At 40.2% G+C, this 144,179-nt stretch overlaps 2 protein-coding genes across 10 annotated transcripts in view; both read left to right on the top strand.

Annotated features, from left to right (window-relative positions):
* Nucleotides 1-56,469, top strand: part of col11a1a (collagen, type XI, alpha 1a) — a 70,383-nt gene extending 13,914 nt beyond the window's left edge. For 2 of the 7 annotated variants that reach the window (XM_029528682.1, XM_029528681.1), the window contains exons 5-67: nt 9-134; nt 1,868-1,960; nt 3,294-3,392; nt 4,989-5,273; nt 6,538-6,603; nt 6,786-6,827; nt 6,958-7,020; nt 8,409-8,483; nt 8,608-8,691; nt 9,226-9,282; nt 10,140-10,193; nt 10,299-10,352; nt 11,126-11,179; nt 12,016-12,069; nt 12,958-13,011; nt 13,435-13,479; nt 13,688-13,741; nt 13,832-13,876; nt 14,537-14,590; nt 15,408-15,452; nt 15,716-15,769; nt 17,902-17,946; nt 18,569-18,622; nt 18,738-18,782; nt 20,209-20,262; nt 20,391-20,498; nt 20,638-20,691; nt 23,981-24,034; nt 24,895-24,939; nt 25,093-25,146; nt 25,320-25,364; nt 27,343-27,396; nt 27,899-27,952; nt 30,137-30,190; nt 30,511-30,618; nt 32,665-32,754; nt 33,733-33,786; nt 35,837-35,944; nt 36,044-36,151; nt 36,629-36,682; nt 36,840-36,893; nt 37,296-37,403; nt 40,321-40,374; nt 40,452-40,505; nt 40,666-40,719; nt 41,204-41,257; nt 42,857-42,964; nt 43,760-43,813; nt 43,970-44,023; nt 45,317-45,370; nt 47,697-47,750; nt 48,715-48,822; nt 49,216-49,269; nt 49,537-49,590; nt 50,298-50,405; nt 51,313-51,366; nt 51,463-51,498; nt 51,602-51,655; nt 51,778-52,018; nt 53,578-53,690; nt 54,025-54,093; nt 55,635-55,868; nt 56,268-56,469. In XM_029528682.1, coding sequence (XP_029384542.1) covers nt 9-134; nt 1,868-1,960; nt 3,294-3,392; nt 4,989-5,273; nt 6,538-6,603; nt 6,786-6,827; nt 6,958-7,020; nt 8,409-8,483; nt 8,608-8,691; nt 9,226-9,282; nt 10,140-10,193; nt 10,299-10,352; nt 11,126-11,179; nt 12,016-12,069; nt 12,958-13,011; nt 13,435-13,479; nt 13,688-13,741; nt 13,832-13,876; nt 14,537-14,590; nt 15,408-15,452; nt 15,716-15,769; nt 17,902-17,946; nt 18,569-18,622; nt 18,738-18,782; nt 20,209-20,262; nt 20,391-20,498; nt 20,638-20,691; nt 23,981-24,034; nt 24,895-24,939; nt 25,093-25,146; nt 25,320-25,364; nt 27,343-27,396; nt 27,899-27,952; nt 30,137-30,190; nt 30,511-30,618; nt 32,665-32,754; nt 33,733-33,786; nt 35,837-35,944; nt 36,044-36,151; nt 36,629-36,682; nt 36,840-36,893; nt 37,296-37,403; nt 40,321-40,374; nt 40,452-40,505; nt 40,666-40,719; nt 41,204-41,257; nt 42,857-42,964; nt 43,760-43,813; nt 43,970-44,023; nt 45,317-45,370; nt 47,697-47,750; nt 48,715-48,822; nt 49,216-49,269; nt 49,537-49,590; nt 50,298-50,405; nt 51,313-51,366; nt 51,463-51,498; nt 51,602-51,655; nt 51,778-52,018; nt 53,578-53,690; nt 54,025-54,093; nt 55,635-55,868; nt 56,268-56,414 — 4,773 coding nt within the window. In that variant the 3' untranslated portion in view covers nt 56,415-56,469. Of the gene's footprint in view, nt 1-8; nt 135-1,867; nt 2,007-2,875; nt 3,071-3,240; nt 3,393-4,988; nt 5,274-6,537; nt 6,604-6,785; nt 6,828-6,957; nt 7,021-8,408; nt 8,484-8,607; nt 8,692-9,225; nt 9,283-10,139; nt 10,194-10,298; nt 10,353-11,125; nt 11,180-12,015; nt 12,070-12,957; nt 13,012-13,434; nt 13,480-13,687; nt 13,742-13,831; nt 13,877-14,536; nt 14,591-15,407; nt 15,453-15,715; nt 15,770-17,901; nt 17,947-18,568; nt 18,623-18,737; nt 18,783-20,208; nt 20,263-20,390; nt 20,499-20,637; nt 20,692-23,980; nt 24,035-24,894; nt 24,940-25,092; nt 25,147-25,319; nt 25,365-27,342; nt 27,397-27,898; nt 27,953-30,136; nt 30,191-30,510; nt 30,619-32,664; nt 32,755-33,732; nt 33,787-35,836; nt 35,945-36,043; nt 36,152-36,628; nt 36,683-36,839; nt 36,894-37,295; nt 37,404-40,320; nt 40,375-40,451; nt 40,506-40,665; nt 40,720-41,203; nt 41,258-42,856; nt 42,965-43,759; nt 43,814-43,969; nt 44,024-45,316; nt 45,371-47,696; nt 47,751-48,714; nt 48,823-49,215; nt 49,270-49,536; nt 49,591-50,297; nt 50,406-51,312; nt 51,367-51,462; nt 51,499-51,601; nt 51,656-51,777; nt 52,019-53,577; nt 53,691-54,024; nt 54,094-55,634; nt 55,869-56,267 lie in introns of all 7 variants that reach the window. The other 5 variants (XM_029528680.1, XM_029528684.1, XM_029528683.1 and 2 more) reach the window with 5 other exon arrangements.
* A 23,434-nt stretch (nt 56,470-79,903) lies between these two features.
* On the top strand, nt 79,904-130,452 carry olfm3a (olfactomedin 3a). 3 transcript variants are annotated; one of them, XM_029528834.1, is made up of 8 exons: nt 83,452-83,845; nt 84,529-84,819; nt 121,930-122,073; nt 122,430-122,585; nt 126,123-126,342; nt 127,669-127,775; nt 128,074-128,697; nt 130,144-130,452. In XM_029528834.1, the coding sequence occupies exons 2-8, from the start codon at nt 84,751-84,753 to the stop codon at nt 130,153-130,155; spliced, it is 1,332 nt and encodes a 443-aa protein (XP_029384694.1). In that variant the 5' UTR covers nt 83,452-83,845; nt 84,529-84,750; the 3' UTR covers nt 130,156-130,452. The 3 variants fall into 3 exon arrangements, with proteins under 3 accessions (XP_029384692.1, XP_029384694.1, XP_029384693.1); XM_029528832.1 differs by lacking the exons at nt 83,452-83,845; nt 130,144-130,452 and adding an exon at nt 79,904-80,093 and having other exon boundaries at nt 128,074-128,751; XM_029528833.1 differs by lacking the exon at nt 130,144-130,452 and having other exon boundaries at nt 83,456-83,845; nt 128,074-129,578.
* Nucleotides 130,453-144,179: the final 13,727 nt, after the last annotated feature.

The following is a 144,179-nucleotide window of genomic DNA, read 5'->3' as shown; positions in this document are numbered from 1 at the left end:
TTTTACAGGGAGACATTCAGCAACTTCTGATTGTGGCTGATCCTAAGGCAGCATATGACTACTGCGAACATTACAGCCCAGACTGTGACACCCCTCACATTGACACCCTGCAGGCTCAGGAGCCAGTGGAAGAGGTCAGCAGCAGAGAGAGTGGTGGTGGCAGGAGGGTGCTTCTACAACTACCTTGCTCTAATTCAGAAATTCATTTCAAGTTTCATGATTTTACTTTATGATGTCATGATTCTGGTGCACCTTTATATCTTCTATGGACTAAGTAGAAGAAATATTACATAAAAAAGGTTAGCATATTGATATCAGGTGCTGTGAGTATAGACTTGTCTCCATTACACTCAGCAAGGCAGTCAGACATCATATACATCTACATTAATTTACATTCCTTATTGAGTGTCCAATGTAGCTAACACAAAATGGGCTAACGTGCCGTCACAGGGTAAATATACACTCAATCCACAAATGAAACTGGAATATATGCTCCTCATCTGGCAACACCTCACTCACTGATGTCATAACATGTGTCTTCCCTCGGGGAGGTAAGCGAAGGTCGACTATTTGCAGTGGACAGATGTGCATCTTTCTTGTAAATCCAAACCCATAGAGAGCATCTCAACAGCAGCGAGTAGCTGTGAGATTAAGTTTGTATTTGCAATTTAAATGAACACAATGAAGACAGGTTGATTTGCTGATGGATGTGAGTAACTGGACTTGATAGAGTTACCTAACCTAACCCGTCTCTGTCCTCTTCATCTCTTCCTCTGCCCCTAATCTACATCGTCTGTTAACCCCTCCTACAGTGTTTATTTTATGAGCAGGACCGTGGACACAGTGGAATATGTATAATTCTTTGTTACGCACTAAATTTAATATCACTCATACGTAAACACAACAGCATCAGAATTAGGTGCTATAAGTTAATCCTCTTAGCTCATAACTCATTTTCATGGTTATAAAGGACAGGGTGAAACAGTCATGGGCACTAAACAGTTGTAAAATTGTTCCTCCCTGCAGTGTGGTTACTTAAACTACATCTGCACCAGTTTAACAGAGATCCATCTGTGTTTCGTTCATCGGAAACACGTGTTCTCAGATACCATAACCTCATTTTTAATCAGTTAAGAGCAATCTTATGTTCACTTCTAAGCTGCTGTAGCATGAAGTGATGAACTGTCATGACCAGAAGTAATTTGTTTATATTTAGTTTTATTTTTGTTTGTCATTGAACTACATAACTAAAAGAAACCATCTTAAAATCAGAGACATTTAATCCGCCTGAATGCATAATTTACATTCTTGCAGTGAGGACTTTTCTTTGTGATGTATGGTATCCCTGCAGCTGGAAAATGTGTCTATGATGTTTCTCTGTCTGCTTTGAAAGCTCACATCTGCCCATGTTTGCGGGTTATGATCCACATGGCCGGTTTCAGCATTTATTTACATGTGTGTTCACTGGTTTAAAACATTATCTAATCTAGTCACATTAGGTCTGCAGGCAATGATTTTCTTTGCTGTCATTACCATAATATTAAACATCCGAATACGTCATAGCATTATGTTGTGCATATTGTAGGATATAATGCTATGTGTATGATGTTGATATTGTTACGATTACTGCTTTGTTAATTATTTTATTACCCTTAATAATCCCATAAATAATGATGGAAAATGTTTTGGTTTTTTTTATCAAACATTATATTTTGAACATGCATCTTGCCCATGATGATGACGTGCATCATCTTGCTGAAAGAGCTCTCTGCATCCTTGATGCTGTCGCTAATGACTAATGAATGATGAAGACTTCTCCTCCTCTCTTTCTCTCTCTCGCTGTCTCTCTCTCCCTGGTACTCTCTAGTACACTACTGATGATTTAGATTACTCTCAGTTCTATGATTACGCTGAAGGAGCCATAGACATCGGACCCACCGATGAGTATTCAGACCCACAGGTAAATGAAAAAGGGAAAAGAAAAGAAAAAAAATATCCTGTGATGTGTCGTTTTGTCAGTCATCAATCCGTCTCATCTGTCAGTTTGTCTTGTGTGTTTTTCTGTGTCTCAGTGTTATGTTTATGAGCACACCAGTACTCCACTAACTGGGGGTAAACTGCATTATAATAACATTTTTGCCAAATTCTCATATCCAAAAGTAGCAATAAATTTGATATGCAACACTACATTAAAATATTTAGCTGGACTCAAAGTTTCCTGACCTAGCATCACTTTTTCTAGTAGTGAAATCACAGTAAAACAGCACAAGTAGATTTGAGTGTGCATGTAAACATACAAAATCGGCGTGTCAGTCCTCCTTGTGTCTGTTTTGTGAGGCTTCTGCTTTCTCTCACAAGGAATGGCATTTGCTTGATTGTGTTTTTTTTCTTTTTTTTGCATTTCAGTATGTCTTTAAAAGCTTTGAGAACATTATGCAACATCAGCAAAGTCATACTTTAAATTTTGGAAAATGCAGCAGAAGAAAGCTAACCTCCACTGCTGTTTTTCACTGTTGTTGCTCTGAAGTATTGCTGAAAGGCCAATCCTCCATTTTGTTTTTGTATCAGTCTCAGATTGATATATATATGTCCCAAGAAAGACCCAGTCCTCGTCTGCTGTGCGGCACCCTTTCCGTTCAATTTTCAGTTTCTGAAGACTGTTAACACAGCCAGCATTTCACTTGCAGCCCTTCTAGTTAGTGTATATAGTGACAATGTGAAAGTATACTGTGCAGATCAACTACTGTACTGTAGCTGCTCCCATGAAGTGGAGCACATGTGCTCTGACAGTTGTGAAAAAATTGCAGATTGGGCCTTTATTCATTTCCACTTTTGAATGTTCCACGTTTGTCTTGGTGTTCTTTGTTGCCGAAAGCTTTTGCAGAGAAAGAAACGTAGTGTCTCCATGAAAAAGAAGAGGACCAGAAAGTCCCTCAGTAAATCTAAGGCCAGGCCCTTAAAGTTCTTGGCTCCCAAAAAATCACCAGCTAAAAAGTTTGCTGCTAAGAAGAAACGACAGATGCCTGGCTACCAGGCCACAGCACCGGAACGACCCAGAGGCAATTTTAGGGTAAACGTCTATGTTAAGAAAAGACAAAATCCCATCAAGATCTTCCTGGCCTGAATTCTGAAAGGAAAATCTCTGATGGCAGACTAAGAACTCCCTAACCTCTTTTTTGTAGAAGTAGATCAGCCTTTAGTCAGCTTGAGAAGACCCCAACCAAATAACCTGAGTTTGAGCCTCTGTGTTAACCCTCGCTTTATTCTTCTTTCCTTTTTTCAACATGACTCAGCTAAGCAATGTAGAAGGAGATTACAATACAAACATTGACTACGGAACGGTAGCTGGTACTCAAACTCAGTCTCCTTTTGCCACAAGTGGACCATATGAGGTAATTTTCATCTTCATTTTCATTTACTTTTAAAAAGAATTTCCGGTGTTTTGGGAAATGTGAGCAAGGAAGAATTTACCCAAGAAAGCACCTGGTATGACAAAGACGCAACAATTTGAATGAACAGATGTGTCTTTGGATTAATTAAAACTTTATTGGGGATGGTGAAGTTTTTTTGTTTTTTTTTTTTAGTTTGAAAGCCCTCTTCCATTGCACAAACTTTGTGAATGGGAGGGAGGCTTAGCCTGCTTTCAAAGTAATTTGTAGTTCTTTGTTCATTTTGAGCTGAGGCTGCAGGTTTTTGTAGTTTCCATCATATGAATAAGTGAACTTTAGAGTTCAGATGAAGTAATGACAGTTAGTAATTTAATTTAATTTAATTTTAATGGAACTGATACTGTACTGCACCTGAATAGTTCAAAAGAAAAAAGTATGGCTTTGGAAATGTGTGATTCCCTTTTGCCTTCCAACTAGAGTAAACCACTCAAGCTCTCAGTGAAGCAACATGTGCTTCTTCACCAGAAGCCGAAGACAGTTTTGTGCTGTTCGACTACAAGCTTTGCCACAGTCATACCATATTTTCTACCTTAACTACCCTCACAAAAATCGAAGGGATGACAAGCCCTGCAGCCTCATCTAGGATTAAAAGTGTCTTAGCCAAGGCCAGTGACATTGATGGTTTGACAATGCAAACGTCGTTGTCCATCAGCTTGGTTTTTCTCACTAGTTCTGCTGATTACTTAGAAAATAACTATGATCACCAATGCTTAAGTTTCCTCAAGCCCTATGAACCTGCCACGGCATTGAACAAAGTGGATATAACTATACAACACATTTTAAATAGATAATTTGGTGAGGTGGAGTAGTGCAAATATAAATAAAGAAATATAAATATAACTATATAATTGTATCCATTTTGTTGAATCACCAAAGCTTGATCCAAAATTTGTAATGAAAAATCCAAACACTGGAGAGATTGTGGTTTTATAGCTTGACCCACTTACAGTGTATCAGAGAAACTTGGGCAGCTGGTGACAAAATCTGATTATTTTTATTTGTATACTGAAACACTGCGCAGCTACTACAACCTGTCCATTGATTTGTTGTTTGTGCAAACTGCGTCTCATGTCATTTCAGACATTTATGTCAGCCTTTCTGTACTGCCTGTTTTGGTACATTCTGGATTACTGTTGAAAAGAAAGCTGAGATAATCTCATGTCTGTGTTGACATGTATGAATAACAAACTTTTCTTTGTCAGGCTCATCCACGAGAGTAACATTTTATTCACTCCTGATATATGCTGTTGGGATCTTGAGACAAATACTTAATGTGGTATATAGTGACTTTTTTCATGTTGTCAGTGGCAATTGAAATATTCAAATAACATTCCCACAAAATAACACTAACTTTCAGACCACTTGGAGTGAATAAGGTGTTACCATTGCTGTTTGTGCTGTAAAATTTCCTGAAGTGATGTGCAGTCTGCTTTAATAACTTTTAAAAGTAGAATTTTTCCTTCAATACTTAACTAACGCCTTTATTTCCTTGGTCGCCCACCATTACTTCTACCTGTGTCCCTGGGTAACACCTGAAAGGCTGTGGAGGAGGATGTTGTCGGTGCTTATGTCACTGAGGCTGTTCCTGTTGGTCTGGAGCCCACCACCGTCCCAGAAATGGTCGACAATGTGGACATTGGTGCAGAAGCATATGACTTTAAGGAATATGACCTAAAGGAGTATGACTTGGGGGAGGTTGACAACAGGTTGTATGATTACGGGGTATATGATGAGTATGGCACGGCCCCACCTAAAGCCACGGGAGCCGACGACGATGAGGTGGGGCCCGGGGTTGCTGCTGAAACTGACGTTTCTGAGAGCACTGTAAGTATCACACCCCAACCTGCTGGAGGGTGTGTGCATGGACCTTAGGGATTCACTCTTTGCCTCTCAATGCACGCCTCCTTAGATGATTGCTTGGCATGGAGTGGTTGGTGATTCAGTGATTGACAACTGTGTTTGGGATGGTGCATGTATCTGTGTTATTTTAGAGAAGTGCATATAATCAAATGTATGCACATTTTTTTCTTCTTATCTTCACGCACAGCCTTTAAGCGGTGTGTGTCCGCCTAGCCTGCACTCCGCCCAGACCCACCAGCCACTTAGCTCTCAGTCCTCCAAACAAGCGCCCTGTTTTCAAACCATCAGTGACACACACAGACACACTCAGTCATAATGAAGATGTTCTTTCACAACTTAATATTTCAATACTACATACCCACGTTTGAGCTATGCCTTCACTTGAATAGTATAAATATTTAGCACGTCCTCTCTTCACTTTATCTTTTGCAATTTTGGACCCAGTGCTGTCTAAATTCACCCACTGTTAGAACATCATGAAACACCGTTTTGTGTCTGCGTGCCTTTGGTTATTGTTAAATTTTACGGTTCCCCCCTTCCTCCTTGCACACACCACCCATCCTCCCATTCACAGATTAAGTGCCTCCTGATCCTTCCCATCTCAACCCACCTCCTCCACTACTCCGCCTCCACTTTTAGAATACACATAAACAAAAGACAGATGGGCCAACTCAGTACACTCAGCTGTTTATTTAAATTCACCTTTTGTGATGTTGCAAAAAGAGTAGAATAAATTACCCATAACTGAAATGAGAGTGTAGGGTGATGTCTAGTCCTCTCTCTCTCTTCCTAAATCAATCTAGTTGGAATATTTTGTGTGATTTTTTTTTTTTTTGCATGACAGTAACAATCTGATGGGGTCAACTATTATTTAGTAACACTGCACAATGGCAATGCAATGACAGCACTGCTCCATTTCAAGCAGCCAGAGTAGAGAGTAGTAGGTCTATTTCTGCTCAGTATGACTAACATTTTGCCTGTTTTGTTAAACAATGACATCTCACTGTGTGTTATTCTTTACTGTCTTTCTGCCTCTGATTTAGCTGCAGTAGCTATGACTGAGCAAATGATGTTGATTGATTAAGATTTGTTCAAGCATTCAGACACATTCTTTTCTCTGGCTGAACTGCCTCTCCTGTCGTCACTGCTCATCGTTGCTAGTCATTCACCTGTGAAGTGTAACTGCTGTGTGAAGAATGTCACCTCTGTGCTCGCTTTCAAACTGCAGGTTGCTGGTGCTGGAGGAGCCCTTGGTCAGAAGGGAGAAAAGGGCGAGCCGGCTGTGATTGAGCCTGTAAGGCATGCTGATATAACCAGCATTTCACTTTTTATTTGTATCAAATAAATTATGTTTATAGATTATGCAATTTAAGTCATCTGAACTGCAATTGTGGTGCTTTTATTAAGCATTGAGTATTTCATGAACTCATCTGTAGGACAGTGTTTGTGGTGTGACACACAATGTTTATTTCTTAGGGAATGCTGATTGAAGGACCCCCAGGACCTCCTGGCCCAGCTGTGAGTATATTAATCTAAGCCGGTGTTTTGCACCTGAGCATAATTATACACAATGTATACACATTGTAGTCGTAATTTAATGATCTGCCACACTGTCAGTCTACTGACTGACTAAGGTTTGTCTTTATAGGGTCTTCCAGGTCCCTCAGGCCTACAAGGACCACCTGGCCCATCTGGAGATCCTGGTGACCGAGTGAGTAGTTATTTGTGTCACCTAAATCAACTACAGTTCTTAAATGTGTGTCTGTTGCTATTACATGTTACAGCATGAGGGTCATTTTTTCAGAAGGTGTGGCATGACCCTAAAAAGATGGTCAAGTATTAGCTAAAAAAAAAAAAAAAAACTGCTTATATTAGTATTTTCTTCTTTGTAGTACACAATATATACAGCTATATATACACGTATAGCATTGCCTCAAAACTCTCAGGTCAAACTGAAACTATATAGGTTTCTGGTCAACTTTTACATAACTTGAGCTGTATGTTGTTAAAAGTAGTAAAGATTTTTTTATGAATGATTTATTCACTCTTAATATTTTTGGTCTGTCATGCCAGTAGCTCCCTATTCCAGCTTATTGGCTAAACTGTAGCCAATCATCTCATCCAACAATGGATGACTTGACTGTGTAACTTTTCATGACTTAAGCTGAGTAAACAACAGTTTGTTATGTTGGTACAAGTCTCATGGAATCATATGCTGCTGCAAAGAGGTGACTAGCAAAAAAACCTAACAGTTAGACCATTGTTAGAAATCAGTGTAGACAGTATATTCAACTACTGTAAAATTATTTATGCTTCATAGATGCAATGAAGACAAACTAACCAAGACATAAAATTATTTCAGACAACCCCTCAAACAATGTGTCAATTTATACTGTAAGACCTGAAAAGTCTTTTAATAAAATGTCAACTGGGGTCTACTAGGTGATCCTTCATAAGAGGCAAACTTAAACACAAACACACACAGGCAACTGAATTATGGAGGAAGACTGTGGTTTTGGACTGGAGACAGTGTCACGGTGTACAGATGAACAGGTCTGCTCTATTTGTGCTGGATGGGGGAGGAGCAAGTGTAGTGATCAAATGAAACTTGAAACTGCTCCAGCTGTGTGTGTGTGTTTGTGTTTTCCTCAATAACACTGCCACTGTTAACTGCATATATAACAGCACAATTTAAAACTTAAGACTTACAACCAAAGAAACTCTTTGCACTTATCTGGCTGTCAAATCAACTACTCAAATCCCCTCTCAGTGGAAGCACATTTCACCCTTTCACACATAAGGTCTTCTGGCACTTACCTCTATATTTTACAAACACCCACACTCTGATGGAACTGCCAGCATGATGGGTCGGGTTGTGCCCAAATACTCCTTGGTAGGCAGACTGGAGGAGCTGGAACTGAATCACAATCATGTGAGCAGTGGATGCGCTCTACAGTATAAGGGTCACCCATAACTAAAACGGCTACATGCCTGAATTTCATGTTTAACAATCAACTTTTTTACCACCTTGATGTCATTCTAAATATCCTGTTTCCTCCAAGTTAATCCTGATGATTTCCTGACTCTTCTGTGTTGCAGGGTCCTCCTGGTCGTCCTGGTCTGCCTGGTGCTGATGGTGTGCCAGGACCCCCAGGGACCATGCTGATGCTGCCAGTAAGCACACAGCAGAACTATTTATTATATAATTTATCACATAATTCAATACAAGTTGTGCATGTCATAGTGGTGGTTAAAAGAATGAGCAATGCTTTCATTGTGCAATATTTGTATTCAACAGTTCCGTTTTGGTGGGGACAGTGAGAAGGGTCCTGTGGTGTCAGCACAAGAAGCCCAAGCCCAGGCCATCCTCTCCCAGGCCAGAGTAAGTACACAAGGACGTTAAAGAAGTCACCAGGAAGCCAACCCCCCCGCCCTGCTCCCTGCACACACAGCTGTTGCGGGAGGGAGGGGAGGGGAAGGATGCAGGAGAATGGGAGGTTTGGGTGCTACACTGCCTTTCGTTCTCCGTTGCAAGACTAAAAGGAGACATGCCGAGTAGGGTGAAGAGCAACAACATAAAAAGGCCATATTGAACAGATGGAATGGCAGAGGTGGCTGTTAAAAAATATTCACAGGTTCTGGTCCTGTGGGTGGGCTAAACCAACAGGTGGAGAAAATGTCTTTGTGTGTATGTGGGAGGCAAATTTGGCAGTTTGAAGAGAAGAAAACAGGAAATCTGGCCTTAGTATTTAAGACACAGGATATGGACATGCAAATATAAAATAAAACACAGGTACGTGAAAAGAAAAAAAAAAAACTCTTCATTTGTGCTCTAAATAAAGTAATAGATGCACGTAGTATATATATTTGATGCATGTATTTTGCTGACTTTGCTGTTGTCTGTCTTACCCTGCAGCTGGCTATGAGGGGACCCCCGGGGCCAATGGGTCTCACAGGAAGATCAGGGCCAGTGGTGAGTCTGTTTTGTCTGGTCCTTTTTTATGGTTTTCTTGTGCAGAAAATTGTGTCTTAACTCTTTTAATAAGTCCTGTCTACTGGCCAGGTAATTCTGTTTGCATAGTTGCCATATGCAAACAAAGTTTATGTTATGTTATCACTAAGATTTCAGATGCGGATTAGTTTTTCAATTCAGTGTTTAAAATGAAATCATTAATGTCAAATGTATCTTGTGTATGGTGTTTATATTTAACAGCAGGAAGATTATTTGTTTTGAATGTTGCATCAGCAGTTAGTGGCTCAGTGGCCACGCTGTCTGTCTGTTAGGGGTTGCCAGCTGCCAAGAGAATCTTACCCCTCCTTCCTCTCCTCCCTGCCCATTGCACTGACTAAAGGCCCAACATATGGGCCTGCAATGATAAAAGCAAAGAAAACAAAACCAATGCAAAGCTTTCTAAAATGTTTCAATTTCATTTTTAAAACTCACAAGTTTTATCATTTAGAATTTAACTGTCAAATTGCCAACTTTCAGTGCCTGTGGTCTGCAGTTTTTTGCACTTGTTGGTCTTTGTAGTCTTAACGCTCAAAATCTGTCCAAACAACAATTGAGGTTTGCAATTTTATACTGAAGTTGCACATAAGCCATCATCCAAGACAGGGTCAATGTAGAATTTGTTTTCAAATTATGTCATGTCTTGGAATGTCGTTCCAGGTAGCTCATGCATCTGCAGAAAAAGAATGACGCAGATGAACACAAAGAATGTGCACATCGCCATCTGCTGTTGCTCTTGGACTATTTTCTGTAGCAAACTGCATGTGTCAGCACCTAAATGAAGAAGGTCAAATTTTTATTTACACTCTCTTTTTGATCAGGGTCTGCCTGGTCCTGCTGGACTAAAGGGTGAAGGTGGAGACCCTGGTCCACAGGTGAGAAACAAGCAGCTATACAAGTGTAATGAACAAAAATGTCCCTCACCAGCTACTGTAAGCCACATCCCAGGCTATTACTAAATGGTCCTCATAATTGCACAGGGTCCCCGTGGCATTCAGGGGCCTGCAGGACAGCCTGGTAAAGCTGGCAAGAGGGTGAGTGAACTCATTGACCTGCTACACTCTCCTTGAGCAGTGTGAGTCTTCACATGCCTCTCTGTTTGTTGTTGTGTGGTTCTTTGTACTTGTGGTCACTGCTGAAATGCTGAGAGGCTTATTTCCAGTTCAACAAACAATTGCTTGATAGGTGCTTAAGGGCCTGCGCTGCCTCAATTCTCGGATCAATGGCGGGGCAGCTAATCTGTCTGAAAATGTCCAAAAAAGAAATGGGAAAACTGGCTACAGATGTGGGGCACAATCATTGTCACAGTGTTGTCACTCTGAGAAGCCCAATGTCTTGACCTAATTTGCTACTAATACACATAAACCAGTTGTGGACAAATTAGCAATACAAACCTGATAAGATGGTAATGTTGTTTTATCTGAAGTAAATATGCTAAAGAAATGCTATGATACAACATTTTTCAAATTGGAGTGTTATCAGAATAAGACATAAGACAGATTTGGTATTTTCTCCTCCAGTGTTAGAAACTGACAGCAGGTTTTACAGATGATTCCCAGTTATTTCCTTCTCTGCCTCATTGCTGCTAAAAGTATGTGGATGGATGGTTTTTGTGATTATCCTTGTTTATGTTTTTGCTTCGCTGCTTCAGTTTGCTCTTTCATTCTCAATATTCATTTGATGTTTTGTTTGATACTAATTATTATTTTCTATACAGTTTCCTGCTTATATTGAATTTTTACATAAATTCCAAGGTTGTTGAAATAAGGCAATCTTAGTGTACTTGTTGAACTTTACTCTTTTTAAGGGTCGTTCTGGAGCTGATGGTGCCCGGGGGATGCCTGGAGAGCCAGGGTCCAAGGTAACCAATGCCAGCAAACAAGCTTTTCATTGTTGTTATTTTCATATTATCAGTACACACAAATTCCCCGGTCATATGTGACCTGGGATTGGTCTCCGCCCACGACGTGGAATTTAATAAGTGATAATGAATGAATGAATATACACAAATGAGAATTAGAGGAGCAGCACGGTGACATAGAGGTTAGCACTGTTGCCTCATAATAAGAAATTTGCAGGTTCAGTTCCCAGGCCTGTGCATGCTCTCCCCATGTTTGTATGGGGCTTCCCCAGGTACTGTGGTTTCCTCCCACCATCCAAAGACATGTATGTCTAGGTTAATTGATGACTCTAAATTGCCTGTGAGTGGTTGGTTGGTCGAGGCAGATGCTGCCCCCGAGCCTGGTTCTGCTCGAGGTTACATCAAGGCACTTTACATATAGAGCAGGTCTAGACCCTTTATAAAATGATTTAAAGAGACCCAACAGATCCCCGATGAGCAGGAAAAACTTTTTCATTTTGTAAAGAGTTTGGTCTAGACCTGTACTATATGTAAAGTGCCTTGATGTAACTTTGTTATGATTTGGCGCTATACAAATAAATCTGATTTGATTTGGTTGTTTGTCTCTATCTCTGTATTTTGGCCCTGTAATGGGCTGGCGACCTGTCCAGGGTATATCCTGCCCTCGCCCAAGTTGAGCTGGAATTGGCTCCAGCACCCCCCGCAACCTAAAAGCAGATAAGCAGTAGAAGATGAATGAATGAATGAGAATTGGAGGTATTTTTGTGTTTAGGCCAAGATGACTGATGCCTGGTGATGTGTAATCTGGTTACAGCCTTTGCTCTGCTTCATTACAGGGTGACAGAGGCTTTGATGGACTCCCCGGACTGCCTGGTGAAAAAGGGCACAGGGTGAGTTTAGTACAGCTCAAGCCACCGGTTCAGTTAATCAAAACCCTGCTTTAAAAAATATACAGTGAGTGATGATGAGTTATTGAAAACTGTTTGTTAGTCCTTTAGTGGTGCACACTATTACATTGGACACTGAGCAATAATGAACCAGATCTCAATGGATTCATTATGAAAAACAGTGCATCGCTTTGCCTAAGGAACTCTTGTAAACAAGATTATCAGCCAAACATCGATTAGAAAAAAAAATCACCTAGTCTGGAGGGTTTTTTATTATCATGTTAGGTTTCAGATATGGGTAGTGGGTATATTATAGATTGCAAACAAGATTCAATGTTGTGCAACTTCTTAAATTTCAGTATGACAAGTGATTAAATGCATTTTCAGGAGAATAACTGAATAAGGCACTCGTGTGCCTGCATAACTCAGAATATTTGATAAAATTCTGTTGCACTGGCTATCAGGTTTATACAATCAACCACACAGTCTGAGATTGACTGCAATCAGGAATTATAGCACAATGAGACAGACTGCAGGAACCTGGTCATTCTAAAAGTTTTGTGATTTTAAATATGGCTTTCGCCCCACTGTAATGCACAACCCTGTGGTCGGCTCATACGTTTGTGTTGTAAAGCCTAAGCGGACTCTTTTAATATTAGATTTGTGTTAGGAGCAATATGACTAATTAATTAAGAGTAATGCAGACAAATTAGCAGCAGTAGTGTTGACCTAACTCTAACCCTAACTCTATTCAAACGAGAAACCTGACAATTAATTAAATATTGAATAAAAAAAAAATACAATTCCAACCCTACCCTAGTCTTTTAGTTGGTGGTCTGGTCAGATCATACAATGTCTTCTCATCTAAATCTCTATTCTTTCTTTTCTCAGGGGGAGCCAGGGCCAATAGGACCACCAGGGGCCCCTGGAGAGGATGGGCAGAGAGTAAGTACTTCCTGTTTATATTCAACACCCTAATAACTTTGATGGAAACAGAACTTAGCTGAGAGACTCACCAGCATATTCATTTCCATCAACTGTGGTCCATAGGCTTAGCCCTCAGACAGCAGCAGCTGGGTGGAGGAGGGGGGTTTGCTTTTAATCCTTCCTCCCTCTGACATTAACAACCCTCTCTTCTCAACCAGGCTGCTGCTATCTTCTAAACTAATGTTTGAGTTGCTTGAGATTAGCCCTGTTTAATACAAACATGTCTGAGCTCATTTTTATTGGTGGTGCGAGCTAAAAGTAATCACATAATGTGACATTGCCACTCTTCCCTTCAGATTTTTATTTCTGTTGAAATGGAAGAGGAACTGAACCTCTCCAGAGAGGTCCAGTTCAATAAATGCTATGTCTTCCTTCCCTTAGGGCGAGGATGGAGAGATTGGGCCCAGAGGATTAGCTGGCGAAAGTGTAAGGTTTTTCTGCTGTTGATGCAGTTTCATCATGCCTATCTAAAGATATAGATTACAACATGCTGTAACAAGATCTTCTTTAATCATCCTTTCAAGTTATATCTGATCTCTCTTTGACATGTGTCCACCAGGAACAGAAGTGCCTCACCATAATAGATAGTATGCGCCGAATTTCTTGTTAAGTCGCTGCTTCTCCCTTTTTGCAGGGTCCTAGAGGTTTGCTTGGACCACGTGGTCCTCCAGGGCCCCCAGGATCCCCTGTAAGTACCATTACCTTTACCCCCCCCTTCTAATATCTCTTCCTGTTGATATTAGGTCTGCATCAGTCTTTTCGTGTCCATCTTTTTCAGGGTGTTGCTGGAGTTGATGGGCCTCCAGGTCCCAAAGGAAACATGGTAGGAAGACCTTCCTCTCAATAAACGGTCTGAAATGTTGCTTTATCAGCTCCAAAGATGATCAAGTACTCGAAAGACATTTTCTGAACCATATGGCTGTCCTTATAAGTTAGACTACCCATTAGGCTTTTAAAACCCCTGCAGGATGCAAAACTGCGAGGTTAAAGGTCACAGGTCCACATTTTTACATTTGTACAGTAAAGTATCATAGAATTAATTTTGTTGCTGATGGGCTCAGTCTAACATTTACAACAGCTAATACTGATAATACTGAGTCACACGCAGAAATTCTCAGAAACACATTTAAAAACACCCTGTATAAATTTCTGTTATAATCAAAATATCCCCATCATGGCTGACACACAGTTTGACAACAGTAGGGGATAAATGGTCCCCCAGAGTCTAAGAGCCAGCTGTCTTACTAGATCTTGCAATCTGCACTTCATACTAAACACACAGAAATCCAACATAAGACAGACAGAGTCATGCTAATGTTGCTATCAAATAGCAACATTTGCTGTTGACTTATTTTCTAATAATTACAACACTGAGACCACTTCATATTCACCACATACACTCTGATGTATGGGGTTCAGGGGCAAGTTCTACTATGTAACCAGGGTTTTGTTGTCTATTTTTACTTCCTCCCTCTTTTTCCAGGGACCTCAAGGAGAACCAGGCCCACCTGGGCAGCAAGGAACCCCAGGGACACAGGTAAACAAAGACATAATACATACCCAGCCTGGCCACCCATGTATATGCAGCACCATGATGTGTGGGTACAGTGAAGTAGTCAGAGATACAGAGAAAAGCAGATTTATGTTCATTTTTGAGCTTGTGATATCAGAAATGCATTTGATACATTAAATGCAGAGTTGGAAAAGTTTGCTCTTACAACTTTGTGCGATTGCATTTGGGGTACGTCTCCCCAAATGTAAGACTATATCAGGGTTTTTTTTCTTACGTTTAAGGCACCATATTAGAAGTTTTCTGCCAAAGCAAATGACCATCTTCATTTTGCCTGTTTGAATTCCGTCCAGTCATTTCTCCCTGGAGTCACACAGACACACACACACACTCACACATGTGCCCAGCAGTCACATTTTTTTTCAGGGGTTTATCTCAGGAGGGGAATGTTTCAGGCTTGATCCATTTGAAAGCATCTTATTCATGTAGGTGGAATTCCTGCAAAGCTGCCACACGTGTTGGAGCAAGCGCCAGTGCCTCAAATTACACACATACACACACACACCCTCAAAAACACATTTCGTTTGCAGTTCCAGAAGCATGTTAAATGACAATATGCCTTCTAACCAGCTCTTTGAAGACTAACACACGCACACAGCAATACACAGCTTAAAATTCTTCCACAGGTTCAGATATTTACAGGTCTAACAAAAGCTTCAGTTTATCCATTTTGTGGGTGTGTGTGTGCACATGCACAACCATGTTACAGGTGAACATGTTGGAGCAGGCCTGCTGCCTGCTATAGAAACAAACTCATATATGTCAATGTGTCTCTTCATCATAGGGTCTCCCTGGTCCTCAAGGCCCCATTGGACCACCTGGAGAAAAAGTATGTTCATTATGTTTTCAAGCAACTTTATTTAGTCAGTTTATTCTATATAAGAAGTTACTAGGTTGTAGTTTGCAAAGTTGGTGATTTCAGTTTTTTAAAGTGAATTTGCCTAGTTAAAGCCACTTTTTATTAGTTGGAGCTACAGATATTGTGTATTAAATCTGTAGAGTAGTTCATCTGAAAGGTAAATGTGACACTTCGTGACTTTCAATCTTGATGTTCCTCCTTTGTCCATTTTTTTTTTTTTTTACCTCATGCAGGGACCCCAGGGCAGGTCGGGGTTGCCGGGATTACCTGGAGCTGATGGGCCTCCTGTATGTACAACACATCTGTATGACACACACAGAGAAAGATTATATCATTTTAGCCCTGTAACATCCAATGAAACCTCACACACAGTTGTTCAGTTTAAACACACACCTAACAATAACGTTGTATATGTATAGTATAACAGCACTTTTTGGTGACTATCTCAAGTGGTGTCAAAAAAGGTTGTTATAGTCCGACCATTTTCCTTAAAATGACTGGTGTTTACACCTTTGGCCCAAAGGTCTAAAGTGTGCATGGCCCCTTTATATCACATTTGATGCTCTGTGACATCCACATCAATCTATAAACACAACTTTTAGTCTAAGATACAGGCCAGGTAGTGTGAGAGATTATGGTGTCATTTCTGCCCACTCACATGGAGGTCACTGGACAAACCACTGATAGATGGTTAGCTTTCTGTAATGAAAGAAGGGTCTATTGTTAGATCATGTTTCATAAAAAAGTATTATTTTTCATTCATTATAGTAACAATTACATACATATATTAAATCACCTCTATGATGAAAAACATTATATACATATTATTTACAAGTTTAGAGAGTGTTTAACACATTTGAAAGCTTGAAAAGAGGATGGCCATATGGGAAAAATTAAATATTGTTTCCAAGAGAAGTCACAGGCCTTTAAATTCAATAATGAAGACCACAGGTAGCTAGTGCAAAGAAGTCAAGGAGAGTGATATCAGGATATTTTATGTTGCTACTGAGATCACCGGTAGTGGGATTTAGCATGAGCTAGAGCTGATAGGTGGGTCACTGATGAAGAACAATGATTGAACAATAAATGGTCCAAATAGCTGCAGACAAAACACATCAATGAAGGTTTTTGCTTAGAAACGAACAAACATGCTGACCTTTCTGTGTTATGAATATAAGCAGAGGTTTGGTCCAGAATCAAGAAATACCTCTGGATTGGTGACCTCCTGTGTCCAAGAGAACCAGATGGATGCACAAATGTATTTGAATAAGATATATCAATTTCATCAGTTCCATTCTTGAGAATGGTGAATGCCATATAATAATGACAAGTTAACTAGGTGCATGAGATGGATCATTACTTTAGAAGTAAATACAACAAAAAACACTGATAAGTCTGGATGGACTATCTGTATTGATATACTGTGCATGTGAGTAAAGCAAGGCGGAGAGAGCATAATGTTAACATCCCTCAATAGTTTTCATTACATAATCAATTTCATATACAGTCTTGCTATATATTCTGTTTTGACTGCTTTGACTACCTTGACTACCTTGATTATTTTACCAGACATTTTACACTACAATTCGAAAAACTGAAGAAAACCGTTGTGGTGTAAAATAATGTGATAATGTGTTTGGATTGGTTTGCACTTTTGGTGGATGACACAAACTGAGCCCCCTTGTTGAAATACAGCATAGTCACCGATTTTATCATCCCAAACCTGTAGTTGTTTGGGTCATTTCTGCTCCTCAGGCCTCACTGTGAGGGGTGTGTAGGTTCAAGAGGAATGCCCTTAGTCCCCCGCAGGCTTCAACACAGTTGATTTACAGCCTTCTGCTTTAACCTCACACTTCAAATTGGAAGTGCCATGTGTTTTCAGCTAAAGATTTCTGCATGCGTCATCCGTGGATATGCATCAAACTGTTTAGGGGGCCTGTCCATCTGCCCAATCACTCATTATTGTACGCAACTCCAGTGGCTATTCATCTGCTTCTGACAGCTGAAAAGGAATGTAAAACATTTTGTGTGTTTTGCTTTCCTCAAATAAACATCATCCCTTAATTTTAGTTTTTTTCCTATGTTGCCATAATGGTCACACAAATGTGCAAAGACTTCAGCTGTTTGTTTAAAGTTGCACGCAGCTTTGTCTCTGTGACACCCTCACAGACCTGGCTTTGCAGTGGAAAAGTACACTGGCCTGTCTGTCACACACAGCACTGGGGAAAAACCTGTATTGATGGGTTTGGAAACAGTGTTGTTGACCTGGATGACAAATCTAGTCATTTCTATTCGTCACACTGCTTTAACATCATGAATTACTGCATGAAAAGAATGGTATTATTCAGATATATTGTAAAATATCTTGGTTTTACACAGTGGTCATTATGTTTAGTTTTCACTATTATCCACTTTACAGGGTCATCCTGGTAAAGAGGGGCCACCTGGAGAGAAAGGAGGACAAGTAGGTCTATTTAATGTGCGCTGGAATAAAAATTTTTAAGTGAAGTTGAAGCATCTACACTTAAATAGGTTTTTACCCTGGTCAAGGTGGTGTTTTAAAATTGTTTGCATAGAATGAAACTCATTTTAAATGTGCTCCAAAGATACATCCTAGGCATGTGAAGGACAACAGCATACTTCATTCATAATAATCTTTTTAAAGGTCATTTCCACGGCCCTTATTCAAAGACATCATTATGTGAATGTTGTAACTAACTTAGTGGTGAATCTAATTAAAAAGTACCACAGGACAATTCACCGCACTGTAATTACTTGTTAAAGGAAAAAAAAAATATTACTCTAATTTCATTTTAACAGGTTTCTATTTATTTCCTCATTTCAATGAAGATGATGGGTGAATAATATCATTTCATTATCTTAATTCTTAAGTTAATAAGCAATGTTAACATTAGTCAGTTCCTGGGGCACATGTAATGGAACATCATATTTACAGTAGTCAATTAATGTAACATATAATTTCAATTTAAGAAAAACCAAACCAAGTAAACACCTACAGATATATGTATCAAAATACCATATAAAGCACTTACCCTTATATCATTGTACTGCTTTCTTCTCTCCAGGGCCCAACAGGTCCACAGGGTCCCATTGGTTATCCTGGCCCTCGTGGTGTAAAGGTATAATTTCTGTTGATTGACCAGCATCCTTTAGTGTTTCCACCACTTAAGGAAGTTGTTAATTTTTTGTTGTTGGAAATGACCACACTGTGTTTGTCTTCTTCCTGTTCAACAGGGTGCTGATGGTGTCCGTGGTCTCAAGGGCTCAAAGGGCGAGAAGGTAACGTTTCTTTTCCCAAATGAACTGTGACCCACAGACCCATTCATGCTACTATCTTTCAAAAATTAAAGATGTTTGATGACCTCTGGAGCTTTGTGCTCTTTCTGTTACTTGTCACACTATCAGTGTAAACCTTCTAAGGTCTTTGTCTGGTCTTGGATGTTCTGTTGGGTACAATCAGGCTACGATCAGTGGATTCATTTCTGTTGATGTTTAAAGATACTGTCCAAATTGCCTCACAGTATGCAAGTGAAAAAAAAAAAAAAGGGAAGCCAGGAAATCCATATTTATGTCACACTCATCCTGTCCTAAGCATGTAATTCTACTTGCACTCTTCTGATTCTTTTGGGCTTGCAAAGATTGGTTGCTGCAGCCTGAATGCACCATGCAGAGGTTAGTCAATAGCATTCTTCAACAGAGGCAGATACCTTTTTTTGGAGTGACTCTCAATGAGTTCTTGAATGCAAAACTGGCACGCTCAAGGCTACTGGTTTCAAAGAGCACCACATTTAATCTCAAACACCTCTGAAGTTTGTGTTTCACCATGTAGAATTTAAACTAAGCTTCCTTTTAATATGCATGAAATTTAAGATCAATACAGTTATGCTGTTGTATTAAATCCAATTTCTGACTGAAGGGTGTTGTTCTCACCACACTGACAGGTATTCATATCAGTTTTTATTGAATTATTTATAGAGCTAGATTTAAAAAGCCAAAAGCTTGAGGAGAAAGGGTTTGTTATGAATAAAGGATGTGCTTTACGTGTGTGAGTGTATGTTTGTGTGTGTGTGTTAGTGGGTGTGTGTTTTTGTGTGCGTGGGGCCACAGCAATGTCAGCTGCTGGCACAAGACATGCTCAGTGCTGCATTATGCATCAGACAGGGTTGAAATGGACAGGTGTGTCCAGTGTCAATGAAGAGAGACAGAGTTTTGGCTGAACTGAGCAGTGGTGGTCAATTTCCATTCGGTTCTGTTCATCAAAATATTATATTAATTAGTTTCATTGGATTAAATCTTGCTAGAGTGTAGATATACTGAATCCTGTCCTGTGTTTTCTTTTGAAAAAATACTTCATGCATGTTATATCTGTCTATTATATTAATACATTAAATTCCAAATTTTATTTAGCTGGAGCGTAATGTACAACATGCTAATACGGCATAGTTTCAATCAGAAATCAGAATTAATTGAATGTGCTGTTCTGCCATGTCTCCAGCAGAGGGCAGCATCAATCTTGTCACCCACAGAGGCAACAGAAGCAGGATTCAGTCATGATCAGATAAATAACAAATACAAATTGCAGGCAGGATTCGTTGGTTTGTAGTCCCAAGTGAAATTAAGTAAACTTTTAATTTAATTACGTGAAATTAAATAATTAAATAAAATATAATGTCATTTTTCCATCTCTTGTTTTGTGTATTTTTAGGGTGAGGATGGGTTCCCAGGTTTCAAGGGAGACATGGGAATCAAAGGAGACCGAGTGAGTATCTGAAATAACATCACAAACAAACAAAAAAAAATGCCCCCCCCCCCTTGTCTACTCCAGTCTTCATATAGAACCAGTGATTTTTTTGTTTTGTACTTACACAATGGGTGCTTTTGTTTCAGGGAGAGATTGGCATGCTTGGGCCCCGGGGAGAAGATGGTCCTGAGGGTCCTAAAGGCCGATCTGGACCCAATGGAGAACCAGGTCCCCTTGGTCCTGCTGGAGAAAAGGTAATCTAACTAAGCTTATATATATATATATATATACACACATATGATTGTATCGGCCATCACAGTGGCAGTTTTCAGCCTTTGTTTTTGTGCGATAACATTATGGTGCTGTGCTGACACGTGCTTGTGCATTCCTCAGGGTAAACTTGGTGTCCCAGGATTGCCAGGTTATCCAGGCAGACAAGGACCAAAGGTAAGTTGTGTCAAACTCACCACTGTGCGACTCAATTTAGCTTCACTACTTTCATGTTTCATATATGTGCCTGATAAAGAAATTTTTTTAAGTTGGTTAAGTATTATCACTTTTACACATTTACAAAGGGTTGATAAGTAATAACATGACGTGACATAATTGCACTCTAACAAAAACATTAAACACCCAATTATACATTTGAAGTACAAGTTTGCGTTACCAGGTTGTAAAAAACCCTTTTGTCTGATGTTCAACCTTCTTCACTGTTTTAGCTCTTTATTTATTCATTATTCTTCAGTGGACTGTCAGAATATTTACTGGAAGGTGCTGTTGAGAAAGATACATAACATACACTAGCCGCTTATTGACATTTTTTTTTAACCACAGAGCGAATGATGAATTAAATAAGTCAGAACCCCAGGAGCAATGCCAGGCTTTATTGCTCGATTATTTCTGGCCCAAACCCTCAATCTTATTAAGTCCTTATTTAGGAAATTTTGAATCAGCTGTAAGTAAATCTCGGGGCCATTGGTTAATAACTCTTAACAGTTTACTAAGGGTTTCTTATTAGGAAATGGTGCAAAATCGTATTATTATTATTACTATATATGTAATGTCAGTCTTTGTTATTTCATTCGTCAATATTTATATTATTTACAGATAAGATAAGTCATGCATTAAGCTCTGGTGTTTCTTAAAATTAAGATATGTCCCATAAATGTTGTTTTCTGTCTTCCTGAATCCCTCCCCAAACTCTCTGGGAGCTTTAGTCGTGACTGGGCAGAAGGAACCTCTGTACTGTTCTGACTGTGAAGCAATGCAACAGGTTTTCTTCTCAATCTGGCCTGTTTCCATTCTGTAAAATATGGTTTAGACTAGGATTTCCAAAAAAAAGGACGCTTGGCCTGGCCTCGAGATACTAAAATGATACATGAAGTTTACCCAAAGATGCCTTAGAATTTTAATAGATTTAAAGTATGCCTCCTCTGTATGGATAGAAAATTCAGTTACATTACAAAAAATATCTCTCTATAACCAAGACAAACTCAGACAGGCTTGTCAGAGGTTAGTGAACATGCTTTATTATAACTGAAATAATCTCTCTTCCACAAGTCTGTAAATCTCGAATGAAATAATGATCGATATAATGTGTCTTCTGTATGAGAAAAATTAACCTGTAGCAAGAAAATAGCTCTCTTTTCAAGTCTTACTGGACAAATAAATATATAAGTAAATAAAGTAATGTTCTAAATAATGAGTATTCTGTATTAGAAAATCCAGCTTTAACAAAGTACCTCTTACTATCTTTTCAATGTAATAAAGCTACACTTGCACTTGGGCATTTTGAGAGTGGGAAAAATACTGTGCCGACGTCTGCTGTCTGACTTCCCGCGCTATCTGTGTGAGAAACAGAACCACCCACAAAGCAGCCTCTTGGGGACGACGTCACACGCAGAGTACTGTAGGGGTCTATGTTGAGTGCCAGTCAATTTAAGTACATGCTTAATTGTCAAATGAAAAAAAAAAAAAAGACGCTTTCATGAATTTATAAACCCCCCCCACCGGACGCCCTGGACAGGATGTGAAAAGTTGACATTTCCAGGGAAAAGACGTTAGTTTAGACATTACCACTGGTCAACATCTTTAGATGTTTTAGTCTGATTTTGTCTTTATGGTCTGAATCAGAATTTAGCAGAAAAGAGAACTATAAAAAATCATTCACTTTGACAGACTCTTCTGTTCTTGGTTCCAGGCACATATAAGATTATTTAAAACCTCATTCACCTCACAGTTGCTTACTTTTTAAATCAAAACACGGTCCACAATCAACGTCTATGGAACTGCTGTGTACTGTGTAAAAAAACAGTGCTAAGTGCTTAACACTGTCGCTTCACATCAAGATGTTTCTGATTCAAACCCGAGATTAATTGGCAGTAGATGTGATTGGCTAGATCGCTACAACTGTTTCCCTGCAGAAGATTGGTGACTTGTTCAGGGTGTACTCTGCCCTAGCTCAATCTCAGCTAGGGTTGGCTGCACCGACCCTGCATTGATATGTGGCATAGTTCGTGGATAGATGCCTATCGTCTGGGGAGATGAACATGAGTCAGTGCTGTAATGTGAAGCAGGCCTCAGACGTGGAATCCTAGCCTTAGCGAAGTGATATATTTTGGCACAAAGAAATGCCCAGCTTTTTATGCTGTTTGCATCAAACCTATGGCTGCAGTTTAGGCCAATAACATTTCCCCAACTCAGCATTTCACTGAGCAGCAAAAGCAGAATATTTGATAATGATCATGTTCCAACTTTGAGTAATGTGTCTGTTTGAAAAAGCCCAATGGTGTCCAAAAATGCATTCAATCTAGAAGCATGTTAAATTAAATGAAGGAATGTTACATTTCTCATTGTGGGCTAAGGAGCAAGAAATAAATTCAGCATAAGGAAAATGGATAGTTATTAGAATATGTAAAATGACAATAGAAAACCCACAACCGAACCAGAAGATACTAAAGAAATCACATGCCCTGAAAGACAACTTGAACCCAAATGACCACTGTAAAGATGACTACACCAAAGCTCCATGCAGTAAGGAGTAATACACATGCTCATCTCCTTGGCTGGAAAATGTGGCTGATCCAGCCCGTCTGCCCCACCTCTCTACTTCAGCTCCTGGCTCCCCAAATAGGCACATCTGCTGGAGGAAAATGGGGAGGGCAGAGGACAGACTTATTGAACACAACAAAATAGTAGTGTTGTGGAAAAGGTAAATCAAAAATAGTCATGATTTGTCATGATTTCATTTGTACTGACTCTCCCCAATGCTACACATGGTGAGGTGGTGTGCTGTGGGTAAGCTGCTTTATACTTTGATTAAATAAAGAAATCATGTTTCCTGTTATGTGTTTAAGAGCATTCTTAGGATAGTGTGAAATCTATTAATTTAATATGTTGGCTGTGGAAGGCAGGAAATGTTGGCTTCTTAATTACATAAACTCTTGAATTTTGACTTGCACACTGCATTAATCTGTGTTGTTTGGTGAAACTAAAGACATTTTAGGACATAAACAGTAAACCAGGAAGTAAATTGTGAGGCTTGTGGAAGTTACTGGTTACACTTGTGGCATTTCACATGGGAGACACAGTGTTAGCTGTGAGAAACTAACTGAAAACGGCCTCCAACAATAAGGCAGGCAAATGTAGGAGGAACACTCATTATCATGTATGCTTTGACCCACTCATCTCTCTTGTTTCTCTCATTTCCTTTCATATCACCCTCTCCTGTTGTCAGGGCTCAAGCGGTTTCCCTGGCTTCCCTGGAGCCAATGGCGAGAAAGGAGCTAGGGTAAGAAAACATATTTAGACATTTATAGATGTCCACACACTTTGCCTATTTGTGTGGGAAAATAACCATACCATGATATTCCAGCTCAAAAGAAAATTGATTCATACTATATCTGTATGGTGAGTTGGCACAAAAATGACAGCAGCAAAATCAATTGGGGGAGAACAATGTGGGAACATTCGTGCTTTCCATTGAGCTTCTCCAGCCATTTCTAGTTTTGAAAAAATAAATGGCACTGGAGGTTTGAAAAGTGTTGAAGAATAGCTCAATGTACAGAATGGAATTTCACACATGCTTATGAAATAGCTACAGTATTTTAAAATTCACAATAATAAAACAGTAGATTCATGCTGCTAATGAGAGGAATGCATCAAATCATCTTAAATTTACAAAGTAGCAGAGAGAAATGTGGAATTTCCTTTGATTGGATGAAGGAATAGATAGATGACAGATAAAATACATAGATCAATACTGATTTTTTCTCCTTTGGGAAAAATGCTAATTGTCCCACAGCTTGAACATATAGACCTTCGATAAAGTAACAAAAAATATTAGTCATTTAATTGACACTTTAATTGACACTTTGAGGAGCATTATCTTACTGATGCCAAGGCTGCCTTCCAAAATGAATCAGTCAATACTTTTTTCACAGTATCAGATGCCGACAGTTGTTGACTCAAAGCCAGACATTTTGTGTATATACAGAACTACAGAAATACATAACCCCAAAAATGACTGTTTACTCTTTTTGAACAATTTTACTGATTAAAACTTGATTCCACTAAATGAATATTTTTATACAACCAACAAATGTAATGTTTGTATAAATGCCCAACATGTTTTTCACCTTTATTTTTTAGGGTGTTGCAGGTAAACCTGGTCCAAGAGGGCAAAGAGGTCCAACGGTATGTTTTCTTTTCTACGATTATTTATCTAATTAAATACTATGAAATCATCTTCCATATTACAGCTGCCTGGATATACCTTGAGACAACTTCACACTCAGTAAGACTTTAAGGTCTTGTTTTTGATTACAAACGTTTTGTTTCTCTCTGAAGGGTCCCCGTGGTGCTCGAGGAGCCAGAGGTCCAACAGGAAAACCGGGTCCCAAGGTACTATTGCTGGCCTCAGCAAAACATCACTTTTCCTCAGGCAGTGATTCAAAATAAAATGCCACGATAATAAAATAACATCATGAAAGTCATGAAATATTTCTGAAAGTGCTGCATTATACTGAGAAAACACAACTCACTATGAGCTTTTGATATGTTGTTGTGTTTTTCAGGGTACAGCAGGCAACGATGGCCCCCCAGGCCCACCTGGTGAGAGAGTAAGTCTATGGCTAATATATGATCTTCAAGTAGTTTAACTGGTGAAAATCGCCAGAGTTTTCAGCATCAAGAAAATTTAAAAAGACTGGCTGCTAAAGAGCATGGAAATATTTTACTTACTGTGACAATTTAACTTGGAAGATAAGAGCCGGGGTAAGGATTAACAAGAAGTAACAAAATCAGAGTCATTCAGAAATCTGACTCAGTGCTGGAAAAGCTGTTTAAAGAATGTATGTTCATATCTTCCAAATTATTAACACTGTTTCTTTGCTATGAAGGAAAACTGCTGTGATTTGTCTTCTACTCACTCTATTTTGAATAATTCAATGTACGTGTTTTCACGCAAATCAAACTGGCAGCAGTCTTTCTGTTGTATCTCATCCACTGTCTTTGCTTTTGCTTCTCAGACTTGTAATTTCTCCTTTGAAGAGCTTTAAAAAATAGAAAATTGTCCAGATCCATTTGATAGCACACTGGTAATCCAAGCTGACTAAATCAGGGGCAAAATTAATGGACTGAGTGTTGCTTTACAATGAAAGACTTCTAGCAGCTCCACCTCATTTAATGCTTTTCAGTAGAGTTGGTTGGTTTACGATGGTGTTTTAGTCCAAGTTCATTTTGCTGTGTAACAAAAAGTCCAAAGAGGACACCAAACAATATCAGCCTGGCAGTTGCAGTGTGCTGAGTCAGCACTAAGGTATGCCTAATACCACACATGTAGAAATGGATTTTATTACAAATCTTACAGAGCTTGATGGGGAGTCTATCAGAAAACACATCCTCTCCTCTGTCACATAAAGTCACATTATAACAAGCATTGTAAAGGCACCACTACCTGTCCAGATGAGTTAAGGTGCAGAAATGTCCTCATTATTCCCCCATTAAAAAGGTTCAGTCACTGTTTCCAATGTCAAAGACCAGAGTGACCAATAAATGTATTCAATGAGCTACTATTTTTACAACTCCTCTGAGATGCAGTAGTCAGGTGATAGCATAGTTCCTTCCAAATGTAGATTTTATTTAAAAAATGTAATAAGAACCAGGGGTTCTGATGAAATACACTGCTGTAGTATATGTGCAGTGAATGTGTATACATGTGTCTGCTACCAGTCTGCCAGTTTTCCCTTCATTGGCACATTTCACTCTAACTAACTTCAACACAACTCTGTCACTCAAATCTATGATGCGCAAATTACATGCTGACCACATTTCTTCGCCTCTTCCAGACTGTTTGTGTCTAATTTTTGTTGACAATTTGCTGATGTATGTCCTACTTTTCTATTGTTATTTGTTTTTCTTATTTGGGTTCTGTCCACTCATTGTTGCATATAAACTATAAGTGCATTCACAATAAATTGTACAGGAAGAAAACGATATACTGGATGTAACCTAATTATTCTGGGTCATTTAAATATGGAGTGACAGTGAAATACGTGAAGCAATTCCTTGCTGGCTAGCTTTCACTGATGATTATAACCATTGAATTTGACAGGCTCCTATCTTATTTTATCAGGTCTTCCAGTGACTTTGATTATTTTTAAATGTATAAGGCTTGAAATATTCAGTTTAAAAAGATCTTACCTTGCACATTGCTGGACTCTGGCATTATATAAGAGTTAATGATTCAGCCTTGTGGGAGTTTTCAATGTGGGAGTAAAGTGGCTGGAGAAAAAAGAAAGTTTTGCTAGTGTGCTCACTTTAAGGATTTCATGTTACTAAGGGCTAATCAGACCACATGCTCTTTGAGCAAAACAGCAATGACACACTTCACCACAATAATTTTCTTTATTTTCTTCCATAAGATTGAATTGGGTGTCTTGAGTCGCTGTGCTCGGCATGCTCAGCACGTTGATGTGATGTATAGCTTCTATACTTACTCACTTCTAAATTTTGTTTCGATTTTTCCCGCTTACTCCAGTAATCAGACTCACCTGTACACTTGTTGAACCACTTTAACTGTCTGTGTGCTGTCTGCAGGGACCTCAAGGACCTCAGGGGCCTGTAGGTTTCCCTGGACCAAAGGGACCTCCTGTAAGTATTTCCCTGCTTCCACAATATGCACATGTAAGCTTGATGTAAAACCAGGTACAGTTACATTATTTGTGGGCAGCAGCTTCTTCACATTCTCAGCAGGAGTACACCAAACCAAACTAGTGTAGTCTTCAAACATTATAAGCCAAAATTGATTAAATTTTTACGAGTTCATTGAGTGCAGTACTCTATAGCAATGTCCCTGATTCAGCGCTGGGATCATTAGTCGAACTGTTATTGAAGCAGAACCCATTCTTTCATTCTCCAGTCGAGGCAGCTAATTTCCAGCTATTGATTCAAGTTAAATTCATAGTTGGCTCTCAGTACTGAGCTAGTGGGAGCAACAAACTGTGAGCCTTTCATTTTTCTAGAGTTATCTTCTGGTCTAACTACAATCGTCTTTGTACTGTGTAATGTGCCTTTAATTGATTTACACAACACTGTGACAATCAGGGATTGATTAGTCCAACTTCTCCGTGCCATCATTATTTCTACCCAACAGGGGCCACCTGGAAAAGATGGGCTGCCTGGACACCCTGGCCAGCGTGGAGAAACGGTGAGTCCTGAGGAATTGTGACTTTGGCTCACATCCAACACAAAGACAAAACACACAAAGAGTCTCTGCTACTTTCGGATAGTCATTATTTTACTTCCCTGAACCCTTTTTTATAATGTTGGGGTTTTTGTGGTTTTTCAGCAGCTTTGTCAGTCTGATCACTTACGATTAAGAGTTTAATTACTTTGTGAAACACTGCGCCATGATTGAAGGAATACTACAAACAAGAGCGTCTGGCTTTTCAAGTGAATATAGGATGTTTGATTGGTTTACTGGATGTTACATGCAAAACAGTCCAATGATTCATTCAAAGGCAAGGTACAACCATTTTGCACCATGATCCAGGTATAACAACTGTTTATACTATCGCAAAGAAAAATAAAGGGATATGAACGTCATAAATCCACCGCCATCCATGGCTTTTGAACGTCTAGAAAAAAACCTCAGTTTCTTCAGTTAATCTTGCAAGAATATTTTTTTATGTGTTATTGGTGGATAGCCATTTCTGTAAAGGCAGCAAGCTTCATGGCTCTCATTCTTCAAATTCCCTCTAGATTATAGGATGCATCTGATTCTCCCAGCCACTGAGCAGCACTGCAGTTCATCCCTCCACGTCTTTCCCCCATCCCTTCCTCTTGCCTTTCTGATGGAGCTAACAGTGTTGTTATTTTACAAATCCAATGTAGAGACACTGACCTGGTGCAGCTGCAACAAGGCTTTATTACTGAGCAAAATGAAATGAAGAGTGACTCCTACTAAAACTTGTTGCAACAGCATATAATAATGGTTATGTCTGAATATTATTTTATCAATGTTAAAAGCTTTATGAGAAATGGCTACACTAAATCAGCCCAGGTGATGCCCCATTTCATGAGACAGAAAAAAATGAAGAATTTGAATTGACCACATGTTGTTCCAATCCACCATGCTTAAATTTGATTCCTCTGTACTTTGCATGCTTCAGTGCTCCTCAGTTTGCCAAGGCTCAGAGGGCAATACATTTTACTAAAGGCTCAGCAGATCATCGCCTCCATCATTAAAGCTTCCCTCCTTCTTTCCTGTGGCAAATGTAACCTCCCACACACCATGGAGCGTTTACTAAGGTGTTTATGGATCTAAATTTATGCTCTGATGAACAGGCTTGGGCGCAGCATGGTGTAGTGGTTAGCACTGCCGCCCCACAATAGGGAGGTTCCCAGCTTGGGTCCTTTCTGTGCAGAGTTTGCATGTTCTCCCTGTGTCTGCGTGGGTTTCCTCCGGGTACTCTGGTTTCCTCCCACCTACCAAAGACATGCATGTCTAGGTTAACTGGTGACTCTAAATTGTCCGTAGGTGTGAATGTGAGTGTGAGTGGTTGTTTGTCTCTGTTTGTATTTGTGTGTTGGCCCTATGATGGACTGGAGACCTGTCCAGGGTGTACCCCGCCTCTGGCTCCAGCAACCTGCGAACCGGAAACAGAAAAGCGTAAGAAGATGGATGGATGGATGAACAGGCTTCATGAGTTTCCTGTCTGAGAATTGATCACAGCATTAAAAACACTTATCAGACCCTTGCCAAGGCAACATAATATGCATGTGAGAAAGTGCAGATAAAAATTTGTGTTGTTTCTGATTCAGGGCTGATGCTGTAACTGAATGACCTCAGGGTTTCATCAGCATAAGTCATGCCATATACTGGGGGTATAATAAGTCAGAATCTGTTGTGGAACAGCTTTGAAAACTTTGTTTGTTTGAAGGTTGGCAACTTAGAAATGAAATGAGCCATAAAAGCAGAAGTTTATTGAAAAACTGAATCACTGACAGAGATTTAAAACTCGGTGGGCCATCCTTGGAAAAGTCTCCATGAAAAGTTAGTTGGCAAGTTAGTATTCACCTATTTCAGAAAATATTATATGTTTACATATCTAGAAATACTTGTACCATATAGATTATATCACCTTTTAATCTATGAAATTTTTACTAAGGCTAAAACATTTTTTGGTTCCTCATTCAAAATTTGTGGTTCAAGCATCATTGTGATTCAAGAAGGCTTCAAGAAGGAAGTGGACAGAATCTGAAAAACCGCATTCTCCCTATAATAAAATATACTGAAGGCAGCGAGGAATTACACTCTTGTAACAGAAAGGTTTTGTGTTTCTGTTGTTCATCTAAACCATTTAAATAAGATTGTATCATCTTTTCTCAGGGCTTCCAAGGAAAAACCGGCCCACCAGGCCCAGGAGGTGTTGTTGGGCCCCAGGTAATGTAATGGATCATTAAATCATCATTTCTATTTTTCTGTGAAACAATCTGAGATATATTATTAAGTAAATGAAATATATATTGAAATGAAAACATTGAGGGTGTTGTACTGCCACCCAATAAATGTATATTGTTTGAGAAAACACAATGCAGCAGTAGTAACTTATTTTGTAGTTTTTCTTGATGAAAATAAATAAATAAATAAATAAATAAATACTTTATACATATAAGTTGATTCAAAAATCATCGGGGAGAATCTACTGTGTTGATTATATTCTATTATACTGTAAACAATCCTACAATGTGATAACATCTCAGGGACCTACTGGAGAGACTGGTCCCGTTGGTGAGAGAGGCCACCCTGGACCCCCAGGCCCACCTGGAGAACAGGGTCTTCCCGGGGCTGCTGGCAAGGAGGGAGCTAAGGTTTGCAGAAAACTTATTTCATATATGCTTGGCCACAGTTAATGAAGAGAAAAGAAGATAGATGTGTAAAAACATTCATCTTCCGTAAATGTTTGATCGCAGAGACAGACAGAAATGACCTTTTGCCTCCCTAATCTCCTCCACTGCCGAACAGTCATTTCAAAAGGATGTGCTCTGCTTTACTCACACGCTGTGATAGTTTCTGTTGCACACAAGAGAAGAAACCAGAGAGGTTGATAGAGACACAAGTAGTATAGAGATGAGATGAAGATTGAATTTATGCAGTTGCAATTATCCTACATGATTTGATTTTGCGGATTAAGCCAGCTGCTTTCTCAAGCAGTTCTTCAGGGCATGCAAAGCTCAGCACACTGTTAGACTGCTAAAATAAAACAGGAATAGAACAAGAGCAAAACATTCACCCAGAGTCTCACCATCACTCTTTAAACCACACAAAGCTCCAGCAAGTAACTACTGAAGATAGTAGAGCTGAGATTTGGGAATTGTTTGCCCCCATTCTCTCCTCGGCCCATGCTGTCCACCAATTGTGGACCAAAATTGCAGCCATTTTGTAAAAGTATAGGCTGCTCCGAGCCACCCACCTGACTCACGGACCACTCAGCAAGCCCCGCTCCTTATCCCCTCTCTCAAACTCCAATGTCTCTTGTTTTCATTTTCTTCCCATCTTCCCAAAGCAGACACTTTAACTAACTTCAAACTCTCCACCACTCAGAGCCCAACTTTCCTCCCCACTCTACTCAGTATGCCCTGGACACTTTAAGGAGGTTTTGGCAGCAGAGCCCAAATCCTCTTATTGCTCTCAAGCCCACACTTCTGTACCTAAAGTCAGCTTGCCTTTTCAAAAGAAGCAAGAACAAAGGCAGAAGAACATTTTCCTGCAGTCACAATGTCCTTGTTGCAGGATTGCAATGCAGAAAATGAAAAAGGAAAGGCATAACTGCATTGATTGCCACTATCCCTTGTAGTAGATACAACAGAAAGGAACTATTAGTCTGTTCAGTGTCTGAGGTGAGTGTCAGAGAATACACACGAGCTCTGTACTTTTTTAGCATTTTTGAACAATTGAGCTTAAGCCATGAAGCTGCACTTTTTTCTTTTGTATTATACCAAAAAAAAAAAAAAAAAAAAAAACAACAATTTGAGACTGTTTAATGTTGTGGCTGATTATGTAAAAGTTTAGGGTTATGCATAGGCTTTGGTGGCAGTGCTAATGATTTATCAGATAATTACATACTTGAAAGTAATTGCAGCTAATGGTCAATTAAGATGAATACCAGTAGCCCCCTTATTACTTAAATGGGATTTTTAAATCCAGTAGCATATATGATATTTGTGTATATGTTCAATTTACATGCAGTTCTTTTTAGAGCAACATCCTCTCCATGAAAGCTCTAGAAGTTCATTTTAAGTTAATTTTCTTTTTTTTTTCACTGAGGCCTCATTTTCACAACAGCCAATGACTGTTAGCTAATAAGATACTGAGTATGGAACAATTGCAAATTGAATTATCTGTAGAAGGTGACCAAAGCATAACCCATGGGATCAATTTATTGTGAAAGGGTCAAAGTTTGATCCAAATCATCATCCTTTACGTAGCAATGTAGCTGATTGGAATGTGGTAATTAAGTTGTGGAGGAATGAGACAAGTATTTTTATTTAAAGGCATTGCCTTCAGATTTTGCTCTTTGTCTGAAAAAGCTCAGTTGGCATTTGTTTGGATTAGAGTCTCTTGAGGAGGACAGCAGCGTAGATGACATTCCTCACTTACACCCAGACACACTTCTACATCTGAGTGGACCACACGTTGGCTGTCATTGATGGTTTATTTAAAATCTATGCTTCTTATTAATAAATGTATTCCTTTGTAATTTGTGGACCAACATTTTTTAGCTGGTCTAAAGTATGTACTTGTGCGATGTTTTACAAACTTGCTTAGAAAAAGCTTACAGTTTCTTGTGATTAACATGACGTTGTATGATGCATTACATTAAGAAAACACTAACTCCATGTATTTTATGTATATAGGGTGATCCTGGGCCGCAGGGATCCTCTGGTAAAGACGGCCCCCCTGGTCTTCGAGGCTTCCCTGGAGAGAGAGGTCTACCTGGTGCTACGGTAAGAGCTTTTTTTTCCATATCTGCATCTATTCATCATCGCTTCCCTTTGCACATCTTTGCAAGTAGAAAGTCACAGAACCCTGCAACATAACAAATGAGCCAGCAACTATTTTGGGCTATTCACTTCCTTAGAGACACTTGCCTTGGAATTCACTCTTAGCAACCAGTCGGAAGAAAGAGAAATCCAAAGCAACATCTTACAAATGAACAGGCATGCCTCTGAATCGCTGCACCACCACTGACATTACTGTTAGTGTAACTATAGCAATGCATCATGGACTAGGGCAATAGCGATAGGTAGTTGTTAGTTAGGAGAGCATTTATAAAGTCTCTTTCTAATTTGACTCAAGAACTTGGATTGTTTTTCAAGTCAGCACCAGCATTTTGGTGGCAGCAGAACTTTTTATTTGTCTCTGTATGTATTATTTACTTGAATACTTCAAATATTGGCAATTAAACCATGCTGGGGAGAGAAAGTAAGGGGATAAGGTGGTGTAGTGTTGTGCTGCCTGCATCCTGAAGGTCAGTTAGACTCCACAGACGAGCAGCATCACTGATTGTTTTCCGCCATTGTAATTTACTCCAGCACACAGCCAGAGCCAGCAGAGACTCATTACACAAACTGTCATCTCCTCTTTGTAGCCCACAAGCCAGCTGCATACACACACACAATTTATGTGTTGACAAACACGCAAGAAAACACACACACATTGAGCACATGCAAAATGAAACTCACAAGCCCATGTGTACAGGACACGGTATAGAAAACTGTATAAATCCATGTACACTTCCTACTAATACATCCGTATATGCAGAGAAATTTCTCTTCTCCTTACCTACTGATCAGAATATCTCAAGTCATTGTGGGCTGGATTGGCATCTGATGATGGAGCTTTTCAAATGCAAGGCTGCAGAATCAGTGCATAGGCAGAAATCCTCATGTTTTTGTTTTTGTTTTTTCCCTTCTTTTCCTCAGGGCCCAGCTGGTCTGAAGGGAGGAGAGGGACCCCAAGGTCCACCTGGTCCTGTTGTAAGTATATTGTTACCTGAGATTAAGTGTCTGATTTTAGTTTTATTCTTTAGTGTAAAGTATTGTATTATCTATAATGTATTCTTCATTTTATAACAACTGGCACAAGAGGGCAGTCAACATCATTTTGGATGGATTTTAAAAAAGGCTCAAAGGCTGACATGTACTGACTGCTAGGTCATCTTCTTATTTGCTCTGGTGTTGACATCAGCAACAGGGAGGACCCCGTTTTATGGAAAAACTTAACTTATGAGAGGAAGTTACTTTTATTTATTTCTTTACCAAAGAAAGGTTTGATAGGATATATACTCCTTTTCAGTTGAATCGTGCAATCGTTTCATAAATTTATACTCACATGCACATTTTTCTGTAGTCCAGTGTATATCCACCTGAAGCAGCTAGGCTGAGTGTCTTACTCAAGGACATTATGACTACAGCTCTATTGAGAGGAGACCATACAAGAATCAGATCTGATCAAGTTATGAAGTTATTAAGCCATCAGAGTCATGTTATCTTTGATGTGTTTATTAATTTCCACCAAATTTGCTCACTGCACTGCACACAGTTATTTGTCTTTTAGGCGATCGTATAACGGGAAACCAAGATTGTTTTCTTCATTGCCTTCTGGAACACTGCTGTGCTAGTCATCCAAGGCTCTTTCCTATCCATCATCAAGCTCAGAGGTTACAGCCCAGCACTTTACATCTGCTGTGTTCCTATATTATCTCAAGTTGTCACAGAGACTCAAAACACATATTGGCTTATCCCGATGTTTCTGCCTATCACAGTCACAGGATAGTTTTTTTTTCCTTTTCCATAATCTTAATTGTAGTGTTTGCTTCTTCCATTTGATACACGTGTTCAATAAGCTACTAAAACTGGAAATCTTTGTATGCAACCTGCGAAGTGATCAAATAGCCCTGTATCATCATCACCATTTATGTTTACAGTACATTGAGCACACAGGGGAACAGCAGGTGTTATTTGTTATTAATTGTCAGGAAAAAGCCAGGCTTTCCATGGTTTTTGTGTCAAGGCTTTCTATCATGCTGTAATATTTTTGCTAAGGAAACATAAAACTTTTGACAGTGTAGCATTCATGGAGGTGTGCATATGTTGATTGAACTTGTTTGGAATTATTCAGCAGCAATATTGTAACAGCTGTGGTAATGGCCATTGTACATTTATTACTTTGGATTTGAGGAGACAAACTGTGCTCATTGAAGAAACAAGCTAGTGAAGCTATACCCAAATTTTAAATGTCCTCATCTTAGAAATATTTCTTTAGCCAACAAATTCATGATCATTGACATGCTATGTTATTTGCCTAATCATTCGCCTCTGCAGGTGTATTCAGATAATGTCTGCCAATAATAACTCTTCCATATGCCACATGCTTCATAATTTGTATGTTTTTCATTTTCTGTTTCTGCAAAATTTTATTTTTACCGGGCTGGACAGACCTCCAGCATTTATTAAAGGGCAATGGAATAGAGCATATTTTGCTCTATTTTGCAAAGCCTTTGGATCAGAAATTCATAAAGCAAAAACTAAAAATATCCAACTGTCTAAATCAGTATTTTGCTTCAGCGTTTGCAGTTCTCTGCTTCGATCATTCCCTCCTGAGAACATAAGGTTCAGTACGTGCAGATAAACACGGTAAAAAAAAAAAAAAAAAGGCTGTGTGTCATTCACCATCATGTTTTATGGATTTAGGTTAACACTGACATCCTGATACACAGTAGCAGCCTCTGACATTCAGAAATGCATTTTCAGCAGCAATAGTGAGCCACCAAGACATCAGCTCCTTGACAGCTGATAATGCTGGCTGCTTTCAAGGGTAGTGCTGTATTAAAGCTAAAAGCACCTGTTACTGTGTGTTACTCCTGCACTTCTCTCCATATTCCTTTAGAATTTATTTGTCTATGTAGGTGTACTGATATATTGTATTCTCAAGCCTAACAAAACAATGAAATGGGTTTAACCTTTAACGATATGCTTTTACATATTGTAGATATATTACATGCATCTTGATTTCTTTTCCACACAGGGTTCTCCTGGTGAAAGAGGTCCTGCTGGTCCAGCTGGTCCAATTGGCTTGTCTGGTAGACCCGGTCCTCAGGGTCCACCAGGTCCTGCTGGAGAGAAGGGAGCTCCTGTAATAATTATTTTTCCTTATTTGTTCTTCCTTTAAAATTCACCTCTGATATTAGTTGATATATTTTTTCAGTCAATAATCATGTTGTTTTTCCTCTAGGGTGAGAAAGGGCCACAAGGTCCATCTGGTCGTGATGGTGTCCAAGGTCCTGTTGGCCTGCCTGGGCCAGCTGGACCCCAGGGTCCACCTGGAGAGGATGGTGACAAGGTCAGGCAGCCACACTCACCACCATCTCGCTCACATCTCCCATCCTGTAGGAACAGAGACGTCTTTTTTCATTACCAGACTAGATGTTTTGGGACTAAACCAGTTTGCCAATCATTCTATGTCCCCATGTGCTCATTCAAGCCATCTGCATCAAAAGATGTCTCTCGATTTAACTAATTGTTGCATATCCATCTTCATAACCAGATGTGCCAACAAATGCAATTAGAGAATATGAAAGAGAACTACTGTTGCTCATTTCATCTCCTACAGCGATTATGCCTCATAAGGTTACTATCAGCTGCATACAGCTGCAAGCATATGTCACTGTTATGGTTTGCTGTGAAAAGAGAACAGAACATTTACATCCTTATAATGGTGCGTATCATTTTTGTTGTGTTAAGATGAGGGTTTTCAATTGTTTTTCATAAGCCATTGGGGTGAGATGATCAACTGTGTGTGTGTGTCTGTCTTTCCCAGGGAGAAGTTGGAGAGCCTGGTCAGAAAGGAAGCAAAGCTGATAAGGGAGAACAGGTGCGTAATGTCAATACGTTCATCTTTGCTTTCTACCACTATCATCTGAAGAGATAGCCTGTCCTTTGTTTGCATTTCAAGTGACATAAGAGAGTGTTTATATTTATGCGACAATTCTGAGATGTTGTGATAGCAAATTTTTCCTGTTTTTGCTCAGGGTCCTCCTGGCCCAGCTGGTCTCCAAGGTCCCATAGGTGCTCCTGGTCCTGCTGTAAGTACTCTGCAGCTGCCATTATGGACCATGGCTATGTCTTTGTTGATGGCAAGACAATTCAAAACAGGGGGCACACAGGATAATAAGCCCGCTGTTTCTTTATAGTTGCAGATTATCTGCAGATAACTGAGAGCCTGTACTGTCTGACTGTACTTGTAGAATCCCTTTTGCTTTGTACACAAAATATCATAAACACACACACACACACACACACACACACACACACACACACACACACACATATATATCAATATATACATATGTAAATGTTATCACCATGGCAGTGCACTCACTATGTTTCCAGCAATTCCTGATAGGTATGTCCTTCTACTATATGAACTGAAAATTCAAAGTTTGAAAAATTCAAAGTGTTAAATTTTGATGTAAAAAATGTCTCAGGGGGCTGATGGAGAGCCTGGTCCAAGAGGTCAGCAAGGTATGTTTGGACAGAAGGGAGATGAAGGCTCCAGAGGTTTCCCTGGCCCCCCTGGTCCCATCGGTCTGCAGGTTAGTAACAGTCACACGTGCACAGTAACTTAAATTCTGGATAATTGTAACTTATCGTGTTAGTGATACTGGTACATTATGAACTTTCATCGTTTCGTCAATCGTCTTCTGTCGCTTATCCGTGTAGAGGGTGCCAGAGACAATCCCAGCTCACATTGGGCGAGGGTCCGGTACACCCTGGACAGGTCCCCAGTCCAACACACAGAGACAGACAGAGATAAACAAATACTCACACTCATACTCAAACCTACCTAATGTAGAGTCACCAAGTAATCTAAACATGATGTCTTTGGACAGTGGGAGGAAACCCATGCAAATACAGGGGGGACCTGCAAACTGCACACAGAAAGGCCCCAGGCCCAGGAACCAAACCCGCACTTTCCTTGTTTTGAGGCAACAGTGCTAACCACTTTGCCGCCATGCTGCCCACATTATGAGCATTGTGAAAATAATAAACATACTAAAGCAAATGATTTTTTACCCACTAGACTCTGTCCTCACTACGCTCTGCATTTCTCTTAACTCATTAATTTCAAAATTTCCTCTATATAACGACATAAAACTAAAATTATCATAAAATATGAAACATTTTGTCTTGTCTTTTTGTCTTTTCAAACATATTAACTCTATTCTGAGTAAAAGAGCAGACAAGTGGTGAGTTGCACTCTATAGGCACAAATATACACCCTCATTTTTTCTGGGTGATGTTGAAGTGCCCTGATCTTTCGCCAGCCTTGCTCCCACTGTATAGATACTGAACTGCAGTTGGATTCTTTCTTCTTCTGTGGTCTATGCTCATCTGAGAGGTATAAAAATATTGAGTTCTCTGTCAGACATGATCCTAGCCTCCTCAGAAGACAGTAATGAAAAAGGCATTTCATGTTGAGTCTCTTGTAACTGGTTATATTGACTCCTTAGATGTGGAACATCACGCATTGAAATCCTGAATCTAGGACATCTCTTCTTTTATATGCTTTATATTATGTTTCATATTCTGCTGTAATTCGTTGTCACGCATTTGGTTTGTGATCTGGGTGATGGCAATGGTGAAACAAGGTTATGGCACACCACCATGCTGCTGTGTATGGTGTAAGATGCGTCACAATCTCAAATTAACAATCAGTCATTGCTCCAAGGACAAATGGAAATGACTTATAGAAGGGGCGAAGGAGGTAATAATTCATCCGATTATTTATCTGTAGACTTATTCATGAAGCTCAGGTCACTCTATGCCAAATAGGCACATGCAAGCTGGCACTTAAGCATTTCCATATGCCAAATACACTCCGTTAATTAAATCTGTGTTGTAAGTGTGTTACATCGCTTTAGCTTGCAATGATTACATGTCTCACATCTCACCTCTCCTCCTCCATCACAATATGTTTGCCTGAAGAGTTCTATTCATCCATTGATTTACGCCTCGCAAAAAATTCACACAGACCAGCAGAGCGCAAAAAAAGTGTTGAATGTTTCAGGAAAATACTTAATTTGAAATGCAGGATTGCACGTTACTTATTGTATGAAAGTTGACCCAAATGCTGGACTACATTATGACATTGAAAATATTACCCAACACTAGAACTAACTTAATGATGTAATAATAATCAAAGAGCAAAGGTCTTTTGCATCCAGTGCTAGCCTACTGGTGAGCAATCATCTGTTTTATTAGCGATCATCTTCTTAAGATAAACATGTTAGGGCTTTGCTGCAGAGATTAGGCTCACTGTGTTGATGAAATTACAGAAACCAATGCTCGTTGCTCCTGTCTCCTGGGATTGCATTCAATGGAGTTTTAATTGAAAGTAATACACTTCCCATCGCGAACCCATTAATTGTGCGGACTGACCAGCTCTGATAGTCACTTCCTCATCAAGCACATTTAGCACAAAGCATAATTAGCAGCATTGCTAACCATCTCAGATTGGAGGCAACCTTTACACAGATGAAATTTCACCACAGGGGAACATCTTTTGAGCACCTGGTGAAATACACACACTTAGATGTAAGACAATACACTCATACACACAGTCTGTGTGTTTCTTCTTTAGCATTTTTAGCATCTAAAGTTGGACTAAGCACATGCAGAGGACAGCCTTCTTTGATTGCCTTTCTCACAACCTTACATCTTTCACCATTAGCAATTAGGAGCAGACACACACAGGGGGCAAAGCAGGCCACTGCAATTTAATCACAGCAATTTCCAGTGGAAATGTCAGAGATCAAAAGCGCATATGAGGTTGTGATCACGCTGCTCCTTTAACCTGCATCAGTGAACAGGATTTACTGTATGTCTGCACCACTGAATGAACAACTCACCAGCTGCAGATAGATGATCAAATCATCACACTTTTCTCTGAGTGTTATGGAAGATAAGAAAGATTAGAAACTCCACTGTGCTCATGCTGTGCTCATAAGTGTTCCTCACAGAAACCTGCACAAAGTGCAGCTAAATCAAACTTTTAATGCAATTCTTGGCAATATTTAAAATTATTGCATTTAGGACATTTTTTCATGATTTAATTGGACATATTTTCATACGATTAGTGCTCTGTTCTCCCCATCCACTGCGGAGGTATTAACTTGTTATTGACCTCTCTCAGCACATGTCCCCTGAATATCTCATTGATATGACTGAACTATAGTTACATCCTAGAGCAAATAATTTCTGTGTGTTCTGACCCACAGATATACTTTGGCTGATATTTCATCTGCTATAGAATCACCCTAAGGTGCTCCAGCAGTCAAATCAAATCTTAAATTAAATGCCAAGCAGGGGCACTTGTTGAGTACAAATAACAGCATAACCAAATTTAACTGATTAGGAACACTGATACTTCATGCTGCAGTCGCTCATGTTTGTAACAATTATTTTCGTTCCTCATAAGATAGTTGTTTATTTCACTTTTCTTGTTGTCAGGGTCTTCCTGGACCCCCTGGTGAGAAGGGAGAGAACGGAGATGTTGGTCCAATGGTAAGAGACACATCAGCATCTCGTAAGTACGCTTAAAATATGTTAATGCACTTTAACACTGAATCTTTTTCCCTCAGGGCCCTCCAGGTCCCCCTGGTCCCAGAGGTCCTCAAGGTCCTAGTGGAGCTGATGTATGTATGACTAATTTATAACAATCCAAATACATCAAATTAGAGATCCCTTATATATTGAAGCAGACATGTGGTAAAATTATGACTTTGCCACATATGTCCCTCATTGAAAACTATGAATATCATCATAAATAATCTCTTTCTTTATTTCCCTCTATAGGGTCCACAAGGCCCTCCGGGCGGTGTGGGCCCGATGGGATCAGTGGGTGAGAAGGTAGGTGTCATCTGGGCACTGGGACTGAAATATTGCTCTCCAACCCCTTTAAGCCCAATCCTTTTTTCACCACATACAGCATATTAATTCCATATGCCCAGGCTTTTTGTCTGGATTTGTGCTTGGACATTATTTTGTCTATTTTATGACACTTACAGGAAGAGTCAGACATTTTACTGCCATTCGGCAGCAAGCTCCACCATAAATTCTTACTGTAGTACCATGGTTGTTAAAATGACTCAGGAATGTAAGAAATGAAAGGCTCTCAACACTTTAAGAGGACACTTGAAACAGTAACCTTTAAAACCTTAATAATTGGCTACACTTATAGACTTACGTAGAAATACCTGGCATCTGTTGATAGTAACAAAGTCATTAGTTTGTTACAGCCATTTTGTGACTTTTATTAAATGTACCATCCGAATTTGGAGACTGTGAGGGTTTGGGTTTATCAGAATAGATGCTGACATTTGTCTAATCACAGGGTGAACAAGGTGAGGCCGGTAACCCAGGACCACCTGGAGAGCCTGGAACTGGGGTAAGTAAGCTTTGTTTTTATTCATGTTCAATATGTATTCATTAGCTAGAATTTGTACATGCAGGCTATCTTGCATTTGTAAGTCTTATACAGTACCTTCTGTGATATCTCACTGCCTAAGTCTCAATCTTTTTCAACATAAGGTGACTACACTTTCATTTCATCAGTACGTATGTTAGGTTATCCCCAGGAAAACAGTTGCTAAATGGGTGGCTTTTGGTAAATGTGGAATAAAATCTAATATAATGAGAGGGTTTCATTTTAGAATGACACGGTTTATTCACCACAGTTAAAGTAGTTGCATTTAGGTTGGTAGTTCATCTCAGCATGGCTCCTCAGCTCTGCACCCCATGTCCACATTGTCCATTCAACCAACTCTCTTCCCAGACTCTTGAGATATAATTACTGTAATAGGAAAGTATGCCTGCTGCTCTGCTCTAAAGCACAATGACTTTAGGACAGAGCAGCAGACATATCATCAGCAAGTTTTGACAAAACATCAAAAAAGCACTGTTGTATTCATGATTGAGATTTGCCCTGAGTTGGTCATGAATATTGAGGTATTTGATTGGGTGCTATCATATTATTAGTTGGTGAAGGAAGGAATTTTGAAAAATAGAATTACAATATTTTTTGTTAATTTATCATATTGAAGTGCTTATATATGTAATTAATAATGGCTTATGAATGCTCTTTTTCCTGACCAGTAATTATTGACTGCTCTACCTCATTTATCATTATTGTGGTACAACAGTAGATTGAATCACAGCCCGTATCCAGTGTGACTGGCAGAGGAATTCAGCATTCAAACTGGGCCCTGCCAAAGTCAGATCCTTCTACTTCAATCTCCTCCCTTTGTTTCAAACGGCTACATTTAGTGTAACTGGAGCAATAACAAGAATTGATATCCAAGCCTCAATATACATACCTTTCAGCTAACAAAAAGAAATTGTTTTTAGGAAAAAAAATATTGCATTGAATTTAACAATGAATGAAGTTAAATTTCTTTCCAAAATATGCAGCATTTCACCTCATACATAGATATAAAATCAGTAATGAACACCATTGGGATGTAGATCTTACCAAACAGAAATATACAAGTTCATTCAAGTGAAAAAGAAGTGGTTACATTTTAACATTCAACTAAATGTTTCATGTGGCATTAAAACTGTAGCTCCTTTGTCATTTGCATTGATGTGAGGCAGTGGTTTCAATAGGAAAGGCTGACTAGCATAGAAACAGCAAATTCAAACAATTCAAAGAGCCTGCAGGTTCCACCAGCACAAACAATTCTACAGAAGCTGGAGCTTCTGCCGCTGACAGAGGGAAAAAATATATTAACGGAAGATTAGAAATTCATGTCCAGCATACTTATTCTCATTAGAGAGAATGGATTTGTGGAGAAGTTAATTCTTAATTTTATTGATTGTTGAAATGTTTCACATTTTGAGATGAAACTTAGAAAAACTTAAATGAACAGTAACATCAGACTTCTTCCTACATACATACATAAGCCTTGCAGGTCAGTCGAGTAATGTCAATGCTGCTACATGTTTTTGTAGTGATGTAATGAATGGCCAATACTGTCCACCACTATAGGGACCCAAAGGTGAGAGAGGGGAGAAAGGAGAGGCTGGTCCCCCTGGCGCAGCTGGACCCGCTGGTGCCAAAGGACCCCCTGGAGATGATGGTCCAAAGGGCAACCCCGTAAGTCAGGCAGATACTCTTGAAAGTTGTAGAGGAGTCACACAAGCTAAAAGATGGTTGCATCAGTCTGCATTACAAACCATACTCTAAATGCCAATGAACATGTACAGTCAATGCCTTTTCCAGAGGTGGCAATAGTACTCATATTCTGCACTTAAGTAGAAGTACAGATACATGTGAAAAAAAATACTCTGGTAAAAGTAGAAGTACTGATTCAACTCCTTTACTCAAGTAAAAGTAAGAAAGTACAGGCTCTGAAATGTACTTTCAAAGAAAGTACGGCAGGGGGGCTAAGGGGGGCTTAAGACACCCTCAAAAAGTCTAAGACCCCCAAAGCAAAAATAAAAGAGAGAGCGACACAGAGCGTGTGTCTGTGTGACCAACAGACAGTTAAAATTTGTGTAGCCCCCCCTAGCTCCCCCAATTAAGAATTTCTGGAATTTCTTACTTACTGAGTACAAGTCCTCGGTTCTCTCCCTACCGGCCCCTCACTTACTTGACTTCTTCCCATGGTTACCTGCCCCCCCCCCCTTCCCTCTCTAGTCCGTCTGTGGAGGGTTTTTTTTTTTTTTTAAGTAACGAGCCTGTTTCTACAATGTAAGGAGTAGAAAGTACATATTTTTGTGTATAAATGTAGAGAGTAAAAGTAAAAAGTCATCAAAAAAATAAATACTCAAGTAAAGTACAGATACCTGAAAAATCTACTTCAGTACAGTAACAAAGTATTTATACTTTGTGACTTGTCACCTCTGGCTTTTTCTGCTATTCTAATGCAGCTCATTTTCTCTCTTTAAGGGTCCTGTTGGATTCCCCGGAGACCCTGGTCCTCCTGGAGAGCCAGGTGTTGCCGTAAGTATGAAATGTTTGTATTTATCCCATTGTCCCATGTACATGAAATTTGGTAAGTATCATGATTAAAGAGCAAATTACTGTAGTTAAAGTGAGTCTTGATATTAGCATTTTCAGATTACTGTTATCTATCCTTAACATATCTCTCTGCTACAGGGTACTGATGGTGAAGCAGGAGAGAAGGGAGAGGATGGAGAGTCTGGTCAGCCAGTAAGTTGCTGTCATTTTACTTTTACATTGTGGTGCTTTGCTGTATTTAAACTGAACAAATGGCTAAATGGTTATATATCATGTTGTGTCTGCCGTTTACTTCAGGGACACAGCATAATGTAAATGTAATCATTTTGTAAATTTGTATGCATAAGTAAAAATTCCTCATGTATATATTTATTTTATAATGTAGTAATCCACCAGATGTTTATGTTCAAGAAAAGCTGTATCAAAATACAGTGAGTGAATAACTCTCTCTGCAACAATTTTGATTTTGATATTTATTTCATACACTTAAGTAGACTTCACAGTTTCATCGTCAGAGCAGGGTTAGGGTTAGAGTTAACTCAACTCAAAATCACTCCAACCAAAGGTGAGCAAAACTAAAGTAGATAAAAAAAAGGGGCAATAATACCCATTCATTCATTCATTCATGAAGAGATAAAAGGTACTAAACAAAAGAGAACTTAAGCAGACACGGCTGCAGCAGAATACAAGGTCTTGAGGGAAAAGGGCCGGGGTGCATGAATAAACGAGACACACTGGTACAGAACACATGGGGAAAGGAGAACAGGTGGCAAAAATCAGTGATCAGGAGAGACAATGGCTGGAACACATGAGGAAAGGCAAGTGACCTGAAATGAGAGGAAAGTTACTTTTCAAAATAAAACAGGAAATAATGGAACAAAACACAAAGGAGACCAAATTCAGCACGGTATGACAGTAATTAAGTATGATTGAAAAGAAAAACCAAACAGGAATGAGCTGGCCCTCTGTGAAACTTAAAAAATTGCAAGCTGAAATGCTAAAATGTAAAATACCATTTTAAAGGTATATTAACACATAATCTATGTTCTTCGACATGAAAACATATCCTCCATATTTACATGTAGTCGGTGTACTCCACCTACAGACCATCTGAAAAACTTTGCCATCATAATTGTGAATATTTACTCATACAAATTATAAAAACTGTATAATTTACTGTGATTCCTTGCAATTAACTGAGAGACAATTGCATGAATGTGTCTCATTGAGCAGTTTGTATCATTTCAGGAAGTCCAGTGCCTCTCCCAATTGTGGGTTTTTGCTAAACTCTGGACTATCCTGGGGTTGAATATTCTTTAAATGTCAATAAGCTCTTTTTGTTAGTGTCCTTATAGCGGCTGTAACAGGAGGTTTAGTGAAGCAAGCTTTGCTCTCTTCAAAATGTATACCAGCACAGACTTATTGCATAATATAAACACTTTTTATGGGGCTTAAATAGCATTTCTTTTTTTTACTTCTTTTCAGGGACCTCCAGGTCCATCGGGAGAAGCTGGCCCACCTGGACCACCTGGCAAGAGAGTAAGTCTGGGGCTATTAAAATACTTTTAGCCACGGTGTTTGTGTGTTCTTATATCACTAGTGTGTTTCCATAAATAATCCAAGACCATTCTGATTGTCTCTTGTCATTTCAAGTACTTTGAGTTGTTTTGATGTGAAATGTCCTATAGTCTGTCTGTTGGTTTAGTATAGTAGTCCTGAAGCCAGTGGACCAGTACTCCGTCTTACTTTTAAACATCTCTCTCAACAGTAGCTGAAAAACACAGGTTTGTTTTCAGTGATTGTGGTATGATTGTGTGAAATAAAGCTGTGTCAAATCCCACTAAGAGATGAATGCCAGGATGTTGAAATCATGGCAGAAATTGAAAAGGCTTACCACAAACTAGTTGTAAAAAGGGTGCCAAATGTTTCAAACCCATTTATGTCCTCATGGCAGAAGGAAGATAGTGAGAGAAAGACAGCTAGTCTGAAGCATTATTGATCTATGGCTGCTGACTGACGGCTGGAACAAAGCAAAGGCATGACAACAACATTGGAATGGTGTTAAGGTCATGAGAAGAGAGGGCTGGATTTAAGAGGTTGCGTCAACAATAAGTGGAATGAGATCAAACCTTGAGTCTGTGTTGATTGCAGTGTATAGTAACGTGATTATCATCACTGAGTCTTTGGTCACCCATTACCAGGATCAACAGGAGGTCTTTGTTCAACCTTTGCAAGGTCACAAGTCAGAGTTAAGATAACACATAAATTATTAAAAAAAATTTAAAGCTCAATTGTCTTTAATGCGAGGAGATATCCGTGTTAAACATCAAACCCTGTTTCTTTTTTGCAATGGACATTTGCAATGGAATTTTAGCATATTTCCAGTATGAGGTGAATCTCAAAGTCCATGTGAAAATGAACAGCTATTCACCTGAATCCTCAGTTTGCTTTTCTAATATGCCCCATGAAATTTACATTCTGAGTATTTAGCATGGTATCAGTATGTACTGCATCTAAATGGCTTTGGTGGGATTATGCAAAGGAAATGGGCTATTTTATCACACTAGGCTCGTAACTCCCTATGGGAAAATGAGACCTGAGATGATCCACCTCAGGATGCTACTCTGATACATAATTCCACAGTTCCAATTGTCTGGGATCTGTTACATACATTTTATGTCTTCTCAATGTTTTGCCTGTACATATTTGACGCGCAGCCCTTACATCTATCCCCAGCCCTGATTCTAATTAAGTCAATTCTGTGCAAAATCAGCTTTTTCTGAGTTGATAAAGCTCTAATGCTGGTGAGGTATTTAACCTTGCTTCCTAAAAGAATAAAAATGGAAGATGTTATTAACAGGGCTCAGGTCACTCCCTAATTTCTTACCCTTTCATCTTTTCTCAATAAATGCAAGAAATTTCATTTAATTATGAACGGTGAACTGTCTCATACACCAGGTCCTCTAGCCAATTTACTGGTGCTGTGGCAACCATAAAAAATGAAAACATCATTGATTCTGGCTGCTGTTAATTTTGTTACAATTGAAATTATGTTTTGTGCTGGTTGTTCTGATCAAGAGTTAGCTCTTCACCAGCTGAAAGAAGTCACACATTAGGGGAAGATGAAAGCTCCAAGACAGGGTGAGAACTCACATTACAAGTCAATAGTATGCAGCTGAAAAGCAGCTTTGAAAAGAGGGGAGTGAAGGTGGAGTAAAAAGAAATCATTGTGCCCTGAAAGATTCTGACCAGAAACAAAGGATGACCCTGTCAACCTTCGGCATGAGTGATGAAGGCCATAAAATATGTGTGTGTTCCAATGTAGCTGTATGATTCTGTATGCTGACAAAGGCATGTGAAAGTCACTGAGACAGTTCTTGACATAACAGAATGAATGCAGATTGAAGGACAATGGATTACCTTCACTATTTAAAGACAGAACCTGACAAGTATTTATCAGGAGAGACAGTTCCTCCAGTTGAAATGCCAAGAGGCCTGGCCGCATGGTGGTTAGTCCTGTTGCCTCACAAGAAGGTCATGGGTGCAATTCCTAGGGTTAAGGCCTTTCTTTACGGCTCCAGCACCCCCCAGTACCTAAAAAAAGATAAGCAGTAGACAATGAATGAATGAACAAATTAATTAAAGGCCGAGAGGGTGGGAGACAACCCAGCAGCAACATTGTTGGTGGCAATCCCAAAGCATTTATGCAGCATGATGTTCAGTTATAAACTGTTTCCAAAAAAAATGTACACACTGGTTGATTTCTGTGGACTTACATCTAATGAACATTTACTTGTTTGTGCAGTCCTGTTGTAGAGTTGGTTTGTGTTGAAATGCTAAAGCTGTGTCCATTCATCCTCCTCAGGGACCTCCGGGGACTGCAGGTGCAGAGGGCAGGCAAGGAGAGAAGGGCGCTAAGGTAAAAAAATCGATTCATCCTTAGCACAGTGCAAGTGCAGCAACTGCAAGTCCCCCAGCTCTCCTCCCCTCTCATCATACCCACATTGTCCTACTCTTGAATTAAAAATCACAAAAACATAGAATATTTTAATTTCCTCCACAGATTAGATGGAAATTTATGGACACAGCCTATTTCAGTAAAACTAAGAATCACTTATTACTTGCATTGTGCTGTGGTTTATTTCAGGACTGACAAAAGGAGACAACACATTTTATGTTTAGCCCTCAGGTGTTCAAATAACTAGGCATTTCTTCTTTTAGTTAGAATCAGTGCTCCCTGAAATTTCACTCAGATTTTCACTCACAGATTGCCTTCACTCAACCAACTAGATGCTGCATACTGTCTCAGCATAATTCACAGCTAAAGGCAGCTTGTAACAGAGTGTAAAACACTGTAAAATAAGAGCAGCCGTGCTGCAGATTAAGTTGTAGGTGATCTTTTAATCATTCGTCATTACCCAAATCACAAGCAAGCATCATATTATCCACAAGAGGGTTTCAGGAAATACCAAATAGGCCACTTTCACAGTATTTTACCTATTGGCGATGCTACTTCATTTTACTTTTTTATATTAATTTAATTTCATACAATTTGTTCAAAACTTTTTCACCACTGTACATCATCCATTTGGTCTAGCTCTATCTATGAAGATATGTAAAGTACACTACAAAGTTTTTACTCGCTATAAACAACTGCTCTTTTTATTGTGGAAACAAGAATTCAGTTCCAGGTAAAAACCGCCTGAACCCCTGAAACTCATAGACTAAAACCAAAGATAACTCCCATGTTCCCCATGCTATTCCATCCAATAGCATCTTTTGTTTGACTGATCATCCAAAGTTACCGTGCCTTTGATATTAGCTTTATAATGATAACATCAGATAACGTAATTCTCTGACAACATTTGTATATCCTCATACAGGGTGAGGCTGGCGCAGAGGGTCCAGCAGGTAAAACAGGACCAGTCGGGCCCCAGGGCCCTTCAGGAAAGGCTGGACCAGAGGGTCTACGTGGAATCCCAGGCCCTGTTGTAAGTTGGAGCTACAAGTGTGTTTCCCTGTGACATATACATTCAGCATGCTCACACTAAAACACACACAGGCAGAAAAGTCCTGGTAAGACATGATGATGGACTTCATGGAATAATCAATACTCCCATTTGGCTTATGGGTTAGTTACGCTTGTTTATTCTACCTCAATTTTCCCCCTGCCCGGGCTATTAATCATTGTGCTGAGCACTAAAAAAATCAATGGCAAACCAGAGAAAATACAGCAGCCTGTAATGCTCACCAAATCAAATCAAATCAGATTTATTTATATAGCGCCGAATCATAACAATGTTATATCAAGGCACTTTACATATAGAGCAGGTCTGGACCAAACTCTTTATGAAATTACACTGCAGCTGAATGGTTTTTTACAGGGTGAACAAGGACTGCCAGGCTCCCCAGGACAAGATGGCCCACCTGGTCCTATGGTTAGTATGCATAATCTTTCTCAATTATTCTCTTTTATCATCCATGTGGATGGTCACATGTAACATGTATGGCTCTCAGCTGTTCTTCCCTTTTTTCTGCCCTTTTACCGTGTCTCATTTTAACACTTTGTGTTCTCTCTCTCTTTTGTCTTGTCCTCTTATCACTTAGTTTGTTGCTTCTGTCTCTTTCTCTATTTCAATTTTTTTAGATTTTTCCCCATGCCTATTTTTTCTGCACCGTTGATTTTAACTTCTCTTGTTGTTCAGGGTCCTCCTGGTCTTCCTGGTCTGAAAGGTGACCCTGGATCTAAGGGTGAAAAGGTGAGCGCATTTCTTTTAAGTGTTTCATTTTCCAGGGTCAAAGAGGCCGGAGCAGAAACCTGAAAACAGTGATAGGAGCCATTGGACAGGGATCTTGGTTCGAAGTTGAGGTTAATGACAGTAACTTTTAAAATGATTCGAAGTAAGACATCTCTGAATTACAAAGGGACATTAATATCAGTGCAGGCTTATGTTAACATTCAGGAAACAAAATGGTTTTTTCCTCAGCTGCTGTAAAAGAGCAGAATGCAATGTATCATTTTAATATGTCTAATCTTTTCTTTCCTTCTACTGTTGAAATATAACAGCAGAGGATATTCAGACAGCACACATTACTCTGTCTAAATTGCCTCCCCCACAGTGATGGGGTGGCTCCAGAATGAGAGCACAAAGGCTCACAAAAGAGGCACAATATAGCATCTTGCATTATTTTAATATTTTAATGCTTAATCTGGGTCTGGTTAGAGCCCTTCTTTTTCAAAGTCATCTTCTTTGTGTTTTGAGGTGGCCTTGATTTTTGTTTTTTAGGTTTTCTGCCTGTTTGTGAAAGAGTTCATAATTATAATGCCAGAGATGTGTATCGTAACTTATGGAAGAAACCAGTTTTGTTCATGTCAGAGTAGCTTTAAAGTTTGAGCAAAAACAACTGGGCATTGCTGTGGTATTTTATCATTCTCGGTGTGCACACATTTGTTCCCATCCTGCAGGGTCACCCAGGTTTGATCGGTCTGATTGGACCCCCTGGTGAGCAAGGAGAAAAGGGAGACAGAGGCTTGCCTGGACCACAGGGTTCTCCTGGTGGCAAGGGTGACAGTGTAAGTATTTGATGACTCCATTCCCATACCCTCCCGCCACCTTATGGTATTTTTAAGTCTGTTTTCCCTTGTGTTGCAGCCACAAGTCTAAAGTCTAAAGCTCTAAGTCCCATCTTTTATCTTTGTTTAAATTGTCATTCTATTTAATGTAATATATCAATATTTATTTATCTTACTGGAGAGCCTTTATCTGTGTGAACACAATTTTTAGTTACTCCCTGGTTGTAAGCAGGATGCCATCATAGTCCACTTCTATGTAACTAATACCTGCTGTGATAATATAATGTTCTGCATCATGAGACACTGATAAGAGCTTCCGTCTGAACTGTAGTATGGAAGCAAAAATATTTTTTTGTGAAGCAGTAAGCCCTCTGCTTAAAGAGGGAATTTGATTTAAAGGAAGGTTGAACCTCTATCTCAACAAAGACAAGCCTTCATCCTTTTTTAAATGAAGATTATAGAATGACTGAAAATGATATTCCTGCCCTGCTGTGACCCTCACCAAGTCAGTGATTTAAGCTGATGGTTTAGATTAAGCATCTGGAGATGAAGCCTAATGAAACTGTAATGTCCTCCTTTGTGAGAGCACAAGAGCTTCAAAACACATTTCACTTGGTTGCTCATTTCTATTTTAGGACCCAAAAATAAGCCTCCAAAGCTGAGCTATCAGAATGTGAATAACTGAGTTCACGGTTTTACCTTTTCCTGATTACTATAATGAAGATAAAGACTGCTTCCTGCTCAGTTAGTAAAAAACTTCAAGCCATCATGCATCTATTCTGCTCATAAACAAAATGTCCCCTTAATCATTTTCTAGATTCCCATTTCATTGTTACAATTACTGAAAATTCTTTTCACACCAGCCCTTCTTTAATATGACTTCTGGTTTCATCTCTTTCTGTCACAGGGTATCAGTGGGTCTGCTGGTCCTCTCGGTCCCCCAGGTCCTCCCGGTCTGCCTGTTAGTCTTTTACTGATTCAGTTATTCATTTCGATTCTACACTGCAGATAGAACGATTTTTACAAAATTTCTCTGCTTATGTTCTTTCTAATGCAGGGTCCACAAGGTCCTAAGGGAGCTAAGGGGTCAACTGTGAGTAGAATGATTGCTTTTTAAAATGGCTTTACCACTGTAGTTCCAAGTGTGTATGTTAAAACTAGCTTGGATGATTTATTTCGATTCCTGTTTGACCCAGGGTCCTGCTGGTCCAAAAGGAGACACTGGTTCTGTTGGTCCTCCTGGTCCTCCTGTGAGTATCTAAGGCCATGTCTGTGACAGCAGTTTTCCCCTCTTTGAAATCATCAACACTTTTCTAAACAAACTCTCTTCTTATGTCACCTCTAAACGATTATTTTTCATTGCACCCTGCAGGGCCCACCAGGCGAGGTGATCCAGCCCCTGCCCATCCAATCACCCAAGAAAACCAAACGCTCTGCTGACATGCAGTCAGATGCAGGCATCATGGACTATGGTGAAGGAATGGAAGACATCTTCAGCTCCCTCAACAACCTCAAACAAGACATTGAACGCATGAAGTACCCCATGGGCACACAAAACAACCCAGCTAGGACGTGCAAAGATCTGCAGCTCTGCCACCCTGAGTTCACTGACGGTAGGTAGCCTCAGAACAGAAAAATCAAACAGAATAAAATAAAATAATATTCATTCATTCATCTTCTACCACTTATTCATTTCTGGGGAGGTGTGGGGGGAGCCAATCCTATCTCACATTGGGTAGTACAACCTGGACAGGTCATCAATCCATTGGAGGGCCAACATACAGAGACAGACAGAGACAAACCACTCACACTCACACTAAGACCTGCAGAAAATTTCAGAGTAACCAATTAACCTCAACATGATATCTTTAGATGGTGAGAGGAAACCTGAGTACACGGAGAGAACATGCAAATTCAGCACAGAAAGACCCCAGGCAGAGAATTGAACCCCCTTGTTATGGGGCAACAGCGCTAACCACGATGCTGCCCCATATATATATATATAGATATATACATATATCTATGTATCTATATATAGAGATATATATACGTGAGATGCTAAGTGAGGAAGTGATAAGGTTTTAGTTACATTTATTACTATCATTATAAGTTTCATTCTTTATACTGTAAACAGGAAAACTATATATTACTGTTCCAAACAAATAATAGTTTCATTATTAATTTTGATGCATTCTCTTTTTGTTTTAAAACTATACTTAAAAGTACTAGCCTCTTTAGCCTCATGGATTTATCAGAGCTGCATTTTGTTTGCTGATGAGCTCAGTTTATAAGTTAGACAAACTGAAGATGTGCTTCCTTTTTGCTCTGTTCTAAATCAAGCCTGAGAACTTGTGGCAGAGATACAGTAGTGTTTTGTTTACAAACTGATGGATTAAGGGAGTGTCTTTGTGCATTTATGGCTAATTATTGGAGCAGAAATGAGGCTTGATTTATAAAACTGGATCATGCGTATGCATGTCTTTATAATTATGACCAAAAAATAATAATACAAAACAAAGTTTACAAAATGCTTTGGCACACAAATCTAAGCTGGATTTGAATAAAGAAAGACAATATACTTCAACATGAATTAGAAGGAGCAGATACTACACATGCACATTCATGTACACCAACACTCACAGGTCATAGACATAGACAGGGGGCTCTGCAGAATCACTTCTAGATTCAAGCCTTCGCTCAAGAACAGCCAAAAAAGCTTCCCTCCGAGGATTTAAGGCTTTGTAATGGCTCATATGGGCTCAGTAGTTGTATTGGGAAGGTAGAAAATTTCCTCTCATGACATTTTTTTTGAGAAACTGCTTAATTTTAGCAGTTAGTAATTCCACATTTTTCTGGGGTCTTCAATCATCACACTATGTAGCATGTAAAGTGGAGCAATGGTGCTGATATGCAGAACATTTTTGATCAGCTCTGATTTATCTTTATTCATTATATTTCTCTGGAGGAAAAAGTGAATTCCAAATTATTACACTTAATGTAAATATCTTAAGTAAGATTGTTTCCGGCCTACTAACACTTTATTAAGCAGTTGGAAATCCATGAAAATGGGTAGCAGGTTACTTGTCAGTAGAATTTCAGGACACTTAATTTTGAAATTAAGTTTCAAGACAGCATTTGAACCGGATATTTGAGTGTGCTTTTTTCTCCTCAGGCGAATACTGGATTGATCCGAACCAGGGTTGCTCTGGGGATTCCTTCAAAGTCTACTGTAACTTCACTGCCGGGGGTGAAACCTGCATCTATCCAGATAAGAAGTCAAATGGAGTAAGTAACTCTGGATTCAAATCAGGGTTTCTCATAGAATATTAAGCCATCATTTTAAAACAACTCATTAACAAGAAGCGCAGCTCAGTACTGATATGACATTCACTTTATTGTAAACAACACAATGACCACCAAAAGGCAGATTCTGTAGAGTAAGCTCACTCTATCAACTTTCCAAATGATCTTTCAGACACATTAAAATAGCAAACATATGACAAACTTTGATGCGACCCTCAAGGCTGTTTTGTACGGAAATATCTTTCTCATGAATTATAAGAAAATATGAATGCCATTATGATGATGGCTGTCATTAATATACTCTTTTCTTCTGCAGGTCAGAATATCGTCATGGCCCAAAGAAGTCCCTGGGTCATGGTTTAGTGAATTTAAACGTGGTAAAATAGTAAGTCTCCTCTTCTTTTCTCTTCTTTCTCTTTCACTCTGTGCACCTTACTGTGCAAAGCAGAAACTCCTTTAGTCAGGGTTGTCTGAAATCAATTGCCTCACCTCTGCTATTTTTCCTGCTTTCTTCTGTGCACCTGTGCAGGGACTTAAAATGGCAAGCAGCTGTTAATCAACCCAAAAAGCTACACCACCTATAAAAATGTGAGAGACTGCCCCAAAGTAAAGACATCCATACTGCCCAAAACCCTTTTTGCTTTTAATATGTGCAAGGTTGTTAAATGACCTACATCCCTTTGAACTAGCATCTAAATGTGGGAGCATTTATTGGTACATTACAATTCTTAGCGTGTTCCATGCAAAGAACAAAACATCAATAAAACATTACAGAGGATTCATACAGAGCATACAGAGAATTCCTCAGAAGTTAGCTTTCCATTGGTCCTCACTGTTCCCTTCAACAGTTTCTCTGTAAACATCTGCTATTATTACTGTTAGAAATAAAACCTAGAGTCATGCTAATGCATTTCCACTGAGAGTAGACTTAAAAAAAATAATAATAATAACAATGAGTTCCACAACTCTTAGGGATTTAAACTACAGTGCATCTCTTAGCGCTGACCTGAGAGTGCTGCTAATGCACGTTAACATAGGTTCACATAAAGTTCATGTCCATGTGCAGAGTTTGAAGCTGTCCGTATATCATAAAGTCAAGTTTTATGAAATTGAAAGCTTTTATAATTTATTTTCTACTATTTACCCACCATAGCAAGTTCACCACACGTAGTACAGTAGTATTTCATGACCACCTGGACACAATAAATACTATAATGTCTGTAATGTTTGTCTGTACATCAGAAGAATTAACTATGTGTTCACACTGTATAAAAACAACAGAATGCTGATGTACTGTGTACTCTTTATTGCACATTAGCCTGTTCAGGATGACGCCAAAGTGAATGTAGGAATTAGGTCATTTTATCCATGTTAGAACTAGTAGTAATAATTACAAAGCCTAGATGATGTGATTCAATGCAATTCCTACACGGGAATGTTTGATTTTCAACCCCTCTGTCTACCACGCTTATCATTTAAAACCTATAAGTAATGATGACATTAACAGAGTCTTAATCTTATGTATAAAATTCTCATCCAATCTCTCTACTACCTAAAACCCTATTCACCAAGCTACCCCTGGGGTTTAACAAAATACCTCTGATACTGATTGATGCTTTCAGAATACATCACATATTTCACAGTCAGACAGCTTTCTATCTAATATTTGTCTTTTTCTCTTGTTTTATTTATTAAATGGAAAATTAGTTTACATTTTATTTGACTGTTCTGTCCCTTGAATTCCTTTATTAGTGTGTACGGATATTCCTTTGGAGATTCTTTCTTAAATTGTTTCTCTTTTCACATTATTCATACATATATTTTTTTATTTTTAAACAAATGAATAAATCAATTATTTTCTGTGTCAATATGAAAATGTGGATATTTGGTATTTAGATTTTACTTTTCTCCCCCCACTGCCAACAGCTCTCCTATGTTGATGTGGATGGAAACTCAATAAACATGGTACAAATGACCTTCCTCAGACTACTGACAGCCTCAGCTAGGCAGAACTTCACCTACAGTTGTCACCAGTCTGTTGCATGGCATGACATCACCAGCGACAGTTACGACAAGGCACTGCGGTTCCTGGGCGCCAACGATGAGGAGATGTCCTATGACAACAATCCCTACATCAAGGCCCTCTCAGATGAGTGTGCGGTAAGTTTAACACAATGAGAAATCTATGTATGCATTTTAAATTTTGTTAGCTTGACTTTTTATATGACTTTGTTCTATTAGATGTGAAGAATAAAAAATAAAAAAAAAATCTGCTACTGTGGCAATAGCTTTTCATCAGTTTGGAACTTGCTTAACAGAAATAATGCTCCTGAAACTAAATCCCACGAGCAGTGCAACAAGCAGAAATTGAAATCAGTAATTTGAAAGCTGTGTCCTTTTGTTGAAGACATTGGACTGAAGGACAGCTTCCTCCCAGAGAGAACACACAGTCAAAGATTCTGTGCAGTTACTCACATCATGAAATGAGGGAGTTCATCTGGGATTTGCTTGTATAATTGTTTCTTCTCTCTCTCCATGTCGACATCTCTCTCATTGCAGACAAGGAAGGGTTACGGAAAGACTGTGATGGAGATTAATACTCCCAAAATCGATCAGGTTCCAATCATCGATGTCATGTTGACTGACTTTGGGGATCCAAACCAGAAGTTTGGGTTTGAAGTTGGGCCTGTCTGCTTCCTTGGCTAAATTAAAAAGAAAAAAAGAAAAAAAAGGACTTGATGGGGCCAGATAAGAAAGTCAAGTTGAGACGTTTTGGGTACCAGCAAACCCCATTTCCAGCCCCCCACCCTTTTCTATGCCACATGCAAGTTTTGAATAAGAGATGGTGTAGCAAACATGTCTTTCCATGTATGTTCGTGTAACCCAGGAAAATACTTGTTGCCCTTGTAGGGCTCGAACCTCATCACTTAACCACGCTATGGAGCAAAGTTGAAGGACATTTGAAGGCGTGGCAGGTGAGGGTGAATCGGAGGCGAACGGGGTAAGGGGAATGACCTCCCATCTGGATTCTCCAGGTGCTGTATGAAAACGACTACAATGGTGCTTGTTCAAAACACACAAAAGTATAAAGAGGTGCTAAGAAAGGAGGTGTATTTTGATAATTATAAAAAAAAATGTAATTATTATTTTGTACAATACTGTTATTTCTGAATCCACTTTCAAAACTTGCATGTGTATCAGATTCTGCTTCTGGCTCTTTAATTTCAGTGTTCAAAAGATATACAGAAAAGGCATACGTTTTAAGTCTAAGACATCATGCAATCAATTAAATTTATAATTCTGATATTTTTTATTCAACACATACTGTGTACCTGTCACAACACAAATAAAGTGAGCATTCAAACAATTCTCCATGCTAAATTAGACTGCATGCCCTTTGTATATATTAACAGTTCAAAACTTGAGGTCATTTGCTGTTTTGCCCTATGACCCTAGGTGAAACAAGTGGAAGTATCACAGCAGCAGGTATACGACAACATATCCCACTAATGTTGTGATCCTGTGCTAGTAGGACGCAATCATGGCATTCATTTCCTTTATTTAATTATATTTGTTGTTTTTTTGTTTTTTTTTTTGTTTTTTTTTTCTGACAGGCTTTTTTTTTTTTTTTGGTTGTATACCTCAAACTTTCTTGATAACCTTTAAGATGCAAGGATGTTATGCCCTGTATATACCTTGGTTAAGCAATTAAGTTTATATATTTTGGGTGGGGATTTTTTAAAGCGAGAAATACGTTAACTGTTAGACATCCACTGTTCAAACCCTTCTGTGAATGCAATGAGAAGTCCTTTAGGTGACCCATTTTTGTAACTAAAATGAGAAAATGTTTTAATGTGCTTTTTATAGTTCATTTAAATATTAAAAACTGGATTCAGTGAACTTAATGTCTCAATGGTTTGTGTAAGATGACTCTGGACTAGATCTACCTACTGTATTTCAAGTGCTTTAAATCGAGGATATGTTAATTAGACGAAGACTCTGGGCTGGTGCAATTCCATCTCTTTTGAAAACCAATAAAGTACCATTACAATAATTCTGAGTACATGAATGAACATCAGTGAATAAAATGTTTCCATTTACTTGTAATAGGAAGAATGAAGAAAAAATTCACTTGTTGGACCAGCTTCTTATTTTCATGTGCATCTGGAAAACGATTAGCTGTTGACCTTTATATTTCACAATGAGTTTAATGTATTTACCTTTTTAAAAAAGCAGCTATGCACAGAAAAACACACAAAGGTTGTTCAGATGTCACTGTAGTGGGTGCTACACAATTCACAGATGGCCACTATTTCTTTTTCTCGAACAAAACCCTTTCTAACCTGAACTGTAGCGGTGTGGTTGTTTGAGATTCTTCTTGAGTGTTTATAATTGTTTTTGTTGAATAGAGATTTGATCAGAGGTTTGTTCTCAACGATGCAGTCCAAGATTGTCTTCAGAAGTCTCCATCAAGCTAGAGCTAGTTGTTAATTAGTTTAGCATAAAGACTTGAACCCAGAGAAGCCTGACTATGCAGAATCCCGCTGCAGTTCACAGATGGACTTGGCTCTTTAAAAAATTATGATGTACATGTATTTTTTTTGGGTGTTTTATTGGTGGTTTTATTGAAGTAACTGTCCATCATCAATGTTTCCATCAGACACTTGTGAAAGTAATATTTTTGGCAAATGTTAACATATCAGCAGCACTGCAGCATAGTGGTTAGCAATGTTGTCCAACAATAAGAAGGTAGGTACTCCGGTTTCCTCCCACTGTCCAAAGACATCATGTTTGGGTTAGTTGATGACTCTAAATTGTCCATAGGTCTGGGTGAGTGTGAGTGGTTGTTGGTCTCTCTCTGTCTCTGTGTGTTGGCCCTGTGTTGGACTGGTGATCTGTCCAGGATGTACCATACCGTCACCCAGTGTGAGCTGGGATTGGTTCCAGCACCCCCGGGACCTGGAAACTGATAAACAGTTGAAGATGAATGAATAAACATAAACATATATGTTGGAAAAAGTTCTGTTCTGTTCTTTGAAGGAGAGGTGGCTGTTTAAAGATAAATTTCTCTTAAACACATAAGAAAATTTTGAGAGAGAGGAGAGGAGCTGGGAGAGACAGAGACTTTGGGAAAACCTCCCCAGAGAGCCATCACCTTATCGTGGTGGGGAGGTTTGTGTGCCCCTGTGAACCTGGGGGCTGTGTTGTCTGGGGCCAAGACGAGAGAGACAGAGAGAGAGAGGCTCAGTCCTTCCCCCAGCAGCCTAGGCCTATAGCAGCATAGCTAAAGAGTAGAGGACTTTAACTTTTTAACTATAAGCTCTGTCATACAGGAAAGTTTTAAGCCTGGTCTTGAAAATTACTAAAGAGTCTGAAGTAAAAGGTTTGGGTCATCCAGACTTTTATGTGTTCAAGACATGTCTGCAGTTTGACTATCTGAGTGACTTCATTTGGCTTCATTGATAGGTACAGCTGAGTATCGTCTGCGTAGCGGTGGAAGTTGATGCTGTGTTTCCTGATAATGTTGCCTAGAGGAAGCAGATAAAGCGTAAAGAGGATTGGTCCAAGAACAAAACCCAAGAATAACTTTCAAAAGCACCCACAGACTGAACTCCCATGGAGACTCTGACATTTAAATTTGCAATGCACAGGTGATATGTTGGATTAATTTAACGGTTTTGCACAGCTCATGGCTTGAATGTGTTCTGTAACTATGATGACATCATCCCTCACTACTCTCACAAAAAATGGCAAATCCATCTGGCAGTGTGAATTAAAAAATACATTTATTTTTTGATCAATGTGACACTGGGCTTGCTGTCTTGCTAAGAAGGTAATTTCACTGTCACATACATAAACTGAAAACTAGGAAATGTGTTGCATGATGGTGAATGGTCGTAATATCCTGCCTTGTATGAAATCCCTCCCATTGCTCCCTCCCTCTCGCTCACTCTCCTTTCCTCCCCCCTTGCATGTGCTGATAAGAACCATCCTTCTTAAAAAAAAAACAAAACACAGTTTCACCCAGTTCTAAGCATTTATACTGCATTTACTAACCATGTTTTGCCAAAGTCTCTGTCTCTCCCAGGTCCTCTCCTCTCTCTCCCTGTCCTCATCTCTATCCCATGTTCCTGCAACACCTGCTGGTCCCATATTTCATGAATTCTGTATTACAGCTCAACTCCATGAACTTCATGCAGCAACATGTTCCTGCCTACACCCCCCCTCCAATGCCTGTCTCGCTCTCTCTCTGTCTCGCTCTCCCACTCTCAACCCAACCGGTTGAGCCTGGTTCTGCTCGAGGTTTCTGCCTCTTAAAGGAAGTTTTTCCTTGCCACTGTCACCAAGTGCTTGCTCATCGGGGGATCTTTTGGGTCCCTTTAAATAATTTTATAAAGAGTTTGACTTGAAATCACCATACAAGGCGTTCTGACACTGAAACTAAAAAATAGGTCAACTAAAACGACTGGGTGTAATAGTAGAAGTGTAACATTTCCACAATTTTCTCTACTCTACCTTGTTCTAGTAATGAAAAAATGTTTCCTTAGCTCACTTAGCATTAAACATTTTCTTATTTTCAATAACATTGATTTTGTAATTGTAACAAAAGATTGTATTAACTACTTGGACAAGCAAAAATTAATTGCATTCCATGTTCAAGGTTCAAGGGTGGTTTATTATGATTCGTATGTTTTCATGCAAAATGTAATTTTGGCCTTGGGTCAGAAAGCGTACATTATAAGTCAGAAATTATCTATAAAATAATTGATAAAAAATTGTCCTATACAAAGTGTCAAATGGAGTTCACCAGTCTAACAGCCTCTGGGTAGGAATTGTGTTTGAGGTTAGTTGTTCTGGTCGTAATGCTCTAAAGTCAAAAAATCCATGGGCTGGGGGATTGGATCCCCCATGATATTCCTCCTGCTTATGTGGATGTCTTCAATGGAAGGAAGGCTGCAGTGGGTGACCCTCTCCAGCCCCTTCCTGTCAGCAGCAGAGCAGTTCCCATACCAGGTGGAAATGGAGGAGGTTAGTGTACTCTCCACCACACACTTGTAGAAAGCTGCCAGCTCTGAGCTATTGAGTCTGGCCTGCCTCAGCCACCTGGGGAAATACAGCCATTGCTGAGCCTTCTTTACAATGGTGGATGCGTTTATGGTCCTCTTCAAGTCCCAAGAAATGAATGTTGGCTCCAGCTGCCAACCTTGCAGCTGGCCCAATCTGCACAGGAAGAGGTGCGGCAGGAAGAACGTAACCTGTACATCCTTCTAACACATCTGGAGGACCATTGTGTGTCAGCAAAGTTCCATTGTCAGCAACCAGCAAGACAGATCCTATCTCCCATACCTACATCAGGAAGTGGTTAGGCCTTCCCTGATGCTTCTCAGACACAGGTCTCTTTGGGAAGAACATGCTGAAACACTCAAGTCGATTAGCATGGAATACAGGCAGGAGAAGATCCGATTCGCAGTCGAGTTAAGGGAGTCCAGAGACCCGCTAATCAAAGGCTCAGGAGTCGATGTCTACACAGGGCATAGGTGGAAGACTCAGGCAGAGTTGCATTAGCCATCAATAGGTTGAAGCACAAAGACGTCCTGGGAAGAATCCAGAACAACTGGGCAGGGCTGGAGTGGGGAGAACCTGTCTTGTTCTGGTTTAGAGTGCCTGATCCTCCACTTCCTCCTTCAGATATAGTTTCTTCTGGTTTTAGAAAAATCAGGATGGCCAACGGCCAAATCACCAGCTGGAGGCTTCAAATCTAGAGTAAACACAAGAAACTTCTGCAGCAAAAAATGGACCAGACTCATTGACTAACTCCCAAACAAGCCGGTGTTCGTCTAGTTAGTCCCTCAACACCTCCAGGAGGGTAGACAGTGATCACTGGCGTCCCAGAGTCACCCCCTAATGCCAGCCATCACCACTCCTCACACAAAGACAACTATCTCAAACAGCACCACTGTCAACTATTCTGACCTCTCACCAACTGCACCAGTGAAAGTAGGGATAGGATACAGACCCTGGTTTGGGTAGGGGGCTTGACAGTATAGATGGTGCAGGAGGTGGAGGACAAGCTACACTAGCAGATTCAGCACACAGTCTCACCGCACAGTCTCAAAGAGGCCCAAACAGGCCACACCCTCCACTTAAATGCACTTCCTCTTCCTGGATTTCTTCCTCTGCTTCTCCTAAAAGTCTTTCTATTTTAAAAGCTGTGGCTCTCCCTGCTGGGGGCCCAGCAGGGAGAGCCACAGCTTTGGAGATGCTCTGCTCATCACAATTTGGTCCTTGCAAAAGTTGCTCCCATTCTAAAGACTAAGCATTTTTCCTGCTTCAACACATTGAATTCAGCACTAAATATTCACTTCAGTGCCAGTGACGGACTGGGATCAAAAAAACATCCCTGGCATTTCCACCCACCAGTGACCCACAGATTGTTGTAGCCTACAAAAAGCTGTGTCATGATGAACGTAAACTCCCAAACAAAAATTGGCGGATAGGCCAGCAACTTTTGACGCACAGAAAATATACACTTTTGATAGCCACAGTGAAAACTCTATAGATAACTGCATTCAAATATTTACATATCCACAACGCCCCTGCATAAAAAATTTATAAAACACCAGAGCCAGCCGCTCCATTAAGCAAACATATCTTACCTTCACACAGTTAACAGGTTACCAATCAATTCCCTGTTTTGTTATCTCTGTGCCAATCTCCAACTTCCAGTCTCTATCAGAGACTCAGTTCAATGTTGAAATCCCTAGGAGGCATTGCTTCATTTTAACGTTTGCAAATCAAATTAAAAAAGCAGGTAGATTTTTTTTATTTCACACCATGCAGGTTTTTAATGTGACATTTCGTTACAAAACAATGCAGACTGATGTAAAATGTTGTAAAACTGTGACTGTAGAGGATAAATATGATTGTAGTACACAGAGCGTATGTGGTATAAATACTGACCAGATCATGTGCCGGCCCATGGGAAGATAGCAGAGAAATTTGATTGCTCCTCAACATACTAACTTATTTCCATATCTCAAGGGCCAAGAGAAATGGCAAAGAGTTGCTGAGAACAACTCTGGGGCCACATGCCTCTCGCCGATTGGGCTGCGGCCCCTCTGGCACCTGCCCAAAATCCAGATTACCAGTCAGTCACTGCTTGCTGCCCAGTATATCCCACCACTGACCGTTGCTACAGTAACCAGATGTACCCCACTCCCTAGGAGGTATATTCACTGTAACATGCAATTGTTTATTTTGTGTGCAGTGTGCATATAATTACAAATTTACTATTTCAGCACTTTCAGTTGTTCCAGCATAGGAAAGAAGAAAATAGTGGGCTAATTAACCCTTTAATGTTCTAACTAAGAAAAAGCAATGGAAAAATTAAGTCTTAGAATTTTTATTTCCTTTGGGCAATAATAACAACAAATTAAAAAATAAATAAATAAATAAAGTTTTTAACATGTAGGCCGCTACCAAACGGTTGAGGACATTAAAGGGTTAAACTCACATCAAAGTGTCATGCTTTTTACCATAAACATGGGACAATAATTATATTCATTCATTCATCTTCAACCGCCTATCCATTTCCGGTTTGTAGGGGGTGCTGGAGACAATCCCAGCTCACATTGGGTGAGGGCAGGGTGCACCCTGGACAGGTCGCCAATCCATCACAGGACCAACACACAGAGACAGACGGAGATAAACAACCACTCACACTCAGACCTACAGACAATTTCAGATATAAATATATGTTATTATATATTGTTTTATAATATAACATAAAGCAAGGTGACTCTACTCCAAGCATTTAAAATTCAGAGAGACCATACAGTGTGCATTTGTCACTGCCATATATCTGCTTTGGGATCGCACAGAATAGATGCTTTTCAGGATGTTAGGTTTTGAGTTCATGAATATAAGAGTCCAGGTCTAATCATCCATCTGCAGAGTTGAACTTTTGCTTCTCTCATGTTAATATTCCTATTGCATTCTGAGGGCATTAACATCAAAACAGCAAACACAAGCCTATCAACCATAGAAGTATTTGGTGCTGTCAAGGATTTAACTTGATGTGAATGTTTCCTCACACAATTTGTCGCAAAATCACCTGATATGTATGGTGGTCCTGGAAGCTCAAACACTGCCACTTAAGAGAGTAAGTGCAAATAGGCAAAGACAAACATCTTTATCAATTTGACAGAGAGTGAAAGAGAGAAGGGGACAAGCAGCAAATAGCCACAGCACAGATTCCAGCCCAGGCTGCTACAGACTATGCACTTATGGTAAGAGCTCGACCAGCTGAGCTACAGGTGCGACTGTGATCCACCTACAAAGAATACATCATAATTATTTTATTTTATTTTTTTTTTTTTGTTTGTTTGTTGCATGAGTAACATATTTCCCTTATTTTTTCTATTCAGAAACACTTTCATTTGTTGCAGTATATTATGCGCTAAGACCCACCAGAAAGTTTTAAAAGATAAAAAGAGTTAACACTCCCACCATAGTACACAAAGAGAATCTAAAATAGCTTTCATAAAAGCTCTTGTGATCATTGCTAACAATGTTACTGATGATGAATTCAAAACGCTGGTTTTCAAAACTCCACAGCCATAGACCCGATGGACAATATGCATGCAATACATTGGATTTTTAAAAACACTTGGATTTAATAATATTATGTGTAATTTCTAAAATTTGCTAGAGTATTTCCTTTAAACTTTTAAAAACTCTTAATTTTATTTTCTTTCTCTAGGTATTTTATGATAAATTTTAACACAAAATGTTCATTGTGAGCATTGCCTTTTGGGTGTTCTAAGCATGATCCTTGACAACACTTTTTTAAATAAGCTGTCATTGGCCAAATAATTTAATGACTGTGAGCAAGGTTGTTGCTGTTACCTCACAGAAAGAAGTTGGCATGTTTTCCCCGTGCCTGCGTTGGTTTCCTCCAGGTACTCTGTTTTCCTCCAACAGTCCAAAGTCATGAATGTACGAGGCTGATGGTAAATCTAAATTGCCCATAGGCGTGAATATGAGTGGATGTTTGTCTCTGTCTCTGTGTCTTGACTCCACAATAGACTGGCAAGCTGTCCAGGTTGCACCCTGCCCTCACATTGTCTGGGTTTAGCTCCAGCACCCCTGTGTCTCTGCTTACATCAGACCGATGCAGTTGTCTTCTATGGTGTGTCAGGTGCAATGTGATCTTAACACAGTGGAAAGTGAATGAACAACTAAATGCTGGCAATCAAATCAGTGGCACAGTATTTAAGAGTGGATTAGAGGATAAACACATACATAGGCAGGCGCATAGAACCCGCTACATAAGCAGAGCATCCCACATTATTTCCAATTCCTTACTAATTTGAAGAACTCGTCACCCACTACAGTTTCATGATCAATTTATAACCAAATGCACATCTAGTAATAAGAGATAGAAGTCTAACATAGCTATCTGTTATATTCTTAAATCTTGGCAGAGTTGTGCAAAGCGCATTGATCCACTCAGACCTTTCTTACCCCTCAGGGTCTGAACAGTCACAATATGTGATCAACCTAACATGAATACAGTTCAATGTGTATTGAAGATTGCGCTGTGATTGGTTTATTGTGCATTACATCCAAAACAGTCCCGTTATTAATTTAGAGAGAAAGGTGCAAGAGATTTTCATGTAAAATGTTACATTGCATATCCTTTAGTATAGAGTACATAATGTTACCCCCTGCTTCCTGTTTTTGTGCTGAGCATATAAACACACTGATAAGTAGAATTTTGTTGTCCTCAACCACGTCAGAATTGCTGTTTTTCCGGTATAAAATCTTTGTGCTAATCTAACATCTCCTAAATATAGCTTGTATAGGAGTTGTATTGATCTGCGTATCTAACCGCCACAGGCTAATCATAGCCATAGGTTCTTATTATGCTTAAATAATTACGGTTTCCTTATTGTTGACATGTCTTCCTACTGTACATCTTTATGTATTAATTCATTAAAATGCCAGTGCCTGCAGTGGAAAAACACATGATAGACGGTAAGACAGTTTTCTGAAACCAGTGCAGCAGTCAGAGTGGCATCAGTCACTCTCACATCATCCTTGGATAAAAACCTCAGACTGATATGAATCATTTAGTGAACAGAATAAAATCTCTATGTTATCCTTGTAGTGGTACCTGGTGCATACAGTCTTGTCCTATTTGCCTTTCAAAATCTGCTAGTGAACTTCAAGGCCACATTTAAAAGGAGAGATAAAGAAGCACAGGGAGTGATCAGAGAGACAGACCAATTGGTTGTGAACAAGCCCTAAGGCATATGCCAACATTCCCCTCGTTAGAGACTGTCAACAGCTGCTCCGCTGGGACCTGTAACAAAGCTTACCCTGTGTGATGCTTCAAAGACATGCTCTCATTTGAATGAGTTCAAATGAGTCCTGCACTGCACTCTCCCATCCTGGGTTTGATGTAGCTGTACATGACAATGAATCCTGAACACAATAACCGGCCCCCTAGCCATCCGACCAATAAATTCTAGTACATATACCCAGGAGCAGGTGAACCACTCTGTTCTTAAATAGCAGGTATGGGAGAAGTGTGAAGATTCTCCCTACCAGCCAAGGACAAGGGAAGCAAATCTCACAGGATGGAAGGAGAGGATGTTTAAGGTGCTACCCACATCTTTTAACATTTAACAGGTAGACTTTTCAAACTATTTCCTCACCTGAAAGGATCAGTTTTGAAGAAAATGGAAGAATGAGGAGTTAGTAGCACAGGGAATGGATAGACGTCTATATTCATATCCAGTTGATAATGTTGGAATTAAGTGAGACAAACCAACAACATTTTACTATAATCCCTGAATAAGCTTCTAATATACTGATGCTTGACTAGTGCGGGTTATAAGATATATAACCAAGTTCTGAACTTGGAAGCACATGCTGCCTGTCTCTGTGTGACTAGCTGCACTGCTGGTTGCAGGAGTTAATTATGTTCACGAAATGCTCTAGTTAGTTGGGTGGGCAATTTTGACTGTGTGCGCATATGTACTGATATTCTTTCTGTTTGCTCTCTCAAAGCGTCTTTCACTTTGTGAACCAAGATAAAGTGAGGATTTAATTAGTAAATATGTAAATGTGTCTTGAAACGTAATTCTGGTTTGCTTGCTTCATATTTAAATATCACTGTTTTGTGGCTTAGGGGCTCATGCACCATTTAATCACTTTGTAAAACCAAGCTTTTTAATTTTTATGCTGTATGCTCAAATCTGTCTAAACTACCGTATTTTCCAGATTATAAATCACAGTTTTTTTCATAGTTTGGCCGGGGGTGCGACTTATGTGTGAAATTATTAACACATTATTGTATCATTTCACATGTTATTTTAACACTAAACCACAAGAGGGTGCTCTAGGCCTGTGTTGATAATTACAACATTGCCGGTAATTTATAAAAACAACTGAGAAGGGCTTAAAAAAAATGGCACCGAGAAGAAAATCATATTCTGCAGATTACAAGCTGCAAATTGTGAAATATGCAGCCAAATATGGTAATCGAGCAGCAGAAAGAAAGTTTGGAGTTAGCGAGAAACTTGTAAGAGACTGGCGAAAAGCAGAGATTACTCTTACTGAAATGAAGAAAACAAAAAAGGCTAATCGCGGGCTAAAAGCTAGGTGGCCACAGTTAAAGGAACGAGTTCGCGCATGGGTGCTTGAACAACGTGCTGCTGGGAGAGGTTTGTCAACAGTGCAGTTGCGTCTTCACGCCCAGGTAGTTGCCAAGGAGATGAATATAAATGACTTTGCGGGAGGTCCTTCTTGGTGTTACCGCTTCATGCAACGCAATCGTCTCTCTATCAGAGCAAGGACAACAATGTCCCAAAAACTGCCAGCAGACTTCCAAGATAAGGTTGAAAGTTTCCATGAGTTCATTAAAAAGCATGTAAGTGAGCACAACGTGACACCGGATCATATTATTAACATGGACGAGGTCCCCCTCACCTTTGACATTCCCATGGGCCGAAGTGTTGCAGAGAAAGGGCAAAAAAGTGTGAATATAGTTACAACTGGTCATGAGAAATCACACTTCACAGTGGTGCTGGCATGTTGTGGAGATGGATCAAAGTTGCCGCCTTGAATAGAAGAGGTGGATATAAAAGTAGGGATGGGATACAGACCCTGGTTTGGGTAGGGGGGAGAAATAGAAGAGTTGGAGAGAAAAGTAGGGATGGGATACAGACCCTGGTTCGGGTAGGGGACATGAAAGTATAGAGGGTGCAGGAGGGGGAGACAATACAAGCTACACTAGCAGATTCAGACCTGAGCTTTTTCCTTTCATATGCTTCTTCAACTGAATCCTCCCACGGCACAGTCAGCTCTATGAAATATACTCTCATTCTACTCCTCGACCACAAAATTATATCAGGCCTTAGCTTTGTACAGGTTATTTCCTGGGGAACAACAACCTTTCCTCCTAAATCCACCTGCATCTCCCAGTCACCTGCATCCTCTAAGCTGCTTTCCCTCCTTCCTGCACAAACTGAATTGCCACTCTCTTTGTCTTAGACACTCCTAAATTTGCCTGCCTCCGTATATCTTCAATGCCTGGACACTGTGTGTCCAATGAAGGAGTGGCCACTAACCCAGAGAAGATCTCCGTGGCCCCAGGATGTAACAGAAGTCAGATCATTCCTGGGTTTCTGCAGTTACTACTGCCATTTTGTTAAATGTTTTGCGCAGTTGGCTGCCATTCTACATCAACTTGTGGCTGATGTCATCAAGGTAGCCAAACAAAATAGAGCCAGGCCTGCAGTAGTTCTACCTACTCTCTGGACAGAAGGAGTGTGAACAAATTTTCAGTGATTTTAAAAAACATGCTTACCAGTGCCCCTATCTTAGCTGTTGCAGACTTCCCTTAACCCTTTGTTTTGGAAATCAATGCTAGTCATCAGGGGTTAGGAGCTGTCCTTTCACCAAAATGGCAAGTTGAAGCCAGCGGCCTAAGCAAGTCCTTCACTGCGCGCTTCACAGTGCATTACAAACCCAGGAGTAATAATGGAAATGCTGACTCTCTCTCTCGCCAATACAGTGACCAAGGGGGACAAAAGGAAGTTGTTATATCTTACCGTCCATATAACAATTAATTCTCTGAGCATTAAGGTGCATTACTGCCACCTACTGTGTTGGAGAGTGGACCAGAGTAATTACCCGCATTATCCCTTGGACCTGAAAATACACTTATAAATTCAACGATAAACCTAGATTCTTTGTATTAAACCTGTCTCAGTAAGGTATTTGAATAACCATTTTTATCCAACCGTGACCACATCTTTCAGCATCATCTCAACTACCCTCCTAATTTCCCTTCTCAATACTTCTTGTTTATCTTCATAACGATGACAATGGAATTAAACATGTTCAACTGACTCCTCGATGTTGAAGCCAGTGGCCTAAGCAAGTCGTTCATTGCGCGCTTCACAGTGCATTACAAACCCAGGAGTAATAATGGAAATGCTGACTCTCTCTCTCGCCAATACAGTGACCAAGGGGGACAAAAGGAAGTTGTTATATCTTACCGTCCATATAACAATTAATTCTCGGACCACGACGTAGCGTTAATAGTTTTATTTACCACAGTGTAACATACTCTCATGGCTGGTCGGAATGACATGGTAACAACAACCCACCGGGGTTACCCATAATGCAACATGTGCATACAACTACGGGTGCTCTAATAACCCAAAATACACAACAGAAGTTCCCAGCCAGCAGACCATGTACACTCCTAACATTCAGCCTGATCCTGAAGGACCTGAGGTCGTGACACAACAGCAGATTGAAGTCTTTCCAAGTCGATCAAGGGCCGAAGTGGCAATCCTGCAAAGTGCTGACCCAATTTTGAAACTCTTTCTTCCTTTCTGAAAAGCAGGCATTACTGCCACCTACTGTGTTGGAGAGTGGACCAGAGTAATTACCCGCATTATCCCTTGGACCTGAAAATACACTTATAAATTCAACGATAAACCTAGATTCTTTGTATTAAACCTGTCTCAGTAAGGTATTTGAATAACCATTTTTATCCAACCGTGACCACATCTTTCAGCATCATCTCAACTACCCTCCTAATTTCCCTTCTCAATACTTCTTGTTTATCTTCATAACGATGACAATGGAATTAAACATGTTCAACTGACTCCTCGATGTTACATTGTTCACAAAGTCCTGTTGGATGTTTCTTAATCAAGTGGAGTGTCTTGTTTAAACCTGTATGTCCTATCCTAACTCTTGCTAATATATTTTCCTCAATTATTCGTCTACCATTCTTCCTGGTGGCTGTACTCACTTCTTTCTGAATTGTATACTATTGCCTTCAAATAGTTCCATTATCCCACTTTTGTTGCCATTCCTTCATTATTTGACTTTTCTCCAAAGCTTTAGCCAAATTTTTACTGTTCTGGATATTCAATACATCATCATGCTTCCTAGCCTGCTTTGCAAGTGAGTCAGCCATTTCATTGCCCTTAATTCCTATATGAGCTGTTATCCACATCAATCTTAGGTCTATACCTACGTTCTTAAATCTGAATAATGTTTCTTAAATTTCATTAATAATGTCTTGTCTACACTTTGATGACTGTAGTGCTAATAAGGCTGAAGTCGAGTCTGTACAAATAAGAGCCTTTTTATTATAACACTTTTCTATCTTTTGCATTGCTGTAAAAATAGCTAGCATCTCGACTGTAAACACTGACAGATGATCTGTTGTTCCCCTTTTGACTGAGACCCCTTTACCTGGAATAAAAATCACATAAGAGATACAGCCTATGCTGGGATCTTTTAAACCATCTGTATATACAGGGATGAAGGGCTGATACACTGTGTATAGTCTATCCTCTACCGAAATATCCTCAATTCTTTTGACCTTATCCAGAAAATACAAATCTAAATCCACTCAAGGAAACAGCCACAAAAGTGTTACTGTAAGCGTACTAGTCACAGAAAACATAATTTGGTTTAGACCCATTTCTTTTGCCATTCTTTCACTACTCCATGCAAAACATTCACACTTCATTCTCTCCTTTTCCCAGCATGGAAGGAGTACCTAAGTGGTCCTTGGAGGTTGACAACTGCTTACATCTTTGAGACAGCGGCATCACTCCCACTTCTACCTGTAATGCAGCCAATGGAGTTGTTTTAAAAGCACCAGTGCACAATCTTAAAGCCTAACTTTGCACTACATCTAATTTCCTCAGTGTTGTTTTTGCTGCTGATCCATAAGCAAGACATCCATAGTCTATCACTGCCCGCCCTGACCAGTGCTGCATATATATATATATTTCATTGTTGACCTTTCTGCCCCCCATTCTGATCCTGTGAGACATCTCATGACATTCACTATCTTTTTGCATTTATCACTAATTCTATCAATATGTTCTTTCCACGTCAGCTTTGAGTCAAACCACACACGGGAATTTGATATGATCTACTTGTTCTATGATTTGTCTGTACATCTTAATCTATGCTTTTATTCCTTTTTTTCTGGTAAACATAACTGATTTACTTTTATCAACAGAAAACTTAAACCCCCAGGAGTATGACCGTTCTTCAACTTTATCAACAGCCCTTTGCATTTTCTTTACAATATATTCTACACTCTTCCTTCTTTTCCACAGAGCTCCATCATCAGCAAATAGAGATCTTCCTATCCCTTCCTCAGTGTCAGCAAATACATAATTTATCATGATAGAAAAGAGTAGAGGGCTGATAACACTTCCCTGGGGCGTGCCATTGTGCACTATGTATTTCCCTGATAATGCAGATCCTTTACTTACCTGAATGCATCTATTGAACAGTTTTTAATCCAACTGAATGTTTTACCGTCCAATTCCAATTTTGCTTATCTTAATCAAAAGTCCGTCTTTCCAAATCTCTCCAGGGCACATCATTTAATTTCAAGCAGAGGAAATACAAGTATTAGATAAGTGACCTGGTTAAAAACTAACTTGAAGAAGGACTGAGGAAAGTTACCAGTAAAATCAGATTAATTCACCTTTGTCAGCTAAGGGGTTGTATTGGTGGGATTTCTTTGTCAGAAATGTTAGTTTTCTCTTTGTCATCTTAAGCCCTGATATTTCTCTCAACAGTAAGCCACCAGGCAGTGCTAATAAGTGTTTCATGGGTTCTGGTAAAGCAGAATTGTATTGACAGGTCTGTAATATAATGTGGTAAACCTGTGCTGGGACGAGGCATCCAGGTGTGGGGCGCTTGTGAGCTGTTCAACCTGGGGGGGTCCTGCAACTGCTCCCCATACTGTGATAGGAGGGCGTGCAGAGGGGCCTGCATCTTTGCAGGTGCTGGGACCACGAGAGACGATCTGATCAACAGAGTGTGGAACAGCTTCAATCATCACCATCCCAGACCTCAGGTGCAGGAGGTACCCATGGAGGATATCCCTAAGATGGGTTTTCAAGACAGCACTCACAGACTTCAGAGGGGGGTGCATCTGAGGTCCCCATCAGCAAGGGTTTATATCCTAGTCACACAGGGAGACCACGCCTCTGGTCAAGAGGCAATGAGATGTCCTGGCCTTAAGTTTTTTTTCTTCATGGGGGGAGTGTGGTAAGTGTGTGCTGGGAAGAAGCATCCTGGTGCAGGGGGCTTGTGAACTGTTCAACCGGTGTGGCAAAGGGATGCTGGTGAGGGCGGTTGACTTTTACGAGCGTGCGCACTCTTTGGGGTGGGGGTGTCGCTTGTAGCTTTTAGTGCTGCCAGTGATGAAGATTTTAGGATTATAGGAGAGTGCACACTGTGCCCTTCCCGCCAGCCTTGATTCCAGCATTTGGCAAGTCACCTCCCTTCGTGCATCAGATGGGAGGTGGGGTGACTTGTGTAATGAGCAGTGCCAGAGCCCAGACTCTTGGGGGGTTCTCACTAGTTGGGCAAGTTCAGTTGTAGTTTAGTATTGATTTCTACCATATATATTTGAAATGTGTATTGTGTCTTTTGTCATTTAAATGCACTATGAGCTCATTTTAAAGGGGAGCAGTGGGACAGCCTGGCATGTTCGTCTATGGGTGGGGGGGCTTTTGTACTGGTCGTATTGAAGTGGCTTATCAGCTTTGCAGTCTATAGTGCATCCATGTGTAGTTTTTACCCAAGGTTTGCAGTGTATCAGGTTTTACTTTGTTAACTCTTAAAAGTTCATAGTGTGTGAGTGCAGTGTCCACCTGAGGTTTGCAGGTGACAATGGCGACCAGCCTGTAGGTTTCTTTGTCCCTCCTGCCCCCATTACATAGCCTCTGTATTTTAAATTATGTGTCTGACAAAGCCTGCTCCGGGCTGGTTTATTTCAATATCTGGAGGTACCTATTTGGCTCCAGAGCCATTCTAACAGTCTACAAGTCCCCTAATGTTTGTAACTGGTGTTAGATGCAGGTGATTCTCCTGAGAATAAATATCTTTTTGACAAAATCATTCATTCATCTTCTACCACTTACCTGTTTCCAGGTCCTCACACTGGGTGAGGCCAGGGAACACCCTGGACAGGTCACCAGTCTATCGCAGAGCAAACACACAGAGATGGACAGAGATGAACAACCACTCACACTCAGAACTATGGACAATTTAGTCACCAATTAAGCTAAACATGCATGTCTTTGGACTTCTTGACAAAATATTTAGGTGAAATGTTAGTTAACATATTGGATGTTAACTGTCACCGTCTCCAGCCTGTTCCACTATCACGTCCCCTGCTCCAGTCACACCTGTATCCCATTCACAATCATCTCACCTGCTCTGCCTTAGCTAATCATCCACACACCTGCTAAACTCTTCTTAAGCCCCAACTCCGCACTCACCGGTTGCCACATTGTCTTCGCTTTCATGCAGGCCTTTCTAGCAATGTACCTTACCCTGATTCATTCCCGTTCCTGCCTGCCTGCCTTGCTGGGGTCTATTTCGATAACGGGTCTATTTTCATACATGAGGCACATGATAAAACAAAGCAATGATAAAGCACAGTACGTACCAGTATTACAAAAAGTGGCGGAGGTCAGCGTACTGTTTTGTTCTCTGATTGGTTTATCACTGCCAGCGACAGCAAACACCTGAAGTTAGTGTGACGTTGTCACCCAACATTTGATTATAATTGGATTATGATATGGATTTGAAAATTGGGTTTACGTTAAAAACCTAACATTGGCTTGATGTCTAATTATAGTGAGGTAACACTGACTAAATGTTGGATGATGGTTGCTTGCCAGCACAACATAATTAGTTCTCTAACATTGTCTGAAGTGCAACCCGTATTAACAGACCAACGTTAACACAACCTCCCTGTGTCAGCTGAGAATGCTCCGACGATCCATCAAGCGGAGCGGCTTCGTCGCTTACCAAAGTCACACTAAAATATTTTGACAGATTTGAGCGCAGTGTACCACATAAAATTGGTTCGAGGTCAGTAAGCACAACAAGAATTCAGACATAAGGCGCACTGCCGATTTTTGAGAAAATGTAAGGATTTTATGTGCGCCTTATAGTGCGAAAAATACAGTAATGGGTGCATAGACCAAAAAGTTATTACAACAATGCATTAAAAAATTCTATCCACATTAACCATCAAGACACTTGCACAGGTTCTATATAAAATAAAAATAAATAATATAAAAATAAAATACGAATTTTTCTTGAAGGGTTAGGGTTAGGGTTTCACACAAAAGAAACTCCAGCATGGGAGCCACTAAGAATGGTCAAATACTTTCCTGGTTCCTGGTTATGGTATGTTCTTGTCAATGTATTTTGTTTGTCTTTGTGCTGTATTTTGTTTGCATATGAAGACAGCCAGAATCTGCAGCAGCACTACAAGACTCACAGTTGTCCGCCTAAGTTGTCCACCTTCCTCATCGGTCATGACAAGGTAAGAACAATGCCAACAGTCTAGGTTTCAGTGTAGGAACCACACCCAGCCTGCACAAAGCTGTACTGCACTGGTCATGCTTTGAAGCGCATCCTGTCTTATTAGTATATTCTAAATTACAACCTCAGCAGGTCTTATTAGCCAAAACTGTGTGTGTTACAAACAACCTGCATTTTCTAAACTTGGTGACACCAGTCTTCCTCCTCTCTTGATGCTTTATGGTTTTTTACAGCAGATTACTGCCACCAGCTGCTCATATTCATTACTGACATCAGCAGTCCTTTGAAATGCTTATGTGTCTGCACATTTTTGTACAACAGAATGAGAATAATGAGGAGGACTGCCACCAAAAATTCAACTCTTCACATATTAAAATACCTCAAAGAGTACCATTAATTAGCACCATTTCAAATGTTGTGTGTTTAGAATAATGAATAGTATATTATCAGTTCAGCACAGCCTTAGTGGAGGTCCACTGAAAGATATAAATACTTTTCAGACCCATGCACAATCTCTGCAAAATGACCAAGGACCCCTCACAATCACATTTTTCTACACCACCAAATATCATTTATATGTTGCTGGGCAACTAATGTCAGAAAAGAGCAAGGAGGGATTAACAGAGCACAGAGGAAGGATGGTATGGCACAAGCATGTAAGGTGTGTGGTGGTGTTGTCTTTTGTTTTTTGTTTTTTTTAAGCTCAGTTGAGCAAAAAGGCAGGAGGGCAATTCAAGAACAAACTGCTAAGGAAAAAAAAATCAATGGAGGAATTGTCTAATATTGCCAGCATGCATATCTTTTCTTAGGCGATATGAATGGTAACTAATGACCATCAATTTTTTTTATAAAAAGGCTCAGTAGTGCACTGTGAATTTAATAAAGATAATTTCTATAAAACTAATGCTTAATTGTTGCCATGTGCATCTGATTATATTTTACATAATGGCATTGATGTTGCTTGAAACTCAAATGTTTGTGAGCTTCCTTGCTGTCAATTGTGTTTAAGCCTGCATTGTTAATTTTTGTCTTGATTCATTTTAGTGCACCTGTTTCTCTTTATTGTCTCATGAGCTTTATTGATAGGATGCATATATGCACTGCTGCTAGGAGTTCAGACACTGGTTTAATTGCTTTACTCTGTTTCTCTGCAGGCAGTGTGTTGTGGGGGTGGGGTGTCTTTAAAGTGACACAGGACAGTTAGCCCTTAGTCTTATTCTTTCTCTCTCCTCTTGGTTGGAGAATAAGCTTCTTTACAAACATCAGTTGAATCCTTTGTGCTTGTGCCCCACAGGACCATTGCCACACTTTTATGCCAGAGCAAATGGGTGCTTGGACAACTCAAGAGCAAATCTAAAGTTAAACCGCATCATTGTCATCACTTTACTTAATTTTAAATCCCCACTTAGTTTGCCCTAGTGTTGCCTTGCTGAGACCATTTGCCAAATGCTTTCAGGGGTCAGTTAGTTACTGATGTCACCATTTATTTTGTGCATCTGCAAGTTTGGCAGCTTGGACTCACTTTCTTGGAGTTAGTAACAAAGACAAAAGTATTTGTATGTACCTCTGCATCAGTCCACATAAACAAACCATTATCAAAATATGGTCCAAAGCTTTATATTTGTTTTTTCAAAGATCCATTTGGGAAATTACTTATTTGATCAGTTTGGACAAAAATGACTGAAGTAAAAGTCACTTATGAGAATACTACTTGAGTGCAAGATATTTACTGTGCTGAGGTATCAAGTTAATTTGATATTAAATGTATTTTAAAAATATTAAAAGTAAAATAATTGAGCTTTTTTTAAAAAAATAAATGTCAATTAAAAAAAAGTCCAGTTTAAAAAACACAAGGCTACTATTTGTTCTGGACTTGGTGTCTGTAGAATATTTGTCTTCACGTGTGTTCAAACACAACATAAAGTGCACAGAAGCTCCAAATTCAGATTCAAACTTCCCAACACAAACACATAAGCAAGGCAGTTTGTTCAATGCTGCAACGGCTAAATGGAAAACTCTCCTACTAAAGCGTGCTTTCTTCCATTTCTAACTTCTTTATCACTGACCTGATGGCCAAGTAGCAATAGAGGAGATAATCAGTGTCATTTGCTTAATTTCAGTGTGTGATGGCTTTGTCATTCATATCACAAAGTTGAGAAGGAGGAAGACCATTGACCTTGGAAGCAATTTGGGTAATACTGACAATTTTGTTTTTGTCAACTAGGGTCAATAGCTTGAAAAAGCATGGTACAACAGAATAGGTTGCATAATACTTTTGTAGAGCAACAAAGACAGATGATCTGGGCTTGCGGATGGCAAAGTCTGAGATCGTGCTTGACCAATTGTGCTGATCAAAACTAAGTCTATTATCCAGAGGAAGTCCAAGATATGTAAAATGATCAACCTGTTCTACCATCTTTCTGTGAATGCAAAGTTGATCCACTCCAGTATGAGGAGCGTTGATGACCAGTGTTGTCCACATTCAGCTATAAGTAATTGTCTGTGCACCACTGTGCAAAATGAGAGATTGTGTTTTGGTAAACAGTAACAGAATTATGGTCCTTATGTAGTCCCAGGATGGCATTATCCTCCAAATGTTTAAATTATGTAATGTCAGTGTGAAGGCTGGTAAAGTACAGAAAAGGACTGAGGACACGGCTCAGGGGGGTTGATGATAATGCTGTGCCTACTTTAACAGTGTGTGGCCTATTACTGAGAAAATTGTGAACCCAGATCATGAGAAGTGAAAGGATATTGGGGTTATGGAGTTTTTTGATCATCTGGTTACATTGGATGGTGTTAAATGCAGAACCGATACAGATTTTGAAGGAGGTAACGAAGGAGGCATGCCACAGCATACCCCGCTCAGCCCTATAGGCTAACCCTAACCCTATTTTTCCAAGCATTTCATGATTATTGGCATTAGCGCAACTGCTTGATATTAATTAAGTTCAGAGGGGCGGGGTTTCTTGGGTACTGGGATGATGGTGGAGGTTTCCAGATGATAGCCACTGAAGCTGCCCTTTTGGATTCCTAGAAGATGTACTGAAAGATTGGAGAGTGCTCTATGGCACAAACCTTGAGCACCTTAGTCGGGATGCCACAAACCTGTTGCTTTGCCTGGTTTGCACCTGCCATCTGCTGTTGGACATCCTCCTGTGTGAAGGGAGGTCATGTGTGCTCCTGAAAGGGGAGGGTTCTCAGCAGTAGGATCTGAAGTTGCGCAGTTTGTGCCTGGTTTCACAAACAGTCAGAACTTTTACTTTATTAACGGCTTGTTTAGCCTTCATACTTCTAAACTCATTTTCTAAACTCTCTTAATAGGTGAGTTTGGCCCTAAGAATGTAATTTTTGATGTATCCATTGATTACAGTGCACAATGCAGCACCTCAGCAACACCTCAACACCACCTCCAGCTGTAATCAGCAATACCTATAGAGCACAGCCAACAAGAGAATTCAGATCAGCTGGGAAGGAACAAACTCCAATGAATAAATTAAACCAGAAGTAAGGCTTATTAAAATATATTATTAAATATATTCTTACTCTGACCTTTTGACAAGGACAGCTCAGTGAATAATAAGAATACCGATGTAAACTCCCAACACGTGCCTTGGATGTTTGTAGAATATGCATGTGTGCCTCGACAGCATTGTTGCCCATTGAGGCTCCAATGTTCTTTTTACATTTACGTCTTATTATTATGTCTTTGCATTAAACCTCAACAGGCTTCTGCCATTTTAAAACTCATTAATCTCCAACCAGGAGTCCACAAACTGATAATTCTCTATTTCAGTCTGTCTCACAGTAAGGGAAGCTCACACCACCTGACCTTTGCATTACCTTAATCCGTTTGGTGTAACAGATCTCAAAAGCTAGCTTTCACTTGCTCATCTTTTTCTGGGTCCCAGGGGGTGCTGGAGCCAGTCCCAACTCACATTGTGTATACCCTGGCTAGGTCGCCAGTCTATTGCAGGACCAACACATAGAGACAGACAGAAACCAAGACAAACAACCACTCACACTCAGACCTACGGTCAATTTAGAGTCACCAGTTAACCTAAACATGCATGTCTTTGGACATTGGGAGGAAACCAGAGAACCTGAAGGAAACCCACACCAGCACAGAGAAAAAGAGCATGTAAACGCCGCACAGAAAGGCCCCAGGCCCAGGAATTGAACCAATAACCTTCTTGCTGTGAGGATAGAGCACTCATCACCACGCCACCTTTCTTCCCCTCTCGCTTTCATGAGAAAATGTACAACGTCAGCTCCAGGCACTTGTCACTTGTCATAGATGCGTTTTAACAGTCAGGGGGCTTTGAGAGCCATAATCTGATGAATAAATGACATCGACCATACCACTTTCATCCACCATACCGGCTTGATTGATTGATTGATTGTAGTCTTTAATAATAAAGATGGTTATGGGAAATGTAGTAGAGCAAAAGTATGTGTGTTATTTACAAAAATGTAGCAAAGTTAAAGTGAACGTCAACAGAAATCAATCAGTTAAAGTACAAATACTCGTAAACCTACTTAAGTACTATAATGCAGTACTATTAATTTGTTACAATGCACTGCTGCATTTGATACACCAAACTCATGCAGAGGATCTGCAGAGGAGTTAGTCCACATCTATCAGAAGAGGTCTTTAGTTATCCCTTAGTATGAAACCGGCTCCATGATCCTTCTGGACACACACAGCAGAAAGACACAAAGGAGAGGCAGATAGCCAGAAGTGGTACCATTACTTTTAAGTAATTGTACACTGACTACATACTGGCCCAGTTCAAGCATTGTAGAATGAAAGTATTTCTGGGTCTATTTCTATGTGCTTGGGATTGAATATTCAGTTATTCCTTATATTCAGTATTAAAACACATGTTTCCAAAGTATATCATTGTCTCCCATTTTTTTCCCACATCCCTTAGACACTCTACTTTTCTCTGTTTGTACCTAAGTCCTTAGTCTTATACTGCCCCTAGAAGTTTTTCAATGTCAGAACATGTCAGGGTATTTTTCTGTATCTTCCAATGGACATGTTCAGACAGTATCTTGGGACTTTTGCAGGATCTCAAGTTGTTGTTTCTTGTAGGTCTTGTGGATTTGGCATTGTGCAGTCATGTTCTTGTTGCTTTAGCTGTTGATTAGGTGGCTTGCCATCTCCCTCAGTTTGTCCATAATATTTTAAGAGCAGAACAAGTTGAAACGGGGCCCCTAAATCATTCACAGTGATGCTGCAGAACACCCAGATCTCTAACAGGCAGCAATGGTGTGGTTGATATTTCTATGTGCACCCAGCAGAGCAGCTAAATGGAACTTGTCTGTAATAAGCAGATAATCCATATAAAAGACCTCAATGACATTGCTTCAATCCAGTTTGAAAGAGCCACAGGAAGCATGTGGTCCATCTATCTATTTATGTCTGGTCTTCACGGAACAGAATACGCAGTACTTTCATTCCATTTTTACGTGAGTATCATATGTTGTGCACAGAGTTGTACTGTTTTAATGTTTTTTGGCTGTGTGCTGTGGAATCTGCTATGAGGATGTATGGTTATTAGCAAAACCCTGAAAAAGGTAAATGCAGATGATCCAGTCAAAAACACCAGCATTTGATCATTTACTGTGTTTACCGAAATGGAAGTATATCTAAAGGGTTTTAAATCAAGGTAAGGAAAGTTAAGTTGTTCATGACACAATAACATATGGGAATTGCTATGCTTTCCCTCAGCCTTGTGGATTCTTGGTCAATATGAATTAACAAGATGCAAAAATTACTTGAAAGACAAAGTGCTGTATTTTAATCATTCAAAAAAACTAGAGCATGTAGAGCAAATATATCTTGGGTCTGTTTGGGGTTGTACTCTGTATCTTAATTGATCATCAGAGTTTTCTGTGCAATACACAATATGCACATATACAGTTAACTAATCACAGTACCAACTCCAGCGTGTTGAGTTTTATCATTGCCTCTTGCAGTCTTCTGCCCTGAGTGCACAGAGTAGATTTAAACTATGTAGATGTAACAGAATTATTATTATTATATTATTAATATTATTATATGACAAGGAATCTAACTCACTAAATCACAAAGTACTGTATATGAAAAAGCCTGATGTGAGACTGGATTTTCATCTTTTCCTTGACATATCCAAACATCCGAGGCACATTGTCAGTACATTCTCTGTTCACATGTAACAGGAATTGTGTGCACTGTTGTAGGAACATTTTAACAATAAAATGGCAGCCCTTTGTTATGTATAACTGTGAATTATTAACTGCTATGCAAACTCTGTGTCCCATATTAGACACTATACATGAGATTTAATGCCTTTTTACTCCTTTCCTAAACCATCAAATTCAAATGAATAACTTCATTTGATGGTGAAGTATGTATGTATGTATTCACCCCTGTGTAGCAATCACAGGGGTGAATGTATGCATCATGTTGCATACATGAAATTATATATAAATCATTTTGCTGACATTAAATCAGTAACATTCATTTTGGTTAAGAAAACAATTTCAATTTCAGTTTGTACATATTCAGTGGTGTCATTCCAACAGCTTATACATTCTCCCCATGAAACTGAAATACCTGGGTGCAAACATGTAGCTGCTATTTTACCAGCATGGATGCTGAAGGGCAAAATGTAACTGCAGTTAAAGACACTTGCAATGTGCCTAGCAATTTAAGATGAGATCCTAACTCAACCATGCTTAGGGGAAGCTGGAGAAAGTTCAGTGTAGATCAAACATATTGGAAGACAATGCCGTATAAGTAAATGTTGTTTACTAAGACTCTGGCAGACTAACCATATCAAATTACAACTCCGCAGACAGCTATTTAGATGCTCTCTGGTGAAATTAAACCAGGCACATGCAAAATTATCCTTCAGCGAGATATTAACCTTTAACCACAAGCTTACAGCTATCAATCTGGTAAATAGAAGACACATGCAAGCATTTGGTGGCATACAGTGTATTTTTTAAGAACATTTCTGTTATTTCAGGCTTTGGGGAGTTTAAAAAAGGTAATCCTGCCAAAAAAAAAAAAAAAAAAAAAAAAAAACAAGGGCAGATGGGAAGGAAAGATTCTGACCAGTTTCAACAAGTGTAAACAAACAGACATGAAATGGATCTTTTAATTAGTAAGATAGCACTGTCTACTGAACTGTGTGTAATGGAGAGATAAATGGAGAGACAAAATCATTATCTATATTTATATATTTATAAAATTATACGAGAAAGCAGCACTTGGATACACAAATTACAAATCCCCTGAAAGAATGTAGAAGTAATCCAAATGAGCTCCTCCAGTCCAAGGTCTGTTTGATTTTAGTTACTTCATCTGACCCATCTGAACTGGCTCTGATAAAGCTTGCTTCATTAAGACTTCATTTTACTGCTCTGGATGAGTATGGCAGCAGTTCTGAATTGTTTTTCTGATTTAAATAAAACCAATTTTACCAACCTAGAAGTCACACTTGTCTAATCAACATGCAAACGTGCATTTAAGTCTATAGCCTGCTCGTTTATGTGTCAGTTTCTACTTTAAACAGGGCTGTGAGGAGCTCTATGGTAGTCTGCAGGATGAAGCAGCTTCATTCCCTGTAGCCTTACACTGTGGAGTGAAATTGTTGCAATATGCTATATAGAGAGCACTAGTCTACTGGTCATAGAATACCTCTAGAAACAACACAATTCAGAAAACATAACAGATACTGTACGCTGTGGAATAAGAACCAAAACAAAGAAATACCTAATAATGAGTGAAGGTGGGTAAAATGAGAATGAATACAAAAAATGAACAAATGCATTAAAAATAAACACTATAAGAATCAATTATGTAATCATAACTGCTATTACATTTTGCTAACCAACATTGACTTCTATCATCAAATCAAATCAAATCAGATTTATTTGTATAGCGCCAAATCATAACAAATTTACATCAAGGCACTTTACATATAGAGCAGGTCTAGACCAAACTCTTTATAAATTTATTTAAAGAGACCCAACAGATCCCCCGATGAGCAAGCACTTGGTGACAGTGGCAAGGAAAAACTTCCTTTAAGAGGCAGAAACCTCGAGCAGAACCAGGCTCAGGGGGGGGGCCATCTGCCTCGACCGGTTGGGTTGAGAGTGGGAGAGAGAGAGAGAGAGAGAGAGAGAGAGAGAGACAGGCAGGCAATCCTGCCTATCCTGCAGGAGTTTTCCTGAGCTACAGTCTGGAAGTTCCAACTTTCACAAAGTCTATCATCCCATCTCAGTCTTGGTCAACATCATCTGTCTGGACACAGTTTTTCATTCTCATACAGTATGCTACCATGCTGCCCGATGTCCAGAGATTGGCTGCAGCACCCGCTGCGACCCAGAAACAGAAGCGGTAGAAGAAGGATGGCTGGATAATCACAGTATTATAGGACAGCCTACCATTCAACTGGTTGATGGTTTTCAAGCCTGGTGGTTGATCATGACTTCATTCATTTTCTACCACTTGTCCATTTCCAGGTCACGCGGGGTGCAGGAGCCAATGCCAGCTCACATTGGGCAAGGGTGGGGTACACCCTGGACAGGTCTCCAGTCCATTGCAGGGCCAACACACAGAGATAGACGTAGATGAACAACCACTCCCACTCAGACCTACAGACAATTTAGAGTCACCAGTTAACTAAACATGACGTCTTTGGATGGTGAGAGGAAAATGGAGTACCTGGAGGAAACCCATGTAGGCACGGGGAGAACATGCAAACTCTGCACAAAGAGGCCCCAGGCCGGGAACTAAACCCATAACCTTCTTGCTGTGAGGCAACAGTGTTAACCACTCTGCTGCCATGCTGCCTTGCCATGAGTTTTCAGGAACACTGACAAAATATTTGATTATTAGATTCCTTTGGGTATTTACTTCTGTGGATCTCTAGTTAAATTGAGTATTATAGACAATTCAGACCACAACATTGCATTATATTTGACACTCCTAGTTTGTTGTCACAACTGGTTTAACTAACCTACAGTAACAAATGGGAAGAGAAGCAGAAAACAGACAACACAGAGATGGAGAGGAAGATGTGGAATGTGTCTGAGGAGACCATCAAGAATCCAGCTTCCTACAGCCATGAGTACAGCAGGTCATGGCAACACAGGAGATAGTTGGATTACAACACTAAGCAGCATCCCATCCCCAGACTGCTGCTAAATTGATGGACAGTCACAAACGTGTAAGCATGAACGGCAACTGAAAGCATATACAGCCTATATGTACAGCCCTTTTTCAACACTCTAAACAAACAAAATGTGAGTCTGGATGTGAGTCATATAGAAGCCCCCCAGCCCATGTTGCTTCCATTTCCCTCTGCAGAACATGTGAGAAAGGTTATTCTTTAAGTTATGCTTGTTATTATATACCCTGTTTCAAGTCCTTTGAAGGACTGAAGCAATGCATTAAACTGTAGAGGGAGAAAAAGCACTATTTGCTCATATATCCACGAAGCATCCCCACTGAGCAGATTCCATGATTATTTAGCATTTCAATATGCTCTGGACCCATAATACTTTATGCATGCACATTCAAAAAATTACCCTTCCTTTAGCTGTGATATCATTCAATTGTAGTAGCTCTTACAATATTAGGCTCTTCTGCTTTATTAACCACCACTATCATCAGTGAGAAGCAGAGGTACATGAGTGGAAAACCAATGTCTCAAGGTGTGGGCTTAGAAATCAAGATGTTATTCAAACGTAGGGTAAGAAGAGCGAGTGGAGAATAGATGGACAGACAGACTGACAGACAGACGGATAGATAGATAGATAGATAGTGATGTCACATCCTTGCTGCGCCTCCCCTGCAGTCTGCTGCACCTCATATATTTGAATATTTCCCCCCTTCCAAACTTTTTCTTAGGCACTGCCCTCAGTCAGAGCACCGGGGATCGGCGTGTGATGCCGGAGAACGCGTGGTCGCTGTGCCGCCGCCAAGGCGCTCTCTCTGCGGTTCAACAGCGGTAAATGGCAATAATAAAACACGTCGACAAATAAGAAGGAAACGCGCTACGGCGAAGCATTGGACAGGAGCTCTGTGCTCAGCAGCTCGGAGAAAAGTGTCCGGGAGCAGGAGCCCGTCAACATGCGGGTCCTGGTGAGCGTCCTGTACCCCGTCCTTTCCCTCTCCATCTTCGGTTTATACCCCTCCATGGTGAGTTTCTATTACATTCTCCTTTTTTCTGCCACTTGGATGTTGTCACAACGACACTGCTGCCTCATACGGAAGGAATGATATGATCGGAAAAAGACCAGAGCTAAAGAGCACCTCGTTGCACTTAATTTCAAATATGAATTTAATATTTGATCAGAAATCAGCATGTCTGCAGCCTTTCTCCTCAGAGCTGAATATCAGCACTAAAGCTTTTGACCCGACTGCAACTGATTGTGGCAGTAACAAATTTGCAATGAATTTTTGAATTCCTTCTGTTTTACTCGGCACTATGCTTTTCCAATAAGCAACAAGGCATTAAACCGCAACATGTGCTATGCAGTTTTGTGTGGTATTTGGAAAGTAAATTCCTGTGACATACAGAGCATGTCACAGAAGCTGCTGAAAATCACTGTCTTAGTGTATGCAATGAATTCAGTTTAATATTGTAACATTTATTTTATTATTATAGATATTTATTTATTATTTTACCAATCAGGCCTTTTTTTACTATTCACTCGGCCCAGTTACTGATCTCATCTTGGTTGTAAGTTGTAACTGGTTAAAATGCAGTTCTAACAGCATAAGGCTGCAGGAACATTTTGGCTGACAATACTGATTGTTCGTGGAATTAAGCATAAAGTTTGAATCCTTCAGATTAGTGGCTGAAGATAACAATTCAGCTGGCGCTTGCTTATGTCCCAATGACAGCCTCCTTGTCCACGTCCAAGGACTGTGATTCTTCCTGAATTTCTTCCTAACCCAACGCAGTGGTCTGTGGTTTTGTAAGGAAAGATTTTTGAAAGTCTCACAATATACGGGTAAATCTGAGTCTTCTAGCGGTGAGGACGTGAAACTTCACGTTGTCTCATGCTAGCAGAAGCCCACAGAGAATGCTACTTATTCTTACACATGCAGTATGTGGCGTTTTTTTTTTTTTTTTTGACTAGTAGCTACACAGAAAACAAATCTGAAATCTTCAGTTTTGTTTTATTTTAACAATATCAATAAATACCAAATATCAAAATAAATGACCACATTTTGCCCACAATCAAATTAACAGCCACAGTTATGTGCATGGGCAGTATGGCAGCATTCTCGTTAGCGCTGTTGCCTCAGAGGAAAAAGGTCATGGGTTCTATTCCTGGAATCTGTGTGGAATTTGCATGTTCTCTCCATGTTTTAATGGGTTTCCTCTGGGTACTTGGGTTTCCTTCTGCAGCCCAAAGACATTCCTGTCCTGGTTGATTGGTTTCTTTAAATTGCCTGTAGGCGTAAGTGTGAGTGGTTGTACGTCTCAGTCTGTCTCTATGTGTTGGTCCTGTGATAGACTGGCGACCTGTCTGGGGTTTATCCCCGCCCTGGCTCCAGCACCCTCCATGACCTGGAAATGGATAAGCAGTAGAAAGTGAGAGAGTGAGTTCTATGCAGCTATTCTATGGTATTTTCTTTTATACAGAAATGTGTCAATGTTACCTCTGGTTACCTCTGATGACTTTCATTCGGCTCAGCTTCTATCTTTCATCTGTTTGTGACCGTATCAGTGAATTCACTGCTGCCATTAAGGAATGGCAGATAATGCTTCATGCATGCAAATTGCTATCTTGTTTCCAAATGCCTTTCTACTTCAGGGTGTAAGTTTTCTGGAAAGAAAAGCCTTTTGTAATATTTCACTTAACTAGAAAGCATTACGCTGTCATTCAATCAGCCTCTGTTCACAATGCTTTGCTCGTTTGGTGGCAGCTGTTGATTCTTTGCCGTCAAGTTAATGAGTTAGTGCTGCTGTATTTTATCCCACAGGCTCAGTTTAGCAACCTGGCAATGACAACCACCCAGATTTATCCAGAATGGACTGCTTAAGTTATGGCTAATGATGTGGATTTCCTTTTCCTTTTCCTGGTGTGACAGATATTATCTCTTCAGTGTACATGACTGATCCCTAAGGAGCCTTTGTGAGAAAAAACTAAACATTTGCATAGTACATTTTTTCTTTACGGGCAGTGCCAGCTGGGTAATTATACAGTGGCTGCTTATGATATTCTCATCATGATCAAAATGATAGATAGGTTTAATATTTTATGATACTCATAATCTGCACTTGAGGGAAATATTGATCGAAAATACTTGATAGACTTCATGAGTCTGAAGTCACACCACTGCCAAAATTCACATGTAATTGATATAATTTGTCAAAAATCCATTTTGAAAATTTTGTTGAATCACGGTGATTTTAGTAATGATTCTGATTGTCTTTTAAAATCTGGTGTCTGTGTTATGATTTCTCATTAACTTAGTAATAATAATAATAATTATTATTTATTTATCCATTTGTATCTATAGATGCAAAGAATTTCAATGTTAAATGTTAACATGTTCCTGGGCTGCACTGGTGAAGGCTCACTGATGGTCATGTGTTCCACATGAACTGAAAAGCTACTGCAGCTCAAACTGCTGAAAAATTTCATGCTGGTTCTGAGAGAAAGGATCACACAAAGCATCACAATTTGTTGTGTATGGGCTTGTGTAGCTTCAGACCAGTTAGGGCAGACCTGGGAATTTCACGGCCCGTGGGCTGCATGTGGCCCTTTCGTTGACTCTGACAAGCCTGCGTAAGGTTAATAGGAAATTACAAAATAAACATATTTTCTCATGCATAGACTGAATGTGCATTGCTTTTATTTTGAAGTTGTGTTGTTATTTACGGCACATACAGCTACGTAAGGAAATGTGTGTTACTAAATTGACATTGTCGGAAGCAGGTCACATGTCGACTTTAGCACCCAAATTGTCTACAAAAAAACAAAGGTAAATGCCGAATGCAGGGCTTTCAACAAAACATGGACTGCCAGGTATTTATTTACTGAAGTCAGAGGTAAAGCAGTGTGTTTGGTTTGTGGAGACCAGGTTGCCGTGTTTAAGGATTACAATTTTTAGTCGGCATTACGAGACAGAACATGCAGAGAAGTATAAAAGGCAAAGGCAATATTTTTATAATATGAATTGTTTAGAAAGAGAAGAACCAGCAATATATGAAACTCAAAATGCATTTTGGGGTGAATGTGACTGAAAATGATCACTAATATAATGAATCACAAATGGTACAAATGTTCACATTTTGTTACCCATTGTTTTGGGAAATTTTATTGAGTAAATATTTCCTAAGAAAAACTCTCTTTTTTACTGCTCATAACATATACTCTTACCAGTCTTACCAACACATCAAAAAACGCAATTTACAGCTTTTTTCAGTAAAGAAATACAATTAATATTATGTGGAATTTAGTTCAGCCTTTTGGTCCGGCCCTCCATAATACTTTCTGGTTGTCATGTGGCCAATGGAAGAAATAACTGCCCACTCCTGAGTTAGGGTGTCCATGTTGATCACTGTCTACCATCAGAAACTTCTGCAATTGCACACCTGAGCAACGGAAGTGGACCCCAGAGCAATGGAAGAAGGTGGCTTAGTTTACCACCTACACAGTTACTGTTCCGACCAATCCCAGTGCTTAATGGAAACAGTATTGCAGTGGCCTTTCTGCCACACAACAGTAGTTCAGGGATGGTTTGAGGAACAACAACCAATTCAAAGTGTTGTCTTGGCTCCAAATTCCCCAAATCTCAATCCCATCCAGTTGCATAGTGCTGTCCTTGATGTCTCCAACATCGTTGGCGGCCATCATTTCTGCTCAACAACTTTCATCAGAGAACAGCACTGAGGCCCACTGGTCCCTCTCCCAGTGTAATTACTCCTTGGCCCATGCAAGACGATGATGCTCGCACCTGGTTTTGTGGTCAGGTACCATTGCAGGTCATCTACAGTAGCATACAGACCATGCTGATGTAAACAGTTTCAAATGGTGTGAAAAGACCTCCCTTAAATGTGGCTGGAGTTTAGTGGCATTCATCATCCAGTTCCATAGGGCAATGTTCATAGTGAAGCAATCATCATTGTGGGGTGTGGCTAAAGGATGTCCACTTCTTTTTTTTTTTTTTTTTTTTTTGCAAACAACTTTTTATTGAACTGCAAGAGATATATACAGTTGTATCCACACAATTTTTCGAAACTCAACCCCATCACCTCCCCGCAGCATCCCTCCCTCCCCTCCAGGGTCTCCCCTGGACCAGTCAAGCATCATCAAGTGTTAACCGTACAGTGTAGTGAGTGGTGTTCCTCTCTTCACAACCCAAAAATTTTATCCTTTATCTGCACAGCCGCGCCCGACCGCATCTCCACAGTTGAGGCTTTGGCATTATTAATCCATGCAGTAGACAACTCAGGTAACATTCTGTGACTCTTCCATTCTCACTGCATCTCTGTTGCAATCTGCTGATGACACTCTATGACAGTCTAAGCTCAGTGGCCACTTCTGTCTGAGAACATCTTTTTTGAAGCCTCGCAATAGTGAGGTACTGCTGATCAGTTGTCAGGTGTCATCTTGGTCTCATGATGTCAAAATGTGAACAGCATGATAAGGAGGACATACCAATTCTGACTGACCCAGGAAATGTATTGGATGATTCATGGATCAAACACCTATTGTGAATTTTGTTTTTATTTTTGTGAAGCTCCTTGCTAGAGAACAGCAAGTTGTGCAAAAAGTACTGTTCAATGTTGTACATTCAAAGGTTTAGAAAAGGTTAACCTTTTCAGGTTAAGTTCACCTGTAAAGGTTAAAGTGCATTCTAGGTTCATCCTGAAATTTCACCTGAGAGTAGGTGCTTGTGATTTTATGACTGATTAATGTATTATTGTATATATTTATTTGGATGTTAGGTGTTCAGTGAAGAGGTTGTTTATTCAAGATACACTTGAACAACAATCACAGTTTTTGTAACTGCAAACAGGTGCCTTCTTCTAGACTACATCAAAAAACCCTGTTCTTCATTATGTTTGAAATTTTCTTGCTGAACAACAAATGAAGTTCACGGCTATGTGTGAATACTGTGTGTGTTCCTCTCAAGGATTTGGTTCCAGCAGCGCAGAGTGGGCTGGATCATTCCATAGGCATTTGCCTACAGATTGTAGGTGGCGGGTACACATACACACCCACACAGACTGTGTAGGAAAGCCAGTTGATCTTTGTATCCCTGCAATCTCCCAAAAGAAGCCCAAAGAAGTTCTGGGCTCAATCAACAGTAACCCCCTAACCTCAAAGGACATAAATGCATATTCAACTTTGTTGGGAAGATTCTCATGTAGACTCAGAATCCTTCTTTCCTCTTCCCAAACAGTGTGGAACTAACCCCATGTGGAATTTCAGACACCAAAGAACTGGAACATACTTATCAGCCCAAGTTGTAGCACATCCTCACCTGTTGGTTTCACCCTGATAAAAGATAGTCCAGACCTGTCATAAAATCAGATAAGCCTAGTTGAATTCCTGTATTGAATTCCTTCCTCAAAACCAGGAATTAGATTCAATGTTCCCAAAGTACATGACCATTTGATCTATATATTATTGTTCATTAAGTAGTGCCTGTCGAACCAGCCCACCTCTGATCTTTCCACAGTGAAGTATAGCTGTGATCTAGAAATACCTAGAGTTCATTGTTACATAGCAATGGAACCACAGTGCCATCCAATGGACAACTTTCATTAAGGGTGAATCTTGAATTAAGACCTCTGCCAGATATATCATGTAAATGTTTTCTTATTATGACCTATTAATTTATCATTATATTCTATATGAATTAGCAGGAATGTGACATGTATGAGGGATTACTTTGACTAGCAAAGAATTAAGACTATTGGTTATAATGTATGTTAGCTAGTAGAAGGAATAGGTTCATTAAATTACTATAGTATGTTTTAAGTAAGCTGCACTGATGATTGTTAACTTTGTGTAGCCAAAGAAGATTACATCTTATTTTAAGCTAATCAGATGATCTAATTCAGGTGCTGTGACGATGATTAAATCATAAAGGTGTCTCTGAACATTTGAGCAAAGTATCGTACAATCTGCAATTCACGTTTGAGTGTGAATGAACATGGTGGAATGTTTAATGGATATTTAATTAACCCAGAGAAAGTCACATGTTTTCCAGTAAACAAAGGATTCTCCATTTTGTGCAGGAGAACATCTATTTCCACGCACACATGCCCATCCTGGTGCTAGCCCTGATAAAAGCAGTCTACTGGCTATGCTCATGTCACCTTCACACTTTTTGACTTGGATGCATATTCCATTCGGCTGGCGAGCTTATTTTTCAAATTAACACTTAAGAAAGTAATCTAGTTGGAGACTTCAATTAAAATGACCCGCTCTCCACGGATCTTCAAGGTTGTGTACCAGAGAACAACCACAAAGATCAGCCTTCATCCTTTTGTAATGGTGAACCGAGTCATTATCAAACCCTGCTGGGAAATCCCACTGTAGAACAGCTGATCTTCTGATCTGATGCGCCGGACAGCAGCTGATCTCCCACTGAATCATTTGAGGACACTAAGCAAAGTAGGCTGAACACCATCACTCCTGTCCTGCACCTACCTCATGGTTAAGAGTTGGTGTTGTTTAAAGTGAACTCTGTAGTTAATTCTTTAGAGTTGGTAAGTTAAATTAATTCCCCATTAAGTACGCCATCATAAACATTTCCCCATCGCACATTCATAATTTTTGATATGCCATTTTGAACATTTATCCTGGTTGATTATTCATTTCTCTGTTTGCACTGACATCTCATTCATTCACTCATTCATTCACCAGTCAGTTCAATAAACATCTTGTTTGTATCATGTCGTTGTCTGTGGCTTCAATTTAAACAATTTTAGATCACTGCGTTGTAGAACACAACATCAGACATGTGACCATTTGTTTTCATGTTTCTTCCCTACACAGTTAAACCAATAATGTGACGTGGTGCCCCTTTTCAAATGAGGATTTTGTATTAACAAAGGTGATGTTCCTATAAATCTTGCACTTTTATGGTACATGTCAGATTTACCAGTATGTACAGTTACAGTTCCATCCTCAGGGTTTGTTGAAAGGTTTTCATTCCATATAATAGAAATTGATCACAACATGAAAAAAAAAAAAATTGAAATGCCATTCCAGCTGAGGCGATTGTTTAAATCCTTATATAATAAATAAATTATATAATAATATAATAAATGTTTATAAAAAAATCTTCACTCTATTATTATTCACATTCAAGGTTATTGTTGAGTTGCTGGTATATCTGCCAGGGGCTCATGTCAATTCTAGCTTATTTGAAATTCTTTTATAGTGTGCATTAGCATTTATTTGTATGAGACTCTTAGCCTTAGCAGGGAAATTTGTCTGGCACGGACAACATATTAAAAAATGAGGAATGCCGCAGGCCCCCACCTGCACATACACATCCATTTAAATATAAATATATTAATATATAAAATATAAATCACATTTACACAAGGGCCCAAATTAAAGATGACACCCTCTAACTATATTTCAACGGAAACAAAGATACATCTAGCTGCAAGACTGCCAGCAGTTTCGTTAGCTGTGATGCTGCATGTATCATGATAGAAGATGGATTTGAAATAAAAAAGGTTAGTTTGCCAATGATGAATGGGAGTCATTTACACCAGCAGCAGGGTAAACATATGATGTTAGACTATTTGAGCATGTGTGAGCTTTGTGATGAATCATTTTTCAAAATTGCGGTCTGCAGCGTGCCATTGTATGTGGTTCCATGCCATTTTGTGAACATCCAGTAATAAGATGTCTAGGCACTGACAATGATCACTAGTTACCTCCTAACAATTTTCTGTTTTAAAATGTTGCTGCTTTGCCCTTTTCTGGCCTCTAGTCTGTGCTATTTGTTCCAGAGAAAAACATTAATAATATGTATAGTCATGATACGGTTGGGGATTTATATATAATGTAGCTGTGTTAATAATAGTATGAGCATAATTACAGCAGTTGAGACATGATATTGAAACTACCAGGGGTATAATTACAGCCCTGAGTGTCTCCATAGCAGATACATATCACTTGAATAGAGCTGAAAGGCTGGACTTCAGAGGAAAGAATGACATTTGTGGGATTGTTCAATTTATACTGCACTCAATCAAACAGAGAGATGATTACTAGCTATACTATTCATTGTGTTATTTACAGAGATAAAATGCAATATAACTTACTAAACAGTTTTAAACAGAAAGGTAGATTTAGAATAATGCTAATGTGCCAGTTTAGATTAGAGTTTGAGAATGGAAGGCATAGCAACAGTGATAAAGGTTGTGTTTTCTTTTTTGGCTCATGCTTCAAGTTTTGAGTAACTCACCAAAGTCAAACAGTACCAATGCAATTTGTACTCATATCACTGATAGATTTACCACCTATTCATTTTTCACAGTGGTAGATAAAGGGAGGCTTTGCATATATAGCTGGCACATCAGTGTTCACAACTGAAATAATTAATCTCACTGGTAAATTTACAAAGACAATTAATTTAGCATTAGTAGATTAAAAACACAGACTGACCTTGAGCCTTGAAGAGAATCAGCATCATGCACACAAATCTGAAACCAGACAACGTCATGTTCGTCAATCAGAGACATCAGCCCCTTAAGATCAAACTAATTGATTTTGGTTTATCCCTTCCACCAAGCAAACTGAAGGCTGGAACAAAGATGCAGGCTTGGTTGGTTGTCACATGTGACAATTAACATTCAATTCTGTGACTTATATGAAAGGATATGGGCAGAAACTATCAAAAAGACAGAGAAGGGCTAGACTCTGCCAGATATAATGATGATGGCAGTCAGGGAGGTGAAGTCAAAGCAGAAGACTATCCTGAACACTGCCATTGCAATAAATTATAGAATGCTGGCGAGATATTGCTCAAGACTGACTCAAGATTGTATTGTTTGGCATATTTGAATTCTTTTATGTTGTTATTCTATGATTCTAGGATGATGTCAGAGTTCTACAATGTTTTGGCATCAAAATTTTGGATTTTGAACAAAAAAAAACCTCATAGATCATGTTTTATCTGTCCTGTTAATGTTCCTTCCTGTTCATGTTATTTAAATAAAAATACTCGCTTGAATTTTATTATCGAAATTGCCATCATTTAAATTTTTTTCCCATTGAAATAACATGGGACACGATCTGTCAGAGTGTCTTTGATGATTAATAAATGAATGTTAAAAGTTAAAAGAATGAAAGGGATACCCATTGCAACCCAAGACTTTAAGCTTCCCTGTAATGCAGGAATGACTATTCTAAGATGTGTAGAGGAGATATTCACGCAACCACACAACAGTTCTTAATAGCAGTTTCAACTATGTTCTTCAGTTTGGAAAAAGGCTGCACATTAGTGATGGGTGGATCGATCCCTTGGTATCAATATATCAATACCCGCACATTGCCCTTTCTGGTATCGACTACTCCATTAAAGTATCGACTACTAATTAATAAATGCGAAATAAAAGCACAAGTGTCAATTCCAAATATTTTTTTAGGTAAATTACTCCAGTCCTTTGTGTTGAAACACCCCGCCCCCCCTTCCCCAGCCAGCACCATATTGAACTGGTCCATTCAAGTCACATGACCAGAAGAACCACAAGTTGTGTGCTTACATCCTGCTAGCAACATGGCAGACAGAAAGAGAAGCTGACTCTTTTTTCGAGAAATGCACTTTCTGTGCAATAGTGTACACTTACATCTCTGTCAGGACCAAATTATGCTGGTCACCAAAGGTATGATTAGTTTGACAAAGTAAAAGTTCAAATGTTCACTTTTTTGTTTTTAGTAATCGATATCATATTGAATCTTAAAAGTCTGGTATTGCTCATCACTACTGCACATGGTCCTGACAACCGCAACCAGGTTACATCATTTCCAGTCACTGGTGGTTGTGCTCTGTGTCGTGTGTTGTCTCTACTATCCTTCTACTATTCCTTCCTACTCATTCGATTAATCCTACAGCAAATTGTTGCCACACTAACACTGGTATAAAACTCAAAACTCTCCCCTTTCCGAAGCTTACAGCCAATTCTGTTGCTCCAATAATCAAACCACATGATTAGCAATGTCCTCTAGCTCTCTGTCTCCACTCTCTGTTCCTCCTTCTCCTCCTCCTCTCCTCTCCTGTTCTGTGTGCCTCATGTGTAGTTATTCTTCTGCCTCCTTTTATGATAGCACCTTAGCTAGCCACCCCCCTTTAGCTGGTGCAGGCTGACCTAGACCAGCTCCTATGGCAGCCGAGAGAGCCCCCCCAGTGGCAGCTGGGATCTAGTCAGGGCGGCTGGGTGACTGTCCGAGACAAGAGGCATAGTCGTAGGCAGCAGCCCCCGGTTCACCACCGACCAGTTCACGTTTCCAACAGGTTCTCCCCTCTCAGCGACACACCCGCAGAAAAGCCGACCCTAGTGAAGGTGATTCTATTCTGAGGAACATGAAGGAACATGAGTGTATCCCGGGGGCCAGAGCAGGCGACATCCTGTCTTATCTGAAACTGCTGGCTAAGGGTAAACGTAAATATGCTAATATTGCTGTTCACATCGGCAGTAACGACACCCGACTTCGCCAGTCGGAAGTCACAAAAATTAATGTGGATGTTGTAGTTTTCTCCGCCCCCTCCCCAATTGTACCAGTGATGACATGTACAGCCGCACGTCGTCATTTAACCGCTGGCTGTCGAGGTGGTGTCCCAAAAACAACGTGGGCTACATAGATAACTGGAAGTCTTTCTGGGGGAGACCTGGTCTGATTAGGAGAGATGGTGTCCATCCCACCGTGGACGGGGCCGCTCTCATTTCTAGGAATATGGCCGATTTTATTAGAAATCCAAAACCCTGACAATCCCGAGTCGAGACCAGGAGGCAGAGCCGCAGTTTAACACGCTCCTCTGCGCCTCAGTCAGAGCGGTCACCTGCTGAGAATAGAATAGAGTCTCTGTCTATGTTTAGGTCTATAGAAACTGTGTCTGTCCCCCGACCACCTAAATTTAGAAAAGTTAATAAACCCAAATTAAAGAGAAGAGGAGCTAAAAACAAAAACTAAACTGAAATCAAAACAGCCACAATTTCGGCCTCAAATAACACTGCAGTTAAATGTGGACTGCTGAACATTCGATCACTATCATCAAAATCTCTGCTAGTTAATGATCTCATGATTTATTTTGTATAGCAGAAACCTGGCTATGTTAGTATTAACAAAGCTACACCCCCCACTACTGTTAATTTTCATATCCCTCGTACCACAGGTCGAGGAGGGGGGGTGGCTGTGATAGTTCTATCAAGCCTATTGATCAACTACAGACCAAAATCTGGCTGCAGGTCTTTTGAAAGCCTCACTCTTAGTCTTTCCCACTCAGACTGGAAAGGTGAAAAACCAGTTCTGTTAGTTACAGTATACCGTCCACCTGGTCCGTACTCAGAATTCCTAGTTTATATCAGAGTTAGTACTCAGTACAGATAAAATCATTATACTGGGAGATTTCAATATACATGTTGATGTAGAAAGCGACAGCCTTAGTTCTGGGTTTCTTTCCCTACTAGACTCAATTGGCTTTTCCCAGCATGTGAATGAACCCACTCACCACTACGATCATATCCTTGATCTTGTTCTAACATATGGCATTGAAATTAACTATTGAAGTGAACAATCTTTCCCCAAAATTCTCTCCTGTCTGACCATTACCTTATTACATTTGAGTTTACTTTAATGGGCTCCACAGCATTGAGGAATAAATTCAGCTATAGAAGATGTTGATCTGAATCTGCTGTGGCTAAATTTAAAGAGAACATTTGGTCATCATTCCCAACAATGCCATATCTAAATTTAAATGAGGATTTCTCCCATACGCAGGTTGATGACCTTGTGACTAGCACTATGACCACACTGCGTTCGAATCTCGACAATGCCGCCCCTCTCAAAAAGAAAGTATTCAATCTGAGGAGGATGGCTCCCTGGTATAGTTACCAAATCCGTGCCTTAAAGCAGACATCAAGGAAATTAGAAAGAAACTGGCCTTCCAGTAAGTCAGAAGAGTCTCACAGAGCCTGGAAAGACAGCCTAAAAACGTATAAAAAAGCTCTCCGCAGTGCTAGAAGTTCATATTACTCAGCACTCATAGAAGAAAACAAGAACAACCCCAGGTTTCTCTTCAGCACTGTAGCCAGGCTGACAGAGAGCCATAGCTCAGTTGAACCAGTGATCCCCTTAGCTCTAAGCAGTGATGATTTTATAAACTTTGTTACAGATAAAATTCTCACGATCAGAGAAAGAATTAATCAGCTCTTACCTACATTAGATAAAAATCTCCTACTGAATACAGCAACTCCTGAATCAGCTGCAACGTCTCTTTTACATCTGGAATCATTCTCATCTCTGAATCTCTCAGAGCTAGCTTCTATAGTTTCATCATCCAGACTGTCAACCTGTCTATTAGACCCAGTACCAACTAGCCTCTTTAAAGAGATCTTTTATGTAATTGAGCCGTTCATTCTAGATTTGGTTAATCTGACTTTATTTCTGGGTTATGTACCTCAGGCACTTAAGACTGCGGTCATCAAACCCCAGCTTAAAAAGCCTAATCTTGATCCAGATGTTTTGGCAAACTGCAAACCCATACCGAACCTTCCATTTATTTCTAAAATCATTGAGAAAGCTGTAGCAAAACAACTACACGAGCATCTGGATGGGAACAGTTTGTTTGAAGAGTTTCAGTCAGGATTTAGAGCCCATCATAGCACAGAAACAGCGCTGGTTAAAGTCTCCAATGACATTCTAATGGCCTCAGACAATGGATCAGCCTCTATACTTCTCCTTCTAGATCTTAGTGCTGCATTCAACACCATAGATCATAATATTTTACTACAGAAACTGGAACATGAAATTGGAATTAAAGGAACTGCACTAAGGTGGTTCAAATCCTACTTATCAGATAGACATCAGTTTGTTCATGTTAACAACAGAGATCACATCTCTCCCATGTTAGCTGCTCTTCATTGGCTGCCAGTAAAATATAGAGTAGAATTTAAAATCCTTCTGTTAACATATAAAGCTCTTAATGGCAACTTCCAGCATCAATCCGGGGGGGCAGACTCTTTTTTCAAGACAATTTTCAAGATCAGTTTTAAAACTTTTTTGTATGACAGAGCTTATAGTTAAAGTTGAAGTTGAAGTTGAAGTTGAAGTCCATCTACTCTTTAGCTATGCTGCTGTAGGCCTAGAGCAGGCTTCTTAAAAAACAGTTTCACCCAGTTCTAAGCATTTATACTGCATTTACTAACCATGTTCTGCCAAAGTCTCTGTCTCTCCCAGTTCCTCTCCTCTCTCTCCCTGTCCTCATCCTGCAGGTGGTGACTCATCACCATCCCATGTTCCTGCAACACCTGCTGGTCCCATATCTTCATGAATTCTGTACTACAGCTCATCTCTATGAACTTCATGCAGCAACATGTTCCTGCCTACACCCCCTCCTCCAATGCCTGTCTCACTCTCTCTCTCTCTCCCTCTCTCTCTCTCTCCTACTCTCAACCCAACCGGTCGAGGCAGATGGCCGCCCCCCCTGAGCCTGGTTCTGCTCGAGGTTTCTTAAAGGAAGTTTTTCCTTGCCACTGTCACCAAGTGCTTGCTCATCAGGGGATCTGTTGGGTCTCTTTAAAGAAATTTATAAAGAGTTTGGTCTAGACCTGCTCTATATGTAAAGTGCCTTGATGTAACTTTGTTATGATTTGGCGCTATACAAATAAATCAGATTTGATTTGATTTGATTTACACAGTCTTGTCTTTTTTACGTGTGGAATGATGATGACATAGGAGAAAACTGATTTCACCAGCATACAGAAAACTATGTTGAGGAAATATGAATATGAATAGAAAAATATGAGTCTTGGACAATGCTTCTAGGTACAAGAGGAGTATAACCAGACACAGCAGGATTGTGAAACCCTGCACAGATGGGTCCAAACTGCTGAATACACAATACTGAAAAGAGAGGGTGAGGAAGAAGAGACACTGGTCAATCAAGTAAGTGTAGCCACTGGTCTAACTGTTCAGGAGTAACTTAAAGCAGAGTCCAATTTCCCAAAGCAGCAGCAGGACCTAGTTGACCAGCTGCAGACAAAGATCCAAGCCTCTTGGGCAAGAAACACTTTACCAATCACCTTGGACACCACAGCTAAATGCTTAACTACTCCCTCAATAAACAACACCACACCAAATCTTGCAATGCAAGTAGGCTAATTTATCCATCACGAATATGGATCTACATCACAGTCACCAGCACTGGAAAAGGAGCAGGTTCACTTCTGTCAGCATTGACTAACCTAAACACCATTTAGCGTTCCCCCATTGTAATGTGGTTCTGGTTTTTTTAGTGTTGGAGGATTTCTTGGATCCTCTGCATTCACTCAACTTATGTGTCAGCAGCCCAACCTTCAAATACTGTCAAATGTGGCCTATTGACCAGTGTTGTACTACAGGAGATACTGGGGATCCATCACCTAAAGTAGCCTTTAAACTCAGTCTATGTAAGGCTTGCTGCACCAGAAACAATGCACACTGGTGACCGACGAAGGGAAAACTGTGTAATCTGCCTACACCATTTAACAATCAGAAACTCTAAGTCACTAAGAAGAAACATATGCATGTTTCTAAGGGTTTAATTGGTGTAGTTTGATTGGTTGGTCAATTTGCAGCACCTAATAGGTGACACAGGATAACTTTTGCCTTGGGCAAAAGAGGTTTGAAAGCCACTTGTGTATGCAATGAAATATGTGGACAAAAAGGCATGAGAAAAAGATGACCACATATGCCCCATAACAGCTCCAGCTTTGATAGAGTTGTGAACAGCCATATTTTTATTTATTTTTTTTGGCCCCAATGATGAGTGACCAGCTATGTTTGAGTCTCAATGGGATTTGGACTGAGAGGGAGTTAGGAGTGGTTCGCTGACTGTTGAATTACAAGATCACATTGGGTTTTCGTGGCAAATTGGCCATTTCAGAGAGCATCAAAGAGTTTTATTGATAATAAGAGTTCAGAAAAGGAGGTAGGACACATGGATCAAGGCGGAGGCAGGGGCAGATGATTGCCAGAGGTGAGAGGATCAACATTGCAGTAGGTGCTACGGGTTGACAAAGTCTGACAAGGCACATGAGGCAAGAGAGGAGATTCTGCTGAAGGCAAAGTGGAGACATAGATATTAGCTGGTCTGCTAAACACAGTTGAAGGTGACAAACTGGTGGTGAAGTGATCTAGGAACCAGATACAGTTGCACCCTGATGAAGCACACAAGGTTTCCCGCTGTCACTCCTGCAATTAGAGAGAGAGACAGAGGCAGAGAGAGCAAGCTACAGTTGTGGCTTGACAAGCAGAGCAGGCAGACTGGTCAAGACTGTGCCAGTTGTCCTTTTGATGTATATGGAAGCTGTTTAGGAAAGAGGCATTTATACTTATGGTATAAAGTTCCTAAACAGGATAGTTGACTAGGCTCATATTAAAATACACAGTACAAATAATCACCTTCCCCTTTTATTTTTCTCCTTCTTTTCCCATCACTTCTTACAGGTATCTCCATAAATGTGCCTCCGTGGCTTAAGTTTCCAGAATAACTGAAAGAATAAAAGAAGGTCAATAACTTGTTGTCTGACCAGATGTAGCCTCGGTGTTTGAGGTCACAAAGATGGAGCCAGCAGGGGGAAACACTCTTTAGGAAAGAAAAACCTTTTTTTGCACAGTATGAGCAATTTTTATTCAGTAGTTGATTGGGTTTTGGTTTTTTAGTGAGGGGTCTTTAATTCAAGTATATAATTCTTATTATAAGTTGGTGGACTGTGGTCAGAGTGATACTTGACTTTGAAGGGTTTATAACCTGAACACATACATTTATATTTTTTTCTTTTTTCCTAGACAGGGTAATTAATGGAAATAATGTGAACAATAGTAATTTCAAGGAAACACCTGTGCCCTCTGTATAACTATACTTGTGTTTATGTTTATGTTGATTAAGGATCCCTATTAGTTGGTACCATATTAACCAACTAATCAATCACATCGTATATCATACCTTTACAAATACCGTATTTTCCACACTATAAGGCGCACCTAAGAGCCTTCAATTTTTTTCAAAAGCTGACCATGCGCCTTATAATCCGGTGCGCCTTATATATGGATCAATATTGATATTGATCCATATATACACACTCACCGGCCACTTTATTAGGTACACCATGCTAGTAACGGGTTGGACCCCCTTTTGCCTTCAGAACTGCCTCAATTCTTCGTGGCATAGATTCAACAAGGTGCTGGAAGCATTCCTCAGAGAGTTTGGTCCATATTGACATGATGGCATCACACAGTTGCCGCAGATTTGTCGGCTGCACATCCATGATGCGAATCTCCCGTTCCACCACATCCCAAAGATGCTCTATTGGATTGAGATCTGGTGACTGTGGAGGCCATTTGAGTACAGTGAACTCATTGTCATGTTCAAGAAACCAGTCTGAGATGATTCCAGCTTTATGACATGGCACATTATCCTGCTGAAAGTAGCCATCAGAAGTTGGGTACATTGTGGTCATAAAGGGATGGACATGGTCAGCAACAATACTCAGGTAGGCTGTGGCGTTGCAACGGTGCTCAATTGGTACCAAGGGGCCCAAAGAGTGCCAAGAAAATATTCCCCACACCATTACACCACCACCACCAGCCTGAACCGTTGATAAAAGGCAGGATGGATCCATGCTTTCATGTTGTTGACACCAAATTCTGACCCTACCATCCGAATGTCGCAGCAGAAATCGAGACTCATCAGACCAGGCAACGTTTTTCCAATCTTCTATTGTCCAATTTCGATGAGCTTGTGCAAATTGTAGCCTCAGTTTCCTGTTCTTAGCTGAAAAGAGTGGCACCCGGTGTGGTCTTCTGCTGCTGTAGCCCATCTGCCTCAAAGTTCAAAGTACTGTGCGTTCAGAGATGCTCTTCTGCCTACCTTGGTTGTAACGGGTGGTTATTTGAGTCAGTTATTTGAGTTGCCTTTCTATCAGCTCGAACCAGTCTGGCCATTCTCCTCTGACCTCTGGCATCAACAAGGCATTTCCGCCCACAGAACTGCCGCTCACTGGATATTTTTTCTTTTTCGGACCATTCTCTGTAAACCCTAGAGATGGTTGTGCGTGAAAATCCCAGTAGATCAGCAGTTTCTGAAATACTCAGACCAGCCCTTCTGGCACCAACAACCATGCCACGTTCAAAGTCACTCAAATCACCTTTCTTCCCCATACTGATGCTCGGTTTGAACTGCAGGAGATTGTCTTGACCATGTCTACATGCCTAAATGCACTGAGTTGCCGCCATGTGATTGGCTGATTAGAAATTAAGTGTTAACGAGCAGTTGGACAGGTGTACCTAATAAAGTGGCCGGTGAGTGTATATCTGCCAGTGGATCGTAAATGCCTGGGCTGATATATCAGTCTCAACTGTGGTCCGAGCTTTCAGGAAGGCAGGAATTGTCACTGAACTGCCAGACAACAACAGCGACACTGACTCGATTAATGACTTTGATGAGACGGAGCCGGGCGTGTTGGATGCCGCATTCGCCCAGCTGTTCAATTCGGACACTGAAGAAGAAGAATTCGAGGGATTGGTAGATGAGGAATGAACTGATAAAGTGAGCTTTACGTGTTTCTTTTGTATGTTTACAGTTGAACAAGGTTGTTCATATTGTGAATATGGACATTAACGCATAACGTAACGTAACGTAACCCCAGCCTCTACTGTAGCGCCTTATAATGCGGTGCGCCTTATATATGGAAAAAGTTTTAAAATATGTCATTCATTGAAGTTTCGCCTTATAATGCGGTGCGGAAAATACGGTACAACTATAATATACTTGATGTTAACAGTAAAATCAATCATTTAATAATTTTCATAAATCTAAAAATTCATTCATTTTCTCAACATACTGTCAGGGATTGAGTTTTTGTGTGTTGTTCACGTCCTGTTTTATTTTGAAAGTCTTGTTCTTGTTCTGTTTCCCTCTTGTTGATTGCCTTCCCTGCCCTAACGTGGTTCACCTGTGTCTTTAGTCACTGTATTTAAGTCTTTAAGTCTAGTTTTTGTGGGATTCTTTTCATTTGTTGTTCTGTTGTCATTGTTGATGTTGTTTTCTGCTTCGCCTTATTCCATGTCCAGAACCACAGTGACATTTTCAAGTTTTTGGTTTTTCTTATTAAAAACATTTATTTTCTCACCTCAACCTGGTTCCACGTCTCTGCATCTGAGTCCTCACCCTCATGCCTAACTGACACATACAGTCAAGTACACAAATACAATCTAGTATCAGATTTAAGTTTCTTTTTAAATACCTGTTTACTTTCAGTACAACAGAGATAGTGAGGCAAACTATTCCACAGAGTTATTGTTCTATAGATAAAAGATCATGATAAGGCATTTGTTCTTGGGTAAGGCACCTCCAGCTGACCTTTGCTGGACCCTCTAGTGTAATGGTTGTGCACAGTCCTTTGAAAAATAATTTGATTCAATAAAAAAACAGAACAATATTCGAGGTGACATAATACTAACCCTAACCCTATGTGAGATTCCAACAGCTCTTCCCATCTTTAAGATGATTTGATTAATATGATTACCAAAGCAAAGTCTGGAATCCAACATTACACCAAGAAGTTTGATACAGTACAACAGTCACATTATTTAACTTTGAATCCAGTTTTGGGCTGCAAGATAACTTGTGTGTTGAACCTATTAAAATTCTTTTTGTTTTGGGAATAATAAAAACTAACTTGTTACTGGAAATCCAATCATGCAGAACTTGCAATTCATTATTAAGGACATAATTTAATAATTAATTTAATAAAACCAAGTCAAATGCAGCAGTAAAATCTAACAACACAGCCCGACCATCAAGGAATTCTCAATAGCACTAAACCAGTCATCAGTCATTTTTATCAAAGCAGTAGACGTGGAGTGGCTAGTTCCGTAAGCATGCTGAGCCATAGTTATCAAATTGTTTTTTGAAAAATATCATGAATTTGCATGTATAGAACCTCTTCCATAATTTTACTCAAAACAGGAATAATATCAATTGGTCTGGAGTTGCTCTCTCTAAAATCAGACTTTTTATCTTTGGGTAGTGGGACAATTTTAGCTGACTTCCACAACTTTTCCATGCACATAAACATCTATTAATGATATAAATTACTGGAGATGAGATACAACTGGCAGTAATCCTTAACAATTTACTATCCAGATTACCTACACTGGTTTGTTTACAGGGGAGGGCACAGAGAAACCTTTCCACCACTTTCACTTCAATCTGGTTAAATTCAAAAGTGCAAACTTTGTCATTCATTATCATGTTAGTGATAATGTCATTTGATTTATGATTGTCAGAAGTAATCATGCTTTCTATAAATTGAGATACTTGTGCCTTGGATTGTGTATAGGGTTACATCTTATCAAATCTCAATCTGGAAGGAATGTTCTTTACTGTGGATTGATTTAAGAACAATTACTGAAGGTTACTGAGTGTAACAATGGCTGAATTTATGGGGATTTTATTAATTAAGGAGTAAATAAAACGTGCTCATTATATACAGGTGCAAATAAAAGCATAAACTAGGTGATTCTTGAGGATTTTGGAAAATGAATGGCAGATTGTTACAAAGGGGGAGTCTGTCTGAGGAAGGAGAGCTCTAAACTAAAATTTGATTCACTGTTGTCTAATATCCATGCCTTGCACCACTTACTTGGTAGACAACTCAACTGGCCACGCAGACCAGGAGATGTCCGACGAGAGTGGCCGCAGTGTCCATTACTTCGGTTACTTGGTGGACATGGTTTTATCTGATTCACTGTATGAAATCAAATCAAATCAAATCAGATTTATTTGTATAGCACCAAATCATAACAAAGTTACATCAAGGCACTTTACATATAGAGCAGGTCTAGACCAAACTCTTTATAAATTTATTTAAAGAGACCCAACAGATCCCCCGATGAGCAAGCACTTGGTGACAGTGGCAAAGAAAAACTTCCTTTAAGAGGCAGAAACCTCGAGCAGAACCGGGCTCAGGGGGGGCGGCCATCTGCCTCGACCAGTTGGGTTGAGAGTGGGAGAGAGAGAGAGAGAGAGAGAGAGAGAGAGAGAGAGAGACAGGCATTGGAGGGGGGTATAGGCAGGAACATGTTGCAGCATGAAGTTCATGGAGTTGAGCTGTAATACAGAATTCATGAAATATGGGACCAGCAGGTGTTGCAGGAACATGGGATGGAGATGAGTCACCACCTGCAGGATGAGGACAGGGAGAGAGAGGAGAGGAACTGGGAGAGACAGAGACTTTGGCAGAACATGGTTAGTAAATGCAGTATAAAAGAGGGAGAGGGGGAGAGAGGGTGACAGGGAGAGACAGGGAGAGACAGAGAGAGAGAGAAGCTCAGTCCTTCCCCCAGCAGCCTAGGCCTACAGCAGCATACCTAAAGAGTAGAGGACTTCAACTTTTTAACTATAAGCTCTGTCATACAGGAAAGTTTTAAGCCTGGTCTTGAAAATTACTAAAGAGTCCGCCCCCCGGACTGATACTGGAAGTTGGTTCCATAGAAGAGGAGCCTGATAACTGATAACCTCCAGATTTACTCTTGGAGACTCTAGGAACCACAAGTAAACCTCCATCTAGAGAGCGGAGTGGCCTGCTAGGACAGTAAGGAACTATGAGCTCTCTGAGATATGATGGAGCTTGGCCATTAAGAGCTTTATATGTTAACAGAAGGATTTTGAATTCTACTCTATATTTTACTGGCAGCCAATGAAGAGCAGCTAACACGGGAGAGATGTGATCTCTTTTCCTAGTTCCTGTTAATATTCATGCAGCAGCATTCTGAATCAACTGAAGGCCTGTTAAAGATTTGTTTGGACATCCAGATAGTAATGAGTTACAGTAGTCCAGCCTAGAAGTTACAAATGCATGGACTAGTTTTTCTGCATCATCCTGAGAAAGGATGTTTCTGATTTTCCTAATGTTTCTCAGGTGGAAGAAAGCTGCCCGACTAACTTGTTTTATGTGAGGGACAAAGGACGTGTCCTGGTCAAAAGTTACTCCAAGGTTTCTTACAGTGGAGCTGGAAGCCAAAGTAATGCCATCCAGACTGATGAGATGATTAGATAGTATTTTTCTGAGGTGCTTAGGACCAAGTACAATAACTTCTGTTTTATCAGAGTTGAGAAGTAAAACATTTCCAGTCATCCAGACTTTTATGTCTTCAAGACATGCCTGCAGTCTGACTATCTGAGTGACTTCATTTGGCTTCATTGATAGGTACAGCTGAGTATCGTCTGCATAGCAGTGGAAGTTGATGCTGTGTTTCCTGATAATGTTGCCTAGAGGAAGCAGATAAAGCGTAAAGAGGATTGGTCCAAGTACCGAACCCTGTGGGACTCCATGACTGACTACAGTACATGAGGAGGAGCTGTTGTTTACATGAACAAACTGATGTCTATCTGATAAATAGGATTTGAACCACCTTAGTGCAGTTCCTTTAATTCCAATTTCATGTTCCAGTCTCTGTAGTTGAATATTATGATCTATGGTGTTGAATGCAGCACTAAGATCTAGAAGGAGAAGTATGGAGGCTGATCCATTGTCTGAAGCCATTAGAATGTCATTGGAGACTTTAACCAGCGCTGTTTCTGTGCTATGATGGGCTCTAAATCCTGACTGAAACTCTTCAAACAAACTGTTCCCATCCAGATGCTCGTGTAGTTGTTTTGCTACAGCTTTCTCAATGATTTTAGAATTAAATGGAAGGTTCGGTATGGGTTTGCAGTTTGCCAAAACATCTGGATCAAGATTAGGCTTTTTAAGCTGGGGTTTGATGACCGCAGTCTTAAGTGCCTGAGGTACATAACCCAGAAATAAAGTCAGATTAACCAAATCTAGAATGAACGGCTCAATTACATAAAAGATCTCTTTAAAGAGGCTAGTTGGTACTGGGTCTAATAGACAGGTTGACGGTCTGGATGATGAAACTATAGAAGCTAGCTTTGAGAGATTTAGAGGTGAGAATGATTCCAGATGTAAAAGAGGCGCCGCAGCTGATTCAGCAGTTGCCGTCTTCAGAAGGGGATTTTTATCTAACGTAGGCAAGAGCTGATAAATTCTTTCTCTGATCGTGAGAATTTTGTCTGAAAAAAAACTAATAAAATCATTACTGCTTAGAGCTAAGGGGATCACTGGTTCAACTGAGCTATGGCTCTCTGTCAGCCTGGCTACAGTGCTGAAGAGAAACCTGGGGTTGTTCTTGTTTTCTTCTATGAGTGCTGAGTAATATGAACTTCTAGCACTGCGGAGAGCTTTTTTATACGTTTTTAGGCTGTCTTTCCAGGCTCTGTGAGACTCTTCTGACTTACTGGAAGGCCAGTTTCTTTCTAATTTCCTTGATGTCTGCTTTAAGGCACGGATTTGGTAACTATACCAGGGAGCCATCCTCCTCAGATTGAATACTTTCTTTTTGAGAGGGGCGGCATTGTCGAGATTCGAACGCAGTGTGGTCATAGTGCTAGTCACAAGGTCATCAACCTGCGTATGGGAGAAATCCTCATTTGAATTTAGATATGGCATTGTTGGGAATGATGACCAAATGTTCTCTTTAAATTTAGCCACATCATCTTCAGATCAACATCTTCTGTAGCTGAATTTATTCCTCAATGCTGTGGAGCCCATTAAAGTAAACTCAAATGTAATGATCAGTCAGGAGAGAGTTTTGGGGAAGAATTGTTAGCTTGTCAATTTTAATGCCATATGTTAGAACAACATCAAGGATATGATTGTAGAAGTGAGTGGGTTCATTCCCATGCTGGGAAAAGCCAATTGAGTCTAGTAGGGAAAGAAACCCAGAACTAAGGCTGTTACTTTCTACATCAACATGTATATTGAAATCTCCCAGGATAATGATTTTATCTGTACTGAGTACTAACTCTGATATAAACTCAGGAAACTCTGATAGGAATTCTGAGTACGGACCAGGTGGACGGTATACTGTAACTAACAGAACTGGTTTTTCACCTTTCCAGTCTGAGTGGGAAAGACTAAGAGTGAGGCTTTCAAAAGACCTGCAGCCAGATTTTGGTCTGGGGTTGATTAATAGGCTTGATAGGCTGTAAAACACAATTAAACTGTTATTAGGCAACCACAACATCACAGAGCACACAAACAAATGAACTAAGAAAAGATTATTTTCATGCATATGTTGACTGGCTGTGGAAAATCAGAGACGTGGCTATGGACAGTGTATGAAGTGTCTTTCTCTTTTCTCTTTCTCAGACATTTATGGGTGGAATTCAAGTACGTAGGTTATGGTGTGGCGGCAACACGCCATTGGTTCTGATGGTTCACCATCAGGTGGTGCTGTGGTGTGATTGGGGTAGTTCATTATTGGGTGTAAGTCCTATCTCTGCCAAATTAGCTCTGCTACGAAGTCCTCTTTTTGCAGAGAAGTAACTGTCTCTTACTTGATCAGAGTATCCTATTTCTTATTTTATCAACCCTTGTGTCCGTATGAGTATGGATGCATTCCAAGCGGCAATTTGCATTCGCTGCCTGATAAGGTTATCAGGTCAGCCTAAGTGGAGGGTCAGAGAAGGGGTCTCTCTCTGTGGGGTGAGGCAGGTTCATGCTGATTTGTGGCGCTGACTGCAATCTATTGTCTTGGGTCTCTAGATGCCAGGTTCAGATAAAGGTCCAGGACGGCACTTAACAGAGACCTGAGAAATCTCTGTTGGAGGCAATAGTCTCTTAGAAGTTTGAGGGGTGTGGGGGATTGGAATCTCCACCCCCCACTTTCTTCTGACCTCACAACATACTTTTTTTTGAAGGAAATTATTAAAGTGATCTGCAATGTCATTTGGTTTGGTGAGAGCAAAACCGTTTCATTCAACAAAGGGAGGACAAACAGTAGTTTTCCAACCCATCATTTCATGAAAAACACTCAAGAAATTTTTACCATCATTATTTAATCTTTGTTTATAGTAATTCCTCTTCATTTTTACTTAATTTTGTAACTTGATAACGGAAAGAGCAATATTTACATCTATTCTCAATCAATCCATCTTATAGCAACCTTTTTAGCAGCATTTCTCTCTGTCATTAAATTCACTAAAGCATTTTCAATCCATGGGGCTCTTTTATGCTTGACAGTCATTAACATGAGCTAAGACCAACCCCTTTTCAAGACGTAGTTTAGGGCAAGGAGTGACTGATGGAATGAGTGATATGGACTCAATGTGAAAACATAAAGTAAAACCATACTAAAAGATACATGTCACTCTAGAGTCCTGGAACAGCTGACCATTAATATAAAGCTCATCAACAGTCAGTGCCACTTTTGAGCCCTTGAGCCCTTGTTTCATTCATGGTTGGTAACATTGGCATTGATCTCAGCAGGAAAGCAGTCATTTAGCCAGAAGGAGGTCCCCCTCAGCTCCCTTCCATGACTTTTCACCATTTCCTACTGCTTGTAGTGCTCAAAACGAGCTATGATTGACTGGTTCTTACCCTCACTTGGTTTCCCCAGTCTGTGATCTCTGGAAAATTAGATGTCTTTAATAACCTCAGAAGAAAATTTGAGGTGTTTGGACATGAACTGCCTCTTTGAAAGTGGCATTTTCCTATATTAAATCTTCAATCAGATTTTGGCTGAATTCCAAACTGATTTTCAAATCAAGGAACTGAAGACTCAAGACTCAAGAATATTCAGTTTGCTTAATCTGGCATTAATTCATTCAAATATTGTTGCATCTACTTCCAAGGTAGCCATACCTGCACTTTCTGTTCTACGAGGCCTAAGATTTGCAGATGAAGGCTTGTCACTGTTTCTGCTTAGCATGGTGGGTGACTGCTGCAGGGCCAGGTGGACAGTGCTGAAGGGTCACGTGTTGGCTGCAGCAACTAGGAACCAGGCCTGGCAGCTTGAGCAGCTGAATAGGTTCAAGCAGGCTCACAGGAGAGAGCAGGCTGATATCAAAACAATCCTCAATATATCAAGGGGTGAAAAAAATCATCCATGGATTTTTGTCTGACTTTCCCTTTTGTTGAATGATTAACAATATTTTAAGCCAGAAATTATTTTTTAAAAAATGTTAAAAATGTTAAAATAGTTAAAACACAATTGGAGGATCAGGAACAAATGCCACATCCAGTGCATCACAGACGTCATGTGGCAGAAGCCTGTTGTGACATCTCAGTGCACATCACAGTATCCTTGATTATTATTGATTGACAAGTATTGTTTAGATTTTTGATTAAATTCTTAAGAAAACTAGACTTGAAATCCTTTTGAAATCTTGCACACAGTTCTGCAGTGCACAGACGAAGTCTCTAAAAAATTGTACACAGTATTGAAGTTATTCAAATTCATCCATCCATTCAACTTCTACTGCTTTTCCGGTCACCAGGGTGCGAGCGAGGGGTGGGGTACACCCTGGACAGGTTGCCAGTCCATCAGAGGGCCAACACACAGAGACAAACAACCACTCATGTTCGCATTCAGACCTACGATCAATTTAGAGTCCTCAGTTAACCTAGACATGCATGTCTTTGGACAGTGGAAGGAAACCCACGCAGACACAGGAAGAACATGCAAAAACAAAAAGGACCCAGGCCGGGAACCAAAGCCACAATCTTCTTATTGTGTGGTGACAGCACTAACCACTATGCCCCCAAGCTGACCATTGTTCAAACCAACTGCAAAATATTTTGTTCACTATAACTTCATTATTCATTATTCATTATTCACAACTGAAATGAATCAGGCCATATCCAGTATCTGTGGGACTAAGGTGAAAATCATTCCAGAATATTCCCGACTAGCTCTAAAATATTCAGACATAACTCTCTATGGTGCTATTTCATGTGTTAGCCTGTAAATCCAAATGGAACTATGTGACTGGGCTCATTTAAAGCACAAAATGTATGTGAAAAATTACATTTTTGATGTTTGTGCATACATAGATACTAGAACTAACAAATCCATACTCTAGAGAAAGATACTCAGTGGTGTTGTGCTGGTGTAAACTGCATAATAATAAGTATAATAAATGCCAAGTGTCATTAATCATTATGAATATTTAACCAAATATTGATTAGCACTATTTACTTATGGAGCACCACACTGTTAACAGGGACCTTTAACAAAACTGGGGATGCAGTCTCAAATGGGTTCATGTATAAAGCATGAAATCATATTTGTAACAGTGATACATACTCCAACCAGCTGAGTCTCACTGAACTACAACTTCTTTTGTGTAGGTGCTTCGTTGTGTGTAATGCTCCCACAAGAAATTGGAAATGTTAAACATCAGCTCAGCTCAAATCAGAAAGTTTAAAACTATGAAATCCCATCCCATCAAATTGTATTTAATATTACGTTACGTACGCCGTATACCCATATCCATACTCATCCCCGGTTTATTATATTGACATATTTCGGCACATTCTCTGGAAGTTGCTGAGAGTCAAGTCATTTACTGAGTTAAAAGTAGTATTTTTAATCGATGTAGTAGCAAACAAATTGCAATAAAACTTCAAGGAAACTCTAGGAATATGCTGACCGTACTAAAGTGATGGTATCTAGAAGTTTAAAGAGTATTTCATTTTTATCTCAGGAAATCTCATAATTATAATTATTTCCTGCTGCTGTTGTGGTGAAGTTAACCACTGCAAATATAGAAGTTATGCATAATCTTTAGCTGTGCTTGTGCTTCTGCCTCACAATTGAGGCTGATGTGGAAACTAAGCTTTAACTAGAAATAATCAGGTGAACTTCCTTTGCTGCAACAGTTTGTAACTTATGACCTTCAGCAATGTCTCTCTCCAATATCTGAACTCTGTTGGGCTTCTTACACACTACAGATGGGCATGCTTTAACTTTCTGTGTAGATGATGCAGAAGGATTCTCATCCCAGAAGACTGGTGCACCACAATTCCAAACATAAGTAAAAATGACACTTATGAGGCCTTCATTGGTACATATGAACAACATATATCTAATTTCTAAGTTCCTTGGTTTATTTCTAAAGTGTGGGAGCAGTTTAACTTGAACATGGAAAAAAAATGTTTCTACGAAATCAAGTAGCAGTATCACAGTAAAATCTTAATATCATAAAAATGAAAAGTGCTTGGTACTTTTTTGGTATAATGGAAGACCAGCTCTTAAGGTGCTTTTAAAGGATCTTCTATGTGAGTTTTTCCTCCATCTCATTTTAGTCTGTACTCCTACTCTCACTTCATATTTTTCAACACAAATTTCCTGAGTGTTTCTCTTCAACAGCTCATTTTAAATGCTCTGATGTATAAGAGCTGCAAAACGTGAACATGAATACCACAAGTTCAGGTTTTACATCGGACATGAAGTTGATCCAGCGTGAACTAAGGCTAAGGTATGGTATAGGTCAAACATCAGAACTCAAGTTTAGGAATAGAGATAAAAGAAAAAAACAAACTGGTCAAGAAGTCCTCCTCTGTCCTGGGATGCCCCCTTGACTCAGTGGGGGTGGTAGGAGAGAGGAGGATGATGGCTAAGCTGTCATTCATGTTGGAGAACAACTCCCACCCCCTGCAGGACTTCTTAAGAACACTGGGGAGATCCTTCAGTGACAGACTGCTTCACCCAAAGTGTGTGAAGGAATGATATCGCAGGTCCTTCCTTCCTGCAGCCGTCAGACTTCACAACCAGCAGACCACACACAAAACTTTTTGAACTGACTGGATTGTAAATATTTTTTCTATAGTAATAATGTACATACTTTTTTTATACTGCTTGTTTATATTCCCTTTACTGTACATTGTATTTATTGTCTAATTCCATTTCTTTTTCACTGATGCTCTCTTTTGCTGCTGTAAAACTGTAAATTTCCCCACTGTGGGACGAATAAAGGTATATCTCATCTCATTCGCCCAAAAACCCTAAAAGGATGTATGGCTGTCAAGACACACACAATGTATTTGATTAAAATCCCAATCTCTCTTTACATGAAAATTTTCACTGGTGTCGCAGTAGTGAGTGATGGCAATTTTTTATAATGTTGTCAGCTGAGCTAACATGTACAGAAAACCTAATGTTCAGTATTTAGTTGGTACAGTTTTAGTTTTGTTAACCAGCTAACTTTAGCAGATAACTCAAAGAAAATCCGACTGTCAGCCTCAGAGCCTTCACACTGCACAAAACCAGAAGATGAATGTCATGTCAAAAGAAGTTCATTTGCCATATTGTACAGTTATTCAGTTGTGTCTCCAAATGCATATTTTTTGGAATGATGCTATCTTCAGAGAAATGGACTTTCCTTCATTCTCAGTTTTTAAACTCATCCATCTCAGACTGTGACAGAAAAAGGTTGATGAAAAAAATGCCATTTCATTCCTGTCTCTGAATTTCCTCAGGAGTGGTGCCATAAAAATGACCGAAGTTCCTTTCCATTATTTTGGGGCATTTGAATGTTGGCTCTAGGTGTGTAAAGATGTGTTAATGTGGCAGTGTTCTGGTAGGGCAGTATCTGAAACAATACTGAGAGGTTAGAGCAAAACCTGTATTCTTCACCAGAATGACCCAATCATCTAGGGGGAACATTTCAGTTGCCCACTCTGTAATCTCTTCGGTCTTTTGTTGTCCTGAGGAAATTTCTGTCTACTTTTTGAAAGTATCCACCTGTGTGAGCTGACTACCTGAGTGAAGTCACTGTACTCCCTTGAGTGTTTATTTTTTCTGTGCTCTATCAAAATGATAGTAGTGCACATGTCTGTTGCCATCTCTGTGTAAAAAAAAACCTGCAGAAATTGCAAGTGACTGTTGCACTTCTCTGACTTTCCAATTTAAAACATTTCAACACTGAAAACATTTTAACTGATCTTCCAGCTGACACCTGCCTGACAGCTGGGTAGGACAAAGATTTGCTTCATGGAAATGGCAATACTGATCCGTGACACTGATGCAGCCCGGAATGGGACATTCCTACTGGAGTCCATCCTAAGGCAGCATGTGAAGAAATTACTTCATATAGCTGCTTGGTATTCAGTTTGTGTATATATGTGTCATTCAGTGTGGCCTGGAGCTGTCCACTGGCTTTACTGCGCCAATAACCTTTGATGACTGTTTCATTATCATCCTTGGTGGAGCTCGTGACTGACATGTTGTCTTGTTCAGTCAGAAGATGCCCAGGAGTAGAAGCATGAGAGATTGAATCAGATAATCCTGGATCTTATTTGGTGGCTGTCTGGGGCAGCATGTGCTGAGTTCCTGTTGAATTATCTATTCAATCTTCCCTTTGTTGGCGTCAAATGGCAAGAAGGTGGCACACCAGTAGGAAATTAATCTCCCTGCATGCCTTTCATCACAGAGAGAAGATAGTTGTCTAGTCTGCTGTCCATTTCTCCCTCCTGCGAGCCTTGCAGAGTAGGCACCTGTTTTTGTCAGTATCTTTGCCTGAGACTTCTTGGCTTTAAAATTACGACTGCCAGGATTGCTGTTGCTGCTGCATTTAGGGCGGGTACCATTTGTCATTTCGGTCTTAGATGTCTGCATTGGAGTGGTTACAGAGATGGTTGTGCATGTAAGTTCATCTTCTTCCCCTTTAGAGCTAAAATGTTGAATCATTTAGGCCATGTGGCCATCAGTTACTGTACTGACATGCACATTTCACTGAACTTGCCTTGAATACCTTGGTGGCTTTATGTTTGGACAGGTTGATCTATGACTGGATAGAAAGCATCTGTTTAGCTCCTTGCCTCTGGCATTCAGAACAGCAGTATCATTTTGATATGAGAGTTAGGTTTTTCTGCTTTCACAGGAGCTTAGTTTATCTCTAAATGTTTTAACAGTTTTGTTTACATTCTAATGTTAAAATATTCCAATTTAGACTTGCAGATAAAGGTAAAGGAACAGATGGACTCAGGGCAAAATAGATTTAGGACATCAGTACGGTGGAAATGACTTACAGTAAGCATCAATATCAGTGTTCTTTAATGTAATTCAATGAAGCTTAATGCAAAGAGTTATCCAGCTGTGACAAAGATTAAAGTTATAAAGACATACATAACATTTGAGAGTAATTTCCAAAAAGCATCTCTACTATGCAGTTACCAGAGATGCCCATTGGTGGCCTCTCTGCAGCTTCATCTGAGATCCAGGGAGTTGGTTCCCTTCCATGCTATTTGTCAAGGATGTATTTGTCAAAGACATTGCCAATGACAGTCTTTTAACTTTGAGCACCACCCTCCCACCAGTGTTATCTCTCAGTGGAGTTTTTCACAGATTCATACTGCTGCAGTGTGGGAAATGGAATTAGCCACTATAACAATCGCTAAAGAAATAAGATCAAGAGACCAAGGCTGTATACAGTGGAGTTAAGATTATTACTATTGCTGTGAATAGCAGGAGTGCAGAGAGAGTGCACAGTCCTATCAAGCCACAGGTGCTATAATTTCATTATAACAACAACTTCAACAAATTCAACAAATTTATTTTAAGTGAAAAATAATGATGTGCATGTAAAAATAAATGAGAAAGCAACACCATCTCAACACCATCTCCTATAATTTGTTTGCGTTTTTAGATCTGATGACAGTGGCTAATTCTCCCTGTCATTATTTACTAACTCTGTCTTAATCTGTTCAATTGTACTCACTGACCCTGCAGTCTTGATGTATCAGCCTGATAAGAAGGAAGTAAATGGTAGGTGTGCTATTAGTAAAGAAAAGTGCCTGCTTGCTGTGAAGAACCTAAATCACAATTTACACATTCATTGCAAATTCATCATAGTGTTTTCTGTAAGAAGCTGCAGAGGACCTGAGAAATATTCCACTCTATGGCCTATTGGTGCCACTGCAAGGCAATGCTGTTACCACCATTAGGAATAGTTCCCTGGCACACAAATGTCTCAAAAAGAAAAGTCAAAGTTACCCATTCAGTAGTTGGTATGATGTTTCATTCTGGACCAAAGCGGTAACACAACAAACAAACTTGCTACAAGCTTGATGCCCTGTACAAATACTGCACTGGCAATTAGCAAAAACATTCATCTTAGGTGTCAATCTTGCAACGTCTTCTGTCCTCCTGCGTAAAATCTGCCTCATTTTAAAATTTACAGCTTTTTGATAGCAATTGTATTAAAAGATTCAAAGATTCTTATCAAAAATGTTGTAGAATATAAAAGAAATAACAACCATGAGATTTGTATGGACACAGATGGCAGAATATAGTCAGTAAATATCTGGAAACCAGTTTCAGTTGCAATATGAGTTACACTTGTCATCTGTCTCTGATACAACTTACTGAATGTTTATGACGATGAACAGACTAGAACAGACTCAACTGTCTAGTCCAAAGTTAATATGATAAATGTTTGGTGTGTCGGGCAGCACTGATTAGTCCTGTCGCCCCCCCCCCAGTAAGTAGTTTGTGAGTTCGGTTCCCAGCCTGGGTCCTTTCTGTGCAGAGTTTGCATGTTCTGTGTGTTCCCCATGTCTGTGTGGGTTTCCTCTGGGTACTCTGGTTTCCTCCCACCATCCAAAGACATGCATGTCTAGGTTAACCAGTGTCTCTAAATTGACCATAGGTGTGAATGCAGGCGTGACTGGTTGTTTGTTTTTGTGTGTTTGCCCTGTGATGGACTGGTGAGCTGGGATTGGCTCCAGCAGCCCTGAGACCTGGAAATGGAAAAAGCGGTTGATGACTGATTTTGGTGTGTTTTTTTTTTTTTTTTTGCATGCAAGGTTTACATAAATTTCCCTAAACCATAAATTCACAAGTCTTGGTTTGATTATGCAGCCATCTCAGTGCTATTTGCTTGCAGCAAATTTTTTTTACGGAATTAGTTAGTGACTATAGGGTCAGCTGTCTTTATCATGGGTTGAATCACTGACATTTTGGACTGATTTTGATAAAAATTTAATGCACTAAAGGGATGACTAGGCAGTATCCGATTAATGGGAAACATGAAAATCATTTGGATATAAACACTACTTTGTGCCTCTCTTTCTCCTTTTCTCAATCCAACCAGTCCTCATCCTGCAGGTGGTGACTCATCTCCATCCCATGTTCCTGCAACACCTGCTGGTCCCATATTTCATGAATTCTGTATCACAGCTCAACTCCATGAACTTCATACAGCAACATGTTCCTGCCTACACCCCCCCCCCATGCCTTTCTCACCCTCTCTGTCACCCAAATGCAGGACCCAGGAGCCAGGTTGAGGCGAAAACTGAAATACTTTTAACAGGAAAATCAAAACTACACAATAACACGAGTGAACCGGCTGGGGTACAGGAAGAAACAACATACAGAGGTCAGGAGGGAGGGAGGGAGGGAGGGAAGGAGGGACAAACAGCACCAAGAATACAAGGGACACACATGACAAGGATCTCACATGGACTAACCAGAAAACAGGACTTAAATACACAGTGACTACACAAGACACAGGTGATCCACATTAGGGCAGGGAAAGCAGTCAAGGGGGGGTACAACCAGGAAGTAAAGTAACGGGGAACACGACAGAACCAGGACTTCAAAATAAGACAGGAAGTGACACAGACCGAACACGAAACACCAGACAGAACCCAAAACATGACACTCTCTCTCTCTCTCTGTCTCTCTCTCTCTGCCAAAGTCTCTGTCTCTCCCAGTTCCTCTCCTCTCTCTCCCTGTCCTCATCCTGCAGGTGGTGACTCATCACCATCCCGTGTTCCTGCAACACCTGCTGGTCCCATATAGCATGAATTCTGTACTACAGCTCATCTCTATGAACTTCATGCAGCAACATGTTCCTGCCTTTTATTTGATTTTGATTTGATTTATCTCGGTCTGTATTTTCAGGTTAACTGGTCGATTCAAGAAGTTATTGTACTTGGCTTGAAGCACCTTAGAAAAGCGTCATCTAATCATCTAACCATTCTGGCACTACTCGTACAGCCTTCTTTCACCTAACCAATATTGCAAAGATCAGAAACATCCTTTGCTTTTCTTCTCACTCACTCTCACAGTCAAGGGCGTAATTTCCACAGGGGATACGGGGGTCATGACCCCCGCAAAAATTAGATCCAACCAATATAATCACATCATTCTGATTTACAAAAAAAATATGCATTATCTTGCATGAATATCATGTTGAATTTCTTTATTAATATAATTTTCCAGCAAAACAGTAGCATGTTTGATCCTCCGGTAATCTACCCCCCACCGAATACTTGGTATGACCCAACCCGCCAGCGGAAGCATGAAAAGAGCACGAAAAGGCGGACAGACAACAATCTTTCATTTTTGGTCGACACCAACCGCTAATAAAAAAAAGAACAAATCCTGACCAAAAAGATGTAGTACCCGTATCGTTAAGTTAGGTGATGGCAGACTGGTTGTTAGATTGCAGTGTCCTGTGAGGTAAAGCCAGAAGGTGTCAGGGATGTACTGTGAAGGACCGAATGTCAGTTTTGCTGACTTTGCTCTAATACACAGTGTTGCATAATGGTGTTACTGATTTAACTACATTAAAATATCTTTTCAGTAGTGAAGCTATTTTACTGACCAAATAACAGAAGCTACGTTTCCCCAGGCATTTCAAATTTTTAAATGCAGCAAAGTTTCTGCGGTAACCATGACAACGCTGCTCCACGTGATGTTTCGTACCAGTCCTGCGGCAGCAGGGCGGCTTACAGTGACGGAGGTGGGGGAGAAAAGTGTACTGCGACTTCATCTCATGAATCTTGACAAGCTTTAGGAAATATCTGAATGTTTTCTCTTAAATTCTGCTTTGACGTCACTTGTCATCTAAACCGGGCTGTTTCCAGAATGTGATTTCAGAGAGGGAGGCGAGGAAGCATAGATGAGGAGAGAGAGTGAAGGTGGTGACAGAGGAGGTGCAGCAATTGAAGAAGGAGTGAGAGAAGGAGGTGGCAGAGAAGGTGCAGTAATTGAAGAGATAGTGAGTGAAGGTGGTGACAGAGGAGGTGCAGCAGTTGAGCAAGAGAGAGGAGGAGGTGACGGAGGATCAGGTGACCAAAGAGAGGAAGAGAGGGCACAGTACAAAGGGGCAGCGTATCTGACAGGGGCCTCAGTATACTCAGTATCCTTAGGTGGAAATCTCAACCCCCCCAAATGTCCAAGTGAAAGTTACGCCCTTGCTCACAGTAATTATCTCACTGCCCCCCTCTCTCTGTATCAATTCAACCAGCCAAGGCAGATGGCTGCCCTCCCTTAGCCTGGTTCTACGAGGTTTCTGCTTCTTAATTTTCCACATGCTCTGCACCTTTATTCCAGGTGCAGAGCATGTCTCAGCTCTTGGAGTGATATATTGGGTCTTTTTAACAATTCCATAAAGAGTTTGGTCTAGACCTGCTCTATGTGTTAATTGCCTTGATATAACTTTGCTATGATTTGGCAGTATATAAATAAATTTGATTTGATTTGATTCATGATCAGCATTGCAAAGCTAAAGAATAAATGGTAAATAAATTCTCTGACTTGCATTCATTTCAAAAACATGTAAAGTTAAACTTTTTCTGTGAAAGACACTTTCTAGTTGTTTGAACTTTGATATTGCCTGTTTCATTTTGTAGAAGAAATCCTTCTGTCACTGTGTTTTTACTTCTTGTCTTGTATTTTCCTCCTCTTCGATAATGGGCCGCTCCCTAATGGGTTTCACCTTTGTTTAATTACCTTTGTCCTCCTTGTTTGTATTGAGTCTAACTTTATATTTACTCTAACCCATACACACTGCTGGACACACACAATGCCTGTTAGTTTGCATTTACTGATCTGTTATGTAGTTGCTTTTGCTGAGTATCAGATATTTGTAAAGCACATCTGATATTAACTGTAGTTAATAATGCAGTTAACAATTAATGGAATTCATAATTCTATGAATATTGACATTTAGCTGTGATAGCTGTTATTTATTATGCAGCAAGAAAATATATTCCTGCAAAGGTAATTTTAAAATTAAAAGTCCCCTAGTGTTTCATTGGATAGAAACCCTTTATGTCAAACAACAACAACAGGCTTAATGCCTAATATCTGTCTGAGATTGTTTCTGTTGTTAGCATTCAGATCTGCCAGTTCAGCAGTTTCCAATAGCTTCTCCCTATACTTCCCACTCCAGTGCTTCTTGTTTGATTTGTTGCAGGTTTCATCATTCATGTGCTTCCTTGTGCAAAAAGTATACAAGTAATAATAGTAGTGTATTTGTCACAATAATTTATGAACTGGAGCTGCTATTGCACTTCCTACATTTTTAGTACTCCTGGGAAAGAGAGTGGCTGGGTGATTTCCTGTAATGAAAGGTGTAGCCTGAATCCCACAGTATAGACAGTCTAACCATGTGGCATCCAGATGGCCAGTCAGGGACATTAGCCATGATAGGGCTACTGCCTGAGCCAGAAATGCCTGCCATTAAAACAATGAGCATATGAGCAGCATATGGAAGTATAATCAACTTCCAAAACCTGTGACCAATGTTACCCACTGGGTTGGCCCCACATCCGCTTGAGTGATACCAGAAAAGGTGATCTTCATCTGTGGTTACTGCAGGTAGAGGAGGTGCAGGTCCTCCTTCACTGCTGTAATGAGGTTGTAGCTGTCGCCAGCGATCTTTACTATGGATGAATGCAGAAAACATTTAAAGAGAGAAAATATATCATGTTAAAAACTGCAGAAAAAAGAAACACTGTGACTGGCTATCACATTTGCTAATGCATTCATCCTACAGCTTGTTTGTAAAAACAGTTTGTTGGACAGCAACTGTACACGAATTGTTCTGCTCTTAAATGACAAGGTGTCACCAGGGAAGTGTAATACCATTATCCTTTAGTGAGTGTATTTAAACAATATTGACAGCCCATCATAACCAGTAAAACTAAGATTAAGTCATTTCTTTTAAGACAAAAGCAGTCCCTAGTATATATAGAGACATATACTGTATATAGATATCACCTCCAGATGAAGTCGTTTTTATTTTATTTACTCCAAAGAAGAGCCAGCTGTAGCCAAGTTGCTGGTGTAGTTGTGTGTGCAGTGTGTCCTAGGTTCTCAAATTAGAGCAACTCCTCTCTCCTCCTTCTTCTTCAAATACGGTTTCTGATAGTTTGAAAAACCCAAGGAAACAGGTTCATCACATTCAGTTTATCACTGCTGCTAGTTATGGTTGTAATAAGGTCTCCAGGCCTGCCAAGCTTTGGCTTCCTCCATATGTTTGAATGGTAAGTGTGGGTTGAGTAGAGAGAGGTACTTTTGAGGGTGCTGACAAAATTTTCCTTTACCGAAGAACTCTGTTGTGAGGTATTCTTTAAATGTCAGCATGTTTAACTAACTAAACTTAGCACAAAAATTAAGGAAAGTTGTGTTTCTTGGATTATTTCTTTGTTGTAACAAGGCTTTCTGGCAATAATTCTTCACTTACTGTTGGAAAGTGTGTTTATTTCCCTTTTCAATGTTGCATTTGTGAGATGAGCAGCAGAGCTGAGTATGTGGGTTGCTTCCATGAAATGCCAATGCCAAACAGCTTCTTCTGCCATTGACTCTTGTTTGGTGTTTGATTGTGTTGTGCACTAGTAGGGGTAATTTGTAGATTGGCAATTAATATTAGTGATTATGAAACTGATTATTGATATCTAGAATTATTTACGATAAGTAGTAAACTTCGGGGTACCAGGGACCAATGTCTAAATTAGCAAAATCAATATCATCTTCAAAAAGGTTAACAGAAGGAGTAAAATCCGAGCACATAAGTGTAATCCCTATAAGTGATTACCCAGAGCTGAGAGAAGGCTTGGCCTATCTACCCTTTTTCCTCCCTTTCAACTTTTTTGTCAAATGTAGTCACGAGTTTTGAAGAAACTGCCACAAATTGCCACAGACCCACATTGCTACATTTTATTAGGGAATTATCTCACTAAAAGAGGGCCCAATGTACCATTCTGGGGATGACACTAATGAGTGTGCTTAGCCAGTGTGAGAAAGTTGGTGTAAACACAAAAACAAAACAATCCCAAACCTGAACCAATGGGCACACTTTTGTCTCTAGATTTATGTATGTATATATTTCAAACATTAATCCTATTTGGCATGCAACTAACAATTTGTAGTTATTGTTATTACATTAGAACATTTGAAATTATACTTGCAGACTATTGTCCCAAAGGAGGGCTGGCAGGTTTACAGCTCGGCCCAGGATGCTGATGGGCGCTGCATCTGCACAGTGGTGGCACCTGAACAGAGCCTGTGCTCCAGAGATGCCAAGAGCAGACAACTCCGCCAGCTACTAGAGAAGGTAAGCACAAGTAAAGTGGGTGTTTAGTGCCCAGAGAAGCATATACAGAGTCACAAACAGTCTACTGTTGAATATGAGAACAATGAAGGAATTAAGATGTATTGTTACCTTAGGTACACTGCTGCTAAGCTTTGCTGTGTTTGCTCTTTTTCAGCAATAGCCTGTTAGAAATTCAGGCACACACACAAGTTCACCGTGGAAAAGCTATCAAAGTGCCATTTTCATTGAAAAGGAAGGAGAGAGGGGAATAGAGGAGAAAGGATCGACATATATTCATTTGCAGAGTTAATTATAAAAGAAAATATCCAATTAGTGCACAATAACTCTGATGTTTATCACGGATTGCTTTATTCCAGGTGCAGAACATGTCTCAGTCCATTGAGGTGCTGAACCTGCGAACACAGAGGGATTTTCAATATGTCATGAAGATGGAGAACCAGATGAAGGGCCTAAGGACCAAGTTCAGACAGATTGAGGATGACAGGAAATCCATTATGGCTAGGAACTTCCAGGTATTGTGTATTTGCATGTAATATTCTTGGACTTAGCAAATGCATTTGGGTCAGTGCCACATAGCCTTATTTGGGAGGCGTTTGATTATTTTAGAGTGCCTGGAGTAGTTGTCAATTTAGTAAGAAACTATTTCCTAGATATCAGACTATGTTTAAGTACAGCAGGCTTTACAACAGGTTGGCAGAAGTTAGAAATAGGTATTATGGCAGGGTGTACGATTTCTCCATTAGCATTCACAATGGCAATGGAGGTAATTATTAGAGCCTCTAGGTGGGTTGTAGGTGGAGAGAGGCGGCAGGATGGGATGCGCCTTACACCAATTAGGGCATAAATGGACGACATGACGTTGATAACTACAACTGTGCCATGTATGAAAAGAATACTTGAGAGACTTAATAAAAACTTAAAGTGGGCTAGTATGAGAATCAAGCCTAGTAAGTCTAGAAGTATTTCAATAAGTAGAGGAAGATTAAGTGATCGAAAGTTTGTAATAAATGAAGAAGCAATTCCAATAATTAGGGAAAAACCAGTAAAGAGTTTAGGTAGGTGGTACAAGGCAGATTTGAATGACAGAGAACAGGTAGTGCAGTTTAGGAAGGATGTTGTTGAGGGACTGGATAGAATAGATAAATCAGGACTTCCAGGAAAGTTGAAGTTGTGGTGTTTGCAGTTTGGGTTGTTTCCTAGATTTATGTGGCCACTGTCGGTATATGAGATTCCAATATCTGTTGCAGAGAAAATGGAAAGAATAGTAAGCTTTTACTTTAGGAAGTGGCTAGGTGTTCCGAGATGTTTAAGCACTGTGGCACTGTATGGGAAAGGCATACTTCAGCTCCCAGTATGTAGTTTAGTGGAGGAGTTCAAATGTACTAAGGTTAGGACAGAGCTCCTGTTATCTGGGAGTAAAGATGTGGTTGTTAGTAAGGTGGTTCCAAACCCAACCAAGGGGAGAAAATGGAATCCAAGAATGGCAGTGCAGGAAGCAGAAGCAGCTCTTAGGCATACCGAGATTGTGGGTAATGTACAGATAGGCCGGGGAGGCTTGGGGCTTGGCTCAGGCAAACCGGTGTGGAGTAGAGCAGGTCCCAAAGAGAAGAGGAAGCTAGTTGTGGAGCAGGTTCGTAGACAGGAGGAAATATTAAGAGGTGCGAGGGCAGTGGCTCAGTCTAAGCAGGGACAGTGGTTGAACTGGGAAGGTGTAGAGAAGAAAAAACTTAGTTGGAAAGAGCTGTGGAGTATGAAGGAAAGTAGGATTAGATTTTTGATAGGGGCAACATATGATGTATTGCCAACTCCCCAGAACCTAAAACTCTGGGTAAATGGAGACCCGGCATGTTTGTTGTGTTCAGGTACTGCAACTCTAAAGCACATCTTGTCTGGTTGTAAGGTTAGTCTCTCACAAGGCCGATATACGTGGCGACATAACCAGGTTTTAAAAAGCTTAGCTGCAGGCATTGAAGATATACGGAGGCAGGCAGTTTTAGGAGGGTCTAAGACAAAGAGAGTTGCAATACAGTTTGTGCAGGAAGGAGGGAATGTTAATAAGATAATAAGGAAGCAAGGCAGTTCAGAGGATGCTAGTGACTGGGAGATGCAGGTAGATTTAGGAGGAAAGCTTGTTGTTCCCCAGGAAATAGCCTGTACAAAGCTAAGGCCTGATATAGTTTTGTGGTCTAGGAGTAGAAAGTATATTTCATAGAGCTGACTGTGCCTTGGGAGGATTTAGTTGAGGAAGCATATGAAAGGAAAAAGCTCAGGTATGCAGATCTAGGTAAGGATGCTGAGCAGCGAGGATGGAAGGTTAGGATTTGTCCAGTGGAAGTAGGATGTAGAGGGTTTGTAGCCAGATTTGTTGTTGCTTTGTTGAGAGAGTTAGGAGGAAGCGGCCAGAGGGTGAGGACACCAGTGAAGGAAATGTCAGATGAGGCATTCGGATCCAGTCAGTGGATTTGGGTCAGAAGAGGTAATAGTAGCTTGGGGGCCAGCAGGGGGAGCTCTTAAGATAGACAGACTCTAGGGAGAAGCAGAGGAAGAAATCCAGGAAGGGGAAGTGTATTTAAGTGGGGGTGTGGGCTGTTTGAGCCTCTTTGCCACCATGCGGTTAGTCTAGGCCTGTGTTGGTGTGTTGATTTTACTTGAATATAGGAGTGTTTAGATGAGGTTAGTTGCTGAATCTGCTAGCGTAGCTTGTCCAGGTGAGTTGGCCTGGGTTGGTGTGTTGATTTTACTAGGATTATTAAGTTGAGGTTAGTTGCTGAATCTGCTAGCGTAGCTTGTACTGCCTCCACCTCCTGCACCCTCTATACTTTCATATCCCCTACCCGAACCAGGGTCTGTATCCCATCCCTACTTTTATCTCCACCTCTTCTATTTCTCCCCCCTACCCGAACCAGGGTCTGTATCCCCACCCCGCTTTCACTGGTGCAATTGGTGATAGGGTAGAGTAGTTGACAGTGGTGTTGCTTGAAATAGTTTTGTTTGTGCCTTTTTGACGCCATGCGGTTAGCCTAGGAGAATTGGCCTGTGTTGGAGTGTTGGCTTTGGCTCTTCAGGTGAATTTGGTTGCTGAATCTGCTGGTGTGCTAGCGTAGCTTGTAGTGCCTCCACTTCCTGCACACTCTATATTCTCATGCCCCCTACCCGAACCAGGGTCTGTATCCCCACCCCGCTTTCACTGGTGCAGTTGGTGAGAGGTCAGAGTAGGTGATAGTGGTGCTGTTTGAGATAATGTCTTTGTGTGAGGAGTGGTGATTGCTGGCATTAGGGGGGTGACTCTGGGACGCCAGTGTTCACGGTCTAGCCTTCTGGAGGTGTTGTGGGCCTAACTAGACGAAACATCGGTGAAAGGAGGTTCCCACCTGATGACCCCAAAGACATGATAGCTATCACCGCTCACTGGTCTAGTTGGATATTATCTGTAGGGAACATAGAGCAGTGTGAAATTTTGTTGCTAGGAAGGTGATCACTGAGTCTGGTCCATTTTTTGTCGCACAAGTTTCTTGTGTTTCTCTAAAAAAAGTGCAGCTCTGTTTTGTCTTTGCCTTTAATCAAATTTTTAGAGGCGTTTGTTTTTTTCATTATTAATTGGGCAAGTGCCATTTATACCGTAAACATGCTTGAGCAAAATTCTGTTTGAGAATGGAAAATTTTATCATCACACCATGAATAAATGTTCCATTAAGATACAATGATATTTACAGAGCCCAAGAAATCCTGTATAATGAACCCTGTTATCATTGTGTCTCCTATCATTGTCGGTGTTGCCTTTACAATGGAGGTATTTTGTAAATATACATCTGGTCAGGCGAGAATGAGATTTTTTTTTTTTTTTTGCTTTTAGATTTTGTGCATGCAAGAAGATGAAAAGACCATATGTCAGGAGCTTTCTAACGCGACAGGGATATCAGATATAAATGCATATAAAGCTTTGTTGACCACCAACATATTTATAATGTCACAATGATGTTTTATTGTGGTATAACATTTCCAAATTATTCCTCTCTTTTTTTCACGCTGCTGTCACTGTCCCTTCACAGGAGCTTAAGGACAAAATGGACGAGCTGAGGCCGTTGATCCCCGTGCTGGAGCAGTACAAGATGGATGCTGCACTCATTTCACAGTTCAAGGAGGAGATCAGAGACCTGTCAGCAGTGTTGACAGGAATCCAGGAAGAACTGGGGGCCTATGACTATGATGAGCTCTACCAACGAGTCCTGCGACTGGACAGCAGGCTTCGCAGCTGCATGGGCAAATTAAGTAAGTAGTGCACACAACAGACAAAAAGAGGCTTAATTTTACTGTTTTCTAAGTAAACAGAGATACTCTGGTATGGCAAGTTTGCATTATTTTCAGAGATAGCCATGACAAAGAGGACTAGTGGAAGCAGCCAAATTGTCACATATTGTCACCATATTGTTGTCATAGTAACATGCTTTTGGTCCTTATCTTTTCCTGGTGTCTTGCTGCTGCAGAGGAAAATAACCAGTGGTGAAAAGTAAAAGAACATTTTAATTAAACTGTATTTGAAATGTTTGCAGGAACTCAGTTCCTGCAATGCTCTTTATGATCTTACTTAAACATCCCTCAACAACACGAGACCCTGACTTAAGCAAAAGAAGCATTCTCTTTTTTTCTGTTCTTCAAAGAGTAAAGTGTACAATCCTTGAATTAAAAATATCACACTGTACCTCATCACCTTTACTGTAAATGGGAACAGGATGCAGTTTGTGGTTTTAATATCTACAATCATAATATAAAATACAGAAATCATACAGGGGCTGCATATGACCAAACACTGAACACAACATATAGAAAACACTAAGAATCATGTTGGTCAAGAGATTGTAATTCTTAAAAAGGTCTAAAAGAGTTGGTATATTTTAGCCCTCTTTTTTCACATCCCTCGTCCTTTGCTCAATTTCAACCAGTTCGTTGCAATTTTGCTAAAGAAAAGCTGAACATCAAAACACATCTCTTTACTCACAAAAGTCTCTGGTGCTGGAAAGCTACAATGCTAGTCTATGGCTGGCTGTAGCTGTAGTCCTCATCCTCTAATGCAGAACTGAAGATGGACCGGACTCTGTGCATCTACTGTCACAAAATGGTGCTTCCACAGAGGACAGAGCAGAGCTAGCTGGTTAGCATGTTAAGCTTTCTGTCATAACATAATCACTGTGGTCATTCACACTGTTGACTGTGTTGATTAATTTTTTGAACACTGTGAACTAAATTTGCAGCCTTTAATGTGAAATACTGCTGAAACACATTTTAATGTTATTATGTTAAAATGGTCAAATCCAATTAAATAGATGTTTTAATATTGGTCTTTCCAAACCAAAACCTTATTTCAATTTAACGTCTCTGGCTGCATTTTGAAGAGTCATATGTGATAGACAAGAAAGCTGAGCTGCTTTCTTGAGGAACAAACAGTAGTTGCACCAGCATAAAGAGAAAATAAAGCAGCTTGCTGCCAGTGCTTTCTTAGTATGCACAGAAGGCACGCTCTCTGGTGGCATAGGCATGAAATTGGCTTGACAAAAAACCACAACAGCACATCTTATCGCTGCATTTATTTATTAACAGCGTGTGGAAAATTAATGAAAATCACTGGACCCGTTACAATAAAGACATCTGGAACTCGGTTTGGGGCATGGATGACTGATCCTCTAGCATCTTCAAGAAACAACAGGGTGAGTTATGAAAGTGGAGGATCGCTTTGAAAGGGCTGTGCATCATGTACAAGTACAATATGTAATGCGTTTTCAGAGCAGCATATCACCACAGCTGAAGACAGTAGTTAATGTTATCATGGTATGGATTTCAATTTCATAGTTTTAGTGTAATTGTGGTAGCGATAGTAGTAGTAGTAGTTGTTTACATATTGAAAATTGGTTACAAAAAGATTAGTGATGCTTTATCAGGATGTAACAGATATGACCTGGGCTAACCAACCATTCTCCTCTGCTCTCTTCACCCTTCCTGTTGTAGGTTTGGTATATGGACAGTTACACCAACAGCAAGATCGTGCATGAGTATAAGACAATGGATGATTTTGTAGTGGGAGTGGTTTCTCGAACCTACAGCCTCCCCTTTAAATGGGAGGGAACCAATCACATTGTGTACAATGGATCACTTTATTACAACAAATATCAGAGCAACATTATTGTCAAGTACAGTTTCGATACAGGCACTGTGCTGGCCCAGCGAGCCTTGGAGTTTGCTGGCTTCCATAACATGTATCCATATACATGGGGAGGATATTCTGACATCGATGTCATGGCTGATGAACTGGGAATGTGGGTTGTGTACGCGACAAATCAAAATGCTGGAAATGTTGTCGTCTCTCAGATTGACCCTGACACCTTACAGGTCTTGAAAACATGGAACACAGAATACTCAAAAAGAAATGCCGGTGAATCATTCATGATCTGTGGGACACTCTACATCACTAACTCTCACCTGTCAGGAGCAAAGGTTTACTACGCCTTCTCCACCAAGACTTCAACTTATGAATACATGGACATTCCTTTCCACAACCAGTACTTTCACATCTCCATGCTTGACTACAATGCCAGAGAGAGATCACTGTACGCTTGGAATAACGGACACCAGGTAATATTTAATGTCACCCTCTTTCATGTCATAAAAACTGATGATTACTCTTAGATATCTTTTTTAACTACTACAAAAGCTCCATCATTTGTTATAAAAGGACCTCCTGTTCAACCAACTTTTCTTTTGTCAAACGTGGACTTTGGTATATTTCTGTGCCATTAGTTGAACTTTTCCAATTTGTGGCTGGATTCTTGGCTAAATCGAGCATGGACATCAATGGCTTGCTGAACTCTTAATGGAAAATATGTTTTAAATTTTTTACACTTTTAAATAGCTGCTTTTCAGACAAGTATACCTTATTTGTTGTGTGTTGGGTCAACCAGCATAAAACTCTTGATAGACTGCATTGCATGAAATGCACATATTTGTTTGGTGTGATTTCCTAAGATATAGTTGTGTTTTTGTTGCAAACCTGTTTTGCTTACAATTGCAATTTGGTCTATTTTGAAGTATTAAAAGGCAACTTATCCTGCATATTGACTAGTGAAACTAGTGGAGAATAAAATATAGTAGCCAGTCTTTTTAAAGATGGTTCTGTAAAATATTGCTGTTATAAAATATTGCTGTATTGGTGTAAAAGAACATTTGTATTTTTTATAAAACAAAATCTTAAATATCATCACAATTTAATTAAAATAAAAGTATTATACAGTTCATTCAAATGATTTTTTCTTAAAATGTAAATTTAAAAAATGTAATGTAAATGTAAAAAAAAATGTAAATTAAAATGTGTTTGCTACGATATCATAAAGAAACTCTGCACTCAACAATACTGATTATTTCATCATAACTATGATTCATCCACTCAATCGCAATGTATTACTTCTCTTCCATTTTTTTCCACTTACTGGTGGGACCATAGGCAGGCAGTCCAGTCACACAATATTCAGGTTATTCCTAGACCTTGTGTAAATTCACACATTCACCTTTGTGTGATTTATTGGCAACACCATGAAAAGACAAGTCCAAAACAACTTTGTCTGTTTTTAAGTAGAAAAGACATGAAAAAAAACTTTGCACAAACTACTTACTACTGTGAAAGTGCTTTTGTCATAAGCATGTATATAATTCAGAAATACTAATTGTGACTAATTGTCACAAGGTATAATGGGGTTGAGAATACATCATTTAAAAAAAATGTTCCTCCATCCCTCCATCTTCTACCATGGTGTGGTGGAAAGAGTTGGAAAAGAGGAAATCAGGCCTAATCAGATCTTTATATGGGATGTATGTTGTAAGGCTGAAAAGGTTAAAGCTAGATCCAAACTAGTATTATTATGACACATCAAAATTATTGTCATACATTACAAGTACCAACAAGTACCAGTATTTCTTTGATAGGCACCGCAGGATGCAGGGCATCTATGTCAACAGAAAAAGCTTCCATTAAAAAAAACGCAATTCATCTGTGTCTCCTTCCTTCCTTCATCCTGGTGATTTCAGGAACGGGTATAAAAATCCAGTAATGGAGAAAAGCCAGATGGATGGCTGATCATCACTTCAACCTTTATACTGCACAACATCTGCCAGATGCATTGCTTGCCAGTCCCCAACATCCCTGACCCTGATGACCCCCCTGCCCCATGCTAGAAAGGCATCCGAGTTTCACTGAAGTAAATTAAAGCAAAATCTGTACTGCACAAAAATTTTTTAATCACAATTTATGTAAATGTCCTCTTTGAAATGCTATAACTATAAACAGTTGTTTGTGTAGTTACTGGGAAGCCTAGTAATATTTAAAAGAATATGCATTCAGACATTATTAGATGATCAAATAAATATTTTTAATAATAAAATAAGTTATTTCAAAAAACTGATTTATTTTCCTTTCTCATTTGTTCCACTGTCTTTCTCTTTTTCATTTCAAGTTTTTCCTGGGTAATTTTTAACTTAAATATTTTACTTGCAGTAGCTCTTCCTGAACCTTCCTGATTGCTGAATTCTCTTTCAGTAATTCCACCGTGTCAATCCTTGTCCTCACTGGAGGGAGCTGGATGATGGAGGTGTCAGGTAAAATCTGGGTCAGAATGTTATCCATCCATGTTCGTCTGCAAAAACAAAAAGAGCAAAAACAAAACAAAAAACAATTAAGTCCATATTATAATGGTCATGTCAGTATAGGCTTCCCAGCTGATTCAGTGTTTACTGTTTCAGCGTTGTTTGACAAGCTAACTGTTAACATACCTGTGTTCCTTCAACACTGAAATCCCCTCCTCTACCATTAACCATCAGTCTCAGCTTCCAAGTTGCTTGTGTTATGTTGTTTTGTTGGTTGAAAGTGTGACAAGAGTGATGACAGACTGTGATGAATGGAGAATAGATTAGTATTCACGTAAGTGTTGTATTGCACACATATACGTTAACCTAAAATATAACAGCGTGATTTTAAAAAAAGTGTTGCCTAACTGCGTCCAGTGCTTGAAACATTTTAACATTTGACAAAATAAAGCTATATATTTTTTGGCAGAGCTGTCAGAATATAAGTTTGTTGACATTAGTGGCACATTACACAAATTACCCAACAGTATAACTGTGCCTGAAACCTAATTGTTGACAGAATAAATTTTACATCACAACATCACAAATTTTACATCACAACTATATATATATATATAGTTGTGATGTAAATATATATATATATGAGCACAGTCGGCATGTAGCATCAAGCTAGCATTAACATTTACCTCCTGTTCCAGCCATTTCCCTTTTGTTGACGCCTCCATGGACTACTTCAACTGCTGTTTCTCCAATTATGTCAAGTACTTTATCAACCAGGCTGTCGAGATTAATAGTTTCAGATCCACCTGTCTTGCTCATGAATCATTTCCTCTCAGCTCCCTTCTTTTTCACCTCTGACATGAAATCCACCCATTTCTTCTTGACATCCTCAGCCACCTTTGCCCACCTTCTAGACTTATTTTCAGTTGTTATTCCCATATTGTCTATTTTCTCAAGTAGTCCTTTTTTTTTCTGACGCTGATTTCCTCAATCGTTACCTCAAGCTGCTGCTTTGCGAAGTTTTTGGACCTCTTCTTTTCCTTCTCCATATTGTACTGTACTGATGACTAACATACTTTTAAATTTGTGACGTATTTTAAGAAGTTAGTAAGTATGGAAATAAGAACATTCGTAAGATTTGAGACTTCTTAAGAAAATATTGAGGAATTGCACTTAACATTCTTATGAACTTCCTAATTTAGATCTTAAGACATTTCCTAAGATCTTCTTAAGAACAGATTGGAGAATCTGGCCCCAGGTCTTTGAACATGCATGGATCAGTTGTACCATTGCTCTGGTTGCTCATTTTACCAATTTGACTTCTTCGTCAGTCGAGGTAGATCCAGTTAGTTCACCGAATGATTTACAGCTCTGACTGATGTGTGACAGGCTGTAAGTATCTTCACTTCACTTCACTTCACTTGTTTGCCTTGGCTCATTTTGTTCTAAGACAGTCAAACCGATGTCCGTAAGCCTCACAGATGAAAAAGCTGTGGCGTTTTTGTTTTGTTTTGTTTTTTTGGTTGCTGTTGTTGTTTTGCACTTTTCGGTGAGGTAGTGAAATGCGTTTTCTGGTTACCTAATTGTTTAATCTATTATAAAAAAAAAAAAAAGATGAATTGCCGATGCTAATTTTAGGGTTTCCTGTTAAACTTTCAATGCGGAAGCAACCAATTTGTCTTACTTTGTGTCATTTAGTTTTACTGTGCAAAGTTAATTTATTGTAAAATTTCCTATGTTAAAAAGCCTTTTCTAGCTCATACACAGCTCACAATTTCTGTTGCCACAGTAAAGATCCAAAGGTCCAGTCCTGATTCCTGGGTTACCTTTCCAACTTAGGACACAACAGAGACATAAAGTGGAGATGGGCTACATATATTTGATATATGATAAACATTTAAATATACTTCTTTATGTATTTTAATGTACAGTGTTTAATTTCCCATTGTCCAATTCTCTAAAATAGCTACTGTAATACTGCAGAAATTATGCAGAAATTCCTGTTTGATTAAAGGTACATATTTTGTCTTTACACTGTCATTGTTTTTTTTACTTGGGAAAACCACAATTATGCAGCAAATCAGTGTAGATGGATAAGAAATGACTACTAAACACCTTTATTTAACAGGGATTGTCCTTAAATGTAGCTATTTTTGATGTATTTAGCTTGTTTTAGCACTGTCCAATGGTTGCTTTTTAATCTACTAATTCTCTAAAATGACAGATCAATGCTGCACATTTGCAGACATTTATCTTTAATTTTATGAACCTGGTTTGTTTTAATATGTTATAATGTTGTTATTGTACATGGGGAAAAAATTGTATTTTAATATGAAATTACTTTAGATAGACTTGGCTCATTCCTAAAATAATGTATACCGTGAAATTACAGAGATTAATCTAAAAGGTATCTGATTATAATGTTTTTTGACATAATATCTATGTAATTTTACAGTATAATGGGAATTTATCAACTATAATATATTGATTTTGACTGTAAAAATATGTTCTGTATTTTTACAGTTATTGTAGTTCTGTGATACAGTTATTTACTGTAATTTTACAGTATCCATTGGGAAACTTTGCTGCCAGTGCTTTTACAGTGTGTATACGAGTGGATATCTCACCTGAGAGTGTACACTATCTGCTAAGGTACATTAGAAGTATCAACCAAGATGGAAATATAGTATAGCATAGTATTATATATCATCTTCCACCACTAAAGTTGTAGCAATCACTGTATGTTCTCTGTATGTGTTGTTTTTATATTCCATGGCATCCTCTCACCTGTGTGAAGCTGGCCCCCAACTCCATGCAAAATTTTGAGGAAATAGTAAAATTGTAAAAATTTTTCGTTTATTACCACTACAGTTTTTCAGTTATTAAAATTATTTTTTAGGCCATCCAGAGTTCACCCAGCCCCCCATCTACTCTGAATGGACCTGAAATGGTATCGTTAGTTTGTGCTGCTACGGTTTTATAGGTATTACATACTTTAATTTCTGGTGATGACGTCACCCATCACCCAGCCCCCCATCTACTCCGAATGGACCCGAAATGGTACCATTCGTTTGTGCTGGCAAAGTGTTAGTTTTAATTGTTTAATTATTTCATTTTAGTTGTTTTCATTGACGTCATTGACCTGCTTTAACAGTCCTGTCAACCAAAAACATGTCTGAAATACCAATAAAAGATTGCAATCCACAGCCAGCGTTTTGTTCTTATTTGCAAGAAGATCATGCCCTGCACCTTATTTGCCATTAAGGTGGACTCATGCTACTTTAACAAGCACGTTCAGATTTCACGCCCCCTCTACAAAATCAAACTTCTGGCCAATGTAAGTAAAATGTGTAAAAACTGAGTTCAAAGAATGTAGAATAAAATACCTCACCAATAGTCTGTGAACAATGTCAGCAGTGCAAAATGACCAAAAATCTTCATCTCTGCTAGTTAGTTAGCTAACATTTTCACACATCACATTTAAAAGAGCCAAGGTCTGTCCAGCAGTCACAAATAATTATATTGAAATCAGAGGCTACTGTAAGGAGTGTCATGGCCTTACTGACATTGTGACAGAGAGCCCAAAATCAACAGCCCAATGGTGCTCAACTGTTATATTAAAAACAGTGATGTCAAAGCAACTGATGTCTGGACAGTTGTGTGTGCAGATAACCAAAGAACTCTGTGAGGGCAAGATGGAACCACATCGGGCATCACAGGCAGAGAAACTGATGGACTTTGGAGATCCTGAGCCATGCCATCTACCAAATTTGGCCACCCTGCGCAAAGCAAAAAAAGGGAAATGATATGGCATTAGGTGACAAAGATCAAGTACAGTACAAGACCCTATCCAAGAAATCTCACTCAACAGTATGTTTTGATGCAACTGGCTCAGTAGTTAAACTGGCTAAGTAGTTAAAGCCATTTGGTCTCAGTGAGACCAAATGGCTTGTCTGGCCATTTCTTCTTTTATCAGGGTGTTGGAACAGGGCATAACAGCTATAATGTCCCAGTGATGCAAATGCTGTCAGAGGAACTCGATGTTAGTGCTATCACACAGTGGCATATAAAGTCATTGTTCCAACGTAAGTTTCTACATGCCATCAATTCCACGTACTGCTGATCCAATGCTGAGAAAATAAATGAATAAACATGGGAACAACACATTTAAAGAAATATGTTCATAGTCAAGATCAGTTCATGTTCAGGTCATTTACAACAGTGAAAACAGTAACAAGAAAGTTATACAGCTATAAGTTTACCTGAGGTTCGTCCTGCAACAGTGGCATTCCAGGAGCTTGAAGAATGACAAATGTGCAGAAACATACAAAACTGCATGGAATTAAAAACAAAATGAGCGACTTACTCAGCGTGGTAACACGAGACAAACCTTGTATGACTGCATCCAAAGCAAATGAAGAAGGTAACAACAGCATAAGAGCATTTCAGGTGGTGACGTCATCACCGGAAATTAAAGTGTGTAATATAAATAAAACTGCAGGAGCACAAACTATATTTTTTAATGGCACAAACCAGCACAAACAAAGCACAAATGAAGTTTACCATTTGGAGTAGATCAGGGGCTGGGTGATGTCATCACCAGAAATTAAAATGTGTAATTTCAATAAAACCATAGCAGCACAAACCAACAGAAACAAAGCACAAACGAACAGTACCATTTCAGGTCCATTTGGAGTAGATGGGGTCTGGGTGAACTCAGGGTGACCTAAAAAATTATCTTTAATAACTGGAAAACCGTAGCAGCACAAACAAAAATTTTACAGCACAAATGAAGCATAAACAAAACAGACTATTTCCCCAAAAATTTTGCATGGGGTGGGGGGCCAGCTTCGCGCAGGTCATCTTATCTTCTGCTGTTCTCGTTCTCTTTCCATCCCTCTACCAAGGGAGGCCTCCCCTCTTCTTCACACTTCTTAGAGCAAGCATTTATACTGCATTTACTAACCATGTTCTGCCAAAGTCTCTGTCTCTCCCAGTTCCTCTCCTCTCTCTCCCTGTCCTCATCCTGCAGGTGGTGACTCATCTCCATCCCATGTTCCTGCAACACCTGCTGGTCCCATATAGCATGAATTCTGTACTACAGCTCAACTCCATGAACTTCATGCAACAACATGTTCCTGCCTACACCCCCCCCCCTCCGATGCCTGCTTGCCTGTTCTCTCTCTCTCTCTCTCTCTCTCTCTCTCTCTCTCTCTCTCTCTCTCTCCCTCTCAACCCAACCGGTTGAGGCAGATGGCCGCCCCCCCTGAGCCTGGTTCTGCTCGAGGTTTCTGCCTCTTAAAGGAAGTTTTTCCTTGCCACTGTCACCAAGTGCTTGCTCATCGGGGGATCTGTTGGGTCTCTTTAAATAAATTTATAAAGAGTTTGGTCTAGACCTGCTCTATATGTAAAGTGCCTTGATGTAACTTTGTTATGATTTGGCGCTATACAAATAAATCTGATTTGATTTGATTTGATTCCTCTCAGTGTGTCTCTCTGCCTCCCCCTCATCTCCCTCTCTCAACCCAACCAGCTGAGGCAGATGGCTGCTCTCCCGGAGCCCACTCCTGCCCGAGATTTCTGCCTCTTAGAGCAAGTTATTCGTTGTCACTGTCGCCAAGTATTTGCTCTTGGAGGGATATAATGGGTCTCTTTAACAACTCCATCGTTTGGTCTAGTCCTGGTCTAACCCTAACCCTGTATTAAGTGCCTTGACGTATGTTAATAAGGCACTTCTTTACGTAATAGCACATTGTTACAGGTGCTATTTGACGCGCATTGATCTGTATCAGTTGTTGTTAAGTTGGGATTCAACCAGTTTTTATTACTAATTGAATTATATTACTAATTCTAGTTGTGTAAGTAGACCACATACACCACAAATTGGTGACGAATTAAGCACTGAAAAGCCAGCTGACAAAATGTTCAAGCAAATAGTAGACACTTTTAAACAGCATTTAAACCCCAGACTACTGGTCATTGCTAAAAAAAATTTAATATCACAAACAGAATCAGAACAAAAATGAAAGCATCTCTGAACATGGTCAATTTGGAGCTGGTCTGTCTGATGCACTGAGGGACAGCCTCATGTGTGGCATGCACTGTGAAAACATGCAGAAGACGCTCCTGTTTGAAAAAGATCTCACATTAGAGAAGGCTCTGCACATTGCCATATGCATGGAAACAGAGATACAACAAAAATCTCTGGAATATGCCATACGTAAAATGTCACTGAACAGGAATGAAAGAAAGCATGGAGTGACATGATAAAACATGTCACATGGCCCTGATGACTGTTCGTTTAAAGATTGCAGGAACAGTTTCAGTGAGGAACAGTCAGTTCCTGCATGTGATTACCAGACTGAAAAATGGCAGCCAGGTACGATTTACACCATAAACAGGCCACTGATGTACACAGTGGAGGTGGGAGAAGCTTGGAGATGTCATGTGGACCAAATCCTGGACGTTCAGACGAAAAGCACGGCACCACTGTGCCTGGACTCACAGGACATGGAAGTCAAAAGTCTGGATGTGACCACATCAGTCCCATCTACATCAGTGCTGATGACACACCTTCTGTACTAGTAGCGACTCCCCAGGACAACCGTTTCAGGACAGACGTTAACCAGAGAGAAGGAGAAGGCGTCCCCAGACTTGAGTTATAAATGGGTTGTTGTTATAATTTGTAGTAGCATGTCATATGTTGAGGGTTAACATATGTCTTAGCATATTGTCGTGGGAAAGTCGCGTTACATTGTTGGAATAAAAAGGGAGGAATGTACCATATAGCTTACAATATAAGAAGGTACTACAGGTGCTATTTGACACGCATTGCTCTGTATTTGTTTTTGTTAAATTGGGATTCAACCAGTTAAAGAACCACAAAACTTAATTCCTTTCTCCAGTGTTTTTATTGATAATATAGTTGTGTAAGTAGACCACATACACAACACTTGTATTCCCTGTCTCTCTCTCGCAACTATAGTAGTTACTCCATATGTTCTGGAGTTTTACCATTCCTTTTGTATCTTTTACCTTCAGTTCTATTTTCTGTGGCTACTATTCATTCACCCAGAGGTGGCTGCTGCACATTCACTCCACGCAGAAAGCCCTTTCTCTGCAGAGTTTGCATGTTCTGCCCGTGCCTGTGTGGGTTTCCTCCCACTGTCCAAAGACACGCAGGTCTAGGTTTAATGGTGATTCAAATTGTCTGTCGGTCTGAGTGTGAGTGTGAGTGGTTGTTCATCTCTGTCTGTGTCTGTATGTTGGCCCTGTGATGGACCTGTCCAGGGTGTACCCGCCCTCACCCAGTGTGAACTGGGACCGTGCTAGCATCCCCCACAACCTGGAAACAGATAATTGGTAGAAGATGACTTTTCTTTGAGCTTCCAAAGAAAAGTAATTTTGCTGAGATTGTGTCGTGACTGATTGTTATCTGTAAATATCTGTAAATAATCATACATAAAAGCATATAATTAATTATAAAAATTAACTTCTGTATCAGGCCCATAATTCAGGGTGCAGTGAACTCTCCATGAGATGTTAAATTTAAGGAGCTAACATTTAGAGGTTTCACGTTTTCTGCTGTCTGCCAACATTTGATTTTTCAAGGCCCTAGCATGAATTCCAATTTAAAAGGGATGAGGAAAAACACATCTGAACATTTTGTGTTGTTGTTTTTGGTTGACTTAAGTTTCCTAAAGTTATTAGTTATTAGTTATTTTTCTGTTTCTGTTATTTCTCTGTGGGCTTTGGTTTCAAATGGGCTAGAAAATTACCCACCATGGGAGTAATGGCCAAGCATAACAGATAATTATCATGTCACACAAGCAAAAGTCAGGCTTTTTAACATATAATTTGAATTGCTGCATGATAGAGCAAGAGTATTATCAGTTGTTAAAGTAGGCTGGATGTTTAGCAAAATACCCCACAAATTAGCAAAATAACATCGCCCTATGGTTCAAACCCATGGAAGTATTTTTGATGGCTCCCAAAATCATTAGTGCCTGTCTCCAGTGCATCTGAGGACAGGCATCTGTATGAATACAGTTTTTATGATTGCCTAATAATTACATTAACACTTTAAACATTTGCTTTGGCTTCTCTGATGGAATTAAGGTTAGCTGTGCAGCGCTGTAATTAACCTTGCAGGTTTCATGTGAGGGATTATATGCCTGTCAGTTGTACAGTCTGTTGTACTGTCAGTTCTGTCTAAGTGATCAAAAAATATAAACACACTGCTCTCTATGTGACAATTAGCTTACATCTAACAAGTTGTTCATGTTGCCAAGTCAAGTTTTTGATTTTCGGATGGTGTTTAATATCAAGTATATGTTTATTACAGTCTTATTTCAGCCAGTTATACCAAATCATGATTTTCTGTATCTGCATAGCCACTGTAATAATCAAAAGTTAGCCAACGTGCTCTATGAAAGCATTACTTAATATGAATCTAGTCAAAAGAATTATACCCAACAAATGCATCTTGATTTCATATATTTTATTAAATAAGTAAGTAAGGTGCAGGTGTTATATTAATATTGTGGGAATATAAAAGTAGTCAGTACACAGAGAAGCAGCCCAAATACAGAGGCTGGGTTGAAATCTGCGATATTTCTATGAGATCAGTTAAAGCCAATCAAAAGAGAGCATCTGAACCTCTCTTCTGATGGACTCACTGGGATATTACTAAAGCGCCAAAGAAAAGCCTGTGAATGACATCAAATGACATGTATAACTACTGTACATCAAGATGGTTTACCACCACAAAAATATCTTCATATGGATGCCAAAACTTATACAGCATACAAAGTGTAAAATGCAAGCTCTTTAATCTTTAGGAAGTTTGTAGGCTTCTGTGCCTTTTTGTCTGTCTCCCACACATCCTGACTCCATTTATCCAGGCTTGGGACAAGCACAGAAGCTGGGGTTTGAACCCGGGGCCTCTGCATGCAAAGCATTCGCTCAACCCACTCTACACTGAGCTACACTGTAATATGGGTTAGGGCGTGAAGTAAAAAAGCATGCAGGGACAGAGGAATTTTCCCCACAAAGAAAAACCCCACCCACGATGAGAAAGGCCAGATGATCCCAGCCTTAAGTGCCCTTCCAATGAACTCCTCCATGGCTTGGTGCTCAGGGTTAGGGGGGTTAGCGGTAGGAGTGAAGGTGGCTTTGGCCATGTTGAACACTTGTTTTAAGTCAGACTAGCAGGATGACACCACAGAGATGTCTGGAAATGCCCCCTCATCTGCCTCCTCGGGCAAGTTGGTAACACCCCTGGACAGGAACGTGGAGGGGACTGAGAGGCACCGTGACTTACAGTTGCTCCCCAAGAGAGAATCTTTCCAGTGGACCAGTCTATGTGTGGGTTGTGCAATGTGAGCCAGAGGTAACCAAGGACTAATGGGTGCTGGGGTGCCTCAAAGAGAAAGAAAGTCAGGGGAACCGGCAATGTGCGGTGAGTGACCAGATGCATCAAATGGCTGTCTAAGGCAGTGGCGGGTACAGGGATCTCTGGCAGAGGCAGAACAAATGAGGTTGAGTGTCTGGGCTAGTTTAACGTCCATAAGACTGGCATCAGCACCTGGGTCTATGACCACTGAGTGTGAGAAAGAGAGTCAGTAGGGAGGGTGGCCTTAGAGCATTGCCGACAAGATCTGTCCTTACGCTTCGCTTACCAGCGCAGGAGTAGGCTGAGTGCTCCACTGCAATGTATGGGACAATTTTCCAGGAAGCTGAGTACAGTAGATGCACCAGCCCTTGTTGCATCTGCGTAGGTGCTCCTCAGATAAGAGCCGGGCGTGGCCGACCTGCATGGGCTCCTCTGTCTTACTTCTGGTGTGGGTCGTGAACGCAGGAACCAAGGAGTCTCTCAGCAAGGGTCCACAAGCCAAGTTGGAGACAGGTTGGGAATGAACTGGGGCCTCTCTAATCCGGTTGCACTCCCGTTGCCCCTTGTTGGTCTTGGATGCCAGAGACCAGATCATCCAACTTGGAGGGCAGGTCCAGCGGGGTCAGCTGGTCCTTGATGTGCTCCAACAGACCCTGGAAAATGGCATCCGCCGGTGCAGGTTGATTCCAACGACTGTCCACTGCTGGCATCCAAAGCTCAATAGTGTAGTCCATGACGCTGCTGAGTAAAGAGTAACATTGCTGCCCCCCACCCTCTGGAAGACCTGCATGAAAGTCTTCTGAAAAAGAGACAGAGACTGATAGATGGCAGAACGGCGGTTCCATGCAGCGGTAGTCCAAACCTTGGCTCACCCCAACATGAAGGAAATCGTATATGCAATCTTGCAGCAATTGGAGGGGAAAGCTGCAGCGTGGAACTCGAAGCGGGTTAGGGTTAGCATTGGGTGAGGAACAGCCGACAATCCCCTGTCTCCCTTGAGAACCTCTCCGGACTGGACAGCTGGTGAGGTGATGGTCTGTGGAGATACAGTGGATGGGGAGAAAGTGCCCTCTTCTGGGGGTGCGTTAGTTCTTCCCTGCTGTAGGCCAGTAGTCAGATGGCTGAGCTGGGTATAAATCAAATCAGATTTATTTGTATAGCGCCAAATCATAACAAAATTACATCAAGGCACTTTACATATAGAGCAGGTCTAGACCAAACTCTTTATAAAATGATTTAAAGAGACCCAACAGATCCCCCGATGAGCAAGCACTTGGCAACAGTGGCAAGGAAAAACTTCCTTTAAGAGGCAGAAACCTCGAGCAGAACCAGGCTCAGAGGGGGCAGCCATCTGCCTCGACCGGTTGGGGAGAGAGAGAGAGAGGAACAGAATTCATGAAATATGGGACCAGCAGGTGTTGCAGGAACATGGGATGGTGATGAGTCACCACCTGCAGGATGAGGACAGGGAGAGAGAGGAGAGGACCTGGGAGAGAGAGAGAGAGAGAGAGACTTTGGCAGAACATGGTTAGTAAATGTTATGATTTGGCGCTATACAAATAAATCTGATTTGATTTGATTTGATTTAAATGCAGTATAAATGCTTAGAACTGGGGGAAACTGTGTTTTTTTAAGAAGGATGGTTCTTATCAACGCATGCAAGGAGGAAGGGAGAGAGAAAGAGAGAGAGACAGAGAGACAGAGACAGAGAGAGAGACAGAGAGAGAGAGAGAGACAGAGAGAGAGACACAGAGACAGACAGAGAGAGACACAGAGAGACAGACAGAGAGACAGAGAGAGAGACACAGAGACAGACAGAGAGAGAGAGATTTGATTTTTAAGCTAACTTTATTTAGCTCATTTTCACAGACATGTTTAAAAACATTTTAGTCTTTTGTCACACAGCCTGCTCAGATCAGCTGATCCGAAAAGAGTAGCCAGTCCTCCTGCACCGAGCACAGGACCAGACATGGAGTCCAGATCTCCCTGAACTGGTTCAGGTCTCTCTGTAATATTTAAAATCAATCATCACTCTGGCTTTAACCATCCTGCTGAACAGGAGGACCAGGTCAGTGTCCACACTGTCCTCCATCTTCCTCTTCCTGGAGATGTAGATGGCCAGTTTAGCCTGTCCCAGGATGAAGTTGATCATTTGGCTCCTGTGTTTGGTGGCCCTCCTGTATCTGAAGCCCAGGATGAAGGTCTGGAGGGAGAACACCTCTCCTCCTTTCCTGAGCAGTGTGTCCAGCAGGGAGAACAGGGGGCCGAGCTGAGGACAGTGGAACACCGTTTCTATGGTACCACAGAAGGGGCACTTGTTGGAGGTGGACGGGTCGAGGATGGAGACTGCCAGGATCCTGTGGAGGAGTCTCCATTGGAGGTTGGCCACCTTTTTAGTGAGTGGAGGCTTGTAGAGGCTCCTCCACTCAGGCCGGACCTCCTCACCTAGGCCCAGGTGAGCTCTCCAGGGGGAGTCGGCTCTCTGCAGCTTCTTTTTGTTTACACTCCACCATCAGCGCTGACAGGATTTTACTGTTGGCCTCACCCAGGTTCACCTCCAACCGGCTACTTGAACTTTGACCCCCAGCAGACCATCCAGGGCAGGCAATAATGGGGGGGAAGGGGTCTTCGGGACATGGTGTGGTCACGCCAGCGCTGTGGTCCGTTAGCAGGAGGAGCTCATGTGGGGTCAAAGTGCCCCTCCAGTGGTCCAGCAGCCTTTCCAGGATCCGCTCCGACCTCCATCCCAAAGCGGCTGCCAGGCGTGCTGTGTCCTTCAGCTGTGGTCCGGTGAGGGTGATCATGTCGCCCAGAGTTAAAACCCCTGCGCTGCTGTACACCTCGCTGGCCGCTGCTCCTGCCCAGCTGGGGGGGCCAGGCATCCTCCGTGGACCAGCGACTCCTTTAGCAGCCAGAACAGAGAGCTGTGCTGAGCTGTCCAGGTCCGCAGCAGCCTCCAGACGGTGAATGGTCCTCTGTAAAACTCAGGCAGGGTGTGAATCCTCACCGTCTTAAAATCCATTAAAAACACGGAGTCCTTGAGTCCTGGGCCCCCAACACGCTGCAGGACTAGCTGAGCCAGGGGCCTCCACACCAGGTCCTTCGGCCCGTACAGCAGTCTCTGTGTGAACTGGAGCCTGAAGGTAGCACACCTGCTGGGCAGGTGCACCAGCCCCTGCCCCCCCTCTTCCTTGGGGAGGAACAGGAGTGCTTGTGGGAACCAGTGCAGCTTGTCCCAAAAGAAGTTCACCAGTGCTGCTTGGATCCTGGAGAGCAGGTTTGGGGGGGGATCAACGCAGGCCAGCTTATGCCACAAAGAGGAGGACACCAGATTGTTAACTACTAGTGTCCTTCCTCTGTACGACATGCTGGGCAGGAGCCACCCCCACCGCCTCAGTCTGCCCTGTGTGGACTCCAAGGCTCCATCCCAGTTCTTTTTTAAAAACAGTTCATCACCTAAAAACACCCCCAGGTACTTTAACCCTCCCGTCCTCCAACACAGCCCCCCCGGTAAAACCAGCTTATTTAGAGAGTCTTTTCTGACTGCCACAGCTTCGCTCTTTTTCCAGTTCACTCTGGCTGAAGACAGTTTGTTAAAAAGGGCCACGTTCGCCTCTAAATCACAAATGTCCTTCTGTGTATTTAAAACCACGATCAGGTCGTCAGCGTACGCCGACAGCTTAACTGCTGCGGGACATCCAGGGAAGGCCACTCCCCCCAGCCCCTCCCTCAGCCTGTGTAGCAGGGGCTCTATGGCCAGGGAGTACAGCATCCCTGACAGAGGACACCCCTGCCTCACCCCCCTTTGGACTGAGAAAGGTGCAGCCAGACCACCATTGATTTTCAGTATGCTGGCAACGTCACGGTACAGCACCTGGATCCCGGCTATGAAACCTGGCTGAACCCAAAAGCACAGAGCGTCTGCCACAGGTACTGGTGTTCGACCCGGTCAAAAGCCTTCTCCTGGTCTATGGAAATAAGACCAGTGTCCACGTCCAATGAGCTGGAGAGCTCCAAAACGTGCCGAATTAAAGTGATGTTGTCACTTATGGTCCTGCCGGGCACACAGTAACTCTGGGCCATATGA

Source organism: Echeneis naucrates, chromosome 20 (assembly GCF_900963305.1).
Source record: "Echeneis naucrates chromosome 20, fEcheNa1.1, whole genome shotgun sequence".
Taxonomy (NCBI): domain Eukaryota; kingdom Metazoa; phylum Chordata; class Actinopteri; order Carangiformes; family Echeneidae; genus Echeneis; species Echeneis naucrates.
This window is presented reverse-complemented; position numbering and strand designations above follow the sequence as displayed.

Coding starts and splice junctions, on each gene's coding strand:
- olfm3a (XM_029528833.1), top strand. CDS start 84,751: ATGCGGGTCCTGGTGAGCGTCCTGTACCCCGTCCTTTCCCTCTCCATC. Junction 122,074..122,429: donor TCCGCCAGCTACTAGAGAAG/GTAAGCACAAGT, acceptor GCTTTATTCCAG/GTGCAGAACATGTCTCAGTC. Junction 126,343..127,668: donor CAGCTGCATGGGCAAATTAA/GTAAGTAGTGCA, acceptor ATTTATTAACAG/CGTGTGGAAAATTAATGAAA.